Raw genomic sequence first — 122756 nt, forward strand, 5'->3', positions numbered from 1 at the left:
CAGGGGGCGGCAGGCAGGGCAGAAGCTGCTGGGAGAGCAAAGGAGATGCAGGGGCTGGTGCAGGAGAAGAGAGGACGGGGCAGTGAGGGCAGGAGAAGAGAGGATGGGGCAGTGAGGGCAGGAGAAGAGAGGATGGGGCAGTGAGGGCAGGAGAAGAGAGGATGGGGCAGTGAGGGCAGGAGAAGAGAGGATGGGGCAGTGAGGGCAGGAGAAGAGAGGATGGGGCAGTGAGGGCAGGAGAAGAGAGGATGGGGCAGTGAGGGCAGGAGAAGAGAGGATGGGGCAGTGAGGGCAGGAGAAGAGAGGATGGGGCAGTGAGGAGAGATGCAGGGACACGGTGGAACAGGGCCGCCATCAGGGCATTACTGCCCTTACTACAGTATGGGGCCCGGTGGTCAGAGGCAAAAAGGGGAGCCCGAACATTCTGGCAGCTCACTCCGCTCGGGCCCCCCTCTCTTTGTTTCTGTTCATCAGGCCCCTGGACATTTTGTTCTATTCTGCCGAACTCCCGATGCATAACAACACTGGGATTTAACACTAGGACTACTGGTATAGTCATTTTGACTACTTGCACATTCAGTAGTTCTAGTCGTGGTCACGAGTCCAGTAGTCCTAGTGTTAAAGATACACCTACAGTGTTGTTAATGCATCGGGCGGCCGAAAATGGCCTCTGTACCTTTAAGTTGCGGCGGCCGGCCCGGGTGCATCATTTTCCTGATGTCACGCTGCTCGTGATCGCACTTCCTCATTCCGAGCAGAGCAGCGTGCGATGTGCCAGGTGTCGGTGGGCAGACAAAGTAGGCTGAGGAGGCAGCAGCAGCGGGCAGTCAGGCAGAGTAACGTGAGGAGACTGTGGCCTGTCTCTCTGAATCTGGTAAGCAGAAGATGCTTCACGTGGCTGCGCCTGGCAGCGTGTGGCTGATGAGGGAAGGCGAGTGGTGACTGGGGGCTGCATCCAACAGGGTTCAGGGGAGGATAGTGGGGACTGCCAACCCCCACTAGCCTTCCCCCTGGACCCTGCAGCCCCCACTAGCCTGCCCCTGGACCCTGCAGCCCTCACTAGCCTCCCCCTGGACCCTGAAGCCCCACCAGCCTCCCCCTGGACCCTGAAGCCCCCACTAGCCTCCCCCTGGACCCTGAAGCCCCCAGTCCCCACTAGCCTCCCCCTGGGCCTTGCGGCCCCCAGCCCCCACCAGCCTCCTTTGCCCTGCAACCCACCACTAGCCTCTCCACTGAACCCTGCAGCCCCCAGTCCCCACTAGCCTCCCCCTGGGTCCTGCAGCCCCCACTAGCCTTCCCCTGGGCCCTGCAGCCCCCACTAGCCTCCCCCCTGGACCCTACAGCTCCCACTAGCCTCCCCAGTCCCCACTAGCCCCCCCTGTACCCTGCAGCCCCCAGCCCCCACTAGCCTCCCCCTGGGTCCTGCAGCCCCCACTAGCCTTCCCCTGGGTCCTGCAGCCCCCACTAGCCTTCCCCTGGGCCCTGCAGCCCCCACTAGCCTCCCCCCTGGACCCTACAGCTCCCACTAGCCTCCCCAGTCCCCACTAGCCCCCCCTGTACCCTGCAGCCCCCAGCCCCCACTAGCCTCCCCCTGGACCCTGCAGCCCCCACTAGCCTTCCCCTGGGCCCTGCAGCCCCCACTAGCCTCCTCCCTGGACCCTACAGCTCCCACTAGCCTCCCTCAGTCCCCACTAGCCTCCCCCTGGACCCTGCAGCCCCCAGTCCCCACTAGCCTCCCCCTGGACCCTGCAGCCCCCACTAGTCTCCCCCTGGGCCCTGTTGGACATGGCCCCCAGTCATAGACTGTGGCTGCATCCAACAGGGCCCAGGGGAGGCTAGTTGGGACTGGGGGCTGCGTCCAACAGGGTGAGGGGAGGATGCTCAGTGGAGTGAGGGGAGGCTAGTAGGGGATGGGTGCTAAGGGGAGTGTGCTTCCAGCAGGTGGAGATTGCTACGGTGAGTCTGCGTCCTGCAGGGGGAATCTGTTGCGGGGAGTCTGCGTCCCATTGGTGGAGGCTGCTAGGGTGAGTCTGCATTCCGCAAGAGGAATCTACTGCGGGGAGGCTGAGGAGATGGCGAGGACAACCAGGGCTAGTCGACGATTGCATTTCAAGAGGGTGCCAACCTCTACGAACAGGTAGCAAACAAGAATAGATGACAAGTGTAAAGAGTTGTGGAATTAATGGTGCTATAAAAGTGAGTAAAATAAACAACAATAATAATAATTTTTATTTATATAGCGCCAACATATTCCGCAGCGCTTTACAACTTATAGAGGGGACTTATACAGACAATAGACATTACAGCATAACAGAAATCACAGTTCAAAACAGATACCAGGAGGAATGAGGGCCCTGCTGCTCGCAAGCTTACAATCTATGAGGAAAAGGGGAGACACGAGAGGTGGATGGTAACAATTGCTTTCGTTGTTCGGACCAGCCATAGTGTAAGGCTCGGGTGTTCATGTAAAGCTGCATGAACCAGTTAACTGCCTAAGTATGTAGCAGTACAGACACAGAGGGCTATTAACTGCATAAAGTGTATGAGAACATGATGCGAGGAACGTGATTATGGTTCAAGGTTTTTGAATGGGCCACACAGGGAGAGTTAGGTTAAAGGGAACCTGTCACCCCATTTTTTCAATATGAGGTAAGAATAGTGTTCAATAGGGCCTGAGCTGTGCTGTACAATAGTGCCTTTATTATCCCCTGATTCCCCACCTTTGCTGCCAAAATACCTTAGTAAAGTCGCCGTTTTCGGCTGTCAATCACGCAGGTCTGGTCAAATGGGCGTGGTGAAATCACTGCTTCTCCCCCACCTCTTGCTTTTCTTCCCGGCGTTGGCGTAGTGGTTCGCGCATGCACAACTACCGAATGCACTGCACAGCGGCAGAAAAAGAGCGCGATCTGTGCTATTCACCGGTTTATCGGTGGCGGCGGCCATCTTCCTGAGGCCGCGCGTGCGCAGATGGAGTGCTCTGCTTCCTGGGGCTTCAGGAAAATGGCCGCGGGATGCCGCGCGTGCGCAGATGGAGATCGCGGCGGCCATTTTCCTGAAGCCGAGATGCAAACTCGGCTTCAGGAAAATTTCCGCCGCAATCTCCATCTGCGTATTAACCTGGGTAGTAAATAAATGGGGTGATCACCCCTTTACCGTTGACTACTTTTTATTTTTTATATGATCACTTTGAGTTAAGTTTTGAGGTGTATTTATGTTCTAGAATTTATAGATTTTTAATAAATACCAATAAAGATTTTTTTTAGTATAGCATAATTGGTGATTATATATATATATATATATATATATATATATATATATATATATATATATATATATATATATATATATATATATATAGTTATTAAGGTTGAAGGAAGACTTTAAGTCCATCTAATTCAACCCATAGCCTAACCTAACATGCCCTAACATGTTGATTCAGTGGAAGGCAAAAAAACCCATGTGGTAAGAGTAAGCTCCATCATGGGGAAAAAAATTCCTTCCCGACTCCACATACGGCAATCAGACTAGTTCCCTGGATCAACGCCTTATCAAGGAATCTAATATATATACCCTGTAACATTATACTTTTCCAGAAAGGCATCCAGTCCCCTCTTAAATTTTAGTGATGAATCCCTCATTACAACATCATACGGCAGAGAGTTCCATAGTCTCACTGCTCTTACAGTAAAGAATCCGCGTCTGTTATTATGCTTAAACCTTCTTTGCTCCAGACGTAGAGGATGCCCCCTTGTCCCTGTCTCAGGTCTATGATTAAAAAGATCATCAGAAAGGTCTTTGTACTGTCCCCTCATATATTTATACATTAACATAAGATCACCCCTTAGTCTTCGTTTTTCCAAACTAAATAGCCCCAAGTGTAATAATCTATCTTGGTATTGCAGACCCCCCAGTCCTCTAATAACCTTGGTCGCTCTTCTCTGCACCCGCTCTAGTTCAGCTATGTCTTTCTTATACACACCGGAGACCAGAACTGTGCACAGTATTCTAAGTGTGGTCGCACTAGTGACTTGTATAGAGGTAAAATTATGTTCTCATGAGCATCTATGCCTCTTTTAATGCATCCCATTATTTTATTTGCCTTTGTAGCAGCTGCCTGACACTGGCCACTGAATATGAGTTTGTCATCCACCCATACACCCAGGTCTTTTTCATTGACGGTTTTGCCCAGAGTTTTAATTATGCACATAGTTATACATCTTATTACTTCTACCCAAGTGCATGACCTTACATTTATCTCCATTAATGCTCATTTGCCATTTATCAGCCCAAGCTTCTAGTTTACATAAATCATCCTGTAATATAAAATTGTCCTCCCCTGTATTGATTACCCTGCAGAGTTTAGTGTCATCTGCAAATATTGAAATTCTACTCTGAATGCCCCCTACAAGGTCATTAATAAATATGTTAAAAAGAAGAGGGCCCAATACTAACCCCTGTGGTACCCCACTGCTAACCGTGACCCAGTCCAAGTGTAATAACCACCCTTTGTTTCCTATCCCTGAGCCAGCTCTCAACCCACTTACACATATTTTCCCCTATCCCCATTATTCTCATTTTATGTAACAACCTTTTGTGTGGCACCCTATCAAAAGCTTTTGAAAAGTCCATATACACTACATCTACTGGGTTCCCTTGGTCCAGTACGGAACTTACCTCTTCATAGAACGGTCCCTAGTAAACCCGTGCTGATACTGGGTCATGAGGTTATTCCTCTTCAGATACTCCAGCATAGCATCCCTTAGAATGCCCTCCAGGATTTTACCCACAGTAGAGGTTAAGCTTACTGGCCTATAATTACCGAGTTCAGTTTTTGCCCCTTTTTTGAATATTGGCACCACATTTGCTATACGCCAGTCCTGTGGTACAGACCCTGTTATTATGGACTCTTTAAAGATTAAAAATAACGGTCTATCAATGACTGTACTTAGTTCCTGCAGTACTCGGGGGTGGATCCCATCCGGGCCCGGAGATTTGTCAATTTTAGTGATTTGTAGACGCCACCGTACTTCCTGTTGGGTTAAGCAGGTGACATTTAATTGGGAATTTTTATCACTAGTCATTTTGTCTGCCATGGGATTTTCTTTTGTAAATACTGATGAAAAAAAGTCATTTAGCATATTGGCTTTTTCCTCATCCTCATCCACCATTTCCCCCAGACTATTTTTAAGGGGGCCAACACTATCATTTTTTAGTTTCTTACTATTTATGTAGTTAAAGAATATTTTGGGATTATTTTTACTCTCTGGCAATGAGTCTCTCTGTCTCAATTTTTGCTGCCTTGATTTGCTTTTTACAGAACTTATTTAATTTTCTGTATTTATTTAATGCCTCCTCACTACCTACTTCCTTTAATTCTCTAAATGCTTTCTTTTTGTCACTTATTGCGCCCCTTACAGCTTTATTTAGCCATATTGGTTTCCTCCTATTTCTAGTATGTTTATTCCCATACGGTATATATTGTGCACAGGTCCTATCCAGGATGCTAATAAATGTCTCCCAATTTCTTTGTGTATTTTTATGTCTCAGGATATCGTCCCAGTTAATTGCACCAAGATCCTCTCTCATCTGTTGGAAATTTGCCCTCCTGAAGTTTAGTGTCCTTGTCACCCCTCTACTACACATCTTATTAAAGGATACAGGAAAACTTATTATTTTGTGATCACTATTCCCCCAGTGACCCCCAACCCTTATATTTGCTATGCGGTCTGGCCTGTTGGTTAATATTAGGTCTAGCAGTGCCCCCCTTCTTGTTGGGTCCTGAACCAGTTGTGAAAGGTACCGTATTTTTTGGCATATAAGACGCACCGTACTATAAGACGCACCCCAAATTTGGGGTGAAAAATGCAGAAAAAAAGATTTTTTATAAGATGGGGTCCGTCTTATTGTCCAAATTTAAGATCTCTTACCTGAGGGCAGGCAGTTGCAGAGCAGGGTCACAGGAGGCATGGTGGTGGCAGAGGTGAGGTGATGCTGAGGTGCGGTGGGCGGAACGGCATGCACCTGAGCAGGGTCCCATCCTGCTTAGGTGGGCGACGCCATGGCCTGGTGTCCATGGGGAGGTTGCTGTGGCGGTGGCAGACGTGCGGTCACTTCCTCAGGTGGCAGCGTCCAGGGTCCCTTCCACATTTGAGGTAACGCCACAGCAGTAGTGAAGGAGAGCAGCAGAGCTGGGTGGTTTTCCTGGTGGCGGCGGGCTTACCGGCATTGTGGCTGCGACAGAGGTGCGGGCATGATGTGGCACGGTGAGCTGTATGGCGTGAGCAGGTCCCATCCTGCGCATGCGCCGATTCACTACTCTGCGTCCCAGGGCTTCAGGAAAATGGCCGCCGCGATCTCCATCTGCGCACGCGCGGCCTCCCTCGGCCATTTTCCTGAAGCCCTGGGATGCAGAGTAGTGAATCTGCGCACGCGCGGCCTCAGCAAGATGGCCGCCGCCACCGGAAAATACCGTAACTCACCAGCGCTGCTGCTCTCCATCAATACCGGGCCGCGGATTCACCTCAAATATGGATGGGACCTGCTCACGCCATACAGCTCACCGTGCCACATCATGCCCGCACCTCTGTCGCCGCCACAATGCCGGTAAGCCTGCGTTCCGAATATAAGACACACCCCCCATTTTCCTCACAATTTTTTTGGGGAAAAAGTGCGTCTTATATGCCAAAAAATACGGTAATTGTCTCTCATAGTTGTCAAAAACCGATTACCTTTGCTGGAACTGCAGGTTTCTGTTCCCCAATCTATTTCAGAGTAGTTGAAGTCCCCCATAATAATGACTTCTCCTTGAGTCGCAGCTTCATCTTTTTGCTTTACGAGGATATTCTCCATTGCTTCCATTATTTTTGGAAATTTATAACAAACCACTATCAGTAATTTATTATTTTTTCCCCCTCCCCTTATCTCCACCCACAGGGACTCTACATTTTCATTAAATTCACCTATATTATCACGCCAGATGGGTTTTAAGGACAATTTTACATATAGACACACCCCTCCCCCTCGCTTATCTGTACGGTCATTTCTGAACAGACTATAACCCTGCAAGTTAACACCCCAGTCATGGCTCTCATCCAGCCACGTCTCAGATATCCCCACCATGTCATAATTATGCTCCAACAACATTAGTTCTAATTCGTCCATTTTGTTGGCGAGGCTTCTGGCATTAGTATACATGCACTTGATGTTCCTCTCTGTACCTCTATTCTTTCTTAGATTATTAACTGTTCTAACCCCACCCCCCATGCCACCGCCACCCCCAACTTCCTTATTTGTGCCCAGGTCTCTATCTGCACTCCTCCAACCTTCTAGCCATTTTCTCCCCCAGCACGCTGCACCTTCCCCATTGAGGTGCAGCCCGTCCCTAGCGTAGAGCCTGTAGCCAACTGAGAAGTCGGACCAGTTCTGTAGGAACCCAAATAATGCAATAATATACACTGTTTCCATTTATTTGGTGGGCAGGCTGAGGCGACCATTAGATTCTTCTTGACTGGGTGGTGGGTTCGGTGGCAACATCGGCTGTGTGAGTAAATAACAAGTCCATGTATTCGTTTGTCCACCATTTCAGAATGTGATTGTATGATACAATCATTCCTTCCCCCTCCCACTCCCCAACAGCAATGTATATATGTTACTGGATGAGCCTGAGCTGATGCAAAACCTAATGCCCAATTACAACATCAGGCAGCTGCTTAGGATCATCCAGTAACTTAAAAGTTTTGGTTGGCGTTGGGAAGTGGGGTGGAGAATTATTGATGCAAGTGAGTATATATGATTGGAAAGCATCTTTATTATTATGGCAGTGTAATTTTTGAAAGGGGGAAATCTGCCTGCGCTCGCACAGCAGTGTATGGACTGGGCACTGATCACCTGACCAGCATCCTCATACGTGCTGTGAGGCTGCCGTGTTCAGATCAGGAGACCCGTGGCTGGTCCATGCACCGCGGTCCAAGTGCAGACCGATAGTCACCAACGGTTCCTTTAGTCAGATTCCTCTAGTTAGAGCAAGAGTCTACCTTGTCGTGGTGGCAGGCTTAAAGCATCTTTTGGTTAAAACAAAAGCTGATGGCTATGTATGTGATCAGCGTTGGACTGGGGTGTCTGGGGCCCACCAGAGGAATGGACTCTAGGGGCCCACCCTACAGCTATATGCAAATATCTGTCATTATAGTGGAGCATCGGCTGTAAAACACCGGCGGCTGCTGCACATCTACTGTGTGCCCCAATAACTGGGATGTATAATTACGGTAGTTTACATTAATGGGGTTCTTGGTTAAAACAAGTTATCACTGATCCATGGGCTCCACAGGCTAGGTGATCGCTTAGATCCGACCATTAGAAACTGCACCGATCTGAAGAATGGGGAAGTTTTATCCCTGACAGGACACTTTTATGACTATTTTAAAATGCAGCGGCAGGTGGGATTTCTGACCGCAGCTCCATTCATTCTCTTTGGGGCTTCCAGAAAAAAACAAGTGCAGCCACAGAGTGAATGAATGGATCAGTGATCTAGTCGGACATACCACTCCAGTCTAATGGGGATAAAAAGTTCCACATTTTGCTCAATGGGTCCAAGCAGTCAGACCCCCACCAATCAATACGTTATCACTTATCCTGTGGAGAGGTGATTACTTTTTTCCACAGGAAACCCCTGTAAGTGCATCTCCGCCACTGTGTACAAAGCATTAAAACTCTAATGGAAATAAAGAATCTTCTCCTAATTAATATCAGAGAGAACAAATGACCGCCATACACAACACAATCCACTATACCAAGACCAATAATACCACATACAGGAATAAATACCACCACACCATGACCAGACCACATAGTGACCGAATAATACTACATACAAGGGACAAATACTGCAACACCATTTCCAGACCACATATTACCACCACATAGTGACTGAATACTACAATACTGATCAGTAATAAAAAAAAAAAAAAAAACACAATACTATCACCATAAGTGCCAGTATTCACAGGAGATCTGTACTTAGTATGCAGTGTCTGTGTAGAGCTTATACAGAGATCACTGGTGGTATTATACACAGGAGCTCTGTATATAATGTATAGGTAATACAGTGATCACTGGTGACATTGTACACAGGACCTCTGTATATAGTATACAGTGTATAGTGTCAGTGTATAGGTGACACTGACTCACCAGTGACGTCTCTAGGTGACGTCCTTCATCTTTCATCCAGCACAGACCGCCATCATTTCTTCCAGCCAGGACTCATTTCTGCAGGAAATAACACAGTTATCTCAAGCTCCGCTTGCAGAACACATTACTTAATTTTTCACAACTTCTACATTACACCACATGAAGAAAAAAAGGCAACATAGTGTCACTGCACAGTAACAGGACCGCCCCCCCATTTAAAACAGTATACGCAAAAAATAAAAATAAATATATCACTGCAGTAATAATATCCCTTAATTAGCCCCTATGGTAATAATATTCCCCACCCTGGCCCCGTTTATCTCATTCCTGGCTCCAGCTATATGTTCTCGCATCCTGCCCTCATGAGTATCCATTCTACCCCATATGATCTTCCCATCCTGCCCCATCTGTCTCCATCATATCCATCCTGCCCCATGATCCAATCCTGCCCCATGTCTCCAATCATGCCCGTGTCTACATTCTGCCCATGCCTCCAGTCCTGCCCCCAGTGTGTCCAGCAATCTGTCCCAGTGTGTCCAGCATATTACCCCCAGTGTGTCCAGCATATTACCCCCATTGTGTCCAGCAATCTGCCCCAGTATGTCCAGCATTGCCCCCAGACAGTGTGTCCAGCAATCTGCCCCAGTATGTCAAGCATATTGCCACAGTGTGTCCAGTATTGCCCCCAGACAGTGTGTCCAGCAATCTGCCCCAGTGTGTCCGGCAATCTGCCCCAGTGTGTCCAGCAATCTGCCCTGGTGTGTCCAGCATATTACCCCCAGTTTGTCCAGCATATTACCCCCAGTGTGTCCAGCATATTACCCCCAGTGTGTCCAGCATTTCCCCCAGTGTGTCCAGCAATCTGCCCCAGTGTGTCCAGCATATTACCCCCAGTGTGTCCAGCAATCTGCCCCAGTATGTCCAGCTTTGCCCCCAGTGTGTCTAGCAATCTTCCCCAGTATGTCAAGCATATTGCCCCAGTGTGTCCAGCATATTACCCCCAGTGTGTCCAGCAATCTGCCCCAGTATGTCCAGCACTGCCCCCAGTGTGTCCAGCAATCTGCCCCAGTGTCCAGCATTGCCCCCAGTGTGTCCAGAAATCTGCCCCTGTGTCCAGCATTGCCCCAGTGTGTCCAGCAATCTGCCCCAGTGTGTCCAGCATATTACCCCCAGTATGTCCAGCATATTACCCCCAGTGTGTCCAGCAATCTGCCCCAGTGTGTCACGCATATTGCCCCAGTGTGTCAAGCATATTGCCCCAGTGTGTCCAGTATTGCCCCCGGACAGTGTGTCCGGCAATCTGCCCCAGTGTGTCCGGCAATCTGCCCCAGTGTGTCCGGCAATCTGCCCCAGTGTGTCCAGCATATTACCCCCAGTGTGTCCAGCATTTCCCCCAGACAGTGTCCAGCAATCTGCCCCAGTGTGTCCAGCATATTACCCCCAGTGTGTCCAGCAATCTGCCCCAATATGTCCAGCATTGCCCCCAGTGTGTCCAGCAATCTTCCCCAGTATGTCAAGCATATTGCCCCAGTGTGTCCAGCATATTACCCCCAGTGTGTCCAGCAATCTGCCCCAGTATGTCCAGCACTGCCCCCAGTGTGTCCAGCAATCTGCCCCAGTATGTCCAGCACTGCCCCCAGTGTGTCCAGCAATCTGCCCCAGTGTCCAGCATTGCTCCCAGTGTGTCCAGCAATCTGCCCGTGTCCAGCATTGCCCCAGTGTGTCCAGCAATCTGCCCCAGTGTGTCCAGCATTGCCCCAGTGTGTCCAGCAATCTGCCCCAATATGTCAAGCATATTGCCCCAGTGTGTCCAGTATTGCCCCCGGACAGTGTGTCCAGCAATCTGCCCCAGTGTATCCGGCAATCTGCCCCAGTGTGTCCAGCAATCTGCCCCAGTGTGTCCAGCAATCTGCCCCAGTGTCCAGCAATCTGCCCCAGTGTCCAGCATTACCCCAGTGTGTCCAGCAATCTGCCCCAGTATGTCCAGCACTGCCCCCAGTGTGTCCAGCAATCTGCCCCAGTGTGTCCAGCAATCTGTCCCAGAGTCTCCAGCATTGCCCCAGTGTCCAGCAATCTGCCCCCAGACAGTGTGTCCAGCAATCTGCCCCAGTGTGTTCAGCATATTACCACCAGTCTGTCTGAGTCAAACATAAAGAAAAAAAAAAAGTTAAACCCTCACCTCTCCAGTTCCCAGCGCAGGTCCGGTGCATTCAGCGTCTCTCCGGCTCTGCAGCGCTCAGGACAGAGGCTGAGCGTGCAGTGATGACGTCATCGCACTCTCTGCCCTGAGACGTCGCAGAGTCAGAGGGCGCTGAAGACGCTGCAGCTGCCGCAGGAACCAGGAGAGGTGAGTATTAGAAGGGGGGCCCAATGCCAGCGCTGGCATCGGGGGGGCCCTGGTCATGGCGGCGGTCGGCGCCGCCCGAAGATTTAAAGGGCCTCCGTCTCTCTCTTTTTTTTTTCTTCCTCCTCCTCCGCTCTGGGTCGGGGCCCACCGGGCATTTCACCGGTATCTCGGTGGGCCAGTCCGACGCTATATGTGATATGGTGTTAAAGGGAACCTGTCACCCCCAAAATCGAGGGTGAGCTAAGCCCACCAGCATCAGGGGTTTATCTACAGCATTCTGGAATGCTGTAGATAAGCCCCCGATATATCCTAAAAGTTAAGAAAAAGATGTTAGATTATACTCACCTAGGGGCGGTCCCGGTCCGATGGTGTCGCGGTCTGGCGCCTCCCATCTTCATCAGATGACGTCCTCTTCTGGTCTTAGTGCTGCGGCTCCGGCGCACTTTGTCTGCCCTCTTGAGGGCAGAGCAAAGTACTGCAGTGCACAGGCGCTGGGTCTCTCTGACCTTTCCCGGAGCCTGCGCACTGCAGTACTTTGCTCTGCCCTCAACAAAGTACCCCTGCGCCGGAGCCACAGCGTGAAGACCAGAAGAGGACGTCATCCTTTGAAGATGGGAGGCCCTGTGTAATAATTATAGGGGATAACTCAGGAGACTCTTTGCGTGGAACAAGACAACTACAGGACACAGTTTTATACGTGGTAAAGTCTATATTGTCACACGGTGATTCAAACAGGTGCAGAGAGAAACTCAAGTCCACAACACTTGGTGCAAATAATAAACGCAGCTTAGCAGTCTATAGGAAACTTCAGAGAAGCAAGCAATCAAGCAGAAAGTCTATGAAGTACAGTTATACTTGAAAATACTTGACACGAATAAATCCTTGACTTAGTCCAGACACAGATAGATATGCTTATAAGGCAGTTCAAATCATATCTTAGCTCAACCAGGGAGGCCTGGTTAATAGTCTCAGGTTATTGCAGCAGCAGCTTACGTGTCCAGCAAATGCAGATGGAAGTAAACACGAGCAGCAGATGAAGGAGGATTACTGGAGACTTGTGTATGCAGCAGGAACTCAGAGCAGAGTAGCAGGATCACCACATAGGTTCACAGGAGCAGGTGTATAGCCAGTGAGTAATCAGAGGTCAGGAGCTGGATGCAAGGCAGAATAATCTCCTAATACCTTCCAGGGACGTGTTGTGCCACCTCCGCAGCCTGTGGTGATTGATGGGCAAGAACAATTTGTGGTGGAGGAAATTATTGATTCCAGGATTCGCAGGATATCCCCCTGAGGAAGACTCTTGGGAACCTGTGGAAAACATCAATGCCCAACAGAAGATTTCTCATTTTCATCAGAGATTCCCTGAGAAACCAGGTCCAGGATCGTCCTGAGGCCGCTTCTAAGGCGGGAGTAATGTCAGGACTCTGAACATTTTTTACCTTTTGTGCATCACTGTCCTTTTCCAACATGGCGTCTTTGGTCTCATGTGCACACTTGTCTTCCTGCTATAAAACTCCACCCCAGCCTTCAGTCTGTGCTAGATTATTCTGCCTTGCATCCAGCTCCTGACCTCTGATTACTCCCTGGCTATACACCTGCTCCTGTGAACCTTTGTGGTGATCCTGCTACTCTGCTCTGAGTTCCTGCTGCATACACAAGTCTCCAGTAATCCTCCTTCATCTGCTGCTCGTGTTTACTTCCATCTGCATTTGCTGGACATGTAAGCTGCTGCTGCAATAACCTGAGACTATTAACCAGGCCTCCCTGGTTGAGCTAAGATATGATTTGAACTGCCTTATAAGCATATCTATCTGTGTCTGGACTAAGTCAAGGATTTATTCGTGTCAAGTATCCTCAAGTATAACTGTACTTCATAGACTTTCTGCTTGATTGCTTGTTTCTCTGAAGTTTCCTATAGACTGCTAAGCTGCGTTTATTATTTGCACCAAGTGTTGTGGACTTCAGTTTCTCTCTGCACCTGTTTGAATCACCGTGTGACAATATAGACTTTACATAAAACTGTGTCCTGTAGTTGTCTTATCCTACGCAAAGAGTCTCCTGAGTTATCCCCTATAATTATTACAGGGGCTAGATTATTCTGTAGCTGCTGGGAGAGCAAAGGAGATGCAGGGGCTGGTGCAGGAGAAGAGAGGACAGGGCAGTGAGGGCAGGAGAAGAGAGGATGGGGCAGTGAGGGCTGGAGAAGAGAGGATGGGGCAGCAGTAGGGGGCAAAGGGGGCAAAGAAGAGAGATGCAGGGACACGGAGGGGAGGCCGAACAGGGCAGAAGGAGAAAAGGTAAAAAATGTTCAGAGTCCTGACACCCTGGACCGGACCGCGACGCTCCCCGGATCAGACCGCCCGCCCAGGTGAGTATAATCTAACCTCTTTTAGGACACATCGGGGGCTTATCTACAGCATTACAGAATGCAGTATATAAGCCCCTGATGCCGGTGGGCTTAGCTCACCCTTGATTTTGGGGGTGACAGATTCCCTTTAATATGTGATTGGTGAGGACATGGTGCAGAAGTGGAGTTTTTCCAAGAGAGGGCAGAGGGACTGTGGAAGGTTCGATGGGTGGAGGCGGAGCTAGGGTGGAGGCCGAACTGGGGGTGGAGCCTGGGCGGAGTTTCAAGGGGGCCCCGAAATTTTTACAGTATGGGGCCCTGAAATTCCTAGTGGCAGCCCTGCGGTGGAAGGCCGGACAAGGCAGAAGCTGCTGGGAGAGCAAAGGAGATGCAGGGGCTGGTGCAGGAGAAGAGAGGATGGGGCAGTGAGGGCAGGGGGCAGAGAAGAGAGATGCAGGGACATGGGGGGGGGGGAGGCCGGACAGGGCAGAAGCTGCAGGGAGAGAAAAGGAGATGCAGGGCCTGGTGCAGGAGAAGAGGACGGGGCAGCGAGGGCCGGAGAAGAGAGGATGGGGCAGTGAGCGCAGGAGAAGAGAGGATGGGGCAGTGAGGGCAGGGAGGAGAGATGCAGGGACACGGGGGAGGCCGGACAGGGCAGAAGCTGCTGGGAGAGCAAAGGAGATGCAGGGGCTGGTGCAGGAGAAGAGAGGACAGGGCAGTGAGGGCAGGAGAAGAGAGGACGGGGCAGTGAGGGCAGGAGAAGAGAGGATGGGGCAGTGAGGGTAAAGGCAAAGAAGAGAGATGCAGGGACACGGGGGGAGGCCAGACAGGGCAGAAGCTGCTGGGAGAGCAAAGGAGATGCAGGGGCTGGTGCAGGAGAAGAGAGGACAGGGCAGCAAGGGCAGGGGGCAGCGAAGAGAGCGCAGGAGCACTGCCGCCGGATATTTAAATCTGGCTGGGGCGCGCTCCCATTTGCCCACGCCCCCACTCCCATTTGGCCACGCCCCTGCCTGCACACATGCCAGCAGGGTGCATCAGCTACAATCCCGACATGCACACATCCCTGCTCGCACCATGGCATGGCGGCGGGGCGCTTTGAAGTTCTGGACGCCTGTACTGATATACTTTTCCAGAAAGGCATCCAGTCCCCTCTTAAATTTAATTAATGAATCACTCATTACAACATCATACGGCAGAGAGTTCCATAGTCTCACTGCTCTTACAGTAAAGAATCCGCGTCTGTTATTATGCTTAAACCTTCTTTCCTCCAGACGTAGAGGATGCCCCCTTGTCCCTGTCTCATGTCTATGATTAAAAAGATCATCAGAAAGGTCTTTGTACTGTCCCCTCATATATTTATACATTAAAATAAGATCACCCCTTAGTCTTCGTTTTTCCAAACTAAATAGCCCCAAGTGTAATAACCTATCTTGGTATGGCAGACCCCCCAGTCCTCTAATAACCTTGGTCGCTCTTCTCTGCACCCGCTCTAGTTCAGCTATGTCTTTCTTATACACCGGAGACCAGAACTGTGCACAGTATTCTAAGTGTGGTCGAACTAGTGACTTGTATAGAGGTAAAATTATGTTCTCCTCATGAGCATCTATGCCTCTTTTAATACATCCCATTATTTTATTTGCCTTTGTAGCAGCTGCCTGACACTGGCCACTGAATATGAGTTTGTCATCCACCCATACACCCAGGTCTTTTTCATTGACGGTTTTGCCCAGAGTTTTAGAATTAAGCCCATAGTTATACATCTTATTACTTCTACCCAAGTGCATGACCTTACATTTATCCCCATTAAAGCTCGTTTGCCATTTATCAGCCCAAGCTTCTAGTTTACATAAATCATCCTGTAATATAAAATTGTCCTCCCCTGTATTGATTACCCTGCAGAGTTTAGTGTCATCTGCAAATATTGAAATTCTACTCTGAATGCCCCCTACAAGGTCATTAATAAATATGTTAAAAAGAAGAGGGCCCAATACTGACCCCTGTGGTACCCCACTGCTAACCGTGACCCAGTCCGAGTGTGCTCCATTAATAACCACCCTTTGTTTCCTATCCCTGAGCCAGCTCTCAACCCACTTACACATATTTTCCCCTATCCCCATTACTCTCATTTTATGTAACAACCTTTTGTGTGGCACCGTATCAAAAGCTTTGGAAAAGTCCATATACACTACGTCCACTGGGTTCCCTTGGTCCAGTCCGGAACTTACCTCTTCATAGAAGCTGATCAAATTAGTCTGACAGGACCGGTCCCTAGTAAACCCGTGCTGATACTGGGTCATGAGGTTATTCCTCTTCAGATACTCCAGCATAGCATCCCTTAGAATGCCCTCCAGGATTTTACCCACAGTAGAGGTTAAGCTTACTGGCCTATAATTTCCGAGTTCAGTTTTTGTCCCCTTTTTGAATATTGGCACCACATTTGCTATACGCCAGTCCTGTGGTACAGACCCTGTTATTATGGAGTCTTTAAAGATTAAAAATAATGGTCTATCAATGACTGTACTTAGTTCCTGCAGTACTCGGGGGTGTATCCCATCCGGGCCCGGAGATTTGTCAATTTTAGTGATGTTTAGACGCCACCGTACTTCCTGCTGGGTTAAGCAGGTGACATTTAATGGGGAATTTTTATCACCAGTCATTTTGTCTGCCATGGGATTTTCTTTTGTAAATACTGATGAAAAAATGTCATTTAGCATATTGGCTTTTTCCTCATCCTCATCCACCATTTCCCCCACACTATTTTTAAGGGGGCCAACACTGTCATTTTTTAGTTTCTTACTATTTATATAGTTAAAGAATATTTTGGGGTTATTTTTCCTCTCTCTGGCAATGAGTCTCTCTGTCTCAATCTTTGCTGCCTTGATTTGCTTTTTACAGAATTTATTTAATTTTCTATATTTATTTAATGCCTCCTCACTACCTACTTCCTTTAATTCTCTAAATGCTTTCTTTTTGTCCCTTATTGCGCCCCTTACAGCTCTATTTAGCCATATTGGTTTCCTCCTATTTCTAGTATGTTTATTCCCATACGGTATATACTGTGCACAGGTCCTATCCAGGATGCTAATAAACGTCTCCCATTTTCTTTGTGTATTTTTGTGTCTCAGGATATCGTCCCAGTTAATTGCACCAAGATCCTCTCTCATCCGTTGGAAATTTGCCCTCCTGAAGTTTAGTGTCCTTGTCACCCCCCTACTACCCATCTTATTAAAGGTTACATGAAAACTTATTATTTTGTGATCACTATTCCCCAAGTGACCCCCAACCCTTATATTTGATATGCGGTCTGGCCTGTTGGTTAATATTAGGTCTAGCAGTGCCCCCCTCCTTGTTGGGTCCTGAACCAGTTGTGAAAGGTAATTGTCTCTCATAGTTGTCAAAAACCGATTACCTTTGCTGGAACTGCAGGTTTCTGTCCCCCAATCTATTTCAGGGTAGTTGAAGTCCCCCATAATAATGGCTTCTCCTTGAGTCGCAGCTTCATCTATTTGCTTTACGAGGATATTCTCCATTGCTTCCATTATTTTTGGAGATTTATAACAAACCCCTATCAGTAATTTATTATTTTTTCCCCCTCCCCTTATCTCCACCCACAGGGACTCTACATTTTCATTAAATTCACCTATATTATCACGCAGTATGGGTTTTAAGGAAGATTTTACATATAGACACACCCCACCCCCTCGCTTATCTGTACGGTCATTTCTGAACAGGCTATAGCCCTGCAAGTTAACAGCCCAGTCATGGCTCTCATCCAGCCACGTCTCAGATATCCCCACCATGTCATAATTATGCTCCAACAACATTAGTTCTAATTCATCCATTTTGTTGGCGAGGCTTCTGGCATTAGTATACATGCACTTGATGTTACTCTCTGTACCTCTATTCTTTCTTAAATTACTAACTGTTCTAACCCCACCCCCCATGCCACCGCCACCCCCAACTTCCTTATTTGTGCCCAGGTCTCTATCTGCACTATCTTCCCCTCCTATAAAATGAATACCCTCCCCCCCCAATTCCTAGTTTAAACACTCCTCCAACCTTCTAACCATTTTCTCCCCCAGCACAGCTGCACCTTCCCCATTGAGGTGCAGCCCGTCCCTAGCGTAGAGCCTGTAGCCAACTGAGAAGTCGGCCCAGTTCTGCAGGAACCCAAACCCCTCCTTCCTACACCAATTCTTGAGCCACTTATTAACCTCCCTAATCTCCCGTTGCCTCTCTGGCGTGGCACGTGGTACAGGCAGTATTTTGGAAAATACCACGTTGGAGGTCCTTGCTTTCAGCTTGCAGCCTAATTCCTCCGGCTTTCAGAGGACATGCCTGGCTGCAGCAGTGCTACCCCTGTACTGGCACCCCCCTCATCTGCCAACTTAGCAAACTTATTGAGGTGTGCCAGATCAGGACTAGCCTCCCTGGCACTCTTCCCTCTACCCCGCTTTCTGAATGTCACCCAGCTACCTACTTCACTGTCCTGCAGCTCCATCCTACCATCCCCCTCCTCATCTATCCCATTGAGCGTCTGCTCTGTGAGCAGAAGACTCCTCTCCATGTTGTCTATGGATCTCAGTGTTGCCAGCTCCACATTTAGATCCAGTATCTGGGTTTCCAAATGCACAACGTGCTCACATCTCGCACAGCAGTATGCACCGTCGACCGGCTGATCAAGGACTGCATACATGAGGCAAGATGTGCACTGGATGGCATTAACAATAGTGGAGCACATTTCCTAATGGAGATTGCACCACACAGAAACGTTAATTAAAAATAAATACAAAGTATTAATTAAACAAAAAAAAACAAAAAAAACAGAAGCAATTCCTCCCTTGGAAACTCCCTGATTCCAAAGTCACTGAATCACAAGTCACACACTTACCGCTGTTCACACTTACGCTCAGGTCACACTCAGCTCGTTCACACTCGCTGTGCTGAAGATTTATAGATTTTTTTTTCTCTCTCTATCTCCCCTCAACAGCAATCCACCTTGCTGTTCAGATGCACTTCCCAAAAAAAAAGCTGATTATATCAGCGCTGTCGCCTGGACCCCTGAGGCAGAACAAAGAATCTCATTGATCCTTTAACCTGATAGTGTGGCCCTCTACTGACGTGGTAATTAACCATATCAGCATATAGCCACAGACAACAGATGGACATCCAGGGTATGTCTGCATGGCCTATGGAGGGGACACTGCCACTTATGTGGGACATTATAAAAGGGAATATGGGGGAAAATTATATATATATATATATATATATATATATATATATATATATATATATACTGTATACATATATAAATGTACAACCTTGGGCACTTCTCTTTACAGTTCCAAAGACTTGTGAATCGGGAATCCTATGAATATTTATACTGCCCACACTTAAACCGCAGGGCCTGAATGGGAGCATTGACAATGCGACATAATAGGGGTATTCTTTTTTTAATAATCCTTAGATATTTTGGTTGTTGCCATGTATGTTTATTTTTCTTTATATGTATTTTATTGTGCATCCAATATGCATTTTACATCTATTTGTATTGTTTTGTATAAGAAGAAAGGTTTCAATTCCACCTCTCATGTCTCCCTTTTTCATCATAGATTGTAAGCTTGCGAATCTATGTGTTTATTGTTATGCTGTAATGTCTATTGTCTCTACAATTCTCCTCTAAAATGGAAAGTGCTGCGGAATATGTCGGCGCTATAGAAATACATTTATTATTAATTATTATTAATACAAAAAACTGTGCACCATAAGCGCAGTTTAATTAATGAATTAAGCAACTGGGTTAGCGACGCTGTTTTGGAGGATATAGAACATCCACAATGTATTATTTGTATATGCCTAAGGAAGGAGCTGGTTCACATCGGAAATGTGTACAATTTTAAAATTAAAAGTTTTTTACATTCATTTGTTTTGATACCCAACTTTATGGCTCAGCACTTGGCAGCCATAAATCTTAAACACTTCAATCTACACTCACTGTCTGAATCCCTTCTCCCTCTTACAGGCATAAGTTCTCTACACAATGCGGATGCCACTGCTGCTCTATATAACACCACAATAGCTGTAGTTTTGGAATCTCTTGCCCCCCTCACACATACCAAAGCTTGCAGAATCAACAGACAGCCGTGGCACACCAGCCGGACCGAAGAACTGAGGTGAGCTTCCAGGGCTGCTGAGTGGAGATAGAAAAGATCCCACTCCAATGAGCACTTTATCGCATTCAAACAGTCCCTCACTACTTTCAAGGCCACACTCGCCACAGCTAAACAAACCTACTTCACATCTCTAATATCCTCCCTGTCTCATAACCCTAAACAGTTATTCAACACCTTCAATTCTCTCCTCCGTCCCCCTGCACCTAGTCCCTCCCCACTTATCTCAGCTGAAGACTTTGCCTCATTTTTCAAGCAGAAGATTGATAACATCAGAGACAGTTTTGGTCAACAACCCCCAGAGCCCTTCCTCCTAACTGCCCAGCCCTCCACCTCCAAAACCAACTTCTCCACCATTACAGAAGATCGACTCTCCACTCTACTCTCAAGATCGCATCTCACCACCTGTGCACTTGACCCATCCCACTTCATCCCAAACCTCACCACAGTCTTCATCCCAACCCTAACCCATCTCTTCAACCTATCACTAACAATTGGTGTTTTCCCCTCAAGCTTTAAACATGCCTCAATCACACCTATCCTCAAAAAGCCCTCTCTTGACCCATCCTCTGTATCTAGCTATCGCCCTATATCACTTCTCCGCTATGCCTCAAAACTACTGAAACAACACATCCATCTTGATCTGTCCTCCCACGTCTCTTCTTGCTCCCTCTTCCGACCGCTTATAATCTGGCTTCTGGTCACACCACTCCACTGAAACTGCCCTAACTAAAGTCACCAATGACCTATTAACCGCCAAGGCCAAGCGACACTACTCTGTCCTCCTCCCCCTGGACCTGTCCTCTGCCTTTGACACAGTGGACCATTCCCTATTATTACAGACCCTCTCATCCCTTGGCGTCACAGACTTGGTCCTATCCTGGATCTCGTCATACCTAACAGACCGGACATTCAGCGTCTCCCACTTGCACACCACCTCCTCCCCTCACACTGAGGCCCCTGATCATGTGACCCCTGACTACTCCCCTCCTGTGACCTCATCACAGGTCCTGTGCGCACAGAGCAGCCATATATGAGGGTTGAGCCTAGAGTGTATGGGCTCCTTCCAGGTATATATTATTGTAGATACAGACTGTACGGGCTCCTGTCAGGTATATATTATTGTAGATACAGACTGTACGGGCTCCTGTCAGGTATATATTATTGTAGATATAGACTGTACGGGCTCCTGTCAGGTATATATTATTGTAGATATAGACTGTATGGGCTCCTGTCAGGTATATATTATTGTAGATACAGACTGTACGGGCTCCTGTCAGGTATATATTATTGTAGATATAGACTGTACGGACTCCTGTCAGGTATATATTATTGTAGATACAGACTGTACGGGCTCCTGTCAGGTATATATTATTGTAGATACAGAATGTACAGGCTCCGGTCAGGTATATATTATTGTAGATATAGACTGTATGGGCTCCTGTCAGGTATATATTATTGTAGATACAGACTGTATGGGCTCCGGTCAGGTATATATTATTGTAGATATAGACTGTACGGGCTCCTGTCAGGTATATATTATTGTAGATATAGACTGTACGGGCTCCTGTCAGGTATATATTATTGTAGATACAGACTGTACGGGCTCCTGTCAGGTATATATTATTGTAGATATAGACTGTACGGGCTCCTGTCAGGTATATATTATTGTAGATATAGACTGTACGGGCTCCTGTCAGGTATATATTATTGTAGATATAGACTGTACGGACTCCTGTCAGGTATATATTATTGTAGATACAGACTGTACGGGCTCCTGTCAGGTATATATTATTGTAGATATAGACTGTACGGGCTCCTGTCAGGTATATATTATTGTAGATATAGACTGTATGGGCTCCTGTCAGGTATATATTATTGTAGATACAGACTGTACGGGCTCCTGTCAGGTATATATTATTGTAGATATAGACTGTACGGACTCCTGTCAGGTATATATTATTGTAGATACAGACTGTACGGGCTCCTGTCAGGTATATATTATTGTAGATACAGAATGTACAGGCTCCGGTCAGGTATATATTATTGTAGATATAGACTGTATGGGCTCCTGTCAGGTATATATTATTGTAGATACAGACTGTATGGGCTCCGGTCAGGTATATATTATTGTAGATATAGACTGTACGGGCTCCTGTCAGGTATATATTATTGTAGATATAGACTGTACGGGCTCCTGTCAGGTATATATTATTGTAGATACAGACTGTACGGGCTCCTGTCAGGTATATATTATTGTAGATATAGACTGTACGGGCTCCTGTCAGGTATATATTATTGTAGATATAGACTGTACGGGCTCCTGTCAGGTATATATTATTGTAGATATAGACTGTACGGGCTCCTGTCAGGTATATATTATTGTAGATATAGACTGTACGGGCTCCTGTCAGGTATATATTATTGTAGATATAGACTGTACGGGCTCCTGTCAGGTATATATTATTGTAGATACAGACTGTACGGGCTCCTGTCAGGTATATATTATTGTAGATATAGACTGTACGGGCTCCTGTCAGGTATATATTATTGTAGATATAGACTGTACGGGCTCCTGTCAGGTATATATTATTGTAGATATAGACTGTACGGGCTCCTGTCAGGTATATATTATTGTAGATATAGACTGTACGGGCTCCTGTCAGGTATATATTATTGTAGATACAGACTGTACGGGCTCCTGTCAGGTATATATTATTGTAGATATAGACTGTACGGGCTCCTGTCAGGTATATATTATTGTAGATATAGACTGTATGGGCTCCTGTCAGGTATATATTATTGTAGATACAGAATGTACAGGCTCCGGTCAGGTATATATTATTGTAGATATAGACTGTACGGGCTCCTGTCAGGTATATATTATTGTAGATATAGACTGTACGGGCTCCTGTCAGGTATATATTATTGTAGATACAGACTGTACGGGCTCCTGTCAGGTATATATTATTGTAGATATAGACTGTACGGGCTCCTGTCAGGTATATATTATTGTAGATATAGACTGTACGGGCTCCTGTCAGGTATATATTATTGTAGATATAGACTGTACGGGCTCCTGTCAGGTATATATTATTGTAGATATAGACTGTACGGGCTCCTGTCAGGTATATATTATTGTAGATACAGACTGTACGGGCTCCTGTCAGGTATATATTATTGTAGATACAGACTGTACGGGCTCCTGTCAGGTATATATTATTGTATATACAGACTGTACGGGCTCCTTCCAGGTATATATTATTGTAGATACAGACTGTACGGGCTCCTGTCAGGTATATATTATTGTAGATATAGACTGTACGGGCTCCTGTCAGGTATATATTATTGTAGATACAGAATGTACAGGCTCCGGTCAGGTATATATTATTGTAGATATAGACTGTACGGGCTCCTGTCAGGTATATATTATTGTAGATATAGACTGTACGGGCTCCTGTCAGGTATATATTATTGTAGATATAGACTGTACGGGCTCCTGTCAGGTATATATTATTGTAGATACAGACTGTACGGGCTCCTGTCAGGTATATATTATTGTAGATACAGACTGTACGGGCTCCTGTCAGGTATATATTATTGTAGATACAGACTGTACGGGCTCCTGTCAGGTATATATTATTGTAGATATAGACTGTACGGGCTCCTGTCAGGTATATATTATTGTAGATACACACTGTACGGGCTCCTGTCAGGTATATATTATTGTAGATACAGACTGTACAGGCTCCTGTCAGGTATATATTATTGTAGATATAGACTGTACGGGCTCCTGTCAGGTATATATTATTGTAGATATAGACTGTACGGGCTCCTGTCAGGTATATATTATTGTAGATATAGACTGTACGGGCTCCTGTCAGGTATATATTATTGTAGATACAGACTGTACGGGCTCCTGTCAGGTATATATTATTGTAGATATAGACTGTACGGACTCCTGTCAGGTATATATTATTGTAGATACAGACTGTACGGGCTCCTGTCAGGTATATATTATTGTAGATATAGACTGTACAGGCTCCTGTCAGGTATATATTATTGTAGATATAGACTGTACGGGCTCCTGTCAGGTATATATTATTGTAGATATAGACTGTACGGGCCCCTGTCAGGTATATATTATTGTAGATATAGACTGTACGGGCTCCTGTCAGGTATATATTATTGTAGATATAGACTGTACGGGCTCCTGTCAGGTATATATTATTGTAGATATAGACTGTACGGACTCCTGTCAGGCATATATTATTGTAGATATAGACTGTACGGGCTCCTGTCAGGTATATATTATTGTAGATATAGACTGTACAGGCTCCTGTCAGGTATATATTATTGTAGATACAGACTGTATGGGCTCCTGTCAGGTATATATTATTGTATATATAGACTGTATGGGCTCCTGTCAGGTATATATTATTGTATATATAGACTGTACGGACTCCTGTCAGGTATATATTATTGTAGATATAGACTGCACGGGCTCCTGTCAGGTATATATTATTGTAGATACAGACTGTACGGGCTCCTGTCAGGTATATATTATTGTAGATATAGACTGTACGGGCTCCTGTCAGGTATATATTATTGTAGATATAGACTGTACGGGCTCCTGTCAGGTATATATTATTGTAGATATAGACTGTACGGGCTCCTGTCAGGTATATATTATTGTAGATATAGACTGTACGGGCTCCTGTCAGGTATATATTATTGTAGATACAGACTGTACGGGCTCCTGTCAGGTATATATTATTGTAGATATAGACTGTACGGGCTCCTGTCAGGTATATATTATTGTAGATATAGACTGTACGGGCTCCTGTCAGGTATATATTATTGTAGATATAGACTGTACGGGCTCCTGTCAGGTATATATTATTGTAGATATAGACTGTACGGGCTCCTGTCAGGTATATATTATTGTAGATATAGACTGTACGGGCTCCTGTCAGGTATATATTATTGTAGATATAGACTGTACGGGCTCCTGTCAGGTATATATTATTGTAGATACAGACTGTACGGGCTCCTGTCAGGTATATATTATTGTAGATATAGACTGTACGGGCTCCTGTCAGGTATATATTATTGTAGATATAGACTGTATGGGCTCCTGTCAGGTATATATTATTGTAGATACAGAATGTACAGGCTCCGGTCAGGTATATATTATTGTAGATATAGACTGTACGGGCTCCTGTCAGGTATATATTATTGTAGATATAGACTGTACGGGCTCCTGTCAGGTATATATTATTGTAGATACAGACTGTACGGGCTCCTGTCAGGTATATATTATTGTAGATATAGACTGTACGGGCTCCTGTCAGGTATATATTATTGTAGATATAGACTGTACGGGCTCCTGTCAGGTATATATTATTGTAGATATAGACTGTACGGGCTCCTGTCAGGTATATATTATTGTAGATATAGACTGTACGGGCTCCTGTCAGGTATATATTATTGTAGATACAGACTGTACGGGCTCCTGTCAGGTATATATTATTGTAGATACAGACTGTACGGGCTCCTGTCAGGTATATATTATTGTATATACAGACTGTACGGGCTCCTTCCAGGTATATATTATTGTAGATACAGACTGTACGGGCTCCTGTCAGGTATATATTATTGTAGATATAGACTGTACGGGCTCCTGTCAGGTATATATTATTGTAGATACAGAATGTACAGGCTCCGGTCAGGTATATATTATTGTAGATATAGACTGTACGGGCTCCTGTCAGGTATATATTATTGTAGATATAGACTGTACGGGCTCCTGTCAGGTATATATTATTGTAGATATAGACTGTACGGGCTCCTGTCAGGTATATATTATTGTAGATACAGACTGTACGGGCTCCTGTCAGGTATATATTATTGTAGATACAGACTGTACGGGCTCCTGTCAGGTATATATTATTGTAGATACAGACTGTACGGGCTCCTGTCAGGTATATATTATTGTAGATATAGACTGTACGGGCTCCTGTCAGGTATATATTATTGTAGATACACACTGTACGGGCTCCTGTCAGGTATATATTATTGTAGATACAGACTGTACAGGCTCCTGTCAGGTATATATTATTGTAGATATAGACTGTACGGGCTCCTGTCAGGTATATATTATTGTAGATATAGACTGTACGGGCTCCTGTCAGGTATATATTATTGTAGATATAGACTGTACGGGCTCCTGTCAGGTATATATTATTGTAGATACAGACTGTACGGGCTCCTGTCAGGTATATATTATTGTAGATATAGACTGTACGGACTCCTGTCAGGTATATATTATTGTAGATACAGACTGTACGGGCTCCTGTCAGGTATATATTATTGTAGATATAGACTGTACAGGCTCCTGTCAGGTATATATTATTGTAGATATAGACTGTACGGGCTCCTGTCAGGTATATATTATTGTAGATACAGACTGTACGGGCTCCTGTCAGGTATATATTATTGTAGATATAGACTGTACGGGCCCCTGTCAGGTATATATTATTGTAGATATAGACTGTACGGGCTCCTGTCAGGTATATATTATTGTAGATATAGACTGTACGGGCTCCTGTCAGGTATATATTATTGTAGATATAGACTGTACGGACTCCTGTCAGGCATATATTATTGTAGATATAGACTGTACGGGCTCCTGTCAGGTATATATTATTGTAGATATAGACTGTACAGGCTCCTGTCAGGTATATATTATTGTAGATACAGACTGTATGGGCTCCTGTCAGGTATATATTATTGTATATATAGACTGTATGGGCTCCTGTCAGGTATATATTATTGTATATGTAGACTGTACGGACTCCTGTCAGGTATATATTATTGTAGATATAGACTGCACGGGCTCCTGTCAGGTATATATTATTGTAGATACAGACTGTACGGGCTCCTGTCAGGTATATATTATTGTAGATACAGACTGTACGGGCTCCTGTCAGGTATATATTACTGTAGATATAGACTGTACGGGCCCCTGTCAGGTATATATTATTGTAGATACAGACTGTACGGGCTCCTGTCAGGTATATATTATTGTAGATACAGACTGTACGGGCTCCTGTCAGGTATATATTATTGTAGATACAGACTGTACGGGCTCCTGTCAGGTATATATTATTGTAGATATAGACTGTACGGGCTCCTGTCAGGTATATATTATTGTAGATACAGACTGTACGGGCTCCTGTCAGGTATATATTATTGTAGATATAGACTGTACGGGCTCCTGTCAGGTATATATTATTGTAGATATAGAATGTACAGGCTCCTGTCAGGTATATATTATTGTAGATATAGACTGTACGGGCTCCTGTCAGGTATATATTATTGTAGATACAGACTGTACGGGCTCCTGTCAGGTATATATTATTGTACATACAGACTGTACGGGCTCCTGTCAGGTATATATTATTGTAGATATAGACTGTACGGGCTCCTGTCAGGTATATATTATTGTAGATATAGACTGTACGGGCTCCTGTCAGGTATATATTATTGTAGATATAGAATGTACAGGCTCCTTCCAGGTATATATTATTGTAGATACAGACTGTACGGGCTCCTGTCAGATATATATTATTGTAGATACAGACTGTATGGGCTCCTGTCAGGTATATATTATTGTAGATATAGACTGTACGGGCTCCTGTCAGGTATATATTATTGTAGATACAGACTGTACGGGCTCCTGTCAGATATATATTATTGTAGATATAGACTGTACGGGCTCCTGTCAGGTATATATTATTGTAGATACAGACTGTACAGGCTCCTGTCAGGTATATATTATTGTAGATATAGACTGTACGGGCTCCTGTCAGGTATATATTATTGTAGATACAGACTGTACGGGCTCCTGTCAGGTATATATTATTGTAGATATAGAATGTACGGGCTCCTGTCAGGTATATATTATTGTAGATACAGACTGTACGGGCTCCTGTCAGGTATATATTGTAGATACAGACTGTACAGGCCCCTGTCAGGTATATATTACTGTAGATACAGACTGTACGGGCTCCTGTCAGGTATATATTATTGTAGATATAGACTGTACGGGCTCCTGTCAGGTATATATTATTGTAGATACAGACTGTATGGGCTCCTGTCAGGTATATGTTATTGTAGATATAGACTGTACGGGCTCCTGTCAGGTATATATTATTGTAGATACAGACTGTACGGGCTCCTGTCAGGTATATATTATTGTAGATATAGACTGTATGGGCTCCTGTCAGGTATATATTATTGTAGATATAGACTGTACGGGCTCCTGTCAGGTATATATTATTGTAGATACAGACTGTATGGGCTCCTGTCAGGTATATATTATTGTAGATACAGACTGTACGGGCTCCTGTCAGGTATATATTATTGTAGATATAGAATGTACGGGCTCCTGTCAGGTATATATTATTGTAGATACAGACTGTATGGGCTCCTGTCAGGTATATATTATTGTAGATATAGACTGTACGGGCTCCTGTCAGGTATATATTATTGTAGATACAGACTGTATGGGCTCCTGTCAGGTATATATTATTGTAGATACAGACTGTACGGGCTCCTGTCAGGTATATATTATTGTAGATATAGAATGTACGGGCTCCTGTCAGGTATATATTATTGTAGATACAGACTGTATGGGCTCCTGTCAGGTATATATTATTGTAGATATAGACTGTATGGGCTCCTGTCAGGTATATATTATTGTAGATATAGACTGTATGGGCTCCTGTCAGGTATATATTATTGTAGATATAGACTGTACAGGCTCCTGTCAGGTATATATTATTGTAGATACAGACTGTATGGGCTCCTGTCAGGTATATATTATTGTAGATACAGACTGTATGGGCTCCTGTCAGGTATATATTATTGTAGATACAGACTGTATGGGCTCCTGTCAGGTATATATTATTGTAGATATAGACTGTATGGGCTCCTGTCAGGTATATATTATTGTAGATACAGACTGTACGGGCTCCTGTCAGGTATATATTATTGTAGATACAGACTGTACGGGCTCCTTCCTGGTATATATTATTATAGATACAGACTGTACGGGCTCCTGTCAGGTATATATTATTGTAGATATAGACTGTACGGGCTCCTGTCAGGTATATATTATTGTAGATACAGACTGTACGGGCTCCTGTCAGGTATATATTATTGTAGATACAGACTGTACGGGCTCCTGTCAGGTATATATTATTGTAGATACAGACTGTACGGGCTCATGTCAGATATATATTATTGTAGATACAGACTGTACGGGCTCCTGTCAGGTATATATTATTGTAGATACAGACTGTACGGGCTCCTGTCAGGTATATATTATTGTAGATATAGACTGTACAGGCTCCTGTCAGGTATATATTATTGTAGATACAGACTGTATGGGCTCCTGTCAGGTATATATTATTGTAGATATAGACTGTACGGGCTCCTGTCAGGTATATATTATTGTAGATACAGACTGTATGGGCTCCTGTCAGGTATATATTATTGTAGATATAGACTGTATGGGCTCCTGTCAGGTATATATTATTGTAGATACAGACTGTACGGGCTCCTGTCAGGTATATATTATTGTAGATACAGACTGTATGGGCTCCTGTCAGGTATATATTATTGTAGATATAGACTGTATGGGCTCCTGTCAGGTATATATTATTGTAGATATAGACTGTACGGGCTCCTGTCAGGTATATATTATTGTAGATATAGACTGTACAGGCTCCTGTCAGGTATATATTATTGTAGATATAGACTGTACAGGCTCCTGTCAGGTATATATTATTGTAGATATAGACTGTACGGGCTCCTGTCAGGTATATATTATTGTAGGTACAGACTGTACGGGCTCCTGTCAGGTATATATTATTGTAGATATAGACTGTACGGGCTCCTGTCAGGTATATATTATTGTAGATACAGACTGTACGGGCTCCTGTCAGGTATATATTATTGTAGATATAGACTGTACGGGCTCCTGTCAGGTATATATTATTGTAGATACAGACTGTACGAGCTCCTGTCAGGTATATATTATTGTAGATATACACTGTATGGGCTCCTATCAGGTATATATTATTGTAGATATAGACTGTACGGGCTCCTGTCAGGTATATATTATTGTAGATTCCGACTGTACGGGCTCCTGTCAGGTATATAGTATTGTAGATATAGACTGTATGGACTCCTGTCAGGTATATATTATTGTACATACAGTCTGTACGGGCCCCTGTCAGGTATATATTATTGTAGATATAGACTGTATGGGCTCCTGTCAGGTATATATTATTGTAGATATAGACTGTGCGGGCTCCTGTCAGGTATATATTATTGTAGATATAGACTGTACGGGCTCCTGTCAGGTATATATTATTGTAGATATAGACTGTACGGGCTCCTGTCAGGTATATATTATTGTAGATATAGACTGTACAGGCTCCTGTCAGGTATATATTATTGTAGATATAGACTGTATGGGCTCCTTCCAGGTATATATTATTGTAGATACAGACTGTACGGGCTCCTGTCAGGTATATATTATTGTAGATACAGACTGTACAGGCTCCTGTCAGGTATATATTATTGTAGATATAGACTGTACGGGCTCCTGTCAGGTATATATTATTGTAGATATAGACTGTACGGGCTCCTGTCAGGTATATATTATTGTAGATATAGACTGTACGGGCTCCTGTCAGGTATATATTATTGTAGATATAGACTGTACGGGCTCCTGTCAGGTATATATTATTGTAGATACAGACTGTATGGGCTCCTGTCAGGTATATATTATTGTAGATATAGACTGTACAGGCTCCTGTCAGGTATATATTACTGTAGATATAGACTGTACGGGCTCCTGTCAGGTATATATTATTGTAGATATAGACTGTACGGGCTCCTGTCAGGTATATATTATTGTAGATATAGACTGTACGGGCTCCTGTCAGGTATATATTATTGTAGATATAGACTGTACGGGCTCCTGTCAGGTATATATTATTGTAGATATAGACTGTACGGGCTCCTGTCAGGTATATATTATTGTAGATACAGACTGTACGGGCTCCTGTCAGGTATATATTATTGTAGATATAGACTGTACGGGCTCCTGTCAGGTATATATTATTGTAGATATAGACTGTACGGGCTCCTGTCAGGTATATATTATTGTAGATATAGACTGTACGGACTCCTGTCAGGTATATATTATTGTAGATATAGACTGTACGGGCTCCTGTCAGGTATATATTATTGTAGATATAGACTGTGCGGGCTCCTGTCAGGTATATATTATTGTAGATATAGACTGTACGGGCTCCTGTCAGGTATATATTATTGTAGATATAGACTGTGCGGGCTCCTGTCAGGTATATATTATTGTAGATATAGACTGTACGGGCTCCTGTCAGGTATATATTATTGTAGATATAGACTGTACGGGCTCCTGTCAGGTATATATTATTGTAGATATAGACTGTACGGGCTCCTGTCAGGTATATATTATTGTAGATATAGACTGTACGGGCTCCTGTCAGGTATATATTATTGTAGATATAGACTGTACGGACTCCTGTCAGGTATATATTATTGTAGATATAGACTGTACGGGCTCCTGTCAGGTATATATTATTGTAGATATAGACTGTGCGGGCTCCTGTCAGGTATATATTATTGTAGATATAGACTGTACGGGCTCCTGTCAGGTATATATTATTGTAGATATAGACTGTACGGGCTCCTGTCAGGTATATATTATTGTAGATATAGACTGTACGGGCTCCTGTCAGGTATATATTATTGTAGATATAGACTGTACGGGCTCCTGTCAGGTATATATTATTGTAGATACAGACTGTACAGGCTCCTGTCAGGTATATATTATTGTAGATACAGACTGTACGGGCTCCTGTCAGGTATATATTATTGTAGATATAGACTGTACGGGCTCCTGTCAGGTATATATTATTGTAGATATAGACTGTACGGGCTCCTGTCAGGTATATATTATTGTAGATATAGACTGTACGAGCTCCTGTCAGGTATATATTATTGTAGATATAGACTGTACGGGCTCCTGTCAGGGATATATTATTGTAGATATAGACTGTACGAGCTCCTGTCAGGTATATATTATTGTAGATATAGACTGTACGGGCTCCTGTCAGGTATATATTATTGTAGATATAGACTGTACGGGCTCCTGTCAGGTATATATTATTGTAGATACAGACTGTACAGGCTCCTGTCAGGTATATATTATTGTAGATATAGATTGTACGGGCTCCTGTCAGGTATATATTATTGTATATATAGACTGTACGGGCTCCTGTCAGGTATATATTATTGTAGATACAGACTGTACAGACTCCTGTCAGGTATATATTATTGTAGATATAGACTGTACGGGCTCCTGTCAGGTATATATTATTGTAGATACAGACTGTATGGGCTCCTGTCAGGTATATATTATTGTAGATACAGACTGTACAGGCTCCTGTCAGGTATATATTATTGTAGATATAGACTGTACCGGCTCCTGTCAGATATATATTATTGTAGATACAGACTGTACGGGCTCCTGTCAGGTATATATTATTGTAGATATAGACTGTACGGGCTCCTGTCAGGTATATATTATTGTAGATATAGACTGTACGGGCTCCTGTCAGGTATATATTATTGTAGATATAGACTGTACGGGCTCCTGTCAGGGATATATTATTGTAGATATAGACTGTACGGGCTCCTGTCAGGTATATATTATTGTAGATATAGACTGTACGGGCTCCTGTCAGGTATATATTATTGTAGATATAGACTGTACGGGCTCCTGTCAGGTATATATTATTGTAGATACAGACTGTACGGGCTCCTGTCAGGTATATATTATTGTAGATATAGACTGTATGGACTCCTGTCAGGTATATATTATTGTAGATGTAGACTGTACGGGCTCCTGTCAGGTATATATTATTGTAGATACAGACTGTACGGGCTCCTGTCAGGTATATATTATTGTAGATATAGACTGTACGGGCTCCTGTCAGGTATATATTATTGTAGATATAGACTGTACGGGCTCCTGTCAGGTATATATTATTGTAGATATAGACTGTACGAGCTCCTGTCAGGTATATATTATTGTAGATACAGACTGTACGGGCTCCTGTCAGGTATATATTATTGTAGATACAGACTGTACGGACTCCTGTCAGGTATATATTATTGTATAGACTGTACGGGCTCCTGTCAGGTATATATTAGTGATGATATCAGAATGTATGGGCTCCTGTCAGGTATATATTAGTGATGATATCAGAATGTATGGGCCCCGTCAGGTATATATTATTGTAGATATAGACTGTATGGGCCCCTGTCAGGTATATATTATTGTAGATATAGACTGTATGGGCTCCTGTCAGGCATATATTAATATAGATATAGACTGTACGGGCTCCTGTCAGGTATATATTATTGTAGATATAGACTGTACGGGCTCCTGTCAGGTATATATTAGTGATGATATCAGAATGTATGGGCTCCTGTCAGGTATATATTAGTGATGATATCAGAATGTATGGGCCCCTGTCAGGTATATATTATTGTAGATATAGACTGTATGGGCCCCTGTCAGGTATATATTATTGTAGATATAGACTGTATGGGCTCCTGTCAGGTATATATTATTGTAGATATAGACTGTATGGGCCCCTGTCAGGTATATATTATTGTAGATATAGACTGTATGGGCCCCTGTCAGGTATATATTACTGATAATATCAGAATGTATGGGCCCCTGTCAGGTATATATGCTGCGATTGTTCTCGTATGCTGATTTGGCATGAAAAAATAATCACAGATGTGATCTGCCCCATAGATTAACACTGGTCCGAGTGCCATGCGATGCTTTCTCACATAGCGCTCGTCCGTATTATACGCTAGTGTGACCCCGGCCTTAAACTTATGAAGCGACACAGACCACCTGCAGTTCAGCCACCATCAATATTTAAATTACAAGTTTTGTCACCATCCAAAAAAATGCTAATTTTAACCTAGTTCCATAGGTTTCTTAAAGGGAACTTGTCACCAGGTTTTCCCCATATATAGTACCACCAGCACCTATATGCCCTTATACACACCCTTCTAGAGTGCTGTACCGTATATACTCGCGTATAAGCCGAAATTTTTTTGGGCAGAAAGAGACCCTCTCGGCTTATACTCGAGTCATTGTCGGCGGGGAAGCGGCGGCTGTCACATACTCACCTGCTCCTGGCACGGTCCCTGCATGTCCGATGGTCTCCGGGCAGCTCTTCCTGTGTTCAGCGGTCACGTGGTTCTGCTCATTAATGAATATGGACGCATAATGGTTAAGGCTATGTGCGCACGTTGCAGATTTGCTTGAGGAAATGTCTGCATGGTTAGTGCATCTCTTAGCAGAAAACGCAGTGGAAATTCTGTACTTTTTTATGCGGATTTGATGCGTTTCTGTAAATCGTGAGCGCTAAATAAAGATATATAAAAAAATAAATAAATAAATAAAGGAATTTGATGCATTTCCTTATTCAAACTCTTCACGAGATACCCTCATTAATATTAACTAAAGACACACACACACCCATGTAGGAGCATTAACATAATTAACCTACATATGCTGTAAAAAAAACAACTAACAAACCTGCGTGAAATGCAATATGTTTATTTTTCAAAAAATAAAACCTGCATGGGCTCCCGCATAATTTTCATAACCAGCAGTGGGAATGCTGACAGCTGATGTTACTATTCTGGAAAGGAGCCAATAACCATAAAGGTTCCCAGGCTATTAATATCAGCTCACAGCTGTTTGCTTAGCCTTTACTGGCTATTTTACAGGGGGACACAAAATATTGACATAAAATCCAACCAGCAAATGCTAGGCAGACAGCTGTAGGCTGATATTTATAGCCTGTGAAGAGGCCATGGATATTGGCAGCCCCACAGGCTAAAAACCATCAGCTCTCAGCCGTCGCAGAAATGGCGCATCTTATAGATGTGTCAATTCTGGCACTTAGCCTCGCTCTTCCCACTTGCCCTGTAGCAGAGGGGTTCATAATTGTGCGGTTGATGTCACCTTTTTATTGTCAAGTAACATCAAGCCCACAGGTTAGTAATGGAGAGGCATCTATCAGACATCTCTCCATTACTAAGCTGGCCTAATGTCACCTTACAATACAAAGGTGACATTAACCCTTTATTACCCCATATGCCACCGCTACAGGGCAGTGAGAAGACAGTGGCTGAGTGCCAGAATTGGCGCATCTTACAGATGCACCTTTTCTGGGGTGGCAATAACCATGGTCCCTCTCTAGGCTTTAATATCTGTCCTCAGCCACTGGCTTTCCCTCTGTGGCACAGAAAATTGTGCGGGAGCCCACGCCAGTTTTTTCAGTGAAAACATTATTAAATACATACAGGTCCTTCTCAAAAAATTAGCATATAGTGTTAAATTTCATTATTTACCATAATGTAATGATTACAATTAAACTTTCATATACTATAGATTCATTATCCACCAACTGAAATTTGTCAGGTCTTTTATTGTTTTAATACTGATGATTTTGGCATACAACTCCTGATAACCGAAAAAACCTGTCTCAATAAATTAGCATATTTCACCCGACCAATCAAATAAAAGTGTTTTTTAATACCAAACAAAAAAAACATCAAATAATAATGTTCAGTTATGCACTCAATACTTGGTCGGGAATCCTTTGGCAGAAATGACTGCTTCAATGCGGCGTGGCATGGAGGCAATCAGCCTGTGACACTGCTGAGATGTTATGGAGGCCCAGGATGCTTCAATAGCGGCCTTAAGCTCATCCAGAGTGTTGGGTCTTGCGTCTCTCAACTTTCTCTTCACAATATCCCACAGATTCTCTATGGGGTTCAGGTCAGGAGAGTTGGCAGGCCAATTGAGCACAGTAATACCATGGTCAGTAAACCATTTACCAGTGGTTTTGGCACTGTGAGCAGGTGCCAGGTCGTGCTGAAAAATGAAATCTTCATCTCCATAAAGCATTTCAGCCGATGGAAGCATGAAGTGCTCCAAAATCTCCTGATAGCTAGCTGCATTGACCCTGCCCTTGATGAAACACAGTGGACCAACACCAGCAGCTGACATGGCACCCCACACCATCACTGACTGTGGGTACTTGACAGTGGACTTCAGGCATTTTGGCATTTCCTTCTCCCCAGTCTTCCTCCAGACTCTGGCACCTTGATTTCCGAATGACATGCAAAATTTGCTTTCATCAGAAAAAAGTACTTGGGACCACTTAGCAACAGTCCAGTGCTGCTTCTCTGTAGCCCAGGTCAGGCGCTTCTGCCGCTGTTTATGGTTCAAAAGTGGCTTTACCTGGGGAATGCGGCACCTGTAGCCCATTTCCTGCACACACCAGACTCAGTCCACTGCTTCCTCAGGTTCCCCAAGGTCTGGAATCGGTCCTTCTCCACAATCTTCCTCAGGTTCCGGTCACCTCTTCTCGTTGTACAGCGTTTTCTGCCACATTGTTTCCTTCCAACAGACTTACCATTGAGGTGCCTTGATACAGCACTCTGGGAACAGCCTATTTGTTGAGAAATTTCTTTCTGGGTCTTACCCTCTTGCTTGAGGGTGTCAATGATGGCCTTCTTGACATCTGTCAGGTCGCTAGTCTTACCCATGATGGGGGTTTTGAGTAATGAACCAGGCAGGGAGTTTTTAAAAGCCTCAGGTATCTTTTGCATGTGTTTAGAGTTAATTAGTTGATTCAGAAGATTAGGGTAATAGGTCATTTAGAGAACCTTTTCTTGATATGCTAATTTATTGAGACAGGTTTTTTGGGTTATCAGGAGTTGTATGCCAAAATCATCAGTATTAAAACAATAAAAGACCTGACAAATTTCAGTTGGTGGATAACGAATCTATAGTATATGAAATTTTAATTGTAATCATTACATTATGGTAAATAATGAAATTTAACACTATATGCTAATTTTTTGAGAAGGACCTGTATAGGCCCCAAATTTTACACACACACACACACACACACACACACACACACACACACACACACACACACACACACACACACACACACACACTACTAATCGTATTAGTCACTGACTTATATAAGTTTAACTGTTCTGCAATGGTTTACTGTATGTAAACCATGTCTCCTATCCTGTCAGCCTCTGCAATGATTTAACAGAAGCCAACAAATTATCTATCAGCTATTCCGCTGTCCGTGTGATATATTATATATATATATATATATATATATATATATATATATATATACATATACACACACACACATACATACACACAGACAGTACAGACCAAATGTTTAGACACACCTCATTTAAAGATTTTTCTGTATTTTCATGACTATGAAAACTGTACATTCACACTGAAGGCATCAAAACTATGTGGAATTATATACTTAATAAAAGTGTAAGGCAACTGAAAATATGTCTTATATTCTAGGTTTTTCAAAGTAGCCACGTTTTGCTTTGATGACTGCTTTGCACACTCTTGGCATTCTCTTGATGAGCTTCAAGAGGTAGTCACTGGGAATGGTCTTCCAACAATCTTGAAGGAGTTCCCAGAGATGCTAAGCACTTGTTGGCCCTTTTGCCTTCACTCTGCAGTCCAGCTCACCCCAAACCATCTTGATTGGGTTCAGGTCTGGTGACTGTGGAGGCCAGGTCATCTGGCGTAGCACCCCATCACTCTCCTTCTTGGTCAAATAGCCCTTACACAGCCTGAAGGTGTGTTTGGGGTCATTGTCCTGTTGAAAAATAAATGATGGTCCAACTAAACGCAAACCGGATGGAATAGCATGTCGCTGCAAGATGCTGTGGTAGCCATGCTGGTTCAGTATGCCTTCAGTTTTGAATAAATCCCCAACAGTGTCACCAGCAAAGCCCCCCCACACATCACACCTCCTCCTCCATGCTTCACGGTGGGAACCAGGCATGTAGAGTCCATCCGTTCACCTTTTCTGTGTACAAAGACACGGTGGTTGGAACCAAAGATCTCAAATTTGGACTCATCTGACCAAAGCACAGGTTTCCACTGGTCTAATGTCCATTCCTTGTGTTCTTTAGCCCAAACAAGTCTCTTCTGCTTGTTGCCTGTCCTTAGCAGTGGTTTCCTAGCAGCTATTTTACCATGAAGGCCTGCTGCACAAAGTCTCCTCTTAAGGGCTTGTTTCCATTTGCGAGAAACACGTCCGTATCTCGCATGTGGAAACCAAGCTGTAGCACCGGCACTCCAGAGCGGAGCGTGCGGCCGCATAGGAACACATGGAGCTGCATGCTCCGCTCCAAAGTGCCGGCGCCACAGCTTGGTTTCCACATGCGAGATACGGATGTGTTTCTCGCAAATGGAAACAAGCCCTAACAGTTGTTGTAGAGATGTGTCTGCTGCTAGAACTCTGTGTGGCATTGACCTGGTCTCTAATCTGAGCTGCTGTTAACCTGCGATTTCTGAGGCTGGTGACTCGGATAAACTTATCCTCAGAAGCAGAGGTGACTCTTGGTATTTCTTTCCTGGGGCGGTCCTCATGTGAGCCAGTTTCTTAGTAGCGCTGGGTGGTTTTTGCCACTGCACTTGGGGACACTTTCAAAGTTTTCCCAATTTTTCAGACTGACTGACCTTCATTTCTTAAAGTAATGATGGCCACTCGTTTTTCTTTACTTAGAATTTGTATTATGGCAGGAAAAAAAGCAGCTAACAGTCTATTCAGTAGGACTATCAGCTGTGTATCCACCAGACTTCTGCACAACACAACTGATGGTCCCAAACCCATTTATAAGGCAAGAAATCCCACTTATTAAACCTGACAGGGCACACCTGTGAAGTGAAAATCATTCCCAGTGACTACCTCTTGCAGCTCATCAAGAGAATGCCAAGAGTGTGCAAAGCAGTCATCAAAGCAAAAGGTGGCTACTTTGAAGAACCTAGAATATTAGACAATTTCAGTTGTTTCACACTTTTTTGTTAAGTATATAATTCCACATGTGTTAATTCATAGTTTTGATGCCTTCAGTGTGAATGTACAATTTTCATAGTCATGAAAATACAGAAAAATCTTTAAATGAGAAGGTGTGTCCAAACTTTTGGTCTGTAGTGTATCTCTTTAGATTTTAAATACACCTATACTGTGTGTATATATCTATTCTATTGTACCCTTTCAGTGTGATTTTACTGTACACTGCACCTGAATTGTCGGCCTTTCAAAGGACACTGTTGCGTATTTCTCGCAAGTCACACTGATGGCCCGTGTGGTGCGAGTTTTTCTTGCACAAATAGACTTTCATTGGCGAGTCTCGGCTGATATACGGTGCAAATCACAGCATACTGCAATTTCACTCGCACATATAATATGGCCGTGAAAAAAAAAAAAAAGTGATGGGAGATTAACATTGGTTCGAGTGCTATGCGATTTTTTTTCTCACATAGCACTCGTCCGTATTCCTCTCTAGTGTGACTCCGGCCTTAAAGGGAAAATCATTAAAAATTAATATTTTTTAAAATTTGTAAAATTTCTGATTTTTTACATAATAAAGCAAAACATATCAACTCAAGTTTACCATTATCATAAAGTCTAATTTTTTTTTTTCGTGTTATATTAATCTCAAAATCAATGGGATGTTGAAGCATTCCAGAGTTATTACTATATAAAGTGACATTGGTCAGATTTTAAAAAATTGGCCCCGCCACAAAGGGGCTAAGAGCTTGTACATGTGAACATTGTTTCAAAGGTGGCTTACCTGTCTCAGGCAGGTTTCACACCAGCGTTCGGCAGCCTTCTTCCTCCGTTAAGCCCCGCCCACTGCTGCGCCTCTTCCTTCAGCTCCGCCTAAGTCTGCATGCGTCCCCCATCTAACATTGGGTACGCAGGCATGCCTCATTTTGAAGATGCGCTGAACTGCGTCGAACGCAACATGTTGCATTTTATTGCAGTCGGCGCAGCGTTAAAACAACGCATGCGGAGGCATCCGCTTGGCCTGCGTACCCAATATTAAAGATAGGGTATGCAGACGTAGGCGGAACTGAATGAAGAGTTGTGGCAGTGAGCAGGGCTTAGGCTACTTTCACACTAGTCAGTCGGTACGGGCCGTTGCAAACCGTCGGCCCGACGGACAGTGTGTTTTATGTAGAACAACGTGGGCACCGGAGGCAGTTTTACAACGCATCCGTGGCCCATTGTGAGTTCCGGGGAGGAGGGGGCGGAGTTTCGGCCACGCATGCGCGGTCGAAAATGGCGGACTCGACGCACAAAAAAACGTTACATGGAACTTTTTTTGTGCCGACGGTCCGCCAAAACACGACGCATCCGTCGCACGATGGATGCGACGTGTGGCAATCCGTCCCAATGTGTTGCTAATGAAAGTCTGTGGAGAAAAAACGCATCATGCAGGCAACTTTGCAGGATGCGTTTTTTCTCCAAAACGACGCATTGAGACGTACAGCAAGCGTCGTTAGTGTGAAAGTAGCCTTAACGGAGGAGGAAGGCTGCCATCCGCAGCCCTGCCGAACGCTGGTGTGAAACCAGCCTAAGGCTGTTATTATAGCACCTTACATGTGTTACACAGATACATCATGGGCTTGTCCTGCCCTGCGCATGAAATGAAAGGCGAAAATACAATGTGGAGACTTCATCAGAGCAATGTTTTATTTACATTCAGAACTGGTTTAAGAGGAACAAATGACCATTTCCCACAGAAATCTCAGACTTTTACTTATAGAAATACTGGATAAATATCACGTTAACATTAGATATAGAAACATTTCTAATTTTATAAAACTGCATTTTTTTGCATTGAATAACTTTATGCCTTTGCTTGTTTCATTTTATGCATTTCTACAGTATTTTAAAACTGTAATATGCTGTTGGTGCCTGCGGGCTGGACTGTCGGTTTGGTATGTGGCTCTGTTCCCCCCAGGCCTGCCTCCGATGTCTGAGGTTTCGGTGTCCCAGACCAGAGATCATAATACCGGCCTTGAATTGTGAAGGACACGGCAGCCGACCCTGAGAAACATCCAAGGTGGGAACGCCCCATCATGTCGAAGAGAGTCTGCTAGATCCAGGCCTAGCAGACCAGTGCTGGTGGGTTCATGGATGCCAGGAGGGAGTTGGCCTAAAGGAAGGTCTCGTCTTTTCCTGGCGGGTCGGAGAGTTGTCCCGTCGGTTTTTTGGACAGAACATTTCCAAAACAACCAAAATTGAACAGCAGATCTCTTGGGAGGCAGACTTTTGTCCTCTGTTGCAGAAGCGAAGTACTCTTAAACTGATAGGTGCAGAGTAGGACACACTAGAAAGTTGACGTGTATGATTGTTCAGGGCACTGGTGGTGTGGACCGGCCACCAGAGAAGGCCTAGACCGAAGCCTGGATATTTTAAGAGCAGGGTCACAGGAGCCTCTGGAAAACATGGAGGCTTCTTGAATAGGAAGGTTTCCCCAGGAGACGTCCATATTGCTCAGGGGCAAAGTAGGACATACTTGTCCTGTCCGTTCCATTTATTTATTTATTTATTTATTTTTTTAAAGTAGCCCCCTCACTGCCTGGTAGGATAGTCTTAGTTACTCACCGGTTAACGGTGTTTTTCGGAGTCCATGACAGCACTACGGAGAGAGGGGATCCGCCCTTCAGGAACAGGAAACCTACAGATACATAAGGGAGGCACCTCTCCCACGCATCAGTTGGTTTACAGAGCACAAGAGGACCACCAAGGTTAATAGCATACATAATAAACAATGATACCATAACTAACTATTCACTACCCGTGAATTATATAAATAAAGGAAGAGGTGTACACCCAGAACTTAAGAAGACGGGAGGGTATGTACAGGTGCTGTCATGGACTCCGAAAAACACCGTTAACCGGTGAGTAACTAAGACTTTATCGGTCGTCCATGACAGCACTACGGAGAGAATTACAGAGAGTAACTAACTAGGGAGGGACTACAGCTTGCAGCACCCTTACACCAAAAGAAAGGTCAGAAGAGGCACCCAAGTTCAATCTATAATGGTTATAGAATGTGTGTGGGGAAGACCAAGTAGCAGCCTTACAAATTTGGTCGATCGACACCTCCAATCTTTCCGCCCACGAAGCCGCCATAGCTCTAGTGGAATGCGCTTTCAGACCTTCAGGCGCCGGCTTGCCCTTTGAGATGTATGCCAGCGAGATAGCCTCCCTGATCCATCTAGCTAAAGTAGGTTTTGATGCCCTGTGACCCTTCCTACTACCCTGATAGGACACGAATAGGGCATTATCTATCTTCCAGGGATCGGTTACTGCCAGATATTCCAGGATACATCTTTTTACATCTAAAGTGTGTAGCTTCCTTTCCTTATAGTTAGTAGGATTGGGGAGGAAAGATGGAAGAACTATTTCCTGTGTTCTGTGGAACCTGGACACTACTTTAGGAAGATATGCTGGATCAGGGGATAGTATCACTCTATCATCCCTAAACTGCATGTAAGGGGGAACCCTGGATAATGCTTGGATGTCGCCTATCCTACGCGCCGATGTTAGGGCCACTAGGAAGGCTACTTTAAGGGATACATTTTTAATAGAGGCTGATGCAATTGGCTCAAATGGGGCCTCTGTCATGGCCGAGAGGACTAGGTTCAGGTCCCATGGCATGACCCTATTCTTCACCATTGGCCTAGACCGTTTTGTCGCTCTGATGAATCTGCTGACCCAGTGATTCTCAGCAATGTTGCAGCCAAAGAGGGCCCCTAAGGCTGATACCTGCACTTTAAGTGTATTTGGGGATAACCCCATATCCAACCCCTTCTGTAAGAATTCTAAAATCTGGTCTATTGGTATTGACTGACCAGCTATTACCCCCGAGTTTTGAAGGAACTTCTTCCAGATCCTAACATAAATCTTTGTGGTGATTATTTTTCTGCTCTTCAGCAGAGTGTTAATGAGGCCCGGAGAGAACCCCCTATCCTTTAACAGCGCCCGCTCAAAATCCACGCCGTCAGATGAAGGCCAACCGCCCGAGGATGGTAGACTGGGCCCTGGGATAGGAGATCCGGGATGTCTGGCAAGACCCATGGGTCGGATATCGACATAGCCCTCAGGCATGGAAACCACGTCCTTCTGGGCCAGAAGGGGGCAATTATTATTACTGTGGCTTTGTCCTTCCTGATTTTCCTCACCACCAGAGGAAGTAGAGACAGGGGAGGAAAGGCGTAGGCTAGCCTGAAGTTCCAGTCTATGAGGAGGGCGTCTACTGACAGAGGATTTTCTCTGGGGTTGAGAGAGCAGAATTGTGCCACTTTCCTGTTTTCTTTTGTGGCAAACAGGTCTACCTCTGGTTGACCCCATCTTTCCACGATGAGGTTGAAGATGGAGTCGTTCAGGGACCACTCTCCCTGCCTCAATGTGTTGCGGCTTAAGAAATCCGCCGTAGTGTTTTCTGCCCCTCTTATGTGAAGAGCCGTCAATGAGAGAAGATGTTGCTCTGCTAGATGGAATAGACGATCTGCTACGCACATTAGGGATTTGGAACGAGTTCCGCCTTGGTGATTTATGTACGCCACGGCGACCCGATTGTCCGAGAATACCCGCACGTGGTGGCCCTGTAGATAGACAAGGAGTGATTTAACTGCCTGTTCCACAGCCGTTAACTCCTTTAGGTTGGAAGACATTTCTATCTGATCCCGATCCCAAAGCCCCTGGACCAACGTATCCCCCATGTGAGCCCCCCACCCAGAAGGGCTAGCGTCCGAGGTGACTATACGAGTTACATTATATTCCCAGGGGACCCCTGTGGACAGGTTCTCTTGGTCTAGCCACCATCCGAGGGACATAATAGCGTCTTGGGATAGGGTCATCAGGCTCTCCAGACATCCCCCCAACCTTTTTTGTTGTAACAGCACCTCGCCCTGAAGTATCCTCGTATGATCCTGGGCCCATCGGACCGCTGGAATACAGGACGAGAGAGAGCCCAACAGAGACATGGCTCTTCTAAGGGACATGGTGGGGTTTTTAGAGGCATTCAGCACCTGAAGGTGCAGGCGATCAATTTTCTCAAGAGGCAAACGGCATTCCTGAACCTGGGAATCCAGGGTCAGGCCTAAAAATCGCTGCACCGTCATGGGCTGTAAGCGTGATTTTTTAACATTTAGCATCCACCCCAGACGCTCCAGAGCAGACATCACTTTATGTAACTGTTCCAGACAGTGATCCGCCGTTTTACCTACGATAAGGAGATCGTCCAGGTAGGGGATTATTAGAATATTGGACTCATGCAGGTGTGCCATAACTTCCGCCATAACTTTGGTAAACACTCGAGGGGCGACCGATATACCAAAGGGGAGGGCCCTGTACTGGAAGTGTCTGATTACCCCATCCAACCTTACCGCCACCCTCAGGTATCGTTGGTGACCTGCATAAATAGGGATATGGTAATAGGCGTCCTTCAAATCCAATACTACCATAAAGCAGTTTTTAAACAGTAGCTTTATTGCGGTGTTAATAGTTTCCATCTTAAATGATTGGACGGTCAGGAAATTATTAAGAGCCCTAAGGTTAATAATTGTTCTGAAGAAGCCATCAGGTTTACTTATTAGGAATAGAGGAGAGTAGAATCCTCTACCCTGTTCTCCTTCCGGAACCTCTGACAGGACATTCTTATTGAGCAGGTCGTGAACTTCTGCTTCCAGGGCCGCCTGTTCTGCTGGAGAGGACCTGAGTGGGGTAACTCTCAAGAAGTTCTGAGGGATGGAAGAGAACTCTAGCCGCAGACCCGTAGCTATTAACCCCAAAATCCAATCACTACTGGAGATTTTGGACCAGGCCGGGTAGAAGGCAGATAGTCTACCTCCCACCGGGGCGACTAGTCATTGGGGTGGTTTTTTGACCTCACGGGATGGCTCCTGACGTCCTCCACCTCCAAACATAAATCCAGTACCTTTCTTCTTTTTCTCATCCCATCTGCTCTGGTCTCTGGCTGGTCTCCTCCGAAAGAATCTCTTCCCTGCGAAGGGACGCCTGTAAGAGGTAGTTGGTAGATTGGGAAACTTTTTCTTCTCGTCTCCAGCTTTCTCCAGCAGTTCGTCTAGGACTGGACCAAACAGGTATTCCCCTTCGCATGGGATAGAGCACAGACGGGATCTGGATTGAAGGTCACCCGGCCAACATTTCAGCCATTGGGCCCTGCGTGCTGCGTTTGATAGTCCGGCCGCCCTAGCCGCCATTCTTGCCGAATCCACAGATGCGTCCGTGAGAAAGGCAGCGGCATTCTGAATTGTTGGCAGGAATTTCAACATAGAGTCTCTGGAACCTGATAATCTCCCTAAGGTTTGACGTGAAATCAGGAGACTCTTCCGCCACCTATGGGAGCGGAGAAAAAGGCTATGTAATTTATCTGGCGCTACCGCTATCAGAGTCCTCATCAATTTATTTCCTACCGTCTGCCGTACACACGACTGACAAAGTCTCTTAGGGTAGGCGTCTGGCAAAGGGCAAGCGCATAGCGCGCACTCCTTGTTTTTTGTTTTACCAGCGCTTTTTTTCCCCTACGGAAATAAACATAGGAAAAGACTGCATCAGGGTACATTCACGAAGATCTCTTACCCAGGCAGTAGCGGTAGGTACCGGATTACTGGGGGGTCGGTCCAGATCCTTCTGTTTAGATCTGCGACTGGTCTGGTTACTGCGTCCGCGGGTCTTCAGCTGGGGGTTCGCATGGGACTTCTCCGAGGATCTGTCCTGCTCCTGCTCCAGCAGACTGACGGCAGCTTCCGGCTCATCCATAGCTGCAGATGGGCTCACAAGCAGTGCTGCAGCATTCTGTTTGGCTATAAATAGTCCTTCCCCCGGATCCGGAATCAGTGCAGGTGTGTGGCCAAATCCACCCCCCCGACTTGCAGGTCACTGCTCCACCCCCCCCCCCCTGCACCCAAACGCTCCCCCCCCCCGCATGCAGGACAGCGGCGTTTTTAGAAAAAAACCGGCCGGCGTTTGACTTCCGGTTTTGGCCCCGCCCCCTGCGCGTCACTTCCGGTTTCGGGCAGAACGCTCAGGAACGTGCCCGGAAGCCGGGGAACGGTGCCGCCGGACCACCCAGCCGCCCCCCCGCTACGCCACCGCCGCTTCCGCGGCCGCAGCCCAGCGGTGAGCGCAGCAGAGGCCGGCGTCCGACCCCCAGCTCCGGTCCAGAATCGAAAGGAGCACACAGGACGCCGCGCCGCACCGACGGGGATCAGAGTGGGGAAGACCGAGGCCCAGGGGGGTGAGTGGACCCCGGGGGGGACATACTCACCTGCTGACCACTGGGGATGGACCTCCTCCGGACGTCGCTCCACACTGCACCGCTCACTGTCGTGGAGCCCTACCCGGACCCACCGTGGCGCTTCCAGGGACCCGCACTGCCCGAGGTAGGAGACCCCCTCGCTACCTGGGTCGGACAGCTGGCCTGGGTATTGATAGGAGAAACGAAGTCGTATCTGCAGGGAATCTTGTCCTCCAGGAACAGGAAACCAACTGATGCGTGTGAGAGGTGCCGCCCTTATGTATCTGTAGGTTTCCTGTTCCTGAAGGGCGGATCCCCTCTCTCCGTAGTGCTGTCATGGACGACCGATAAATATGTGTCCTGAAGATCACACATCATTCTTCACAGACCGATGATGAAGATGGGCATGGAATAACCTGGACGCAGACCTTTCGGCGGCTGGCGCATAACGGATTCGTCTTCCCTCCCTACTCTATCTGGCTCTGGGGGGGCCAGAGGGTAGGGGGATTCGTGGCATGGACCGTCCTCTGGGGAACCACAAACACTCTTGATGTGTTAGGGCCTTGCCTCGTAGACCACAGATGATACGGTAGTGACAATTCTAGGTGGGAGATTAGAGTGACAATTCCACTGTCGCCCTCAAAAGCCGTATCTGGAAAAAAAAAAGAAAAAGGAAAATCGTTAATAAAAAAAAACCCCAAAACCTAAGTCAGAAACTGGGCTGAGTGGTCCAGACCCATGTCTGCCTCCTACTGACATTAAGCTAAAAAGGATTAGCTTCGTGCCAGTTGGTGGTGTGGCCTCCTCTACAGGGAAATACCAAAATTTTTTTTTTGCATAGCATAAACTCATATTTTTTTTTGTGTACCCCAATGAAGCATTAGCCCCCCCCCCCACATCAACCAGATGGCCACACAGCATAACCTCGCTCCCCCAGTCAGAAACATCCACCTCACATTAACCAGCGGACCCCACAGGGTAAATCCAAAGCCCACCAGACATTCCCTCCCCTCAAGAGTAAATCCAAATATGACGCCCCCTGCCCCAACCATAAATCCCATCAGACAACCCCCCAATCGAATGCCACCCCAGCTAAAACTCTCATCGGACGTCCAACCCCCACAAACCCCCATCGGACGTCCAACCCCCACAAACCCCCATCGGACGTACAACCCCCACCGGATGCGGAACCCCCCACCCAGCAGAAACCCCAAGATGCAGACCCCCCACCCCGCACAAACCCCCATCAGACATGGACCCCCCCCACCCAGCACAAACCCCCATCGGACGTGGACCCCCCCCCACACCCAGCACACACCCCCTTCGGACTTCCAACCCCCACAAACCCCCATCGGATGTCCAACACCCATCGGACGTGGACCCCCCACCCAGCACACACCCCCTTCGATGTCCACCCCACACCCAGCTTAAACCCTCTTCAGCCCCCCCAAACCCAACCCATAAGCAGGTCGCCCCCCAATAAAAGGGATCCCCCAGTAAGCAGCAGGTCGTCCCCAAATCCCACCACGGGATCCCCCCAATAGCCAGCAGCAGGTCGCCTCCCCACATTCCACGTCAAGCAGGTCGCCTCCCCACATTCCACGACAAGCAGGTCGCCTCCCCACATTCCACGACAAGCAGGTCGCCTCCCCACAGTCAACGACAAGCAGGTCGCCTCCCCACAGTCAACGACAAGCAGGTCGCCTCCCCACAGTCAACGACAAGCAGGTCGCCTCCCCACATTCAACGACAAGCAGGTCGCCTCCCCACATTCAACGACAAGCAGGTCGCCTCCCCACATTCAACGACAAGCAGGTCGCCTCCCCACATTCAACGACAAGCGGGTCGCCTCCCCACATTCAACGACAAGCAGGTCGCCTCCCCACATTCAACGACAAGCAGGTCGCCTCCCCACATTCAACGACAAGCAGGTCGCCTCCCCACATTCAACGACAAGCAGGTCGCCTCCCCACATTCAACGACAAGCAGGTCGCCTCCCCACAAGCAGGTCGCCCTCAAATCTCACCACAGGGGTCCCCCAAATAGCCTGCAGCAGGTCACTCCTCACATGCAGGTTGCCTCCCCACATCCCACCACAAGCAGGTTACCCCCACATCCCACCACAGGGGTCCCCCAATAGCTTGCAGCAGGTCTCCCCCCACATCCACCACAAGGGTCCCCCCCAATAGACAGCAGGTCACGCCCTCCCAAAACCCGACCACAAGCATGTCGCCCTCAAACCCCACCACCAGGGTCTCCCCAATAGCCAGCAGCAGGTCGCCCCACTAAAAGGGGTCCACCCCGTAAGCAGCAAGTCACCTCCAAACCCCACCACAGGGGTCCCCCTCAATAGCCAGCAGGTCACCCCCAAACCCCACCACAGGGGCCCATCAATAGCCATCAGCAGGTCACCCCTCCACAAGCAGGTCGCCCCCACTAAAAGGGGTCCCGCAACAAGCCCGCAACAAGCAAGTCGCCTCCCCAAACCCAACCATAAGCAGGTCACCCTCACTAAAAGGGGTCACCCGCACGCAGGTCGCCCCCAAATCACACAACAGGGTCCCACCATAGGGGTCACCCCAATAGCCAGCAGCAGGCCTCCCACTCCAAACAAGTCACCCCATAAGCAGCAGGTCACCCCTAAATCCCACCGCAGGGGTCCCCCCAATTGCCAGCAGCAGGTCCCCCCCCCACAAGCAGGTTACCCCCACTAAAATGGGTCACCCTCAATAGCATGCAGCAGGTCGCCCCCCCACAAGCAGGTCAGGGGTCCCCCAATAGCCTGCAGCCCCCCTCACACAAGCAGGTCGCCTACCACAGAAGTCCACCACAACAGCCAGCAGCAGTCCCCCCCACAATATCCCACAATAGCCAGCAGCAGCAGGTCCCCCCAAAAGCCCACCACAGGGGTCCCCCACAATAGCCAGCAGCAGCGGAGCCCCCCAAAATCCCACCACGGGTCCCCCACAATAGCCAGCAGCAGCGGAGCCTCCCAAAATCCCACCACAGGGGTCCCCCACAATAGCCAGCAGCAGCGGAGCCCCCCAAAATCCCACCACAGGGGTCCCCCACAATAGCCAGCAGCAGCGGAGCCCCCCAAAATCCCACCGCAGGGGTCCCCCACAATAGCCAGCAGCAGCGGAGCCTCCCAAAATCCCACCACGGGTCACTCCACAGACAAGTAGGTCGACCACCACAGGGCCTCCCCCCAATAGCGAATAGCGATCGGCAAGTAGCATTTTTCACCCTGAAACCACCAACCTCCATGGCGTCCACAAGCTGTCATGCTGCTTTCCTTTGCCGCCTTGGAGAACACGCCCCCTCCCGATAGGACACGCCCCCGGAAATGACGTCACACCTGGAAGGCGCCCATACACTCTAGCATTTACCATATCTGTGGAGTACGGCTCTGCAGGTGGAGGTATGTGGAGATTCCCCATTACTGAGCGCAGCCGGGGACATTAACCCCTTCTGCACGGAGGAGACTCTTTTGGGGTTGTTGTTGCCCCTTTATAAGAACCATAACGTTGTTGTTCTGTTTCCTGTAATAGATACATACGAGCCAACTATGGAGGACAGGAAGTGAGGAGCGGAGTGTTCTCCTAGTACAGGGCCCCTTTCTTGGCCCCACACAGTGTAATGCCCCCATTATGCCCTGTAAGCAGGGTTCTGCCCCACACCCAGCTGCCTCGGGCACTTTACCAGGAGCTGGTACCTCACATTCTTCCCCGCACCCCTTTCCTTTGCTGGCGCCAAATCTGTTCTGCCTTTGGGGCTCCGGCCTTTATAATATCAGTAACTGCGCCATCAAGGCCTCCTGACCAGGTGCACCCTCTAGACTCTTCCCTCCGGAAACCCTCCCTCTTCCCATTGGTGTCACATGGTCCCGTCTGGACGGCAGATAGCAGTCTGTACAAATGCAGAACAGCCCTGAGGAGGCTTTTTTATGACTCTCCTTTTTACACCCCTTATGTAATATATATGATGCCGCTCACACAGTAACGTCCCCCCAGTACCATCATCCCACCACACACCGTATAATCTCATAGTACCGCCATACCCCCCCACACAGTAGCCACTAAAGGCTAAGTATACAGTTGTGAGCTGATATTAATAGCCTGGAAAGCTCCATGGGTATCACCCCCTTCCTAGGCTATAAACAAACTTCTGTGTGTGAATCAGAGCTGAGATCTAACGTGATAGAAGATTACAGTGCGGGGAAGACGGGAAACCTTCATATAGACGGCCGGTGGTGATGGAGTCAGTGACCGACTCTGGCCACATATGTCTCTAGAGCCGTAGTAGAAGATGAAGATGTCGTCCTCATCATGAAGTAGTTATTTCTCATGTCACGTGTAATTAATATCTCCTGCAGTATTGCTAATGCCGATTCCAGGGTCGGTAAATGAGACGAGAATTAGCGTTATGGAAGATGAGTCTATGAGAAACGTATTCAGCTGCCGACTCCGAGGAGGAAACTGCTTGTTGTCTGTGGCCTAAATATATAGGTTTTATTAGTAGATGTAAAGAAGGAAACTAAATACTGTAAAATAATAAATCTCCTCATATGTTTCCCTCATTATCTCCAGTAATTGTATTATTACACAGGATTCTTATGATGTTACATCGGTTCATCTTCTCATTCAGGTCTCTACAATATCGGATCCTCTCAGTGAAGATCTTCTACAACAGAAAATTTCCTGATTTACCCATCACAGATGGATATGGACAGAGACAAGATGGCGGAGAGGATATTACACCTCACCCTAGAGATCCTCTTCCGGCTTACTGGAGAGGTGAGAGATTCTGATGACGTCACATTACATCATTCTTATCTATGGGAATAACAGATGGACAGAACTGGAGAGGTGAGGACTCTGGAAATGTCTGTAGTGAGATTTATTAATGTGTCTCTCCATTACCAGGATTACATAGTGGTGAAGAAGACCTCTAGTGATCGCTGTCAGGATCCTGTGTCTGAGGGATGGGGAAGACCCCTGAGCCCAATCACGGGGCCTCCACCTCACCCCCTGATCCATGAGGACATCAATGACCAGAAGATCCTAGAACTCACCTACAAGATGATTGAGCTGCTGACTGGAGAGGTGACAGTGCTGGGAATGCTGGGACATTATACAGTAACACTATGAAGGGATCGGGGGATGACGGTATCATTGTATGTGTCAGGTTCCTATAAGGTGTCAGGATGTCGCTGTCTATTTCTCCATGGAGGAGTGGGAGTATTTAGAAGGACACAGAGATCTGTACAAGAACATCATAATGGAGGTTCCCCAGCCCCTCACATCTCCAGGTAATAGACAGGACTAAATACACACGGCCTATAATTATTTGTATGTAAAGAATGAATTCACTCCCTGTATGTGTTTCCTCCAGATCTATCCAGTAAGAGGACAACACCAGAGAGATGTCCCCGTCCTCTTCTTCCACAGGACTGTAACCAAGAAGATCCCAATGCTCCTCAGGATCATCAGGTAGATGGAGAGAAGGTGTCAGGAGATCTCTCCTATGATGTGTAGACGCCGGTGAAGGTCTTGTGCTCGGTCTTGTTTTATCCACCAATATTATATGTTTTATACTTGTGTAATGAGAACGGTGGAGATGGCAGGATTAGAGCTGATCATAGATGTGACTTCTCATCTGTCTGTGACTTTTACAATATTTGTTTCAGGGTGAAGATCTGACCCATATTAATACTACAGAGACATATATGAGGGGTGATGAGCGGTGTAAAGAGGAGATTCCTACATATGGCCACCCAGGTGAGTAGTAACTAGGGTTGAGCGAAACTGGTCGTTCATTTTCAAAAGTCGCCGACTTTTGGCAAAGTCGGGTTTCATGAAACCCGATCCGACCCCTGTGCGGGGTCGGCCATGCGGTACGCGACTTTCGCGCCAAAGTCGCGTTTCAATGACGTGAAAAGCGCCATTTCTCAGCCAATGAAGGTGAACGCAGAGTGTGGGCAGCGTAATGACATAGGTCCTGGTCCCCACCATCTTAGAGAAGGGCATTGCAGTGATTGGCTTGCTGTCTGCGGCGTCACAGGGGCTATAAAGGGGCGTTCCCGCCGACCGCCATCTCACTGCTGCTGATCTGAGCTTAGGGAGAGTTTGCTGCCGCTTCGTCAGAAGCAGGGATAGCGTTAGGCAGGGTCCATTAACCACCAAACCGCTTGTGCTGTAGCGATTTCCACTGTCCAACACCACCTTCGGTGTGCAGGGACAGTGGAAGCTACATTTTTTTTTTTTTCTCTCAGCGCTGTAGCTCATTGGGCTGCCCTAGAAGGCTCCCTTATAGCTGTATTGCTGTGTGTACGCCACTGTGCAAACCAACTGCTTTTTTCAAAGCACATATCCTCTTGTTCCTTCGTTTCTGCACAGCTATCTTTTTTGTTTGTCCACACTTTTTATTTAATTTGTGCATCAGTCCACTCCTATTGCTGCCTGCCATACCTGGCTGAGATTACTGCAGGGAGATAGTAATTGTAGGACAGTCCCTGTTTTTTTTTTTTTTTGTGGGAGATTAAGATTGGCATTTCTGCTAGAGTGCCATCCCTGTGTGTGCCATCTCTCACTCAGTGGGCCATAGAAAGCCTTTTTTTTTATTATTATTATTTGGTTTCTAAATTGTCCCTGAAAAAAACATTTTATCTTATTTGGTTGGTATTAAAGTCTCCATGAAAAAAAATAAAAAAACAGTGGGAGATTAATATTGCCCTTTCTGCTTGTGTGCCAGTCTTGACTCCTGGGTGTGCCATCTCTCTCTCTCAAATTGTGGGCCATAGAAAGCCTATTTATTTTTTTGCTTGATTTGGGATCTAAAATCTACCTGAAAAAAAATCACTACATCAATCAGTGAGAGAAAAATATTGGCCTCAGTCAGGACTTGTGTGCCACTCCTGACTCCTGTGTGTGCCATCTCTCACTCAGTGGGCCATAGAAAGCCTATTAATTTTTTTGCTTGATTTGGGTTCTAAAATCTACCTGAAAAAAAATCACTACATCAATCAGTGGGAGAAAAATATTGGCCTCAGTCAGGGCTTGTGTGCCACTCCTGACTCCTGTGTGTGCCATCTCTCACTCAGTGGGCCATAGAAAGCCTTTTTTTTTTTTTTTTTATTATTATTATTATTTGGTTTCTAAATTGGCCCTGAAAAAAACATTTTATCTTATTTGGTTTCTAAAGTCTCCCTGAGGAAAAAAAAAAAAAAAAATAGGTGGGAGATTAATATTGACATTTGTGCTTGAGTGACAGTCCTGCGTGTGTGGCATCTCTGTGATTTGGTGCCACAGAAAACAGAGTGTGTAACATTGTGCCTGATTTTCCTTGTGGTCTCACCAACCTGTTAAGGGATATTGAAATCATACTGAAGTTATAGCTCACCGTGTAAGTTGTTTGACAGCAACAAATAAAGTTACTTTGGTTAAGTTTTTAAAACAATGAGGAAGTCTGGTGCAAGAGGTCGTGGCCGTGGGCGTTCATTGTCAGCTGGTAATGATGGTAGTGGTAGTGGAGCATCAGGTGGTCGTGGGGATAAAAATATTCCACCTAAGTCTGGAGATGTGGAGCCAGTTTCGTCGTCTGGCTACACAAGGCCTTCGAAAGCTCTCTTTTCTGGGAGTAGGAAAACCGCTTTTAAAGCCGGAGCAGCAACAGCAAGTTTTGGCTTACATTGCAGACTCCGCCTCTAGCTCTTTTGCCTCCTCTTCTGAAACTGGTAAATGTAAAAGCAGCGCGTCGCTTGTGGATGTTCACGGTCAGGGACAAGTCGCTTCCTTGTCCTCTTCAGCAAAAACTACAACAAGAGAGAAGGATGCAGCAGGCGATACAACGGGTTACTCCATGGAGCTCTTTACACATACTGTCCCTGGCTTAGAAAGTGAAACACTTAACAGGCCATGCCCATTACAAGTAGATTCTGACGTGGAGTGCACTGATGCACAGCCACAGCCAGAGTACTATGCTGCTCCTTTGACTCAGACCACAACATTGCCCTATCAGGGTACTGATCCACAATCAGACCCTGATGAGACTATGTTGCCCCGCCACGAACGCTATACCACCGACCGACACAGTGACACAGACGAAGTTGCACACGAGCTCGAAGAGGAGGTAATAGATGACCCAGTTGTTGACCCCGATTGGCAGCCATTGGGGGAACAGGGTGCAGGCGGCAGTAGTTCAGAAGCGGAGGTGGAGGAGGGGCCGCAGCAGGCATCAACATCGCAACAGGTTCCATCTGCCGGGCCCGTATCTGGCCCAAAACGCGTGTCAAAGCCAAAACCTGTTGGAGGACAGCGTGGCCATCCGGTTAAAGCTCAGTCTGCCATCCCTGAAAAGGGATCCGATGCTAGGAAGAGTGCAGTCTGGCATTTTTTTAAACAACATCCAATTGATCAGCGCAAAGTCATCTGTCAAAAATGTTCAACTAGCTTAAGCAGAGGTCAGAATCTGAAAAGTCTCAATACAAGTTGCATGCATAGACACTTAACCACCATGCATTTTCAAGCCTGGACTAACTACCAAACGTCCCTTAAGGTTGTGACACCCTCGGCCAATGAAGCTAGTCAGCAACGCAACATCCCTTCCATCACTGTAAGGCCACCATTTTCAGCACCACCGGCAGTATCTGTGCAGGTTTCTTTGCCAGCCAAAAGCAGTCAGGGTCAGGGAATCACCAGTTTTGTAGGAGGAAATATTGCATCTAGGGCACCGGCGGAAACAATACCGTCTCTCAGTCTGCCATGTCCACCGGCACACCCGAAAGTTCCACGATCTCCAGCTCTCCAGTCCAGCTCACACTACATGAGACTCTGGTTAGAAAAAGGAAGTACTTCTCCTCGCATCCGCGTACACAGGGTTTTAACGCCCACATAGCTAGACTAATCTCGTTAGAGATGATGCCCTACCGGTTAGTTGAAAGCGAAGCTTTCAAAGCCCTGATGGAGTACGCTGAACCACGATACGAGCTACCCAGTCGACACTTTTTTTCCAGAAAAGCCATCCCAGCCCTGCACCAGCATGTTAAACAGCGCATCGTCCATGCACTCAGGCAATCTGTGAGTACAAAGGTGCACCTGACCACAGATGCATGGACCAGTAGGCATGGCCAGGGACGTTATGTGTCCATCACGGCACACTGGGTGAATGTGGTGGATGCAGGGTCCACAGGGGACATCAATTTCGGGACAGTTGTGCCTAGCCCACGGTCTAGGAAACAGTTGGCTGTAGGCGTTCGCACCCCCTCCTCCTCGTCCTCCTGCAGAAGCTACAGCTCTTCCACAGACCGCAGTCAGCCAACCACTCCATCGGCAGATGACACTGTTGCACACCAGTTGTCCCATTATGGGCCAGCTACTGGCAAGCGTCAGCAGGCTGTATTGGCTATGAAGTGTTTGGGCGACAACAGACACACCGCGGAAGTTCTGTCCGAGTTCTTGCAACAAGAAACGCAGTCGTGGCTGGGCACAGTAGATCTTGAGGCAGGCAAGGTAGTGAGTGATAACGGAAGGAATTTCATGGCTGCCATCTCCCTTTCCCAACTGAAACACATTCCTTGCCTGGCTCACACCTTAAACCTGGTGGTGCAGTGCTTATTGAAAACTTATCCTGGGTTCTCCGACCTGCTCCTCAAAGTGCGTGGACTTTGCTCACATATCCGACGTTCGCCTGTACACTCCAGCCGTATGCAGACCTATCCGCGGTCTTTGAACCTTCCCCAGCATCGCCTAATCATAGACGTTGCAACAAGGTGGAACTCAACACTGCACATGCTTCAGAGACTGTGCCAACAGAGGCGGGCTGTTATGTTTTTGTGGGAGGATACACATACACGGGAAGGCAGTAGGATGGCAGACATGGAGTTGTCAGGTGTGCAGTGGTCGAAGATACAAGACGTGTGTCAAGTCCTTCAGTGTTTTGAGGAATGCACACGGCTGGTTAGTGCAGACAACGCCATAATAAGCATGAGCATCCCCCTAATGTGTCTGCTGATGCAAAGTTTGACGCACATAAAGGATCAGGCGTCTGCACCAGAGGAAGAGGAAAGCCTTGATGACAGTCAGCCATTGTCTGGTCAGGGCAGTGTACAGGACGAGGTAGCGGGCGAAGAGGAGGTGGAGGACGAGGAGGATGATGGGGATGAGTATATTTTTAATGCGGAAGCTTTCCCGGGGGCACTGGAAATTGGTTGCGTGGCAAGGCCGGGTTCTGGTTTTTTGAGGGACACAAGTGACGTAGATTTGCCTGAAACTGCCCCTCAACCAATCACAACCGGAGATTTGTCAACTGGAACTTTGGCCCACATGGCGGATTATGCCTTACGTATCCTAAAAAGGGACACACGCATTACGAAAATGATGAACGATGACGATTACTGGTTGGCCTGCCTCCTTGATCCACGCTATAAAGGCAAATTGCAAAATATTATGCCACATGAGAACTTGGAACTAATATTAGCAACTAAACAATCAACTCTTGTTGACCGTTTGCTTCAGGCATTCCCAGCACACAGCGCACGTGATCGTTCTCACACGAGCTCCAGGGGGCAGCAGACTAGGAGTGTTAGGGGTGCACACATCAGAAGTGGCGTTGGACAGAGGGGTTTTCTGACCAGGTTGTGGAGTGATTTTGCTATGACCGCAGACAGGACAGGTACTGCTGCATCAATTGAAAGTGACAGGAGACAACATTTGTCCAGTATGGTTACTAACTATTTTTCATCCCTTATCGATGTTCTCCCTCAACCGTCATTCCCATTTGATTACTGGGCATCAAAATTAGACACCTGGCCAGAATTGGCAGAATATGCATTGCAGGAGCTTGCTTGCCCGGCAGCAAGTGTCCTATCAGAAAGAGTATTCAGTGCTGCAGGTTCAATATTAACCGAAAAAAGGACTCGTCTGGCTACCCAAAATGTTGACGATCTAACATTCATTAAAATGAACCACAACTGGATTTCGAAATCTTTTGCCCCACCTTGCCCGGCCGACACCTAGCTTTCCTATGAAAAGCTCTTGCCTGTGGACTACTGTGAATTACTTTTCTAATGTCTAATTTGCTGCAGCTGATTGTCCAGCATACGACATGTTTACACCTCCCTAAATGGCCAAACTCCCCACACGGGGCCGTGGTATCGCGACTTGGCGCAAGCACCCGTGAGACTGCTGTTTGTCTGAAGAGGTGGGTGTGCTCACTTTTGGTCGACGGCATTGCTACTGGGTCCCTCATAGTACAATAAAGTGTCTCTGGCGGTGGTGGTGCGCACCCAACGTCAGACACACTGTTGTAACATGAGGGGCCCTGGGCCTGTACCGCCGGCCACAAGAGAGTTCACCCACCCCCAGGTCAAACATTGCTCTACCACTTCCACAGTTATCTCTCACACTTCCACCAATGTTTAGTCTATGCGCTGACATCCTTCCATACCTGCCACTGACAATACCATTGTGTTGACATGTATGATGGTACTTAACATAGTCAGGGGCAGTGTCCTCTATTTACCACAGTAAATACTTTGCGCTAAATTAGTAGGTCTGAAACAACGCAGAGGATCCCACCCCTGAACCTAATGATTGCACCCTTTAGTGTTTTTGTTTTGTTTTAATGCGAGACATTCACATTTATTTGTTGTTTTTGACTACTAACTGGCAGACACTCATTACAATCGGCCTCCGTTGACCTGACCACTGCTGCCCGTGTACCCCTGGAACCAATTATAAAGTGCCTACAGCCAGCCCATTTTATAATGTTAGGCCTTCGAAGCCTGTCTGCGGTCCCTCCTTCCACTAGGCCTCCACTGACCAGACCACTGCTGCCCGTGTACCCCTGGAACCAATTATAAAGTGCCTACAGCCAGCCCATTTTATTATGTTAGGCCTTCGAAGCCTGTCTGCGGTCCCTCCTTCCACTAGGCCTCCACTGACCTGACCACTGCTGCCCGTGTACACCTGGAACCAATTATAAAGTGCCTACAGCCAGCCCATTTTATTATGTTAGGCCTTCGAAGCCTGTCTGCGGTCCCTCCTTCCACTAGGCCTCCACTGACCAGACCACTGCTGCCCGTGTACCCCTGGAACCAATTATAAAGTGCCTACAGCCAGCCCATTTTATTATGTTAGGCCTTCGAAGCCTGTCTGTGGTCCCTCCTTCCACTAGGCCTCAACTGACCAGACCACTGCTGCCCGTGTACCCCTGGAACCAATTATAAAGTGCCTACAGCCAGCCCATTTTATTATGTTAGGCCTTCGAAGCCTGTCTGCGGTCCCTCCTTCCACTAGGCCTCCACTGACCAGACCACTGCTGCCCGTGTACCCCTGGAACCAATTATAAAGTGCCTACAGCCAGCCCATTTTATTATGTTAGGCCTTCGAAGCCTGTCTGCGGTCCCTCCTTCCACTAGGCCTCCACTGACCAGACCAGTGCTGCCCGTGTACCCCTGGAACCAATTATAAAGTGCCTACAGCCAGCCCATTTTATTATGTTAGGCCTTCGAAGCCTGTCTGCGGTCCCTCCTTCCACTAGGCCTCCACTGACCAGACCACTGCTGCCCGTGTACCCCTGGAACCAATTATAAAGTGCCTACAGCCAGCCCATTTTATTATGTTAGGCCTTCGAAGCCTGTCTGCGGTCCCTCCTTCCACTAGGCCTCCACTGACCTGACCACTGCTGCCCGTGTACCCCTGGAACCAATTATAAAGTGCCTACAGCCAGCCCATTTTATTATGTTAGGCCTTCGAAGCCTGTCTGCGGTCCCTCCTTCCACTAGGCCTCCACTGACCAGACCACTGCTGCCCGTGTACCCCTGGAACCAATTATAAAGGGCTAAAGCCAGCCCATTTTATTATGTTAGGCCTTCGAAGCCTGTCTGCGGTCCCTCCTTCCACTAGGCCTCCACTGACCTGACCACTGCTGCCCGTGTACCCCTGGAACCAATTATAAAGTGCCTACAGCCAGCCCATTTTATTATGTTAGGCCTTCGAAGCCTGTCTGCGGTCCCTCCTTCCACTAGGCCTCCACTGACCAGACCACTGCTGCCCGTGTACCCCTGGAACCAATTTTAAAGTGCCTACAGCCAGCCCATTTTATTATGTTAGGCCTTCGAAGCCTGTCTGCGGTCCCTCCTTCCACTAGGCCTCCACTGACCAGACCACTGCTGCCCGTGTACCCCTGGAACCAATTATAAAGTGCCTACAGCCAGCCCATTTTATTATGTTAGGCCTTCGAAGCCTGTCTGCGGTCCCTCCTTCCACTAGGCCTCCACTGACCTGACCACTGCTGCCCGTGTACCCCTGGAACCAATTATAAAGTGCCTACAGCCAGCCCATTTTATTATGTTAGGCCTTCGAAGCCTGTCTGCGGTCCCTCCTTCCACTAGGCCTCCACTGACCTGACCACTGCTGCCCGTGTACCCCTGGAACCAATTATAAAGTGCCTACAGCCAGCCCATTTTATTATGTTAGGCCTTCGAAGCCTGTCTGCGGTCCCTCCTTCCACTAGGCCTCCACTGACCTGACCACTGCTGCCCGTGTACCCCTGGAACCAATTATAAAGTGCCTACAGCCAGCCCATTTTATTATGTTAGGCCTTCGAAGCCTGTCTGCGGTCCCTCCTTCCACTAGGCCTCCACTGACCTGACCACTGCTGCCCGTGTACCCCTGGAACCAATTATAAAGTGCCTACAGCCAGCCCATTTTATTATGTTAGGCCTTCGAAGCCTGTCTGCGGTCCCTCCTTCCACTAGGCCTCCACTGACCAGACCACTGCTGCCCGTGTACCCCTGGAACCAATTTTAAAGTGCCTACAGCCAGCCCATTTTATTATGTTAGGCCTTCGAAGCCTGTCTGCGGTCCCTCCTTCCACTAGGCCTCCACTGACCAGACCACTGCTGCCCGTGTACCCCTGGAACCAATTATAAAGTGCCTACAGCCAGCCCATTTTATTATGTTAGGCCTTCGAAGCCTGTCTGCGGTCCCTCCTTCCACTAGGCCTCCACTGACCTGACCACTGCTGCCCGTGTACCCCTGGAACCAATTATAAAGTGCCTACAGCCAGCCCATTTTATTATGTTAGGCCTTCGAAGCCTGTCTGCGGTCCCTCCTTCCACTAGGCCTCCACTGACCTGACCACTGCTGCCCGTGTACCCCTGGAACCAATTATAAAGTGCCTACAGCCAGCCCATTTTATTATGTTAGGCCTTCGAAGCCTGTCTGCGGTCCCTCCTTCCACTAGGCCTCCACTGACCTGACCACTGCTGCCCGTGTACCCCTGGAACCAATTATAAAGTGCCTACAGCCAGCCCATTTTATTATGTTAGGCCTTCGAAGCCTGTCTGTGGTCCCTCCTTCCACTAGGCCTCCACTGACCTGACCACTGCTGCCCGTGTACCCCTGGAACCAATTATAAAGTGCCTACAGCCAGCCCATTTTATTATGTTAGGCCTTCGAAGCCTGTCTGCGGTCCCTCCTTCCACTAGGCCTCCACTGACCAGACCACTGCTGCCCGTGTACCCCTGGAACCAATTATAAAGTGCCTAAAGCCAGCCCATTTTATTATGTTAGGCCTTCGAAGCCTGTCTGCGGTCCCTCCTTCCACTAGGCCTCCACTGACCTGACCACTGCTGCCCGTGTACCCCTGGAACCTATTTTACAGTGCATAGAGCCTATTTTTAAATTTTATTTAATATTAATAAAGCCATGATGGACTACGCTGTACCACGCTATGAGCTACCCAGTTGACAATTCTTTTGCGAGAAAAGCCATCCCACCCCTCCACCAGCATGTTAAAGACCACATTGTCCTTTCATTCTGTCAATCTGTGAGTCCAAAGGTACACCTGACAACAGACACATGGAGCGGTAGGCATGGCCACGTAAGGTTACGTGTCCTTTGTGGCGCAATGGGTTAATGTATTGGATGCATGGTCCACACAGGGGACAGCCTGGTAAGTCTGTCTGCAGTCCCTAATTCAAGTTGTCCTCAAATGAATAAATCTGAGCTTCCACCTTCTGGCTCTGATTAACTGCTGTTTTTAAAAAAAATTGGTGGTTCCGGCCTACTAACGGTGTCTGCCCCTGCCTGGTGTTGTCCTCAACTGAATAAAGCTGAGCTTCTACCTTCTGGCTCTGATTAACTGCTGTTTTTTAAAAAATTGGTGGTTCCGGCCTACTAACGGTGTCTGCCCCTGCCTGGTGTTGTCCTCAACTGAATAAATCTGAGCTTCCACCTTCTGGCTCTGATTAACTGCTGTTTTTTAAAAAATTGGTGGTTCCGGCCTACTAACGGTGTCTGCCCCTGCCTGGTGTTGTCCTCAACTGAATAAAGCTGAGCTTCCACCTTCTGGCTCTGATTAACTGCTGTTTTTTAAAAAATTGGTGGTTCCGGCCTACTAACGGTGTCTGCCCCTCCCTGGTGTTGTCCTCAACTGAACAAAGCGGAGCTTCCACCTTCTGGCTTTCGGCCTATACTATCAGATATTAAACTGCATTTGGCCTACTAGTGTGGTTAGGCCCTTGAAACAGTGTCTGCTGCTCTTGGGTTTGCTACGCCACTGAACAAAGCAATGCCGCCTGTTTAGTCCTGTTACCAATTTTGAACTGCATTTAGCCTACTTTATTCTTTGGCCCTATATCTGTTTCCTCCTCATCCTGCCCATTGCCCAGCCACTGCTAGATGAGTCTGCTGGTACATTGACCTAGACCACTACATTCCCCTTGCACTCTACACAGCCAGAATCTGACCCTGCTGAAAGTAAGGTTCCCCTTCCCGCATGTTATACCACCTTACACAGGGACAAAGAGGAAGGTGCAGATGAAAGTGCAGGTTCCTTCATCAGGTGGGGGGCATACTCGTTGGCGACGTCACTGGCACAGGGCCACTCAGAGTACGCAAAAGTGTCGCTGCTGGTGGGAGGCGCCCCCGCCATGCAAACACACCGCCGTACTTTGAGGGGCCCTGTGCCAGTGCCAATGCGAACGAGTGGGCCCCCCCTGCTTGCTCAGGATCACAGCACTTGCAACGTTGAAATACTTACCTCTCCCTGCTCCACCGCCGTGACATAGTCCGCATTTCCTGGGCCCACGAAAATCTTGAGCCAGCCCTACTCCCCCCACAACTTTTGCCAAATGACCCCCAATTTCCTATGCCCAACTATTATTATAAAGTTAATTAAGATTGACAAGCTTCAGAAACAAGAATGGATGTTTTTGGCATTAAAATGGGCACTGTAGGTGTTTTCCTGGCCTCCACTCACTGCCGACTATGCTTCCCCATTGACTTGCATTGGGTTTCGTGTTTCGGTCGATCCCCGACTTTTAGCGATAATCGGCCGACTGCACTCGACTCGACTCTGGACAAAGTCGGGTTTCACAAAACCCGACTCGATCTTAAAAAAATGAAAGTCGCTCAACCCTAGTAGTAACCACTAAATGCAGAGAAGTCACAGATTCTTCTCAGTCACCGGCTGTGGCTGCTTTATCGCTGGTGTAGTCCGGCCGTATTACCATGATCACCATTTTGCCTCTAGACCACAACATTCTCCTCCACCCAAAACTGTTCTAATGACTTTGGTAATTGATTGAAAGCCCTTTTCTATAAAACTTACAACCTGGTAGATCCACCAACTCCCTGGTATTAGTGTGAGGGTGATCATGTCGTGGGGTCTCCGATTCAAAGTCAGAGGGGCTATCAGCCCCTGTAGTGAGGGATCGGCGACCTGTCATAAGCCAATACAGATGCATATATAATCAGAGCACCACATAAAGCCCTGCCCACAGCCCCACCCCAGAGCACGAGAATCTCATTAACTGAAAACTACAAATACAGATTAAACAACAACCACAAGACTGATTTCATCACCAGGTATCATTGTAATCAGTATAACTGCACCGACCTGACAGTGACTGTAGGTTACTGAGCACAGTCCTCCTCACAGGTTCCCTTTAAGACATCTCCGCTCTGCACTATTATACACAGTTCTCTTTAAATGTGTAATATTTCTTCTTAAAACTCATCTGACAGAAAATATTGGAGCGTCCGAGGTTTCACCACTAGCTACTCATTTATTACTGATAGAGACTGTTCAGTTTGATCATTTCAGTAGATGTTATTGTCTATAGTCAGTTTCTGATTACAGTAATGTCCAAAATACTCTGATTTAACCTCTAACCTCACAGAGCCAGCGAAGAGTGAACAATCCCAAGACCTTTATTTAGGCAAAAGTACGAAAGGTCCATATACGATCCACCACACAAAGGATACAAATATTCCAGAACACAAATGCAGTTCAGTTACAGGATAAAAGTCCAACAATCCAGCACAGAGGATAACAGTCCATATTCCCTTCTTTCTCTCTCTGACTTGCTGTGTTCACTTCATAGTTCCAAACAAGACTGATCTGTGTCTCACCTCCCCATTCACAGGTTAGGGGGGTGGGTAGCAGGGGCTCATTGTTTCAACAAGCTAGGTCAACATGTCATTAGCATATTAGCAAACAACATTATTCACTGACCCTGTGGAGAGATAACAAAACAGAACTGTGGGGAGAATATCAGATGGCAAATAACAACTCAACACCATGAAAATAAGTAAAATAGAAATATACACAAAATGATACCCACATAGCATATCACACCATCACAACCTCTCCCCCTCATAATAAGTGAGCACGCCATTAGGTCTACACAGACCACTGGCCTGCTCACTTTAGTCCACTTTGCTCCACTGTTTATAGTTCCTTGTACAGTGGCAGGGGTTGCAATAATCATGAGCACTTGTCCATAAATTCCCAGGTCCTGGCTTTATGGTCATACCAGGCTTTTTGACTGGACTGGGCCGTTCACTGATGTTCATTAGCCAAGGTAGCTAGCTGGGTGAGACAGTCTCTGAACTCTAGAACGTAGGGAATGATGGGCGTTCCGGTATCTGTGATATCTCCCTCCAATTGTTCTTTCAGAAGAGTGAGAGGTCCACGGACCTTCTGCTCCCACAAAATGACTTTGTAACTCCCCAATGTCATTTCCAAGGAGGATATCTGCAGGAAGTCCTCCCATAACGCCAATCCAACACAGTTTTTCTCCAAAACCATAATCCAAACGTACCAAAGCTCGCTGTATATATTTGCGGACACCCCCCGCCAGGACAATGGGAATTCCCGGGCCATGGTGAATTGCCTCGGGGTGAACCACATGGGGATCAGCGATAGTCAGGAATGCCCCTGTGTCTCTAAATCCCGACACTTTGTATCCATCAATTAAGACATCCTGCAGGTGGCAATGCCGTTGCTCTGTTTTTCTGGTGGACAAAGGACGGAGTCCATACACTCCAGGAAGGGTATCTCTGGTGCCGTGGTCAGTGGTCCACTCTGGTGGGGGCGCTGGTAGCTCTTCCTCAGGCGGGATGGAGTGCACAAGATGTACTGGACGAGGTGGGGCTCCCTCCGAATCCTTGAGGGACAGCTAGATTGAAAATGTCCAGGTTGCCCACACCCGTAACATTTCCACTCTGTGATACCCCCAGGTCATGGTCGGAACTGTTGGGGTCCAGGATTATCAGCTGTGATTGTCATCAGCCTGTGGCTGGGTGGACAGGCAGATATACTCGGAGGGGGACGGGATGCGGGAGAAGGCCGTGGTTCATTGTCCAGAAGCCTCCTCCATTGCGGTCGGATAGTAAGGGCTTCATCGGCCAGGGCTGCAGCTCTATCCACGGTGCACTGCGTGCGCTCCCGGACCCATTCCCGTACCTCTGCGGAGCACTTGGCAAGAAATTATTCTATAAGGAATGCCTGTATAACATCTTCCACAGTAAAGGCGTTTTCTGCTTCCAGCCATCTCCGACATGCCTGGGACATCTTATGTGCATACATCCTAAACGATCTCCCGTAGAGCATGGGAGGTCTCGGAACTTGGCCCTATATGAGTCTGGGGTGATAGCATGGTAATCCAGGATAGTCCGCCTTACAATGTTATAATCCCGATTCCGCTGTGAGTCAATGGTTCGGTAAGCCTCCGCCAGGCTCCCGTTCAGGAGTCCCACTAACAAACGCATCCAGCCAGAGTGGGGCACCTCCATCACTCACACTGCTGCTCAAAGTCCTTGAAGAACCCCTCCACATCTCCGGAAGCCTCATCAAATGGCTTAAAGTCTATGCGGGTGATTCGTACAGGCTCCCGGATCGTTGGGTTTACATTCCACATTGCGTTACTCCCTCTTTTAAGCTCCATTGCTTCTTGTCTCCGCTGTGCCCGGCGGGCAGCCTCCTCCTTGTACTCCTGAGGGACGCCTGGGCTCAGAACCGCCATCTCTTCTTCGTACCACACCACCCACTGGCTTTTTGGGGTGGGGTTCCTTGTCTCCTGTGCTCGTCCTTCAGACATATGGGAGTAGGTGGTCTGGCTAGCACCCACCAGTAGATCAATTAAGGCCTCTTTAGTCAGTCCCTGGTAGTTCAGGCCCAGGTCTCTGGCTCTCTCCTGTAAACTGGATACAGTCCAATTTCTGTACTCACTCTGTGTGTGGTTCTCCATTAGGTTACACTCTGTTGATCCCACTGCTGCCACCAGTTGTCACAGGTTCCTTCTTTGATACCACACAGATATCAACAGAGCCAGCGAAGAGTGAACAATCCCAAGACCTTTATTTAGGCAAATATACGATCCACCACACAAAGGATAAAATAGTCCAGACAACGAATGCAGTTCAGTTACAGAATAAACGTCCAACAATCCAGCACAGAGGATAACAGTCCATATTCCCTTCTTTCTCTCTCTGACGTGCTGTGTTCACTTCATAGTTCCAAACAAGACTGAACTGTGTCTCACCTCCCCAATCACAGGTTAGGGGGGTGGGTCGCAGGGGCTCATTGTTTCAGCAATCTAGGTCAACATGTCATTAGCATATTAGCAAACAACATTATTCACTGACCCTCTGGAGAGATAACAATACAGAACTGTGGGGAGAATATCAGATGGCAAATAACAACTCAACACCATGAAAATAAGTAAAATAGAAATATACACAAAATGATACCCACATAGCATATCACACCATCACACCCCATTTTTACAATCTGACGTGTGTCACTTTATGTGGGGATAACTTTGGAATTATTCACAAAGGATAATAGAAAACAAATGGATCTTACAAATTATTTTCCAGCTTCTCACAATACCCTACATATGATTGTACACTACTCTCTGGGCACATGGCATTGTTCAGAAGGGAAGGAGCGCCATTTAGCTGTTTGAATGCAGATCTAGCTGGAGTAGGTTGCAGACACAATGTATTGGGAGCAATGTTCGTGGTCAACTGGCAGCTCAAAAGATCTCCACCATGAACATGCTTGGCACTATCTTCTCTGCTTTCCATATCCCAAGGATTGCCTTGCTCATCGCCCTTTAACACCATTACATGGATCTGGACTTACACTGGGACCCCTAGGCTTGGACCATGGTGTTACCTGCTATTCTGTGTTAGATGACAAGAAGAATAGTCAGGTAGCTGGGTCAGAACCAGAAGGACAGAATACAGTATCAGAAGACACGGAGTAGTCAGTAAAAAGGGCCACGGTCACAACAGTAAACAAATACACAAGCGCAAGCTGAGCACAGAGGACTGAACCAGAGGAGAACAACGCTGTTTCTGGCAGATTCCGGCCATGTCCTTTGAGCTTTAGTAGGGTGTGGTACTTTCCACTTAGCTGAAGTAGGGAGCAGATTACTCCAGCTGGACAGCAGGAACAGATCCCAGATGATATTGGACACACCATATGCAGAAGCCATAATATGACCAAATGACAGAAAACCAGAATAGTCAAAATCCTCATAAAGTGATTCCATTTTATAAATTAATTCACTGAGGGTTATAATCTATACATATGTGGTCAAAATTGTTGGTACACCTCTTTTAATGACAGAAAAACCCACAATGGTCACAGAAATAACTTGAATCTGACAAAAGTAATAATAAATAAAAAATCTATGAAAATGAACAAATGAAAGTCAGACATTCCTTTTCAACTATGCTTCCACAGAATTAAAAAAATAATAATAGAACTTATGAAACAGGCCTAGACAGAAATGATGGAACCCCTGAAAATAATGTGACAAAGGGACATGTTAGATCGCGGTGTGTCCACTAACTAGCATCACAGGGGTCTACACTCTTGGAATCAGTGAGTTGCCTGTATATAGGGCTACAGATACTCCCTGTGCTGTTTGGTGACATGGTGTGTATCACACTCAACATGGACCAGAGGAAGAGAAGTAAAGAGTTGTCTCAGGAGATTAGAAAGAAAATTATAGACAAACATGTTAACGGTAAAAGTTATAAGACCATCTCCAAGCAGCTTGATGTTCCTGTGACTACAGTTGCACATATTATTCAGAAATGTAAGATCCATGGGACTGTAGCCATCCTTCCTGGATGTGGCTGCAGGAGGAAAATTGATGACAAATCAAAGAGACGGATAATACGAATGGTAACAAAAGAGCCAAGAAAAACTTCTAAACAGATTAAGGTGAACTTCAAGCTCAAGGAACATCAGTGTCCAATCGCACCATCCATCTTTTTCTGAGCCAAAGTGGAATTCATGGGAGACGACCAAGGAGGACACCATTGTTGATGAAAATCATAAAAAAACCAGACTGGAATTTGCTAAACTACATGTTGACAAGCCACAAAAACGTCTGAGAGAATGTCCTATGGACAGATGAGACACAAATTGAACTTTTTGGCAAGGCACATCAGCTCTATGTTCACAGTTGGAAACATTAAGCATATCACGGAAAGAACACTGTCCCTACTGTGAAACATGGCGGAGGCTCTGTTATGTTCTGGGGCTGCTTTGCTGCATCTGGCACAGGGTGTCCAGAATCTGTGCAGGGTACAATGAAATCTCAAGACTATCAAGGGATTCTAGGGAAAAATGTGCTGCCCAGTGTCAGAAAGCTTTGTCTCATAAACAAGGAAGAAAAAGAGTAGACCAATAATGGTATGCACACCCATAGAATATACAAAATATCAAAAACTTTTATTACACGTCAAAAGGACAAGTACACAGTAAAACCATTTAAAAAGGCCTGAATACAGAACCATAGGCCGCCACCCCTGAATACATGTTACAAAAATAATGATAATAACACACATGGATAAAGTGCTTAATATTAAATATATACAATGTCTCCTGTTTATGCAGATAGTATTTCAAATCACAAAATAATACATGCCACAAGCAATGAACATACACTGACCAGTAATCAATTTGCTGAGATTCTATAGACAGAACATATCAGTATAGAGTTTTAAATGAGCATGCTCACTGTCCTGTTCAATGTAAAGAATATAAAGGCATAAAGTGTTAAATGGGCATGCTCTTTGCCCAGAATAGTGATCACAGAATAATAATACATGCCACAGCTAATGGTGATATACTGACCAGTCATCGATTTACTGAGACTCTATAGACGGAACATGAAAGTATAAAGTTTTGAATGAGCGTGCTCACTGTCCTGTTCAATATAGATAGAATAAAGGCATGAAGTGTTAAGTGAGCATGCTCTTTACCCAGTGTATTGATAGCATGAATAAGACTATCTAAGCATGGGCATAGACTATACGCCCAAGACATTAATCAGGCACATACCAATCACCCCCTATTAATTGAAATACGCAGAGAGAGGACTATCACAAGTCTGGCACAATAGCCTGCATGGAATTGAATGAAAAAAGTGGAGAAAAGGGAGAAAGGAATGTGCCAAAAGATACAGCACCAATGCTAAGTAATGGTATACCATGAAGCAGGATGCCTGGAAAAAGCAGGAGACAGGCTCGGGGGTGAGGCGAGAGCCCCACGCGTATCGCTGCAGGCGCAGCTTCGTCAGGGGAAGTGAAGGAAGTACGCCTCCTCTGAGGTTAATATACAAGTATTCATAATGAATAAAATACGAACTGGTGTGTAGCCCTGGAGCATCGCGTCAGTGGAAGCCACTGCATGTGTGCCATTGTGATGGTGCTGATGCACATGCAAAATGGCAACACTAGGGGGAGAAGTACACACATGCGTAGGCGGCATTTACTGAAGAGCAGAGCCTGAGTGCCGGTCAATGCATACAGACAGGAGACCCTATATGTTACAAATGCATCCGGGCGCAACAAATAAACAAAATATTATATTAGAAAAAGCAGTGATGCTATATTAGCACTATGAGTAAGGCCCATACAGGCGCATACTCAGAGGGATGACACCAACGGAGGAATCAGTCACAGAGGGACAGCCATCATAGCAGACCCAAAAGTACCCATATGCAGCAGAAAGATTAGGATACTGTTCGGGGTAGAGTAAGGACTCTTAGAGCCCCAGAGATATAAACCACTACTATGTTGATAACCGAATATCCACGGAAAAGCGTGTTGTAATAATATCTCCAAATGGACTGTCAGGTCAATGGATAGTGATAGCCAAAGAAGTATATGCACAACCATTTATCTATATAAATAGGGCTATAGTGGAGCACCCATGGAACGGGTGTCCGACCTTGTATACAGCCACAAAAACTCACATCATAGTGCAGATACATAGCTCGCTACATAGCCCATAACAAGGAGTACAATTATTAGTGTACATCCACATAACTTGTTAGCAAAGGGATCCATAAATATCTTAGTTCCTAGTTCTTAGTTAGGATTTGAACACCAACACTTAGAGTGTGTCAGCAAGATGTTATAAGTGTTGGTGTTCAAATCCTGTAAGAATTGTACACACTCAGTTTCGGTGCCCAGCCATCTTGTTACAGGCGATGTGGAATCGCTGTATTCCAATATCAGCCATGAGGACGGCATCAATGCTTTGTCTTTTTTCCTCAATTCAAGACAACATGAGGATTCCAGACACCACATGTTTTTGTTGGAGCTTCTTAAGTTTGTCCTATATCATAATTTCTTTTTATTTGATAGGACCTTCTACCTCCAGGTGTCTGGCGTGCCCATGGGGGCTAAATGCGCGCCAGCCTACGCTAATATCTTTTTAGGCTGGTGGGAGGAGACCGTGGTATACCCGTCTGTTACGTTTCAAGAAAAGGTGCGCCATTGGCATCGATACATCGATGATGTGTTCTTTCTATGGCTGGGCACCGAAACTGAGTGTGTACAATTCTTACAGGATTTGAACACCAACACTTATAACATCTTGCTGACACACTCTGTCGACCATCTCCGTTACTTACTTGGATCTGAAAATCACGGTAGCAGGACATCAACTGGTCACGGATCTTTTCCGCAAGCCCACAGCTACCAACTCTCTACTTGAGTATAGTAGTTTTCATCCTACTCATACCAAGGTGGATGTTCCCATTAGCCAGTTTTTGCGAGTAAGACGCAATTGTACGCATGATGTCGATTTTCTATCGCAGGCCCAGGAACTAACAAAACGTTTCAGGCACAGAGGTTACCCCAAACGAGTGATATCGTCAGCTTTTCAGAGAGCACGACGAGAGGACCAAGCATCATTGCTGACCTCTAGACCACGCAAGTCGGAAAAAGTCACCAGATTTGTCACGGATTTCAATAGCAGTTGGCACCAGGTAAAGACCATTATCAATAGACATTGGTCTATTCTAAGAACTGACTCCCAAACAGCGGAAGTAACAAGTGACAGACCACTGCTTGCAACGAGACGGGCCCCAAATCTACGGGATCTTTTAACAAATAGTCATTTCTCAAGACCCACAGTTAGACTCAATAGAGGTATCAATCTCAAGGGGTCTTTTCCATGTGGGAATTGTAGTGTATGTCCCTTTATGGTACCCACTAGGAATGTTTTTTCTAATCCAGTAGACCTTTCCACTCATCGGCTCAAACATTACATCAACTGCAAGACGAGGGACGTCATTTATGTTATCATCTGTCCGTGTGGTAAACCGTACGTTGGACAAACTTCCCAGGAGCTAAGAAAGAGAATACAGAAGCATTTGTCTACTATTCACCTGGCGGCCGCTGAGCAACGCAAGGGTAAGCCCCTCACACCGGTGGCTGCACATTTTTTGGCAGCACATGGGGTTTCCACCACTAACACCAAAGTTGTAGGTCTGCAGAAAATACCCTATGGAGGGAGGGGTGGTAACTCACATAATCAGCTCCTCCGAACGGAATCCAGATGGATTTTTAATCTTCGGTCTGTAGACCCACGGGGATTAAATGAAGAACTATTGTTTACGGGGTTCCTGGGCTGAAGTATGCATAGTAGATCTTGCCCGGACCTTGATTGTATATCGTTTATTTCGTTGTTTCCCCTTCCTTTCTTCTGCTCTGTGAGTCCGTTATAACTATAGTGATTGTATCCATTTTGTATACACTTGTGTTCTGTTTCCTTAGAGTGTCATCTTGTTCATTGTGTTGGGTGGCCTCATCAGTCTGGGATTGGACATTATTATATGGAACTTGGACCTGAATATGGAGGAACATGGCCTCGCTACGAGGAGCTTTGTGTTGTGAATTCCGTTCTTGGGCTCCCTCCGGTGGTTGTAAATGGCACTTTTGTGAATTGTGCCCTTGGGCTCCCTCCGGTGGTTTTAAGTGGAACTGCTGCTCCTTGGGTTTAGCATTAGCAGCTGCTTCCACTGATCGTCTCTCCTGGCTCTGCTATTTAGCCTGGCTCTAGTCTTAAGCCAGTGCCAGCTGTCAATGTTTCTTGGTTGGATTCAGATCTCTCCTTGGATTTCTCTGATGGCCTGCCATTTCAGCAAAAGATAAGTCCTTGCTTGTTCTTTTGGTTGTCCACTTGCTGTGGACTTAATCGCTCAGCTCATGTTATGTTTTTTCTTGTCCAGCTTGTCAGTATGATATATTCAGCTTAGCTGGAAGCTCTGGGGAAGCAGATTTGCCCTCCACACCGTGAGTCGGTGTGGAGATTATTTTTGTAAACTCTGTGTGGATTTTTAGCTTTTAATACTGACCGCACAATATCCTTTCCTGTTCTGTCTATCTAGTTAGAATTGGCCTCCTTTGCTAAATACTGTTTTCATTCTGTGTATGTCATTTCCCTTTCCACTCACAGTCAATATTTGTGGGGGGCTATCTTTCCTTTGGGGATTTTCTCTGAGGCAAGATAGCTTTCTGTTTCCATTCTTAGGGGTAGTTAGTTCTCAGGCTGTGAAGAGGTGTCTAGGGAGTGACAGGAACATCCCACGGCTACTTCTAGTGTTGGTGTTAGGATCAGGAACTGCGGTCAGTACAGATACCACCTCCTCAGAGCTCGTCCCATGTTGCTCCTTAACCACCAGGTCATAACAGTACAGCTGGCCAGCAATGTGTTGAATGCATCTCAAAAGAGGGAAAAGAAAAGTTCTGAGCCATTGTTTTTTTTCTGCAGCCTGTTTTATCTTTTTTTCCCCTTAATCTCTGGGTGGTTCAGGATTTTGGCGCTGACATGGATGTTCAGGGTTTGTTTTCTCATGTGGATCAACTCGCTGCAAGGGTACAGAGTATCCAAGATTATGTTGTTCAGACTCCGGCTTTAGAGCCTAGAATTCCTACTGCTGATTTGTTTTTTGGGGATAGATCCAAATTTTTGAACTTTAAAAATAACTGCAGATTGTTTTTTGCTTTGAGACCCCGTTCCTCTGGTGACCCCATTCAGCAGGTGAAGATTGTCATTTCTCTGCTGCGTGGAGACCCTCAGGACTGGGTATTCTCCCTTGAATCAGGGGATCCGGCATTGCTGCATAGATGCATTTTTTCAAGCGCTCGGATTGCTGTATGACGAACCTAATTCTGTGGATCAGGCAGAAAAAACCTTGCTGGCTCTGTGTCAGGGTCAGGAAGCGGCAGAAGTATACTCCCAGAAATTTAGAAAGTGGTCTGTGCTCACTAAATGGAATGAGTATGCCCTGGCAGCAATTTTCAGAAAGGGTCTTTCTGAAGCCCTTAAAGGGAACCTGTCACCACGTTTTTGGAAGATGGGATAAAAATAGCGTTAAATAGGGGCAGAGGTGGGCGTTACATTAGTGTGTGTGTTATGCGTTTATTACCCACCTAAGTTGCCGAAATAACTTTGCAAAGTCTCCGTTTTCGCCTGTCAATCAGGCTGGTCAGGTCGCATGGGCGTTGTCTTCCCCCAGATTTGGCGTAGTTTTCCGTTGGTGGCGTAGTGGTGTGCGCATGCCCAAAGTCCGGAATCCTCTTCCAGGGGATTTAAAATAGCGCGGTGTTCGTTATTGCATTGGTGATCGGTGGGCGCGGCCATCTTCCTTTGGCCGCGCGTGCGCAGAAGCGGCGCTCTGCTGGCCGCGGCTTCAGGAAAATGGCCGCGGGATGCCGCGCGTGCGCAGATGGATATCGCGGCGGCCATTTTCCTGAAGCCGCGGCCAGCAGAGCGCCGCTTCTGCGCACGCGCGGCCAAAGGAAGATGGCCGCGCCCACCGATCACCAATGCAATAACGAACACCGCGCTATTTTAAATCCCCTGGAAGGGGATTCCGGACTTTGGGCATGCGCACACCACTACGCCACCAACGGAAAACTACGCCAAATCTGGGTGAAGACACCACGCCCATGTGACCTGACCAGCCTGATTGACAGGCGAAAACGGAGACTTTGCAAAGTTATTTCGGCAACTTAGGTGGGTAATAAACGCATAACACACACACTAATGTAACGCCCACCTCTGCCCCTATTTAACGCTATTTTTATCCCATCTTCCAAAAACGTGGTGACAGGTTCCCTTTAAAGATGTTATGGTGGGGTTCCCCACGCCTGCTGGTTTGAACGAATCAATGTCTCTGGCCATTCAGATTGATCGGCGCCTGCGCGAGCGCAAGGTTGTGCACCATATGGCAGTGTCCTCTGAGCGGAGTCCTGAGCCTATGCAGTGTGATAGGATTTTGACTAGAGCAGAACGGCAGGAATTCAGACGTCAGAATGGGCTGTGTTTTTACTGTGGTGATTCTGCTCATGTTATTTCTGATTACCCTAAGCGTACTAAGAGGGTCGCTAGGTCTGTTACCATTAGTACTGTACAGCCTAAATTTCTTTTGTCTGTTACCCTGATTTGCTCATTACCGTCCTTTTCTGTTATGGCCAGGAGGATAATTCTTGGGTTGTTGCCTCCGATGTCCACGCTGCCGATTTGGTTCGTGCTTTTCACTTGCCTCATTCTGATCGGCCTGGGGGCTCTGGTGAGGGTTCGGTGACCCCTCCTCAAGCGGGGGGTACTGTTGTGAATTCCGTTCTTGGGCTCCCTCCGGTGGTTGTAAATGGCACTTTCGTGAATTCTGCCCTTGTGCTCCGTCCGGTGGTTTTAAGTGGAACTGCTGCTCCTTGGGTTTAGCATTAGCAGCTGCTTCCACTGATCGTCTCTCCTGGCTCTGCTATTTAGCCTGGCTCTAGTCTTAAGCCAGTGCCAGCTGTCAATGTTTCTTCATTGGATTCAGATCTCTCCTTGGATTTCTCTGATAGCCTGCCATTTCAGCAAAAGATAAGTCCTTGCTTGTTCTTTTGGTTGTCCACTTGCTGTGGACTTAATCGCTCAGCTCATGTTATGTTTTTTCTTGTCCAGCTTGTCAGTATGATATATTCAGCTTAGCTGGAAGCTCTGGGGAAGCAGATTTGCCCTCCACACCGTGAGTCGGTGTGGAGATTATTTTTGTAAACTCTGTGTGGATTTTTAGCTTTTAATACTGACCGCACAGTATCCTTTCCTGTTCTGTCTATCTAGTTAGAATTGGCCTCCTTTGCTAAATACTGTTTTCATTCTGTGTATGTCATTTCCCTTTCCACTCACAGTCAATATTTGTGGGGGGCTATCTTTCCTTTGGGGATTTTCTCTGAGGCAAGATAGCTTTCTGTTTCCATCCTTAGGGGTAGTTCTCAGGCTGTGACGAGGTGTTTAGGGAGTGACAGGAACATCCCACGGCTACTTCTAGTGTTGGTGTTAGGATCAGGAACTGCGGTCAGTACAGATACCACCTCCTCAGAGCTCGTCCCATGTTGCTCCTTAACCACCAGGTCATAACATTTGTGTTCCTATCATCATGAATATTGCACACAACGTGCGGATACCAGCGACACTTACAATTAGGGGCCCATATTCTTTGAATTACAGACTGGGCCATTGGCGATGCAGTGATGGAGGCCCACATGCTCTATGACTATTTTTCATTTTTTATTTTTACTTTTTATTATTATATTTTTTTCCATTCTTTGTTTTGTTTATTTTTTCTTCACTATTTGGGCTACAGGATTGAGAGGAGTTGGAGACATATATCGACGGCGATCTGTCTGGACTTGTAACAGATATGGATTTGGCCATTGTGAAGTGTAACACGATTCTGTTCAAACCTAAGTACTCACATGAACTGACCCATAGGATTTGGCGCGTGTTACTTACCGACCAGGAACTAAGATATTTATGGATCCCGTTGCTAACAAGTTATGTGGATGTACACTAATAATTGTACTCCTTGTTATGGGCTATGTAGCGAGCTATGTATCTGCACTATGATGTGAGTTTTTGTGGCTGTATACAAGGTCGGACACCCGGTCCATGGGTGCTCCACTATAGCCCTATTTATATAGATAAACTAGCTGAAGAGCCCGGCGTTGCCTGGGCATAGTAAATATCTGTGGTTAGTTATAGCACCTCACTTCTCTTATTTTCCCATCACGCCTCTCATTTTCCCCATCACATCTTTCATTTTCCCCCTCACATCTCTCATTTTCTCCCTCACACCTCATTTCCCCCCTCACTCCTCTCATTCCCCCCTAACACTTGTCATTTCGACCTCACATCTGTCATTTTCCGATCACTCCACTATTTCCCCTCACTCCTCTCATTTTGCACTCACACCTTTTCATTTTCACCTCACACCTCTCATTTTCACCTCAGTATATACATGTTTGTCATCTCCCTTATATATAGTATACACCTGTATGTCATTTCCTGTATATAGTATATACCTGTATGTTATCTCCCCTGTATATAGTATATACCTGCTGTGTGTCATGTCCCCTGTATATAGTATATACCTGTGTCATCTCCTCCTATATATAGTATATACCTGTGTGTCATCTCACCTATATATAGTATATATCTGTGTGTCATCTCCTCCTGTATATAGTATATACCTGTATGTCATCTCCTATACATAGCATATACCTATATGTCATCTCCTCCTGAATATACTATATACCTGTAGGTAATCTGCTCCTGTATATAGTATATACCTGTGTGTCATCTCCTCCTGTATATAGTATATACCTGTATGTCATCTCCCCTGTATATAGTATATACCTGCTGTGTGTCATGTCCCCTGTATATAGTATATACCTGTATGTCATCTCCTCCTATATATAGTATATACCTGTGTGTCATCTCACCTATATATAGTATATATCTGTGTGTCATCTCCTCCTGTATATAGTATATACCTGTATGTCATCTCCTCCTATACATAGCATATACCTATATGTCATCTCCTCCTGAATATACTATATACCTGTAGGTAATCTGCTCCTGTATATAGTATATACCTGTGTGTCATCTTCTCCTGTATATAGTATATACCTGTATGTCATCTCCTGCTGTATGTAGTATGTACCTGTATGTCATCTCCTCCTCTATATAGTATATACCTGTGTGTCATCTCTCCTGTATATAGTATATATCTGTGTCATCTCCTCCTGTATATAGTATATACCTGTGTGTCATCTCCCCTGTAAATAGTATATACCTGTGTGTCATCTCCTCCTGTATATAGTATATATCTGTATGTCATCTCCTCCTGTATTAGACCTCGTTCACACGTTATTTGGTCAGTATTTTTACCTCAGTATTTGAAAGCTAAATTGGCAGCCTGATGAATCCCCAGCCAACAGTAAGCCCACCCCCTGGCAGTATATATTAGCTCACACATACACATAATAGACAGGTCATGTGACTGACAGCTGCCAGATTCCTATATGGTACATTTGTTGCTCTTGTAGTTTTGTCTGCTTATTAAACAGATTTTTATTTTTGAAGGATAATACCAGACTTGTGTGTGTTTTAGGGCGAGTTTCGTGTGTCAAGTTCTGTGTGTTGAGTTGCATGTGGCGACATGCATGTAGCGACTTTTGTTAGATGAGTTTTGTGTGGCGACATGCGTGTAGCAACTTTTTGTGTGTCGAGTTGCATGTGACAGGTTAGTGTAGCAAGTTGTGTGCAGCAAGTTTTGCGCATGGCGAGTTTTGCGCGTGGCGAGTTTTATGTGTGGTGCCTTTTGAGTATGTGCAAGTTTTGTGTGAGGCAACTTTTGCATGTGTTGCAACTTTTGTGCATGTGGCAATTTTTCCGCGTGTGCAAGTTTTGCGTGTGGCGAGTTTTCCATGAGGTGAGTTTTGCACGTGTGGCGAGTTTTGCATGTGGAGAGTTTTGCGCGCGGCGAGTTTTGAGCGGCGACTTTTGTGTTTCGACTTTTATGTGGCGAGGTTGGTGTATGTGTGGTGAAATGTGTGCTGAGGGTGGTATATGTGTTCGAGCACGTGGTAGTGTGTGGCGCATTTTGTGTGTGTGTTCATATCCCCATGGTGGTGTGGTGATTATCCCATGTTGGGGCTCCACCTTAGCAACTGTACAGTATATACTCTTTGGCGCCATCGCTCTCATTCTTTAAGTCCCCCTTGTTCACATCTGGCAGCTGTTAATTTGCCTCCAACACTTTTCCTTTAATTTTTTCCCCATTATGTAGATAGGGGCAAAATTGTTTGGTGAATTGGAAAGCGTGGGGTTAAAATTTCACCTCACAACATAGCTTTGACGCTCTCGGGGTCCAGACGTGTGACTGTGCAAAATTTTGTGGGTGTAGCTGCGACGGTTCAGATGCCAATCCCGGACACACACACACACACACACACACACACACACACACACACACACACACACACACACACACACACACACACACACACACACACACACACACACACACACACACACACACACACTCAGCTTTATATATTAGATGGTTGTGCATATACTTCTTTGGCTATCACTATCCATTGACCTGACAGTCCATTTGAAGATATTATTACAACACGCTTTTCCGTGAATATTTGGTTATCAACATAGTAGTGGTTTATATCTCTGGGGCTCTAAGAGTCCTTACTCTACCCCGAACAGTATCCTAATCTTTCTGCTGGATATGGGTACTTTTGGGTCTGCTATGATGGCTGTCCCTCTGTGACTGATTCCTCCGTTGGTTGCCATCCTTCTGAGTATGCGCCTGTATGGGCCTTACTCATAGTGCTAATATAGCATCACTGCTTTTTCTAATATAATATTTTGTTTATTTGTTGCGCCCGGATGCATTTGTAACATATAGGGTCTCCTGTCTGTATGCATTGACCGGCACTCAGGCTCTGCTCTTCAGAAAATGCCGCCTACCATGTTGTAATGACTCTGCGCATGTGTGTACTTCTCCCCCTAGTGTTGCCATTTTGCATGTGCATCAGCACCATCACAATGGCACACATGCGGTGGCTTCCGCTGACGCGATGCTCCAGGGCTACACACCAGTTCGTATTTTATTCATTATGAATACTTGTATATTAACCTCAGAGGAGGCGTACTTCCTTCACTTCCCCTGACGAAGCTGCGCCTGCAGCGATACGCGTGGGGCTCTCGCCTCACCCCTGAGCTTGTCTCCTACTTTTTCCAGGCATCCTGCTTCATGGTATACCATTACTTAGCATTGGTGCTGTATCTTTTGGCACATTCCTTTCTCCCTTTTCTCCACTTTTTTCATTCAATTCCATGCAGGCTATTGTGCCAGACTTGTGATAGATCTCTCTCTGCGTATTTCAATTAATAGGGGGTGATTGGTATGTGCCCGATTAAGGTCTTGGGCGTATAGTCTATGCCCATGCTCAGATAGTCTTATTCATGCTATCAATACACTGGGTAAAGAGCATGCTCACTTAACACTTCATGCCTTTATTCTATCTATATTGAACAGGACAGTGAGCACGCTCATTCAAAACTTTACACTTTCATGTACCGTCTATAGAGTCTCAGTAAATCGATGACTGGTCAGTATATCACCATTAGCTGTGGCATGTATTATTATTCTGTGATCACTATTCTGGGCAAAGAGCATGCCCATTTAACACTTTATGCCTTTATATTCTTTACATTGAACAGGACAGTGAGCATGCTCATTTAAAACTCTATACTGATATGTTCTGTCTATATAATCTCAGCAAATTGATTACTGGTCAGTGTATGTTCATTGCTTGTGGCATGTATTATTTTGTGATTTGAAATACTATCTGCATAAACAGGAGACATTGTATATATTTAATATTAAGCACTTTATCCATGTGTGTTATTATCATTTTTTTTGTAACATGTATTCAGGGGTGGCGGCCCATGGTTCTGTATTCAGGCCTTTTTAAATGGTTTTACTGTGTACTTGTCCTTTTGAGGTGTAATAAAAGTTTTCGATATTTTGTATATTCTATGGGTGTGCATACCGTTATTGGTCTAGTCTTTTTCTTCCTTGTTTATGTATTCTACTTTACTGGCTAGGTTTTGCACCCCATTTTTCATGATCTGCGCAGGAGTGCACCGCTTATCTATATTTATACAGAAAGCTTTGTCTCAGGCGCAGGTCATGGGTCTTGCAACAGGATAATGACTAGTGATTAGTGAGTATACTCGTTGCTCGAGTTTTCCCGAGCATGCTCGGGTGATCACCGAGTATTTGTAAGTGCACGGAGAGTTAGTTTTCGTTGTCTCAGCTGATAGCTTGAATACATGTGTGAATTCCCTAGCAACCAGGCAACCCCCAAATGTACTCAGGCTGGATAGCAGCCATAAATCATGCAGCTGTGTCAAAAACTAAATCTCCAAGCAGTTCCAAATACTCGGAGACCACCCGAGCAACGAGTATACTCGCTCATCACTAATAATGACCGAAAACACACAGCTAAAAACACCCAAGAATGGCTAAGAGGGAAACATTGGACTATTCTGAAGTGGCCTTCTGTGAGCTCTGACCTAAATCCTATTGATCATCTTTGGAAAGAGCTGAAACATGCCGCCTGGAAAAGGCAACCTTCAAACACGAGACAACTGGAGCAGTTTGCTCTTGAGGAGTGGCCAAAATACCAGTCGAGAGGTGCAGAAGTCTCAATGACAGTTACAGGAATCGTTTGATTGCAGTGATTGCCTCAAAAGCTTGTGCAGCAAAATATTAACCCTTTCGCGCCATAGCCTGTTTTTGCCTTCATGACCTGGCCAATTTTTTTAATTCTGACCAGTGTCACTTCATGAGGTCATAACTCTAACGCTTCAATGAATCCTGGTCATTCTGAGATCGTTTTCTTGTGACATCTTGTACTTTATTATAGTGGTAACGTTTCTCTGATATAACGTGCGTTTATTTGTTAAAAAAATGGAAATTTTGCAAAAATTTCGAAATTTTCAAAATTTTTATGCTCTTAAATCAGTCATATCACAAAATAGCTAATACATAACATTTCCCACATCTCTTCTTTACATCAGCACAATTTTTTATTTTAAGAAGTTATAAGGGTTAAAAGTTGACCAGCGATTGCTCATTTTTACAACAAAATGTACTAAAAAATTTTTTGGGGACACCTTACATTTGAAGTGAGTTTGGGGGGTCAATATGACAGAAAATACCCAAAAGTGACACCATTCTAAAAACTGCACACCTCTACGTGCGCAAAACCACATTTTAGGAGTTTATTAACCTCTCAGGTGCTTCACAGGAGCAGAAGGGACGTGGAAGGAAAAAATGAACATTTACTTTTCTTTCACAACAATTTTCCTTTAAGCCTAATTTTTTTTACTTTCGCAAGGTTAACAGGAGAAAATGGACTATACATTTTGTTGTGCAATTTCTCCTGAGCATGCCGATACCCCATATGTAGGGAAATCTACTGTTTGGGCACACGGCAGTGCTCGGAAGTGAAGTCGCGCCATTTTGATTTTTTGAATGTAAAATATGCTGGAATAATTAGTGGTTGTGATGTCACGTTTGGAGAGCCCCTGATGTGCCTAAACATTGGAAACCCCCACAAGTGACCCCATTTTGGAAACTAGACCCCCCCAAGGAACTTATCTAGATGTGTGGTGGGCACTTTGAACCCCCAAGTGCTTCACAGAAGTTAATTACGTAGACCCGTGAAAATAGAAAATCATTTTTCTTTCCTCAAAAATTGTTTCAATTTTTGTTATTCCAAAGGGTAACAGGAGAAATTGGACCCCAAAAGTTGTTGTGCAATTTGTCCTGAGTATGCTGACATCCCATATGTGGGGGTAAACCACTGTTTTGGCGCATGGCAGAGCTCAGAAGGGAAGGAGCGCTATATTGGAGAGCAGATTTTGCTGGAATTGTTTGTGGGTGACATGTCACATTGCCAGAGTCCCTGAGGAGCCAGAACAGTATAAGCCCCCAAAAGTGACTACATTTTACAAAATACTTCCCTGAATGAATTTTTCTAGTGGTGCAGTGAGCATACTGACACCACAGTTGTTCCACAGAAAATTATACCATTGGGCAGTGAAGAAAAAATAATTACATTGTTACCACTAAACTGTTGTTTTAACCCCAGATTTTACATTGGAAAATAGGTAGATGGGTAAATGGTCACTACACCATAGATGAATTCGCAGAGGGGTGTGATTTCCAATTCTCAGAGGGGTGTCATTTCCAAAATGGGGTCACTTCAGGGGAGATTCTGCTGTTATGGCACTTTGGAGAGCCGCTAAGTGCCAGAACAACAGAATCCCCCTGAAGTGACCCCATTTTGGAACTGACACCCCTCTGGGAATTCATCTATGGATATAGTGACCATTTTCACTATACGGATGATTTCCAGAAACATAGTGGAAGTTTTAGAGAAAAAATTGCAAAAATGTCATTGTAGTGCCCAATTCACGAGCACTAGGGACAGCGCTAGTACTGGGCATTGTTCCCTAAGTTGGAGACATTTCTCCAGAAGCGTTATTTGTCCTTCTTGTTGTACTGGTCCTTGTGTGTGAGGATGGACCAGATTCACTGCTCATCTCTGAGCTATCACTGTCGCTGCTACTAAAGCCCTCGAAATCCACATCGCCATCTGGCACTGCGCTGTCAGAACATAAAAGTGCATAAGCCTCCTCTGCACTGTAATACTGACGGGCCATTTTACTCTTTTTTTTTTTTTTTCCCGTTAATAGAAAACTCTGACGTGACCCGACTGACTGACGTGACTGAGGTGACCAAATTATTGGGGAGACAATTGAGAAAAGCCTAATTCTTTAGCCTAACCCTAACTTTAGAATAAACCCTAACTCTAACATTAGCCTAACAGTAACCCTAACTTTATCCCGAACACTAACCCTAACCTGCCTTATGTTTTTTTTTACTTTATAACAAGATCGCTGACTGACAGCAGCATTTCAAACAATGGTTCTCCTCTAATCTCAATGACAGGCAATCTGAGGAGAAACCGCGTTTTTATGAGGCAGATCGCCCAGGAAAGTAAGTTGCTATAACAAACTTTCCAAGTGATTTCTCTCATTGGGTGGTGTGACGATGACGTCATCAGGACCTGAACCAATCAGGTCTAGATGAGGTCAGGGGTCACAGGAAGTGTTGCTAGCGCCGACGTTTATCTACTGTTGGCGGTCATGAAGCGGTTAAGTTAAGGGTTCCATCATTTCTGTCCAGGCATAATTCATCAGTTTTATTTTTTTTTTAAACTCTGTGGAAGCATGGTCGAAATGCAATGTCTGACTTTCATTTGTTCATTTTAATATATTTTTTATTTATTATTACTTTTGTCAGATTCAAGTTATTTCTGTGACCATTGTGGGTTTTTCTGTCATTAAACGAGGGGTACCAACAACTATAATATTGCTAAATACAGGGATCCTAAATGTTGTTTGAGCACACTGAAAGACTCAGAAGTGAGAGCGGATTTTGCTGGATTGGTTTATATAAACTTTGTTGCTTGTCAACAGCCTTTGAGCCACAAATAGTGTGGGAATCTCTGTTTTTCCATTGACAGATGATGGACCTGAGTGGGGACTTGTTTTTTGTGAGATGAGAATTGGTATTATTTTGCCCACTTAACATTGATTGGTTTCTTTTTATTCAATATTTGGGAGGCAGAATGAACAAACAGTTGAACACCACTCATTACTAGTTCATCCAACAAGGTTTTCTATTAGACTGTGAACTGTCATTGTCTTGGTAAATAATTAAAGTTTTTTACATAGCTTGCCATTTTTATGGACAGTTTAAGTAGAATGTTCAAATATATAAAACTCAAGGATATGTTATTAAACATTTATCTTTTATCTTAGCAGATGACTGTACCAGGAGATCAGAGGGACAGTTGACATCTTCAATTTTTAAATCTAATGATCTTGAGATCCTACAAGATACAACTGAAGTGAATGCCATTACTCCAGATATAGCATCATCCATTCACAGCAAAGATCTGTCATCTGATCCTATGAAACAGGTCCCATCTTCTGATTCATTATTGACTACTAAGGAAAAGCAAAGTCACAAAAGAGGCATTAAAAAACAAACTGCTCCTAAAGCAAATAAGTCAGTTTCATGTTCAGAATGTAGGAAATGTTTTAAAAAGAAATGGCATCTTGTTAAGCACCAAAGAACTCACACAGGGGAGAAGCCTTTTTCCTGTTTAGAATGTGGGAAATGTTTTAATCAGAAATGGCATCTTGTTCGACACCAAATAACTCACACAGGGGAGAAGCCTTTTTCATGTTCAGAATGTGGGAAATGTTTTACCTCCAAAGGGCATCTTGTTACACACCAAATAGCTCACACAGGGGAGATGCCTTTTTCATGTTTAGAATGTGGGAAATGTTTTAAATGGAAATCAGATTTGGTTAATCACCATAGAACTCACACAGGGGAGAAGCCTTATTCATGTTCAGAATGTGGGAAATGTTTTAAATTGAAAGTGCTTCTTGTTAGTCACCAGAGAACTCACACAGGAGAGAAGCCTTTTTCCTGTTCAGAATGTGGGAAATGTTTTACCTTCAAAGAGAGTCTTGTTAGACACCAAATATCTCACACAGGGGAGAAGCCTTTTTCATGTTCAGAATGTGGGAAATGTTTTAACCAGAAAGGGAGTCTTGTTACACACCAACTAACTCACACAGGGGAGAAGCCTTTTTCATGTTCAGAATGTGGGAAATGTTTTAACCAGAAAAGGAGTCTTGTTACACACCAAAGAACTCACACAGGAGAGAAGCCTTTTTCGTGTTCAGAATGTGGGAAATGTTTTATCCAGAAATCATATTTGGTTAGTCACCAGAGAACTCATACAGGGGAGAAGCCTTTTTCCTGTTCAGAATGTGGGAAATGTTTTAAATGGAAACCTCTTCTTGTTAGACATCAGAGCAGTCACACAGAGGAGAAGCCTTTTTCCTGTTCAGAATGTGGGAAATGTTTTAACCGTAAAGGGAATCTTGTTAGTCACCAGAGAACTCACACAGGGGAGAAGCCCTTTTCCTGTTCAGAATGTGGGAAATGTTTTAAATGGAAACCGCATCTTGTTAGACATCAGTGCAGTCACACAGAGGAGAAAACTTTTACATTTTCTTAATGTGGGAAATATTTTACTTGGAAATCAACTGTTAATAAACATCAGAGACGTCACATAGGGGAGAAGCCTTTTTTATGTTCATAATGTTGGAATAGTTTTAACCAAAATTGAATCTTCCTAAATGGGTTTTCTCCTGTCATTCCTCATGTTTCCTGACAAAAGGATAAAACTAAACTTATATTTATAGGGAATATTCACTGACTGTAATGAGCGGTCCCACGTGACCGCTCACACAGGAGAAGCTGCCAGCGCTGAGAGGACAGAGGAGACATCGCGGGAGCTAGGTGAGTATTTCTTCGGCAAGGGGCTGGGCGGCGCACTGGGGGGGGAGGCGGGGGGCACATGAAAACTTTTATTTTTCACCCCCCCCCCCAAAAAAAAAAGATCTTTCATCTCTTCTCTCCAACGAACGCTGGGGGAGAAGAGATGAATTCTGCCTTCAGCACCACATGCGGGGGGGACAGCGCTAAGTGTAGCGCTGTCTCCTGCACGGTCCGTGTGGTCCTCAGGCGGCACACGGGCGGCACACGGATGCCGCACGTGTGCCACACTGATGTGCCACTTGAGCACACGGACACGGATATCTCCGGTACCGGTTTTTCCGGTACCGGAAATATCAGGACGTGTGAAAGAGGCCTTACACGGAGACTTGATTACACACAGGTGGATTATATTTATCATTAGGCATTTAGGACAACATTGGATCATTCAGAGATCCACAATGAACTTCTGGAGTGACTTTGCTGCTCTAAAAGTAAAGGGGCCGAAAAATATTGCACACCCCACTTTTCAGTTTCTGAATTCTTACTGAAATTTAAAATTACTAGTGATGAGCGAGTGTACTCCTTGCTCGAGATTTCCCAAGCACGCTCGGGTAACCTCCGGGTATTTGACTGCTCGGAAATTTATCACGGCAGCTAAATGATTTACAGCTAATTGCCAGCTTGATTACATGTGGGGAATCCCTAGCAACCAGGCAACCCCCACATGTACTCAGCCTAGCTAATAGCTGTAAATCATTTAGCTGCCGCAATGAAAACTAAATCTCCGAGCAGTCATACATACTCGGAGGTCACCCAATCGTGCTCGGGAAATCTCTAGCAACGAGTATACTCGCTCATCACTAAAAATAACCAATACATTTTGTTCAACTTCACAATTGTATTCCACTTGTTGATTCTTCACCAAAAATTTACATTTGGTATCTTTATGTTTGAAGCATGATATGTGGGAAAAGGTTGAAAAGTTCCAGGGGGCCAAATACTTTCGCAAGGCACTGTATATATATTATAGACAAATTGTACAAAAACATGATGCGAGTGGCGTGCGTTCAAGGTGAGAATATTATATGGGAGTTTTATAGGATAAACCAAATACCAACAGAAAATAAATGACCCAAAACAAACATTTATCAGTAAAAATAACTCCTCTTTATTAGATAAAGTATAAAAGAATTGCGCCATTTTCCAATACCCGTCGCATCTCCATTTTTCATGATCTTGGGCTGGGTGAAGGCTTATTTTTTGTGTGCCAAGCTGACGTTTTTAATGATACCATTTTGGTGGAGATACATTCTTTTGATCGCTCATTATTGCATTTTAATGCAATGTGACAGTGACCAAAAAAACGTAATTTGTGGCTTTTTGACTTTTTTTTCTCGCTATGCGATTGGGTTAATTCTTTTATATTGATAGATCAAGCAATTCTGAACGTTGCGATAACAAATATGTGGATGTTTGATTTTTTTTATTATTGTTTTATTTTGAATGGGGCGAAAGGGGGTGATTTGAACTTTTATATTTTTTTAATATTTTTAAAACCTTTTTTGTTTACTTTTGTCATTGTGAAGACATATAGCATTGTATCTTAATTAACCAGATAACTATTTTTAGCAAATGAAGAATAATAGAATGTTATCTGTATGTTGGCTTTCAAATTAAGTGTTGATTTCTGGTTGGTCAAGAAAGCAGACTTTTGTTTGTGTACGCCGGCAATATTTACTTTTATTGTGGCTTATCCTTGATTACTAGTGATGTTTGCTGATATGCTAGTAATGCATTGTATTATTGAGCTAGTTTGTTGACTTCTAAACCAGAGAGGGAAAAACTATGTAAATAGTTTAAATAATCAAGTAATGCTACTTGATCTTGTCTCCATTGTTACCCTTTATGTAAATACTGAATGAGGGACACTTGTTAAGTCTAAAAATAGGTTACATGCCTCTGTATAAAGAGACTGAGAGAAACAGCCAGAGAGATTCTGCCAAGACATCCATACATCTCAAAAGGACCAGAGACAGGACAACAGCCATTTTACATCATGGCTCCATTACAAGGGACACAGCTCTATCATTCTATAGGAAACAACCTAGGGGTTTTCAGCCTCGGTTGGAAGAATACAGATCTGCTCCATTAACCATCGTTGAACCATGGATACGTTTGGAGAAGCCAGGTTGTGATCCTCAGATCAACTGGCCTTGTACCTTGTATGGACTGAATAGACTGTCATCTTCCTACACTTGTTGCTACCTCATCTCTGTGTGCGTGCCACAGGTGGAGTAACCGACCCTGGAATATGAATCCAGGTTGTGATCCTCAGATCAACTGGCCTTGTATGGACTGTCATCTTCCTACGCTTGTCGTTACCTCCTCTCTGTGTGCGTGCCACAGGTGAGGTAGCGTCCCTGGAAGATCTGTAGTCACAGCTGCTATTATCCAGGTTAGTCAGTGGAAGGGTGAGACTCTAATGTGCACCATCTTGAGTACTGTGATGGGACTGTTGTATATGTTATCTGCCTGTTTTGTGGTTCAATAAAGCTATGCCACACTGTTTTACCCTCACCCTGTGTTGCCTGAGTAGTGTGTTGCCCATGTTAAAAGGAGAGCGGGAGTTCGGCGAGATGGTCCATGGTCCCTGCGTTTTCGGCTAGTGGGCGGCGCTAATAGCAATCTGGCAGTGACAACCATAGACTTCAGGGGGAGACCTCTGTCATGCCAACCCATCAGTGACCCGCGATCATGTGACTGGGTCACTGATGGCGGGATTTCCAGCGCTCTTGCTGACGTACCAGAAAGGATGTGGTTCAGCGCTGGAGCCCACATCAAAGGAAAGTAGTCCAACATCGGCGTACATTTACGCCTGATGTTGGAAAGGGGTTAAAGGGGATTGTTTTAACAGAGACATAAGTGGTAATCTTGTATACATACATATATGTATGTGTGTGTGTGTATGAAGCCACGCCCACTCCACATAGCCACACTCATTCCACACGCAAAGCCCCATATAATAAATATCTAATATATATGTATATATATATGTATATATATACATATATAATAATCTAATAAATATATACACTGCTCAAAAAAATAAAGGGAACACTAAAATCGCACATCCTAGATATCACTGACTGAAATATTCCAGAAGTAAATCTTTATTCATTATATAGTGGAATGTGTTGAGAACAGTAAAACCTAAAAATGATCAATGGAAATCACAACTAATATCCCATGGAGGTCTGGAGTTGGAATGATGCTCAAAATCAAAGTGGAAAATCTAATTGCAGGCTGATCCAACTTCAGTGGAAATGCCTCAAGACAAGGAAATGATGCTCAGTAGTGTGTGTGGCCTCCACGTGCCTGTGTCACCTCCCTACAATGCCTGGGCATGCTCCTGATGAGGCGGCGGATGGTCTCCAGAGGGATCTCCTCCAAAACCTTTACTAAAGCATCCAAGTTCCTGGACAGTCTGTGGTGCAACATGACGTTGGTGGATGGAGCAAGAGATGATGTCCCAGATGTGTCGGATTCAGGTCTGGGGAACGGACGGGCCAGTCCATAGCTTCAATGCCTTCATCTTGCAGGAACTGCTGACACACTCCAGCTACATGAGGTCTGGCATTAGTCCTGCATTAGGCGGAACCCATGGCCAACCGCACCATCATACAATCTCAAAAGGGGTCCGAGGATCTCATCTTGGTACCTAATGGCAGTCAGGCTACCTCTGGTGAGCACATGGAGGGCTGTGTGGCCATCCAAAGAAATGCCAACCCACACCATTACTGACCCACTGCCAAAACGGTCATGCTGAAGGATATTGCAGGCAGATTGCTCTCCACGGCGTCTTCAGACTCTGTCATGTCTCTCACATGTGCTCAGTGTGAACCTGCTTTCATCTGTGAAGAGCACAGGGCGCCAGTGGCAAATTTGCCAATCCTGGTGTTTTGTGGCAAATGCCAAGCGTCATGCATGGTGTGGGGCTATGAGCACAACCCCATCTGTGGCTGTCAGGCACTCCATCCTCATGGAGTCGGTTTCTAACTGTTTGTGCAGACACATGCACATTTGTGGCCTGCTGGAGGTCATTTTTCAGGGATCTGGCAGTGCCCCTCCTGTTCCTCCTTGCATAAAGGCTGAGGTAGCGGTCCTGCTGCTGGGTTGTTGCCCTCCTACGGCCCCCTCCACGTGTCCTGGTGTACTGGCCTGTCTCCTGGTAGCGCCTCCAGCCTCTGGACACTACGCTGACAGACACCGCAAACCATCTTGCCACAGATCGCATTCATGTGCCATCCTGGATGAGCTGCACTACCTGAGCCACTTGTGTGGGTTGTACAGTCCATCTCATGCTACCATGAGTGTGAAAGCACAACTAACATTCAAAAGTGACCAAAACATCAGCCAGAAAGCATTGGTACTGAGATGTGGTCTGTGGTCCCCACCTGCAGAACCGCTCCTTTATTGAATGTGTCTTGATAATTGCCAATAATTTCCATCTGTTGTCTATTCCATTTGCAAAACAGCATGTGAAATTGATTGTCAATCAGTGCTGCTTCCTAAGTGGACAGTTTGATTTCACAGAAGTTTGATTTACTTGGAGTTATATTCTGTTGTTTGTGTTCCCTTTACTTTTTTGAGCAGTGTATATAATATCTAATGTATATATTTCATAGGCACATCTTCTTGACCACAACCGGTTACACTGCCTGTGTTGACCACATCAACCAATCACTAAGCATCTTTCATTTCACCAGAGCTGTTTAGAAGATCAAAGCTGAGCTGTGATTGGTTGCTGTGAGCAACAGTTTTCCTTGTAGACAGTTATAACTGAGGCCTATTATTATCATATCTCTGGTGTTATCGTCCTTCTGTGAAGCTGGAGATAACACAATTTATTACCGCCCGACACAGACTCCCCTCTGCCACAGACTGCAGGGGGCCCAGAATCAGGAACTTCTTTGTCTGGCATGAAGCATCTCATTAACTTCAACCACAGATTTAAAAAAGAAACACAAGACTGATTTCTCCAGCACAGGAACCATTTTATTCGGTGTAACAGCTCCACCCTGACAATGCCGGGTTCACTTTATACCTATTTATACAGATACAGCTAATGCCACTCTAAATTAGGAGAAAAATCTGGCCCTAATACATCAAAATGAAAGATATTTATTGAAAATATCAGAGTCACAAAATTATGTAACGTTTTGGTCCAAATTTGAACCTTCTTTAGGCTGAGATGCATATAACGAACCAAATCAAAAAAGAATCTACAATCAGTTACAACATGTCACTGATATTTGGTAACAGTTAATACAGAAATAGAACATCGAGGCTAAATATTATAATGAATCGACATGATGACTCTGGACAGCTCACAATGCTATACAATAACTAAATTACCAAAGTTGTACATTTTATTGTATTATTGGGACTCTCATATTTTCAATAAATATCTTTCATTTTGATGCATTACGGAGTGCCAGATTTTTCTTCATATTTATTACTAGGATTGCTATCCTTTTTCTGTGCACCCAAATTTTAGAACGGAGTGACGTGTTTTGTGATTGAATATATTTTTACCATATACACGAGCACCCGTATTTTCACTGATTAACGTACCAAGAGATGTCTGCAATCAGCTTTTCTTATAATGAGACAGATGTGGCCAATATTGTCTCACAAGTTACCGAATCTAGCGAATTTTTACAAATTTACGGCAGTGAATTTAACCCCTTCCTGACATCTGACGTACTATCCCGTCGAGGTGGGGTGGGCCCGTATGACCACCGACGGGATAGTACGTCATCACCGATCAGCGGCGCTCACGGGGGGAGCGCGGCCGATCACGGCCGGGTGTCAGCTGCATATCGCAGCTGACATCCGGCACTATGTGCCAGGATCGGTCACGGACCGCCCCCGGCACATTAACCCCCGGCACACCGCGATCAAACATGATCGCAGTGTACCGGCGGTATAGGGAAGCATCGCGCAGGGAGGGGGCTCCCTGCGGGCTTCCCTGAGACCCCCGGAGCAACGCGATGTGATCGCGTTGCTGCGAGGGTCTCCTACCTCCTTCCTGGCTGCAGGTCCCGGATCCAAGATGGCCGCGGCATCCGGGTCCTGCAGGGAAGGAGGTGGCTTACCGAGTGTCTGCTCAGAGCAGACGCTGGTAAGCCTGCACCGATGTAAGTGAGATCGGTGATCTGATAGAGTGCTGTGCACACTATCAGATCATCGATCTGTGATGTCCCCCCCTGGGACAAAGTAAAAAAGTAAAAAAATAATTTTTCCACATGTGTAAAAAAAATAAAAAAAAATTCCTAAATAAATAATAAAAAAAAAAATATATTATTCCCATAAATACATTTCTTTATCTAAATAAAAAAAACAAAACAATAAAAGTACACATATTTAGTATCGCCGCGTCCGTAACGACCCAACCTATAAAACTGTCCTACTAGTTAACCCCTTCAGTAAACACCGTAAGAAAAAAAAAAAAAAACGAGGCAAAAAACAACGCTTTATTACCATACCGCCGAACAAAAAGTGGAATAACACGCGATCAAAAAGACTGATATAAATATCCATGGTACCGCTGAAAACGTCATCTTGTCCCGCAAAAAACAAGCCGCCACACGGCATCATCAGCAAAAAAATAAAAAAGTTATAGTCCTGAGAATAAAGCGATACCAAAATAATTATTTTTTCTATAAAATAGTTTTTATCGTATAAAAGCGCCAAAACATAAAAAAATGATATAAATGAGATATCGCTGTAATCGTACTGACCCGTCGAATAAAACTGCTTTATCAATTTTACCAAACGCGGAACGGTATAAACGCCTCTCCCAAAAGAAATTCATGAATAGCAGGTTTTTGGTCATTCTCCCTCACAAAAATCGGAATAAAAAGTGATCAAAAACGGTCACGTGTCCGAAAATGTTACCAATAAAAACGTCAACTCGTCCCGCAAAAAACAAGACCTCACATGACTCTGTAGACCAAAATGTGGAAAAATTCTAGGTCTCAAAATGTGGAGACGCAAAAACTTTTTTGCTATAAAAAGCGTCGCTGGTTTCACACTTGCGTTTTTGTCTGCAGTGTTTTTTACACAAAAAAACGCATGCTTTTTTTCCCTATATTTAACATTGAAAACGCATGCGTTTTTTTGTACGGGTTTGGTCGCGTTTTCAAACGCATGCGTTTTTTTTCTGCATGCGTTCATTTTCAGAAATACAACCTGCAGTATTTTCTTGCGTTTTTAAGCACATGCGTTTGCATTAAAAACGCATGCGTTTTTATCGAAAAAAAACAGAAAACACACTGAAAAGCCACCCACCACCATCAAGGTGATAAAGGGATCCAAACCCTAACCCTAACTCTACCCCTAACCTCACCCCTAACCGTTTAATGAACATTTTCTGACAGTCATAGTGCCACGTATTTCAGTGCCACGTATTTCAGTGCCACGTATTTCAGTGCCACGTGTTTCAGTGCCACGTATTTAAGTGCCACGTATCACGTATTTCAGTGCCACGTATTTCAGTGCCACGTATTTAAGTGCCACATATTTTAGTGCCACGTATTTAAGTACCACGTATTTCAGTTGCACGTATTTCAGTTGCACGTATTTCAGTGCCACGTATTTCAGTGCCACGTATTTCAGTGCCACGTATTTCAGTGCCACGTATTTCAGTGCCACGTATCACGTATTTCAGTGCCACGTATTTAAGTGCCACGTATCACGTATTTCAGTGCCACGTGTTTCAGTGCCACGTATTTCAGTGCCACGTATTTCAGTGCCACGTATTTCAGTGCCACGTATTTCAGTGCCACGTATTTCAGTGCCACGTATCACGTATTTCAGTGCCACGTGTTTCAGTGCCACGTATTTAAGTGCCATGTATCACGTATTTCAGTGCCACGTATTTCAGTGCCACGTATTTCAGTGCCACGTGTTTCAGTGCCACGTATTTAAGTGCCACGTATCACGTATTTCAGTGCCACGTATTTAAGTGCCACGTATTTAAGTGCCACGTATTTCAGTCACGTTTAGGGTTAGGGGTAGGGTTAGGGTTAGGGCTAGGGTTGGAGGTAAAGTTAGGGTTAGGGTTGGGGCTAAAGTTATGGTTGGGGCTAAAGTTAGGGTTTGGATTACATTTACGGTTTGGATTAGGGTTGGGATTAGAATTATGGGTGTGTCAGGGCTAGGGGTGTGGTTAGGGTTACCGTTGGGATTAGGGTTAGGGGTGTGTTTGGGTTAGGGTTTCAGGTAGAATTGGGGAGTTTCCACTGTCCAGGCACGTCACGGGCTCTCCAAGCGCGACATGGCGTCCAATCTCAATTCCAGCCAATTCTGCGTTGAAAAAGTAAAACAGTGCTCCTTCCCTTCCGAGCTCTCCCGTGCGCCCAAAAAGGGGTTTACCCCAACATATGTGTTATCAGCGTACTCGGGACAAATTGAACAACAACTTCTGGGGTCCAAGTTCTCTTGTTATCCTTAGGAAAATAAAAATTTGGGGGGCTAAAAATCATTTTTGTGGGAAAAAAAAGATGTTTTATTTTCACGGCTCTGCGTTATAAACTGTAGTGAAACACTTGGGGGTTCAAAGTTCTCACAACACATCTAGATAAGTACCTTGGGAGGTCTAGTTTCCAATATGGGGTCACTTGTGGCGGGTTTGTACTGTTTGGGTACATCAGGGGCTCTGCAAATGCAACGTGACGCCTGCAGACCAATCCATTTAAGGCTGCATTCCAAATGGCGCTCCTTCCCTTCCGAGCTCTGTCATGCACCCAAACAGTGGTTCCCCCCCACATATGGGGTATCAGCGTACTCAGGACAAATTGGAAAACAAATTTTGGGGTCCAATTTATTTTGTTACCGTTGTAAAAATACAAAGCTGGGGGCTAAAAAATCATTTTTGAGAAAAAAAAAAAATTATCTTCACGGCTCTGCGTTATAATCTGTAGTGAAACACTTGGGGGTTCAAAACTCTCAAAACACATCTAGATAAGTTCCTTAGGGGGTCTACTTTCCAAAATGGTGTCACTTGTGGGGGGTTTCAATGTTTAGGCACATCATGGGCTCTCCAAACGCAACATGGCGTCCCATCTCAATTCCAGTCAATTTTGCATTGAAAAGTCAAATGGCGCTCCTTCCCTTCCAAGCTCTGCCATGCGCCCAAACAATGGTTTACACCCACATATGGGGTATCAGCGTACTCAGGACAAATTGCACAACATTTTTTGGGGTCCAATTTCTTCTCTTACCCTTGGGAAAATAAAAAATTGGGGGCGAAAAGATCATTTTTGTTAAAAAATATGATTTTTTTTTTTACGGCTCTGCATTATAAACTTCTGTGAAGCACTTGGTGGGTCAAAGTGCTCACCACACATCAAGATAAGTTCCTTAGGGGGTCTACTTTCCAAAATGGTGTCACTTGTAGGGGGTTTCAGTGTTTAGGCACATCAGGGGCTCTCCAAACGCAACATGGCGTCCCATCTCAATTCCAGTCAATTTTGCATTGAAAAGTCAAATGGCGCTACTTTCCTTCCGAGCTCTGCCATGCGCCCAAACAGTGGTTTACCCCCACATATGGGGAATCAGCGTACTCAGGACAAATTGTACAACAACTTTGCTGGTCCATTTTCTCCTGTTACCCTTGGTAAAATAAAACAAATTGGAGCTGAAATAAATTTTGTGTGAAAAAAAGTTAAATGTTCATTTTTATTTAAACATTCCAAAAATTCCTGTGAAACACCTGAAGGGTTAATAAACTTCTTGAATGTGGTTTTGAGCACCTTGAGGGGTGCAGTTTTTAGAATGGTGTCACACTTGGGTATTTTCTATCATATAGACCCCTCAAAATGACTTCAAATGAGATGTGGTCCCTAAAAAAAAATGGTGGTGTAAAAATGAGAAATTGCTGGTCAAATTTTAACCCTTATATCTCCGTCACAAAAAAAAATTTTGGTTCCAAAATTGTACTGATGTAAAGTAGACATGTGGGAAATGTTACTTATTAAGTATTTTGCGTGACATATGTCTGTGATTTAAGGGCATAAAAATTCAAAGTTGGAAAATTGCGAAATTTTCAAAATTTTCGCCAAATTTCCATTTTTTTCACAAATAAACGCAAGTTATATCGAATAAATTTTACCACTAACATGAAGTACAATATGTCACGAGAAAACAATGTCAGCATCGCCAAGATCCGTCAAAGCGTTCCAGAGTTATAGCCTCATAAAGGGACAGTGGTCAGAATTGTAAAAATTGGCCCGGTCATTAACGTGCAAACCACCCTTGGGGGTGAAGGGGTTAAATCATGTGATCTTGAAAGAGAATCTTGTCATCTTATAGGCCTGGAGCTTCACAGTGCAACGATTGCTGAATATATATTAGAACACAACGGATTCCAAGAGGCCTCCGAGTATCACTACGTCCTACCTTGTTTCAGGAGAACACTGATTTTTGTCAAAGATTTGAACAGGTGTTAAATAAATGTTCACTAGACCTAATGACATTAACTCTGGAATATCTCAATAAGGAAATAAAAAATGGTCAAGAAAAGATCTCCAATATTGAAGCACAGTTGAAAGACACTTTAAGGTCGAATTTGACTCCATGAAATCCCGCACGAAAGAGAATTTGGACATTTTTAAACAAGAAACTGAAAAATGTAAACGTCAAAAAAAATTTCATGGCACACAAGACTATTTGCAAAAAAGAGTTTATAGATGGCAAAACCTCACTTTCTCCTCCTACTCTGGTTATCAAAATTATAGGTTCACTGATGGCTCATCAGCTTCTAGTTCAGACAATGAACGTGCTAGTCCAGGTAGATCTTCTTTTGTAGGCTCCAGCAGGAGATACAACCAAAGAAAAGTCGAGGAGGGGGTAATGCTTTAGAAACCAATCAACATACAATGAACACCAGGTCACAGGTAATAACTCAACCTGCAGTAACCACCGATCAACCAAACCGCTGTATGACCAGCTCTATCCTCGCCTACTGTATTCTCACCCATCCCTTGTAGATTGTGAGCCTTCGCGGGCAGGGTCCTCACTCCTCCTGTACCAGTTATGACTTGTATTGTTTAAGATTATTGTACTTGTTTTTATTATGTATACCCCTCCTCACATGTAAAGCGCCATGGAATAAATGGCGCTATAACAATAAATAATAATAATAATAATGAATATCTCATCAAAATCACTAGGTACGTTGCAGTTATGTCTATTACAATAGGGCAGGGCCAGACTGGGACTAAAATTCAGCCCTGGCATTTGAAGGTACACACAGGCCCACTTGTCACATGGTGACTGTATAATATCTTTGTACACTTGTAGGTTACAAGAAGTGAGGGGAGTGTAACACGACTATATAACATATATTCACAGCTGTATCCAGCATTACAGCTCGGTCCTATTTATTACTTTTAGTTGCAGTACCAAGAAAAGCCACTACTTTACCTACATAACTGTATCTTGTGGATAATGAAGGGATTGAGACGACCAAAGGCTATGGAACCTCATTATGATGCTCCATAAACTTTGCCTACAGCCACTTTAGGTTCCGCTGCGCAGCACGAGACCCGGTGACTCTGAAGAGCGGTGACATCAGTAATGTCACCACTCTTCAGATATTCCGGGTCTTGCGCTGAGCTCGGCGACTGTGAAGAGCGGCATTGTTACTACCGTCACCGCTCTTCAGTCGCTGGGTCTCGCCAGGTCTGGGCTATTAGTGGGGGTGTCTGATAGACAGCTCTCCATTACTTACACCAGGGATTGATAGCAGCTGACATTACGCAGCTGATATCAACCCTAAAAATCATTACACATACCAGAATTAAATGCTCTGGCGGCTGGGAAAAGCAGTAGAGTTAGTGCTATTCCCAGGCGCCGGGTGCTAACTACAACTGTCATTATCCTTGCCTGGTCTCCCTGCGAAGCATTTCTACTGTATTTACATGCGCTGATCTCAGGCCGCTAAACGAGTGTGATCGACAACAGTGAAGTCGTTCGCTTGTTTCCCGGCCTCTTTAACCCAACTGAGAAAGAATAAAGGGAACAGAACAATCACAATTAGATCAATCTGTCCCCATACAGTATCATGTTATCAGCAGCACATCTACAGTTTACACCGGCGATGTGCTGCTGAGAACAAGGATTTCTGTTGCCACATAAACAATCCAATCACTCGATGAATAGGCCGCATTTTGCTTGTTTAGTATAATACACCCCATAGTCCTCCATATATTATAATGTGCACCTCAGTCCTCCATATAGTATAATACACTCCTCAGTCCTCCATATAGTATAATACACTCCTCAGTCCTCCATATAGTATAATACACTCCTCATAGACCTCCAAATATTAAAATACACTGCAATTCCTCCATATACACTATGTTCCAAATTATTATGCAAATTAAATTTTTCTCAGATTTTCCTAAAAGGTTGGGGCAAATGACAGTCAGTCTAATAAAAGTCATCACCCATTAGAATATACATTGAATTTTATTGAGAAACCTCCCAATTATAACAGTATAATCTCCAAAATGAATAAAAACTCAAAATGCACTGTTCCAAATTATTAGGCACAGTATAATTTATAAACATTTGATATGTTTTAAAGAGCTGAAAATGCTCATTTGTGGAATTTGCGGCATTAGGAGGTCACATTCACTGAACAAAAAAGCAAAACATCCTAACAGACCAAGTTACATGTTAACATAGGAAACCTTCCTTGATATCACCTTCACAATTCTTGCATCCATTGAACTTGTGAGTTTTTGGAGAGTTTCTGCTTGTATTTCTTTACATGAAGTCAGAATAGCCTCCCAGAGCTTCTGTTTTGATGTGAACTGCCCCCCACCCTCATAGATCTTTTGCTTGATGATACTGCAGCGCCCCAGAGTCCTGGTCGTTGCAGTAATGTCGCTCTGCCACTAAGGGGAGTGATGTTACGTTTGATTGCACTAAAGGAGTTCACCTGACCAGGTAAGGCTAGTTTCACACTAGCGTCGGGAACAACCCGTCGCTGTGCGTCGGGCCGACGTTCCCGACGCTAGGGTGGTCTCCGCCGCACAACGGGGGCAGCGGATGCATTTTTCCCACGCATCCGCTGCCCCATTGTGAGGTGCGGGGAGGTGGGGGCGGAGTTCCGGCCGCGCATGCGCGGTCGGAAAAAGTGGACCGTCGGGAGCAAAAAACGTTTTTTTTCTCCCGACGGTCCGCTACCACACGCCCAAGCGTCGCAAAACGGACGCGACGTTTGGCAATGCGTCGCAAATGCGTCGCTAATGTTAGTCTATGACGAAAAAACGTATCCAGCAAGAACTTTTGCTGGATGCGTATTTTCGGCAAAACGACGCATTTGCGACGTATTGCAGTTAACGCTAGTGTGAAACTAGCCTAACACTCACACTACACTTCACACTCCGGCCACCAGGGGGAGTGGTTCTATCTAGTAGGCCACTCCTCACACTCTGGTAAAACTGGGGGTTGGACAGGAAGACAGAGAGAAGTAACTGGGAAGAGCCAGAGAGAGGACCTGTCAGGGATGGGATCCTGACAGATTCCTAAGAAAGGACAAGAAGTGAGGTTTATTGTGCTAGGTGAGAAAACGGGAATACAGCAAAGAGGCGACAGGACCAGAAGGAGTCGTGCTGTAAGATCAAGGCAACATCCTTCTGAGGCGCAGTCAGTGGCCGGAACGCCGAGAAAGTAAGAGACTTTAAGCATTACTTCAAACCACGGCAGGGCAGCCAATTATAGGTTGGTTGTCTCACTTAAACACCTAAGCAGACAACGGAGGCAGCTGTGGGAGAGGGGCGACTCTAGAGTCCCGGATGAACTCCAGGCCTACCCCGTCATACGGGTGCATCCTAGCCATATCATCTGGGGGATGGAGAGAATGAACATCAGAGACAGACAGAATAAGTTGTGAGGACTATCCCGGGGTGCTCAGCAGGGAAGGACTACAACACACAGGCGCTAGAAGGTAGACACTGATTCCCACCTGAAAAGGGAACTCCGGATGTGCCGTTGGACCGGCCGGTCTCAGCCAGTCCAGTTAACAGTGCTCTGGATTGGGTACCTCCAAACCTTCAGTAAAAAGGTAAAGAGACTGCAACCTGGTGTCCTTGTTATTTACTGTGACCTGCACCGCACCACTACAACATCATCACCACCCACACCTTTCATTGGGCGCCCCTCGGCAGGGTCACGGACCGGGTCTAGCCACCGTGACAACCCCAGAGCAGAGACTCAGAGGCCCGGTACCGGGTACCCCTCGGCCCTGCGGCAGTGGGGGCGCTACAATACTCCAAAGGTTCTCTATAGGGTTGAGGTCAGGGGAAGATGGTGGCCACACCATGAGTTTATCTCCTTTTATGCCCATAGCAGCCAATGACTCAGAGGTATTCTTTGCAGCATCAGATGGTGCGTTGTCATGCATGAAGAAGATTTTGCTCCTGAAGGCACGTTTCTCCTTTTTATACCATGGAAGAAAGTTGTCAGTCAGAAACTTTATGTACTTTGCAGAGGTCATTTTCACACTTTTAGGAACCTTAAAGGGCCCTACCAGCTGTTTCCCCATGATTCCGGCCCAAAACATGACTCCTCCACTCCTTGCTGAAGTCGCAGCCTTGTTGGGACATGGTGGCCATCCACTACTCCATCCATCTGGACAATCCACAGTTGCTCGACACTCATCAGTAAACAAGACTGTTGGAAAATTAGTCTTCATGTATGTCTGGGCCCACTGCACCTGTTTCTGCTTCTGAACACTGTTTAGGGGTGGCCAAATAGTAGGTTTATGCACCACAGCAAGCCTTTGAAGGATCCTACACCTTGAAGTTCGAGGGACTCCAGAGGCACCAGTAGCTTCAAATATCTGTTTGCTGGTTTGTAATGGCTTTTTAACAGCTGCTCTTAATCCGATGAACTTGACTGGCAAAAACCTTCCTCATTATGCCTTTATCAGCACGAACACGTCTGTGCTCAGATTCAGCCACAAATCTCTTCACAGTATGATGATCACGCTTAAGTTTTCGGGAAATATCTATTGTTTTCATCCCTTGACCAAGGCATTGCACTATTTGATGCATTTCAGCAACAGAGAGATCCTTTTTATTTCCCATATTGCTTGAAACCTGTGACCTGCTTAATAATGTGGAACATCATTTTTAAGTAGTTTTCCTTTAATTAGAATCACCTGGAAAACTAATTATCACCTGTGTTTCAGGTTGATTTCAGTGATCCATTGAGCCCTGAGACACAATACCATCCATTTGAAAAACAAAACAATTAAATCTTTACGACACTTAAATCCAATTTGCATAATAATTTGGAACACAGTCTAGTATAATACACTCCTCAGTCCTCCAAATAGTATAATACATTCCTCAGTCCTCCAAATAGTATAATACATTCCTCGTAGTGCTCCATATAGTATAATGCCCCGCCATTGTCATCCATGTAGTACAATTCACTTCCCATAGTATAATGCACCCCATAGTTATTCATATAGTATAATGTATTCCCCATAGTCCTCGATACAGTATAATGCAGCCCACCCCAGAGTATAATGCAGCCACCCCACAGAATATATTGTAGCCCCGAGTATAATGTAACCCACCAGAGAATATAATGCAGCCCCTCATATAATATAATGCAGCCCCTGCATATATAATATATGGTAGCCCCCTCATAGAGCATAATGCAGCCCCCCATAAAATATAATGTAGCCCCTCCATAGAATATAATACAGCACCCCATAGAATGTAATGCTGCCCTCCCCCATAGAATGTAAGGCAGCCCTCCACCATAGAATGTAATGCAGCCCCCTCATATAGTATAATGCAGCCCCTGCATATATAAAATATGGTAGCCACCTCATAGAGCATAATGCAGCCCCCCATAGAATATAATGTAGCCCCTCCATAGAATATAATGCAGCACCCCATAGAATGTAATGCAGCCCTCCCCCATAGAATGTAATGCAGCACCCATAGAATGTAATGAAGCCAGCCCCCATAGAATGTAATGCAACCAGCCACCCATAGAATGTAATGAAGCACAGCCCCCATAGAATGTAATACAGCACAGCCCCCATAGAATGTAATACAGCCAGCCCCCATAGAATGTAATACAGCCCCCCCAATAGCCCCACAATCCAGTTATCACCCAGTGATATATTTAAAAAAACAAAAAACACTCACCTCTCCTTGTGCCCATCGCTGCTCCTGGCTCCTGTCTCAGCAGCTGCAGTCTGCCCGGTCACACAGCAGGTGCGCGATGATATGACGTCATAGCGCACCCGCAGTGTCAGCGCCAGGCAGATCGGGGAATGATGGGAGAGGGAGCGTCAGCAGACGCTCTCTCCTCCATCATTGCATTCAACTGTACTGGCGTCATAGACTGTTATGATCTGGTGGCCTAAGAGCGGCATGAGACTTACTCTGGAGAATGTGGTAACTGTACTGACCGCAGACCCTGGACTTAACACCGCAACTAGAAGTAGCCGTGGGATGTACCTACCAATCCTAGACACCTCGTCACAGCCGGAGGACTAATTAACCCTATAGATAGAAAAGGGAAAACTATCTTGCCTCAGAGAAAATTCCCAAAGGATAGGCAGCCCCCCACAAATATTGACTGTGAGAGGAGAGGAGGGAACATACACAGGCTGAAAACAGAATTTAGCAAAGGAGGCCAATCTAGCTAGATAGAAAAGATAGGACAGAGAACTATGCGGTCAGTATTAAAAATACTAAGAAATGTCCACCACAGATAATACAAAAAAAACTCCAAATCTAACTAAAGACTTTCAGGGTAAATCTGCCTCTCCAGAGATTTCAGCTCAGCTGCATAAATCCTTACACAGATTAAGCTGGACAAGAAAAAAACATGCAATGCACTGAACAATGAGGCCCACAACATGTGGGCAGAAAAACAAGCAGAACTTATCTTGAAGAAATGAACTGCAAGCAGGGGCGACCAGGAAGGAATGTGAATCCTCCAGAAACAATGAACAACTGGCACTCACCAAAGGGTGAGGCCAGACTAAATAGCCCCGTCCGAAGTGGACGCACCTGATGACTGCTGTGAAGGACAAACAGCAGCACTACCACTTATAACCACCGGAGGGAGCCCAAGAGCAGAAGCCACAACAGAATTCACAACAATAGACGCCGGTGTAGTTGAATGCTGCGGCGCTGGCGGGGGGGAGAGTTGGCGGAGGAGGGGGGGGAGTCGGCGCTGGTGAGCGGCCCACGACTGCCACCGGCCCTTCTGGCATTTGCCAGAACTGCCCGATGGCTAGTCCGGCCCTCCAATATCCAATAGGGATTATCTTTTAGGCTGCTTTCACAATAGCGTCGGTACGGCCCGTCGCAGTGCGTCGGGCCGACGTACCGACGCATGCTGTGAAATAAATGCCTGACGTGGGCAGCGGAAGCAGTCTTACGATGCTTCCGCTGCTTCATTGTAAGGTCCGGGGAGGAGGGGGCGGAGTTTTGGCCACGCATGCGCAGTCGAAAATGGCAGACACGACGCGCAAAAAAAGTTACATGTAACTTTTTTGTGCTGACGGTCCGCCAAAACACGACGGAACCGTCGCACGACGGTTGCGACGTGTGGCGATATGTCGCAATGCGTCGGTAATGTAAGTCTATGGGGAAAAAACGCATCCTGCAGACAACTTTGCAGGATGCGTTTTTTTTCCTAAACGACGCATTGCGACGTCCGCTGAAAAACGCTAGTGTGAAAGTAGCCTTAGTCAGACATATAAGTTTAATATGTTCCAACTAAATCTAGATCTACAGAGATTTTACAGGAACTTAAGGCTTAAAGCTTAATTCAATAGTCAGACACCGATACTTCAATTACCAATGGAGATCAATAATAATAATAAATAATAATAATTTTATTTATATAGCGCCAACATATTCCGCAGCGCTTTACAACTTATAGAGGGGACTTATACAGACAATAGACATTACAGCATAACAGAAATCACAGTTCAAAACAGATACCAGTAGGAATGAGGGCCCTGCTCGCAAGCTTACAATCTATGAGGAAAAGGGGAGACACGAGAGGTGGATGGTAACAATTGCTTTAGTTATTTGGACCAGCCATAGTGTAAGGCTCGGGTGTTCATGTAAAGCTGCATGAACCAGTTAACTGCCTAAGTATGTAACAGTACAGACACAGAGGCTATTAACTGCATAAAGTGTATGAGAACATGATGGAGGAACGTGATTATGTTGTTGTTTTTTTTATTAATAGGCCACACAGGGATAATTAGGTTAATGCGTTGAGGTGGTAGGCCAATCTGAACAAATGAGTTTTTAGGGCACGCTTAAAACTGGGGATTGGGGATTAATTGTATTAACCTAGGTAGTGCATTCCAAAGAATCGGCGCCGCACGTGTAAAGTCTTGGAGACGGGAGTGGGAGGTTCTGATTATTGAGGATGCTAACCTGAGGTCATTAGCAGAGCGGAGGGCACGGGTAGGTTGGTAGACTGAGACCAGAGAGGAGATGTAGGGTGGTGCTGAGCCATGGAGTGCTTTGTGGATGAGGGTAGTAGTTTTGTACTGGATTCTGGATTGGATGGGTAGCCAGTGTAATGACTGGCACAAGGTAGAGGCATCGGTGTAACGGTTGGCGAGGAATATGACCCTGGCAGCAGCATTCAGGACAGATTGGAGTGGGGAGAGTCTGGTAAAAGGTAGGCCAATTAGTAGAGAGTTACAATAGTCCAGACGAGAATGAATAAGTGAGACAGTAAGAGTTTTTGCAGAGTCGAAAGTAAGAAAAGGGCGAATTCTGGAAATGTTTTTGAGATGCAGATAAGAAGAGCAAGCCAGTGATCGGATGTGGGGGGTGAATGAAAGCTCGGAATCAAGGATGACTCCAAGGCAGCGGGCATGTTGCTTTGGAGTAATGGTGGAACCGCACACAGAGATGGCAATGTCGGGCAAAGGTAGGTTTGTAGAGGGAGAGAACACGAGGAGTTCAGTTAGGACTCTGATAAATCTACCTGATAAAGGACTATGTAGCTCGTTTAATCCTCCAAAGAATAATCTACCAGTTGAAACATTTATTTCCTTAATTGAGAAGGAAGTATGTAAATTTACAAAACAAATTACACATGGTGAGATGGTCTTTTGGTCTAATCTCAATCAGGCTGAACGAGTAGCTTTACAAACTCTAAGGCTATGTGCACACGTATAATGGTCCACTGCGGATTTTTACGCAGCGGATTTGATAAATCTGCGTTTTTTGCTGCAGATTTATCGCGGATTTACCACGGTTTTTCTGCGGAGTTCACTGCGGTTTTCTATAGGAGCAACTGTAAAACCGCTGCCGAATCTGCAGAAAGAAGTGACATGCTGCGGAATGTAAACCACTGCGTTTCCACACGTTTTTTTCCGCAGCATGTGCATAGCTGTAATCTTGGATCGTGCTTTAGCTCTTAACATCATTGACAAAAAGACCCAAGAATATTTGACTAAAACAGATGCTATTATTCCTGTTTTTTACATGCTACCAAAGATACATAAAATACTTGATAAACCACCAGGGAGGCTGTTATGATGACCTGGTGGTTAGGAGCACTAGGAATGACCTGATGAGCAAACTAGTAATACAGGACAAGCTCTGGGAAGTGGGAGCTCTGCTGACCGCAACCCCTAATCCTATCACAACAACTAGAAATAGCCGTGGAGCGTACCTGACTCTGCCTAGACGCCTCTTCACAGCCTAAGAGCTAACTACCCCTAAAGATAGAAAATAAAGCCTAACTTGCCTCAGAGAAATTTCCCAAAGAAATAAGCAGCCCCCCACAAATATTGACCGTGAGTTAAGATGGAAGTCACAAACACAGGAATGAAATAGGTTTCAGCAAAGGAGGCCAGACTTAACTAAACAGACTGAGGATAGAAAAGGTATCTTTGCGGTCAGCATAAAAAACTACCATAAAACCACGCAGAGTGTGCAAAAGAGACCCCCGCACCGACTCACGGCGTAGAGGTGCCACTCTGCATCCCAGAGCTTCCAGCTAGCAGGGCGAAATCATGATAGCAAGCTGGAACAGAAAAACAGTGGTAAACAAATAAGCTAGCAGGGACTTAGCTTTTGCTGGAGTAGACAGGTCATCTGAAAGATCCAAGAAAGAACTGAACCAGTACTAGAACATTGACAGCTGGCATCAAGTAACGATCTAAGTGGAGTTAAATAGAGCAGCAGCCTAGAACTAAACGAGGTCAGCTGAGGAAGGAACCTCAGAGCCAACAGCTCCACTCACAGCCACCAGAGGGAGTCCATGGACAGAACTCACCGAAGTACCATTCATAACCACCGGAGGGAGTTCGAGAACAGAATTCACAACAGTACCCCCCCTTGAGGAGGGGTCACTGAACCCTCACCAGAGCCCCCAGGCCGATCAGGACGAGCCAAATGAAAGGCACGAACAAGATCGGCAGCATGAACATCAGAGGCAACCACCCAGGAATTATCCTCCTGACCATAACCTTTCCACTTGACTAGGTACTGAAGTTTCCGTCTCGAAATACGAGAATCCAAAATCTTCTCCACCACATACTCCAACTCCCCCTCAACCAACACCTGGGCAGGAGGGTCGACAGAGGGAACCATAGGAGCCACATATCTCCGCAACAACGACCTATGGAACACATTATGGATGGCGAAAGAAGCTGGAAGGTCCAAACGAAATGACACAGGATTAAGAATTTCCAAAATCTTATAAGGACCAATGAAACGAGGCTTAAACTTAGGAGACGAAACCTTCATAGGAACATAACGAGACGATAACCAAACCAAATCCCCAACACGAAGTCGGGGACCAACACAGCGACGGCGGTTAGCGAAACGCTGAGCCTTCTCCTGGGACAATGTCAAATTGTCCACCACATGAGTCCAAATCTGCTGCAACCTGTCCACCACAGAATCCACACCAGGACAGTCCGAAGGCTCAACCTGTCCTGAAGAAAAACGAGGGTGGAAACCAGAATTACAGAAAAAAGGCGAAACCAAAGTGGCCGAGCTGGCCCGATTATTAAGGGCGAACTCAGCCAAAGGCAAGAAGGATACCCAATCATCCTGATCAGCAGAAACAAAGCATCTCAGATATGTCTCCAAAGTCTGATTGGTTCGTTTGGTTTGGCCATTTGTCTGAGGATGGAAAGCTGAAGAAAAAGACAAATCAATGCCCACCTTAGCACAAAAGGACCGCCAAAACCTCGAAACAAACTGGGAACCTCTGTCCGACACGATGTTCTCCGGAATGCCATGTAAACGAACCACGTGCTGGAAAAATAATGGAACCAAATCAGAGGAGGAAGGCAATTTAGGCAAAGGTACCAAATGGACCATCTTAGAGAAGCGATCACAAACCACCCAGATAACCGACATCCTTTGAGAGAAAGGGAGATCTGAAATAAAATCCATGGAAATATGCATCCAGGGCCTTTTTGGGACCAGCAATGGCAAAAGCAACCCACTGGCACGAGAACAGCAGGGCTTAGCCCGAGCACAAGTCCCACAGGACTGCACAAAAGAACGCACATCCCGTGACAAGGAAGGCCACCAAAAGGATCTAGCCACCAAATCCCTGGTACCAAAGATTCCAGGATGACCAGCCAACACCGAACAATGAACCTCAGAGATAACTCTACTGGTCCATCTATCAGGTACAAACAGTTTCTCCGCTGGGCAACGGTCAGGTCTTTCAGCCTGAAACTCCTGCAGCACCCGCCGCAAATCAGGGGAGATGGCAGACAAAATTACCCCCTCTTTGAGAATACCAGCCGACTCAGGAACTCCCGGAGAATCAGGCACAAAACTCCTTGAAAGGGCATCAGCCTTCACATTCTTAGAGCCCGGAAGGTACGAAACCACAAAATCGAAGCGGGAGAAAAACAGCGACCATCGAGCCTGTCTAGGATTCAACCGCTTGGCAGACTCGAGATAAGTCAGATTCTTGTGATCCATCAAGACCACCACGCGATGCTTGGCTCCTTCAAGCCAATGTCGCCACTCCTCGAACGCCCACTTCATAGCCAACAACTCTCGATTGCCCACATCATAATTGCGCTCAGCAGGCGAAAACTTTCTAGAAAAGAAAGCACATGGTTTCATCACCGAGCCATCAGAACTTCTTTGAGATAGAACCGCCCCTGCTCCAATCTCAGAAGCATCCACCTCGACCTGAAACGGGAGCGAAACATCTGGCTGACACAACACAGGGGCAGAAGAAAAACAACGCTTCAACTCCTGAAAAGCCTCAATGGCCGCAGAGGACCAATTGACCACATCCGCACCTTTCTTGGTTAAATCAGTCAATGGTTTAACAACACTAGAAAAATTAGCGATGAAGCGACGGTAAAAATTAGCAAAGCCCAGGAATTTCTGAAGGCTCTTCACAGAAGTAGGCTGAGTCCAATCATAAATGGCCTGAACTTTAACAGGGTCCATCTCGATAGTAGAAGGGGAAAAAATGAAGCCCAAAAATGAAACCTTCTGAACTCCAAAGAGACATTTAGACCCCTTCACAAACAAGGAAGTAGCACGAAGGACCTGGAACACCATTCTGACCTGCTTCACATGAGACTCCCAATCGTCCGAAAAAAACAAAATATCATCCAAATATACAATCATGAATCTATCCAGGTACTTTCGGAAGATGTCATGCATAAAGGACTGAAACACAGATGGAGCATTAGAAAGCCCGAATGGCATCACCAGGTACTCAAAATGGCCCTCGGGCGTATTAAATGCTGTTTTCAATTCGTCGCCCTGTTTAATACGCACAAGATTATACGCCCCTCGAAGATCTATCTTGGTGAACCAGCTAGCCCCCTTAATCCGAGCAAACAAATCAGACAGAAACGGCAAGGGGTACTGAAATTTGATGGTGATTTTATTGAGAAGGCGGTAATCTATACAAGGTCTCAGAGAACCATCCTTCTTGGCCACAAAAAAGAACCCTGCTCCCAACAGTGACGACGACGGGCGAATATGCCCTTTCTCCAAGGACTCCTTTACATAACTCCGCATAGCGGCGTGTTCTGGCACAGATAAATTGAACAGTCGGCCCTTCGGAAACTTACTACCAGGAATCAAATTAATAGCACAATCGCAATCCCTATGAGGAGGTAGGGCACTGGATTTGGGCTCATCAAATACATCCCGGTAATCTGACAAGAACTCAGGGACTTCAGAAGGATGGGAAGACGAAATTGACAACAATGGGACATCCCCATGTACCCCTTGACAACCCCAACTGGATACAGACATTGATTTCGAATCCAATACTGGATTATGGACCTGTAGCCATGGCAAACCCAAAACGACCACATCATGCAGATTATGCAACACCAAAAAGCGAATATCCTCCTGATGTGCAGGAGCCATGCACATGGTCAATTGAGTCCAGTACTGAGGCTTATTCTTGGCCAAAGGCGTAGCATCAATTCCTCTTAATGGAATAGGATACTGTAAAGGCTACAAGGAAAAACCACAGCGCCTGGCAAACACCAAGTCCATCAAATTCAGGGCAGTGCCTGAATCCACAAATGCCATAACAGAATAGGACGACAAAGAGCAGATCAGAGTAACGGACAAAAGAAATTTTGGCTGTACCGTACCAATGGTGGCAGACCTAGCGAACTGCTTAGTGCGTTTAGGACAATCAGAGATAGCATGAGTGGAGTCACCACAGTAAAAACACAGCCCATTCTGACGTCTGTATTCTTGCCGTTCAGCTCTGGTCAAGGTCCTATCACATTGCATAGGCTCAGGCCTCTGCTCAGAAGATACCGCCAAATGGTGCACAGTTTTGCGCTCACGTAAGCGTCGATCGATCTGAATGGCCAAGGACATAGACTCATTCAGACCAGCAGGCGTGGGGAATCCCACCATAACATCCTTAAGGGCTTCAGAAAGACCCTTTCTGAAAATTGCCGCCAGGGCACACTCATTCCACTGAGTAAGCACAGACCACTTTCTAAACTTCTGACAATATACCTCCGCTTCATCCTGACCCTGACACAAAGCCAGCAAGATTTTATCTGCCTGATCCACTGAATCTGGTTCATCATAAAGCAACCCAAGCGCCAGAAAAAACGCATCTACATTACGCAATGCAGGATCTCCTGGTGCAAGGGAAAATGCCCAGTCTTGAGGGTCGCCACGTAGCAAAGAAATAATGATTTTTACTTGCTGAATGGGGTCACCAGAGGAGCGGGGTTTCAAAGCAAAAAACAGTCTACAATTATTTTTGAAATTCAGGAACTTAGATCTATCCCCAGAAAACAAATCAGGAATTGGAATTCTGGGTTCTAACATCGGGTTCTGAACTACATAATCTTGAATGCCTTGTACCCTTGCAGTGAGTTGATCCACACAAGAGGACAGACCTTGAATGTCCATATCTACATCTGTGTCCTGAACCACCCAGAGATTTAGGGGAAAAGAAAAACAAAACACGCTGCAGAGGAAAAAAAAATGGTCTCAATACTTCTCTTATTCCTCTATTGAGATGCATTAACACTTTACTGGCCAGCTGTACTGTTATGATGACCTGGTGGTTAGGAGCACTAGGAATGACCTAATGAGCAAACTAGTAATACAGGACAAGCTCTGGGAAGTGGGAGCTCTGCTGACCGCAACCCATAATCCTATCACAACAACTAGAAATAGCCGTGGAGCGTACCTGACTCTGCCTAGACGCCTCTTCACAGCCTAAGAGCTAACTACCCCTAAAGATAGAAAATAAAGCCTAACTTGCCTCAGAGAAATTTCCCAAAGAAATAAGCAGCCCCCCACAAATATTGACCGTGAGTTAAGATGGAAGTCACAAACACAGGAATGAAATAGGTTTCAGCAAAGGAGGCCAGACTTAACTAAACAGACTGAGGATAGAAAAGGTATCTTTGCGGTCAGCATAAAAAATTACCAAAAAACCACGCAGAGTGTGCAAAAGAGACCCCCGCACCGACTCACGGCGTAGAGGTGCCACTCTGCATCCCAGAGCTTCCAGCTAGCAGGGCGAAATCATGATAGCAAGCTGGAACAGAAAAACAGTGGTAAACAAATAAGCTAGCAGGGACTTAGCTTTTGCTGGAGTAGACAGGTCATCTGAAAGATCCAAGAAAGAACTGAACCAGTACTAGAACATTGACAGCTGGCATCAAGTAACGATCTAAGTGGAGTTAAATAGAGCAGCAGCCTAGAACTAAACGAGGTCAGCTGAGGAAGGAACCTCAGAGCCAACAGCTCCACTCACAGCCACCAGAGGGAGTCCATGGACAGAACTCACCGAAGTACCATTCATAACCACCGGAGGAAGTTCCAGAACAGAATTCACAACAGGAGGCCAATTGTTGCTTCGACCGATTCTATCTTATCCTCATCAGCAAAACTTTTTAAAAAGGTCCTAACACCCCTCATCAAAACTACACCAGCTTTCTTTTTGGATACAGGGGATCTTTTACAAACCATTAAGAATCAGGGACAATTACCTGAGGGAATTCTACTTGCCTCTTTTGATGTAAATAATTTGTATACTTCTATACAGCATGAGAAAGGTATCAGAGCAACTAAACAGTTATTGGAACAATCCTCAATTGATACTGATGTAATTACCTTCTTAATTGACCTACTTAAATTGGTTTTAACAGAATTTTTCTTCTTTTTAAAGACATATTTTATCTTCAAATTCAAGGCACAGCTATGGGGTCCAATGTGGCTCCACCATACGCAAACTGCTTTATGGCTTTCATTTAATCAGAATTTATGTATTGTGATATATGTGATGCTGTAGTGACCCCTGTGGTAGCTAGGGGGCGCTCTGTGCGCTCTGTGAGATATGCATGGAAGCGTATCTGTTGTGGTGATATTCATGGTGTACCTGTAATCGGCAGTGTTATGAATGGCCGATGTGTGTCGCGGAAGGAGTCTGCGTAGTAAGTCAGATGTATTGTGGTTATGCTGGGACCTGTAGTCCCTCAAGAGTTTTGTTGCAATGTGTATAATTAAGTTTGGGTGACTTACTAGGCTAGTCATGAGAGACGGGAGGGTCAGACTAGCCACACATCCACACACCCATCCAGGGGTGTGGTTTCAGGTATATAATGTGACCAGGATGTGGGTCACATGAGAGGCGTGTCCGGCAGGTCCTGTGTGAAACCTGTGTGGTTCCTGTGTATGGACCTGGCCGGGGGGATTGTCCTAGGAATGACTAGGGTCCCGGGGATTGTCCTAGGAATGACTAGGGTCCCGAACAACGCTGACCGGTGGGACCGTCCTAGGAATGACTAGGGTCCCGGGGACTGTCCTAGGAATGACTAGGGTCCCGAAGATGCAGGACTGTCCTAGGAATGACTAGGGTCCTGAATGCTGCTGGATTGTCCTAGGAACGACTAGGGTCCTGCAAGCACCAGAGAACGAGGTGAAGGTGCTGGATTGTCCTAGGAACGACTAGGGTCCTACAAGCAGTGGCGTAGGAAGGTGGGGGCGGGGGGGGCGGTTCGCCCCGGGCGGCACAATGCGGGGGGCGGCACAATGCGGGGGTGAGTCAGTGGCGTATCTAGGGGGGGAGCAGCCGGCAGGGGGGCGCAGTCGGCCGCCTAAAGCGGCGGTCCGCAGTGTCTCCCCCAGCGGCTGCATTATGTCACCCCCCGCACTGGGAGTCGGCTGTTCTCTGTGCCGACTGTCAAGCTGACAGCCGGCACACAGAAGCTGCGGCGCGCCGGCTCCCAGTGTTCAATTGTACTCGTATCTGTGATGCGAGTACAATTGAAGCTCTGACTGCCGGGTCAGAGCGACGCCAGCAGCGTGATCAGGTCATGTGATCACGCTGCTGACGTCACTCACCTGCGCGGCAGAGCAGGAGACCGAGAGCGGTGGTAAGTGCTCCAGTGGAGCTGAAGACACCGAAGCATACATTGTGGGGGGGATTTACTGTGAGTGGGGATGGGGGGCATACATTGTGGGGGGGATTTACTGTGAGTGGGGATGGGGGGCATACATTGTGGGGGGGATTACTGTGAGTGGGGATGGGGGGTATATTGTGGGGGGATTTAATGTGAGTGGGGGTGGGGGGATATATTATTGGATGGAGATATGGATATATTGGATATGAGTGGAGATGGGTGGATTTATTGTGGGGGGGAGATTTAATGTGAGTAGGGAAGGGGGATTTATTGTGGGGGGAGATTTAATGTGAGTGGAGATGGGGGTATTTATTGTGTGTGGGGAGAATTGGAGTGGAGATGGGGAATTTAATGTGTGTGGGGGGAGATTTGTCATGGGGATGGGGGGATTTAATGTGTGGGGGAGAGCTAAGGACACAAAATGAAGAGCAAAGGGGGAGATGGGGGGCATATATGAGGAAACAGTATGGGGGATGTGTGCAGACAGTTTGGGGTCAAACGGGGGATTGTATGCGGACACAGTATGAGTAGCGATGTGAAAAACGTATGTGGACAGAGTACGGGGAGTGAGGGTGTTGGGATGTGTGCATGCATAGCATGGGGGACAGTGTAAGAGGGCACAGCCACGAGGGGACAGTATACCAAGTATGGGGAGTGTGATGAGAGAGTTCAGTATAAATACTGGGCCCTATAGGGGGGACACAGTGTGAGAGGTCAGTGTGAAGAGGGGTCCGGTATGGAAAGGGGAGGTCCGTGTAAAGAGCGTGTACCATAAGAGGGACAGTGTGGGGGTCATATTTTGTGCAGACAATATAGTGAGGGGAAATTTTTTATTCAGGAGCATTATAATGACACTTGTATCTTTAAGGGCATCATGTGGAGATTTTCTGCAAAAGAGCGGAGAAGATGGAGGTCTGCAGAGACGGCTGTGGGTGAGAAAACGCATCATGGGGTCTGGACAAGATGAAGAAATGAAGGAGAACAACTCCAGAGGCGACGTCATCTCTAAGGTACCGGGATGTAAATGTTATTTGTGATACTGACTAACTCTCATGTTTTTATTTATGTTAGGAGCATTAAAGGGGATGTCCTGGTTTGTGATGAGTCTGCAGTCATTCTTTGTGACTGCAGACTTCTGAGTTCTCACAGTGCGCACTGCACGCTGTCAGGATTCTCTGGTGCTGGCGATTTACATACATGCGGTCATGTGCTGACTAGACATGTGTGGCCTCACTCAATGAAAATGAACTGAGCGAGGCCGGGCACGTCTAGTCGGAATGTGGTCAGAAGTATACAAATCGCATACTTGTGCTGACATGACCGTCCACCGGCAAGGGAGAATCCTAAAAGTGTGCAGTGCATGCGTTGTGAGATTTCAGAAGCTGCGATGTCAGGATTCAGCTCTGCAGGTTCCAGTCGTCGACACATGGACACTTCACTCATATGCGACTTTCATACTCATGGTCCTGTAACAACGAGCTTCTCTTCTGCTTCTCTCAGTTTTTCACTGAACATTGGGAGCTTAAGGGAGAGGAGCTCGTCGGTACATGACTGAGTGTGAAAATCACATGGGGGGGGGCGCCAAACTCGGGAACAGCCCCGGGCGGCAAAAGCTCTAGCTACGCCCCTGCCTACAAGCACCTGAGAACATGGACTAGGCCACCGGCGTGATCCTGGTAACCTAAGGTAACGGGTGGAGGACGGGGTCCAGGACCTAAGCTGACAGGCGGAGGACGGGGTCCAGGACCTGTTGTGACAGGTGGAGGACGGGGTCCAGGGCCTAAGCTGATAGGTGGAGGACGGGGTCCAGGACCTAAGCTAACAGGTGGAGGACGGGGTCCAGGACCTGTGGGTACGAGGTGAGCACCAGGATCTGCTGGGCCGGTGTCTGTTACTGTGTGGGGAAGCTGGAGTCCTTCGGTGAGGTCTGGACTGACTACTGTGTGCCGGACAGGCGAGTTGGTGATCTCCGTTAGGCAGCTTACCCGGAAGAGGGTTAACAGAGTGTGGGGAAGCTGGAGTCCTTCGGTGAGGTCTGGACTGACTACTGTGTATTGACCAGGCGAGTTGGTGATCCCCGTTAGGCAGCTTACCCAAAGGCTGTTGAAGAGTCGGCAAGGTGGAGCAGGAGCTCCCGTCAGGTACCAAAGAGACTGTTGGTGCCTGTTGTGTTTTATGTAATGAACTGTGTTTAAACCCGGTTTATGTGGCTTAATAAACCGTATGGACTGTTTTGATATAAAAACCCATGCTGTGTGCTTAAATATCGCGGCTAAGCGAGTGTCCCCCAACACTCTCAGTAAGAGAAACCTTACAATTGGTGGAGAATGCGGGCAACGATCCCGCTAGCACACGTGGAGTTAATTGCTGTGGCAAAGCCACGAAGGTGACAAGCGTCTTGCTGTAACTCGGCGGGGTTACGAAGGTGACAAGCGTCGGCTGTGACTTGGCGGGGTCACGAAGGTGACAAGCGGCAGCGGTGGAGCCGTGCAGGAGCCGTGTCGAGAGTAGCTGCGGTAGCTTGTGGTTAGCAGCACCTGGAGACGCCGGTTGTGTGTGACTGCAGCAGGAGCTGTGGCGGTACCAGCAGGAGCTGGTGAACTGACATAGAAAAAAAAAAAAAAAAAAAAAATTTTTTTCTTTTGTGCAGACTCTTAACCCCTTAAGCCCCGAGGGTGGTTTGCACGTTAATGACCGGGCCAATTTTTACAATTCTGACCACTGTCCCTTTATGAGGTTATAACTCTGGAACGCTTCAACGGATCTTGGCGATTCTGACATTGTTTTCTCGTGACATATTGTACTTCATGATAGTGGTAAAATTTCTTCGATATAACTTGAGTTTATTTGTGAAAAAAATGAATATTTGGCAAAAATTTTGAAAATTTCGCAATTTTCCAACTTTTAATTTTTATGCCCTTAAATCACAGACATATGTCATGCAAAATACTTAATAAGTAACATTTCCCACATGTCTACTTTACATCAGCACAATTTTGGAACCAAAATTTTTTTTTGTGACGGAGTTATAAGGGTTAAAAGTTGACCAGCAATTTCTCATTTTTACAACACCATTTTTTTTTAGGGACCACATCTCATTTGAAGTCATTTTGACGGGTCTATATGATAGAAAATACCCAAGTGTGACACCATTCTAAAAACTGCACCCCTCAAGGTACTCAAAACCAATTTCAAGAAGTTTATTAACCCTTCAGGTGTTTCACAGGAATTTTTGGAATGTTTAAATAAAAATGAACATTTAACTTTTTTTCACACAAAATTTATTTCAGATCCAATTTGTTTTATTTTACCAAGGGTAACAGGAGAAAATAGACCCCCCAATTTGTTGTACAATTTGTCCTGAGTACGCTGATACCCCATATGTGGGGGTAATCCACTGTTTGGGCGCATGGCAGAGCTCGGAAGGAAAGGAGCGCCATTTGACTTTTCAATGCAAAATTGACTGGAATTGAGATGGGACGCCAAGTTGCATTTGGAGAGCCCCTGATGTGCCTAAACATTGAAACCCCCTACAAGTGACACCATTTTGGAAAGTAGACCCCCTAAGGAACTTATCTAGATGTGTGGTGAGCACTTTGACCCAACAAGTGCTTCACAGAAGTTTATAATGCAGAGCGGTAAAAATAAAAAATCATATTTTTTCACAAAAATGATCTTTTCGCCCCCAATTTTTTATTTTCCCAAGAGTAAGAGAAGAAATTGGACCTCAAAAATTGTTGTGCAATTTGTCCTGAGTACGCTGATACCCCATATGTGGGTGTAAACCATTGTTTGGGCGCAGGGCAGAGCTCGGAAGGGAAGGAGCGCCATTTGACTTTTCAATGCAAAATTGACTGGAATTGAGATGGGACGCCATGTTGCATTTGGAGAGCCCCTGATATGCTTAAACATTGAAACCCCCCACAAGTGACACCATTTTGGAAAGTAGACCCCCTAAGGAACTTATCTAGATGTGTGGTGAGCACTTTGACCCAACAAGTGCTTCACAGAAGTTTATAATGCAGAGCCGTAAAAATAAAAAAATCATATTTTTTCACAAAAATGATCTTTTCGCCCCTATGTTTTTATTTCCCCAAGGGTAAGAGAAGAAATTAGACCACAAAAGTTGTTGTGCAATTTGTCCTGAGTACGACGATACCCCATATGTGGGGGTAAACCACTGTTTGGGTGCATAGAAGAGCTCGGAAGGGAAGGAGCGCTATTTTACTTTTCAATGCAAAATTGACTGGAATTAAGATGGGATGCCATGTTGCGTTTGCAGAGCCCCTGATGTGCCTAAACATTGAAACCCCCCACAAGTGACACCATTTTGGAAAGTAGACCCCCTAAGGAACTTATCTAGATGTGTGGTGAGCACTTTGACCCAACAAGTGCTTCACAGAAGTTTATAATGCAGAGCCGTAAAAATAAAAATTCTTTTTTTTTTTCACAAAAATGATTTTTAGCCCCCAGTTTTGTATTTTCACAAGGGTATCAGGATAAATTGGACCTCAAAAGTTGTTGTCCAATTTGTCCTGAGTATGCTGATACCCCATATGTGGGGGGGAACCACTGTTTGGGCGCATGACAGAGCTCAGAAGGGAAGGAGCGCCATTTGGAATGCAGACTTAAATGGATTGGTCTGCAGGCGTCACATTGCATTTGCAGAGCCCCTGATGTACCCAAACAGTACAAACCCCCCACAAGTGACCCCATATTGGAAACTAGACCCCCCAAGGAACTTATCTAGATGTGTTGTGAGAACTTTGAACCCCCAAGTGTTTCACTACAGTTTATAACGCAGAGCCGTGAAAATAAAAATTCTTTTTTTTTTTCACAAAAATGATTTTTTAGCCCCCAGTTTTGTATTTTTACAAGGGTATCAGGATAAATTGGACCCCAAAAGTTGTTGTCCAATTTGTCCTGAGTATGCTGATACCCCATATGTGGGGGGGAACCACTGTTTGGGCGCATGACAGAGCTCGGAAGGGAAGGAACGCCATTTGGAATGCAGACTTAAATGGATTGGTCTGCAGGCGTCACGTTGCATTTGCAGAGCCCCTGATGTACCCAAATAGTACAAACCGCCCACAAGTGACCCCATATCGGAAACTAGACCCCCCAAGGAACTTATCTAGATGTGTTGTGAGAACTTTGAACCCCCAAGTGTTTCACTACAGTTTACAACGCAGAGCCGTGAAAATAAAAAATCTTTTTTTTCCCACAAAACTTATTTTTTGGCCTCCAGTTTTGTATTTTTCCAAGGGTAGCAGGAGAAATTGGACCCCAAAAGTTGTTGTACAATTTGTCCTGAGTACGCTGATACCCCATATGTGGGGGTAAACCACTGTTTGGGCGCATGGGAGAGCTCGGAAAGGAAGTAGCACCGTTTGACTTTTCAATGCAAAATTGACAGGAATTGAGATGGGACGCCATGTTGCGTTTGGAGAGCCACTGATGTGCCTAAACATTGAAACCCCCCACAAGTGACACCATTTTGGAAAGTAGACCCCCTAAGGAACTTATCTAGATGTGTTTTGAGCGCTTTGACCCACCAAGGGCTTCACAGAAGTTAATAATGCAGAGCCGTAAAAATAAAACAAAAATTTTTTCCCACAAAAATTATTTTTTAGCCCCCAGTTTTGTATTTTCCCGAGGGTAACAGGAGAAATTGGACCCCAAATGTTGTTGTCCAATTTGTCCTGAGTGCGCTGATACCCCATATGTGGGGGGGAACCACCGTTTGGACGCATGGAAGGGCTCGGAAGTGAAGGAGCGCCATTTGGAATGCAGACTTAGATGGAATGGTCTGCAGGCGTCACATTGCGTTTGCAGAGCCCCTAATGTATCTAAACAGTAGAAACCCCCCACAAGTGACACCATGTTGGAAAGTAGACCGCCTAAGGAACTTATCTAGATGTTTGGTGAGCGCTTTGACCCACCAAGGGCTTCACAGAAGTTTATAATGCAGAGCCGTAAAAATAAAAATAAAAATTTTTCCCACATAAAATATTTTTCAGCCCCCGGTTTTGTATTTTCCCGAGGGTAACAGGAGAAATTGGACCCCAAAAGTTGTTGTCCAATTTGTCCTGAGTGCGCTGATACCACATATGTGGGGGGAACCACCGTTTGGATGCATGGGAGGGCTCGGAAGGGAAGGAGCGCCATTTGGAATGCAGACTTAGATGGAATGGTCTGCAGGCGTCACATTGCGTTTGCAGAGCCCCTAATGTACCTAAACAGTAGAAGCCCCACACAAGTGACCCCATTTTGGAAACTAGACCCCCCAAGGAACTTATCTAGATGTGTTGTAAGAACTTTGAACCCCCAAGTGTTTCACTACAGTTTATAACGCAGAGCCGTGAAAATAAAAAATCTTTGTTTTTCCCACAAAAATTATTTTTTAGCCCCCAGTTTTGTATTTTCCCAGGGGTAACAGGAGAAATTGGACCCCAAAGGTTGTTGTCCTATTTGTCCTGAGTACGCTGATACCCCATATGTTGGGGTAAACCCCTGTTTGGGCACACGGGAGAGCTCGGAAGGGAAGGAGCACTGTTTTACTTTTTCAACGCAGAATTGGCTGGAATTGAGATCGGACGCCATGTTGCGTTTGGAGAGCCCCTGATGTGCCGAAACAGTGGAAACCCCCCAATTATAACTGAAACCCTAATCCAAACACACCCCTAACCCTAATCCCAACAGTAACCCTAACCACACCTCTAACCCTGACACACCCCTAACCCTAATCCCAACCCTATTCCCAACCGTAAATGTAATCCAAACCCTAACCCTAACTTTAGCCCCAACCCTAACTGTAGCCTTAACCCTAGCCCCAACCCTAGCCCTAATGGGAAAATGGAAATAAATACTTTTTTTTTATTTTTCCCTAACTAAGGGGGTGATGAAGGGGGGTTTGATTTACTTTTATAGCGAGTTTTTTAGCGGATTTTTATGATTGGCAGCCGTCACACACTGAAAGACGCTTTTTATTGCAAAAAATATTTTTTGCGTTACCATATTTTGAGAGCTATAATTTTTCCATATTTGAGTCCACAGAGTCATGTGAGATCTTGTTTTTTGCGGGACGAGTTGACGTTTTTATTGGTAACATTTTTGGGCACGTCACATTTTTTGATCGCTTTTTATTCCGATTTTTGTGAGGCAGAATGACCAAAAACCAGCTATTCATGAATTTCTTTTGGGGGAGGCGTTTATACCGTTCTGCGTTTGGTAAAATTGATAAAGCAGTTTTATTCTTCGGGTCAGTACGCTTACAGCGATACCGCATTTATCTCATTTTTTTATGTTTTGGCGCTTTTATACGATAAAAACTATTTTATTGAAAAAATAATTATTTTTGCATCGCTTAATTCTCAGGACTATAACTTTTTTATTTTTTTGCTGATCATGCTGTATGGCGGCTCGTTATTTGCGGGACAAGATGACGCTTTCAGCGGTACCATGGTCATTTATATCAGTCTTTTTGATCGCGTGTTATTCCACTTTTTGTTCGGCGGTATGATAATAAACCGTTGTTTTTTGCCTCGTTTTTTTTTTTTTTTTCTTACGGTGTTTACTGAAGGGGTTAACTAGTGGGCCAGTTTTATAGGTCGGGTCGTTACGGACGCGGCGATACTAAATATGTGTACTTTTATTGTTTTTTTATATATATTTAGATAAAGAAATGTATTTATGGGAATAATATTTATTTTTTTTTTTTCATTATTTTGGAATATTTTTTTTTATTTTTTTTTACACATTTGGAAATTTTTTTTTTAACTTTTTTACTTTGCCCCAGGGGGGGACAATACAGATCGGTGATCTGTCAGTTTGCATAGCACTCTGACAGATCACCAATCTGAGAGAAGTGCAGGCTGCTTCACAGTGCCTGCTCTGAGCAGGCGTCTGTGAAGCCACCTCCCTCCCTGCAGGACCCGGATCCGCGGCCATCTTGGATCCGGGTCTGGAGCAGGCAGGGAGGGAGGTAAGACCCTCGCAGCAACGCGATCACATCGCGTTGCTGCGGGGGGCTCAGGGAAGCCCGCAGGGAGCCCCCTCCCTGCGCGATGCTTCCCTGCACCGCCGGCACATCGCGATCATGTTTGATCGCGGTGTGCCGGGGGTTAATGTGCCGGGGGCGGTCCGTGACCGCTCCTGGCACATAGTGCCGGATGTCAGCTGCGATATGCAGCTGACACCCGGCCGCGATCGGCCGCGCTCCCCCCGTGAGCGCGGCCGATCGCCTATGACGTACTATCCCGTCACCAGGAATTAAGTCCCAGGTCACCTTGACGGGATAGTACGTCATACGGGATTAAGGGGTTAAAGGGCCAGTACAAGCCCAGAGACAAAGGGGTGTACTGTGTGAACTGGGGCCTAAGTGCCGTGGGGAAGTCCACGGGGTGTATCCCAGGGAGGGGAATATCCCTAGTAGTGAGTGGTGACCCAAATGGAGATAGTTGCCCAAAAGGGGGCGGAGTCCCGAAAAGGGGCGGTAACCCGAATAGGGGTAATGGCCCAAAAAGGGGTGGAATCCCGAAGGGGGGCTGAATCCCGAGCCGGGGTGGTGTCAAAAAGCGAAGCACTTGCCCAAGAAGGGGGTGGAGCCAAAAAAGGGGTGGCAATCAGTGAGGAGCCACATCTGTGTACTTTTTGGCTGGATGGAAAGTGTGTGCGGGGATTGATAGACCCGGGGAGAGAAGCGTCCGTGCTGAGAACCCGTCTAGGAGACTTTCTGTCACCTGGGGACGCTGAATGTCTCCTGGTAGCCACTATATATATTGTCGCACCGGAAGTTTCCACATACCGTGAAGTGGCTGTAGATCCGATCTTGCCGTATCCTATGGTAGTAGGACAAGATTTGGCAGCACTGTGGGAAAAGGGTGACGTGTTTGTGGGTATAATTTGGATGTCAGTTAGTAATGTTGAGAGTGCGCCCCCTAGAGGTGACAGTCCTAATGTAGGCCTGACCAAGGGAAAAGGTGCGATTGCCCAACTAACTGACCTGACGTCACTTGAAGGGTGCCACAATATGACTGGTAGTGGTCTGTTGGATAAGACAAGTGGAACTGACACCCAGACAGAAAGTGACTTGCGGGGTCAACGTACTGTGGAGTGTGACACAGACTCTGGGGGTGACTGTGACAAGTCATGGCCAGTAACAAGGGCATGTGCCGTGCTGACGGTTGGGGGTGACTCCCATTCAGACGGTGACGCCGATGAGAAAGAGACAGTGAAAGAACGTGTCAAACAAGAAAGCCTCCTGAAACAAGAGGTTGAGCACAGGATGAGTGGGCTGGAGAAGGAAGTCTCGGAGCTCAGAAGTCACCTGTTAACCTGGCAAGGTGAGAGTCAAGCCTTAAGAGAAGATGTGAAAGGGCTCAGAGAAGCATTAAGGGGTCTTCTACAAGAGAAGAAGATGCTGGTCGAAGACTCACATCCGCTAATGCCCATTTTGACCAGGGGTCTGGAAGAGGGTAAAACTGAAGAAGAGTGGACGTTAAGAGCCGAACAAGAGAGTCACCGGGTGTTGGAAGGTGTCTTGTTGGAAAGGACAATGGCAAAACAGGGGCCGTCCGTTCCTGAAGAAAGTGAGGATCCACTCTTCAAGTGTGTGATAGATGTACCCGAAGAGGCGCAAGATGCATGTACCAGTGAGGGTGTGCATGAAGCCTTTGAAAAGTCAGTAAAAGCGTATGGTGTGCATTGGGCACTAGAGATGAAACAGTTGGTGGTACTGTCGACTAAGGAAGTCACAGTGAAGCGAGGACCTGTCCTGAAGAATACGCGTCTACGGTGCTTACGCATGGAACAGATGGTCCTGTTGAGGAATGGTGAAGTAACTCGACGTTCAGAGCAAGCCAGCGAAGCTCAAAGTCGCCTGGGCTTGGTGGAATGGCTGATCGCCAAGGAAGAGTTGGAGGCAGTAACTCCTCAGTTAACTCAGTGTTGAGTGACCTAGGTGGGAGACCTAGTAGAGAAAATGTAGTGATTAAGGGTTTGGTGACACAGACAGACTGTGATTTAGGGGCCAAAACTCAAGGCCTACGTGTGGACCGCTGGGGGCAGGGTAATCCAACCAGAGTATGAGTATGATTGTGAGTGTTGCTCAAAACCGTTTGAGACAGTCTTCTCGACTGGTGGGACAAGAAAGTGTGTGTGACCTGTCTCGAGAGTCCAGGTGTTTGTCAGGTGTTCAACCCTACGGGTGTGAACAGAGGGGGAGGATATGTGATATATGTGATGCTGTAGTGACCCCTGTGGTAGCTAGGGGGCGCTCTGTGCGCTCTGTGAGATATGCATGGAAGCGTATCTGTTGTGGTGATATTCATGGTGTACCTGTAATCGGCAGTGTTATGAATGGCCGATGTGTGTCGCGGAAGGAGTCTGCGTAGTAAGTCAGATGTATTGTGGTTATGCTGGGACCTGTAGTCCCTCAAGAGTTTTGTTGCAATGTGTATAATTAA

The 122756-nt window shown here is 45.6% G+C and overlaps 1 protein-coding gene across 2 annotated transcripts; it reads left to right on the forward strand.

The window, feature by feature from the left end:
* The first annotated feature begins 689 nt into the window (after positions 1 to 689).
* On the forward strand, positions 690 to 85966 carry LOC143766830 (uncharacterized). Of its 2 annotated transcripts, none has more exons than XM_077254812.1 (7): positions 690 to 874; positions 51053 to 51201; positions 51331 to 51510; positions 51593 to 51716; positions 51800 to 51897; positions 52095 to 52185; positions 83768 to 85966. In XM_077254812.1, exons 2-7 carry the CDS (start codon positions 51124 to 51126, stop codon positions 85042 to 85044), a joined length of 1848 nt encoding a protein of 615 aa, XP_077110927.1. In that variant the 5' UTR covers positions 690 to 874; positions 51053 to 51123; the 3' UTR covers positions 85045 to 85966. The 2 variants fall into 2 exon arrangements, with proteins under 2 accessions (XP_077110927.1, XP_077110926.1); XM_077254811.1 differs by having other exon boundaries at positions 691 to 874; positions 83771 to 85966.
* The last annotated feature ends 36790 nt before the right edge of the window (positions 85967 to 122756 follow it).

The sequence above is a fragment of the Ranitomeya variabilis genome, chromosome 4 (genome assembly GCF_051348905.1).
Source record: "Ranitomeya variabilis isolate aRanVar5 chromosome 4, aRanVar5.hap1, whole genome shotgun sequence".
Lineage (NCBI taxonomy): Eukaryota > Metazoa > Chordata > Amphibia > Anura > Dendrobatidae > Ranitomeya > Ranitomeya variabilis.

Coding starts and splice junctions, on each gene's coding strand:
- LOC143766830 (XM_077254812.1), top strand. CDS start 51,124: ATGGATATGGACAGAGACAAGATGGCGGAGAGGATATTACACCTCACC. Junction 51,202..51,330: donor TCTTCCGGCTTACTGGAGAG/GTGAGAGATTCT, acceptor CTCCATTACCAG/GATTACATAGTGGTGAAGAA. Junction 52,186..83,767: donor TCCTACATATGGCCACCCAG/GTGAGTAGTAAC, acceptor CTTTTATCTTAG/CAGATGACTGTACCAGGAGA.